Genomic DNA, 144,179 nt, shown 5'->3' on the forward strand with positions numbered 1-144,179 from the left:
AAGCTGTTGAGCAGCAAGTGTGAAACAGTGGCGTCTGTTGGCACATGTGGTTCGTATGACTACAGTTGGTGCTACATCATGTTTTTTGCATAAATTATTCATTGTTCATTAGGTGTTTTATGATCTAGATGCTCTAATACCAATGACTACCCAGGAGAGAGCACAGCAGTAATATGGAAGCAGAAACAATGATAAAATAGATAATAAAGAAGTAAATAGCAAAATAGATATATTCAAAATAAGGTTAAAATGAAGTATGGAAAATGAAAATAGAAACTAGTAAAATCTTACTTGAATAAAAACTTTAGTCTTTGATAAACTTGAAACAAACTGTTGTCTTTGATACAAACTTGAAAATAAAACTGTCTGAAGAGAAAGGTTACAAGATTACAAGATGGGGAGAGAGTTCAAAAGTCTTTCTGAGGGAGAGGGAAGGCTATTACAAAAGGCTTTCTAAAACTTGGAACTTAAAAGCTTAGAATCTTAGAAACTTAGAAATTTGTCTTCTGTCTTCGTAGTGCGTCTATTTTATAGGTGAAATGAACTATGGTAAAGTGACCTGAGTAGGTAAATTTAACTTAAGTTAATCTGTCGGTGGTATGGAAATTAGTACTGATGAGTAATAGTCTGTCTGCATCTGTCTGGGAATCTTTCAAATCTCGGGAATCTATTAGATCTCTTTTTACCCATGCTAGTAAACAGTAGTAACTTTTGAAAATCTATCTGTATCTGTTTGGACTGTCTTGATTTCTCTAAAAGCTATTCACGCGTGCTGGTGAATAGTGATCTGTCGCCGGTGAAATAGTGATTTGTCCCCAGTGAATAGTGATTTGTCACCAGTGAATAGTTATCAACTGCCAATGAATAGTGATCTATTTGTCTATCTTTCAATTTGTATCATTCTAGGATCCTTAACAATCTTTCTTTTCCCAAATAGCCTCCTTGCTGAAGGTATTGGACCATATACGATTATCCTGTTTGTGTAACTATATAAGTAGAAGCCTCTATCTAATTCATTCTATATCTCATAAATCTTATTACTCATGAAATTAGACCATCTTGAGCCAGAGCATCCAGATCATCAAGTGGTAAATAAGTATCTCCTGTATACCAGTTGTATTCAAGGATACAACCCCAATCATGAATAAGAACCAAAATGTGTACTGGCCAAGCTTCCATATAATAACTACTGTCCCAAGTAGGAAGAGTACTCTAGATAGTGATCTTCATATAATTAAGTCCTCCAATCTGTGCGACTACTTCTTGGATGACTTTGGGAAATAAACTAATCTGAATTCCAACTTGTCATGCAGACTTTATTGTGAAATTTTTGAAAAAATATTTTGTCCATAACTTGCATTAAGAGAGGTAATTAAAACATATATATTTATATATATATATATATATATATATATATTTATCTTGTCTTTTTTGGTAATTTACAACTCAAACCGCCACTTTTGTAAGTATTAGTCAAACACTCAACTTTGTCAAAAAGCATTTTTTGATAGTTTACCAAATATACTGCTTAAAAAAATTTTAAAAAATAAAAATAAAAATAAAACTCAATTTCATATTGCACTTTTTAAAACTTCCACTTTGCCCAAAAGAACTGTTTGAAAAAACTAAACCAAACTCGCCTTAGTAGAACTAATAGATTGTGGTTTTTTAGTCCTTTGAACCCACTCTTTTTTTTTTTTTTTTTGGGAATTACACTTTACCTACCTATGATTTGTCTCAAACTTAACTTACCCACCCATGGTTTCATTTTTTACACTTAACACATTTTTGACATTTAGTTAGAAAATAATTCTAAAATTATGTAATAATAACTCATTTAGTTATAATTTCTCAAAAATATATATAAAGAAAATTCAGGATTAAAGCCATGCAACGCATGGAACTTTCACTAGTATCTTTTATAAATTTAAGCATTATAAAACATTTCATCCACACTTTAAGGGTATCATTTGATTCATTTCTTTCAATTTAAATTTTGAACAAATCCTTCAATATATATATATATATATATATATATATATATATATATATATATATAATCATTCTATTACACTCCTTCCAAAATGGCAAAATGATAGATAGTTTGATAGCCATCCAAACGCATCATAAAACAAATATCTTTTTTTTTTATGAAAAACAAAAATCTTTTAAAAAAAATCTTTTAAATATCGTAGGACATTTCGCTTTTGTTATGTTTTTAGTTGATACCACTTCTATTTCTTGCAAAGTGACATTGTCTACAAGTTCTTGTTCAACATGTAATAGATAGTTTATTTAATTCAGTGTTAACTGTAGCTATGTATCTTGTTAGACTTTGTTTCATAAAATTGCTAAAGAAACATGACTTTTTCTATACCTCTTGTTTCAAATTTATTTGACTTTCCTCTACTAATGGTTACGTTCTTATGTCAACTCGTACTTTTGATTGGAAGATTATTGCATAGATTAAGCCTATGTGAGCGGACTCTGATTGGACCAGGTATTGTGTATTGCTCCCCATTCAACAATCAGCTAGAAAATCTTTTGGTTTCTAAAGCATGGAAGCAATAGGCAATAGAAATCTAAAAGAGACATTTAGCACTTGTATTGCATTAAATTTTGTAGAAATACAATGTAGCTTAGTATGAAAATAATAAACATGAAAAATACCTTAAAAAATTATGAGAATGGCATAATAATGTAATTAAAAATGTGCAATTCCTAGTGTTTGTACAATGTAGTTGTTCAATACTAATGATTAGGTACCCAGGCCGTGAGTATGAAAGAAGTTGCAGCACAATCTGCAAGCTAGCCAGCTTTAAAAGACTACAAGGAGGTGTATGCATCCCTGTAAAAGTAAATTTGTACTTTCTCAACAAGTCTAGACTATCTGTACATCTTATGTACACCTTCACAATTTGGTACATTCATTGATTTTCTATTGATTTTTCCCGAATTTCTACATTCAACTAATTCGAACTTTTTTACAAATTCGAATTATTCGAGGCACTTACCATTAGGTGATTTATATGAATCACTCATTTTTCATTCATGGAGTTTGTCCATTATTCATATGGTTACATATTTAAAAAAACACAAAAACCATTTAAGAGCAATAACCGCACCAAAGCTAAAAACAGTTTATACAGAAACAGTGAACAATTTTTATGAGAAAATAGTGAACAGTTTTACTTAATGAAAAAAAAAATATTTTATGAATGCAGTAAGCAGATTTGAACGTACGGTAAACTTGATGTGCAGAGAGAAAATTTTATTAATGTAGAAACAGATTTTATAAATGCAGAAAAATATATTCGATTATTGTGAAATTCAAACATGAAAAATCATTCAGATTTGGCGTTTAAATTTAGAAAACACAATTTCACTAGGTATTTTATGAGAAAATAGCGAACAATTTTTTAAATAGTGAACAAAAAATAATTTACGCAGAAAAGAGAGTAAAAAAAATTTTAAATAGTGCTGAACAGAAAATAATTTTAAGCAGAATGCTATAAATAGTTTATGCAGAAAACAGTGAAAAATTTTTATGAGAAAACAGTGAACAATTTTACTTAAGGCAAAAAAAAAATTTATGAATGCAGTAAGTATATTCAAATATACAGTAAACATGATGTGTAGTGAGCAAATTTTATTAATGTAGAAACAGATTTTATTAATGCAGGAAAATAGATTCGATTATTGTGAAATTCAAACATGAAAAAGCATTCAAATTTGGCGTTTAAATTTAGAAAACACGATTTCACTAGGTGTTTTATGAGAAAACAGCGAACAATTTTTTAAATAGTGAATAGAAAATAATTTACGCAGAAAAGAGAGTGAAATTTTTTTAAAATAATGCTGAATAGAAAATAATTTTATGCAGAATGCTAGAAATAGTTTATGCAGAAAATAATGAACAATTTTTATGAGAAAACAGTGAACAGTTTTACTCAATGCAAAAAACAGATTTTATGAATGCAGTAAGCAGATTCGAATATATAATAAACATGATGTGCAGAGAAAAAAATTTATTAATGTAGAAGTAGATTTTATCAATGCAAAAAAATAGATTCAATTGTTGTGAAATTCAAACATGAAAAGGCATTCAGATTTGGCGTTTAAATTTAGAAAACATGATTTCACTAGGTATTTTATGGGAAAACAGCAAACAATTTTTTAAATATTGAACAGAAAATAATTTACGCAAAAAAGAGAGTGAACAATTTTTATGAGAAAACAGTGAACAGTTTTACTTAATGTAGAAATTAAATTCATATTTTGAAATTAAAATCTCTGTATTTTACAATGCTTCTATTTAAATAAATAAAACATAAAAAACTACTTATTTTTATGTTTATGTTTATTTGTCGATAATCCCAAAAAAAAAAAAAGTTACAAGGTACTCGAGCTTAGTGAGCTGGAGTATCGTAGAAATATAATAAACAGCATTTTATATTTATGTTCATTTGTCGATAATCCCAAAAAAGAAAAAAAGTTACAAGGTACTTGAGCTTGGTGAGCTCGAGTACTGTAGAAATAAAATAAACAACATTTTATTTATAAAAGGTACTCGAGCATGTTATACTCGAGTATTGTGTTGCATGGTACTCGAGTATACCAAGCTCGAGTACCACATTATTTTTTTTATTCGCCAAATTTTCACCTCAACAGTGCCACGGTGGCAAAACTTCTAGGAACTCGAGTGTCTTAAACTCGAGTTCCAAATGGTACTCAAATTTGCCAAACTCGAGTACCATAAAAGTGGTATTTCCCTATTTAGTTCTGAAACAGTGTTTTTTTGCTAGAAATTTCTGAAAATTGTGGTATTTGGCCATTTTGGCCTCATAAACAGTGCATTGAACTTATGAACAGTAATTTCTTTGTGAATAGTAATTTTTTTATTATTTTTGGTTTTCAGCAAAAATAAGATATTCAAACGGATTAAAATGAAAAAAATTGAAGGTTTACCACAACCTATTTAAAGTACTCTTAACTTTATTCAGCAATAAAAAAGTACTCTTAACTTCACTTTTCTTCAATTAAGGACTCTAAGGTTTAAGTTTATTCTATCAATTTGCCTAAAATTTTTTTTTAAAAATATTTTTTGAAAATATTTTTTAATAATTAATTAAAATATTTTTAATTTTAAAAAAATTGGACACTCAAAATTTGGTGGAAACACCTTGAATGAACTTGAAATTTAGTAGACTTAATTGAACAAAAGTAAAGTTAGAAGTCTGAAAAAATTTGGGTCTAGTTAACAAGTAATCTTAGGGCATTTGTTTATGAATTATTTTAGAAAAATTTTGATACCACCTTTATGAAAAATGAAAAAAATTGTCTATAAATTAGTTTTTTTTTTCCCATAAAAGCTTTTCTAAAGTGATTTACTAACAAATGTGTCTAAGGCATCTAATAATAAAATCATTTTCCTTAATAGCTAAAACAAGTGAGTATTATATAGGTGCTCAAGCACTGGGAAGGAACCAACCAATACAAAGAAGGGAAAAAAGTCACTTTGCGCAATTTTTACTTTTATTTTTGTCTATGTATATAAAAAATATCTTATAAACCATAAAAATTTTTATTAATTTTTTCAAAGGATATAAAATAAAGAAAATGAGATGATGTCTTAACTTCTTAATTATATTCTTATTAACATTTTTATATTTCCATAATAAGATATTTTGCACATAAAAATTTGTCACATATTTTTATATTATATAATATACAACTGTTTCAAATTTATTGATGAAGCTAAAAGATTGGTCGTCCATTATTGGAAAGGTCCAGAATGTTATTTACTTATTTTCCCTTCCTTGTCTTTAATAGATATTTTGCACATTTTTGTTGCATAAACACTTCAAAATTGATAATGTTATTCAAATACATATAGTCAAGCCATATGCTAACAGTCCAACACTACTAATCTTCTTCTTCTTCTTTTTTGTTTTTTGTTTTTTGTTTTTTTTTTTTTTTTGGGCCAAAAATGAGACTGCCTGAGGACAAAATGTACTCTCCATACAAAGCAATAAGAGTCTAGCAAATCTTGCTTCCATTAATAATCGTTCCAAACTCGTAACAATTATCATCAAATCTATTTTGAGGGAATTTTAAATGTCTAATTGGTTGTATTACTATGTAATCTCCATTATACAACTTGAAAAATTGTTTATCATATCCCATTTACATCAAGTGCAAGCCATATCATTGGCATTTCTCCTAATCCATTTAAAACTACTACTATCAAAAGCACTACTTGAGGACTTGCTATCTTCTAGCATTATGAATTTATGATGATCTCCAAAGGCTGATTTTCAGCTTCTTTCACAAGGCCATTGATACATTCTTTGTAGTCTCCTTCCATTACTATCGTCTTTGTTTGTATTTCTTGAGCTAGTTGTTGTTGCACTTCTAAGCTTATAGCAAAAGCTTCTGTAGTATTAGCAGGGGGAGCATGGAGTGATTCGCTTGACACAAGCTTTAATAAGTTTTTATCTCAAGATCTTCCCATTATATTAATGAATAAATCCATGAGGTATTTAATTACAAATTGTAAGGTCCATGTGTTATGGTATTGTCAAATCATGCCAAATTGTGTCTTTTATTGAGTTTTGGTGTCTTAAAGCTGTAATTGAAGATCAAGTTGAAGACACAAAATCTACTTAAGAAAAACAGACAAACGTATTTTCAATGTATCTCGATAGTTGGCTCGATACTTTCTCGATACCTTCTCGATTTATAGAACCCTTCTAGGCCACCTTCTGTAAATCTCAATACCTACTTAATACTTCCTCAAAACCTCCTCTTGAGATTATTATCCATCATGTGAGAATTTCTACAGTCCACAAAGTATTGTCATTGATGAAGTTTAATCTTTCTGGTCCAACCCTTTTTGTCTTTGACAAAAGGGAGTCATATTTGGTGGACCCTCCATATCTCTTCCATTACACATGGCTTTTGAAGGCATGAATTAGCTTTATTGACTCATCCTTATCTCCATACGATAACTAGGACAGTAAAGATGATCTCTCAGCCAAAAAAAGGACAATAAAGATGATCAATGTGAGCAGTGCTGCAGTGCATTATTTAGGTTTAGGACAATTATTGTATATTCTGGTCTTCCCTTTCATATGAGGTGAGTCAGTAGGACCTTTCCTACATGGGAGGGTGGAGTATACTCCCAATTCCCAAATGCATAATAATTTATTACTTTATTTTGATGTTGATTTTAGAAATGTACAGAAAAAATTTGTTAAAATATATGTAAAAAAATTTTGAAAAATTACGTAGTCTTTAAAATTGTACTCAGTTTATCTTCTAATTTTTCTTTTTGTGTTTGTAAGGAGAAATTTAAGTAGATCACTCTGTGATTTAAAATCTTTCGCTGTGTTTATAGATTTTTTTTTTTTTTTGCTCTAATTGATCGTTTTGTAGTTTGAGGTAGTCACCAACAAAGTATTTTTTTTATATTAAATAATAAACAGTATTTCGACAACTATTTCAAATTTATTGATGAAAGCTAAAATATTGGTGGTCCATTTCTTTTTGGGAAAGATCCAGAATGTTATTTACTTATTTTCCCTTTCCTGTCATAAATAGATATTTTGCACATGTTTGTTACATAAACACTTTCAAATTTGATAATGTTATTCAAATAGATATAGTCAAGCCATATGCTAACAGTCTAACACTACTAATCTTCTTCTTCTTCTTCTTCTTCTTCTTTCTGAGTAAGTGAGATTACAAAAGGTCCAGACCATCGAGAAGAACAAAACATAGCCCACCACATTTTGGGCCAAAAATTAGATTGCCCAAGGACAAACCATGCTCCCCATACAAAGCAATAAAGAGTCTAGCAAATCTTGCTTGCATTACTAATCGTTCCAAAGTCGTAACAATTATCATCAAATCTATTTTGAAGGAATTTTAAATGTCTAATTTGGTTGTGTTACTCTGTAATCTCCATTATACAACTTGAAAAATTGTTTATCATATCCCATTTACATCAAGTGCAAGCCATACCATTGGCATTTCTCCTAATCCACTTAAAACTACAACCATCAAAAGCACTACTTGAGGCTTGATATCTTCTAGCATTATGACGATCTCCAAAGGCTGATTTTCAACTTCTTTCACAAGGCCATTGATACATACTTTGTAGTCTCCTTCCATTACTATCTCTTTGTTTGCATTTTTTGCAATGCAATTGGTATGAATGGTTGAGATTTAAAGTTGCAAAAAGGGGGAGTATGGAGTGATGGTTGAGGTGAATTGCACAGTACAATTGCAATTGCAATTGCACCAAATCTCAATCCCACTTCTAAGCTTATAGCAAAAACTTCTGTAATAGTGCGCGTAGGGAAGAGCGAGGAGCATGAAGTGATTTGCTTGACACAAGATTTAATAAGTTTTTCCTTTCAATCATAACGTATAACTACAACACCAGCTTTCTTACTGCCATTGGCCCACAATAGCTGGCATGAAAATTTTATTTAATAAAACATGTGCAGACTCCGCAGCTCGGGTTTTTACATACCCGGACGACCCGCAGCCCCAACCCAGCCCGTTTATTAAACGGATTTTTTTCCCAGGATCCAGACCCGCCCCACCAGCCCAATCTTTAGCCCCAAACAGTGGTCTAATCCATGGAACAATAAAAAAAAATTATGTTTTTCTGAGGAAAAAAGAATCACAGTAGCACAAACAACAAATCCAAGTAAATCTCAAATCAAATCCACCATACCCATTCAAATTTCCTATTCACAGAAACCAAATACATTTGAAATCAAACTATTTTTGAAATTTTCATCAAATCAGGATGATTAGTACATTAGTAAACAGTTTTAAATTGAATTTTTACAATTTTGTACATTTGACGACTTCAAATTTGGAAACAAATTTGGACGATCTGTAAATCTAATGTAATTAATTTTCCATTGAGTTTTCACGATTTTCATTTGAATTTTCACAATTTTATACACTCAATGAATTCGAATTTTTCAACAAATTCGTATTGTCTGTACATCTAATGTACACTATTTTTCCTTGAGTTTTCACGATTTTGTACATTCAACGAATTCAAATTTTTAAACAAATTCATACGATCAGTACATCTAACATACATACTTTTCCATTGAATTTTCATTATTTTGTACTTTCAATGAAGTCAAATTTCTCAACAAGTCTAGACTATCTGTACATCTTGTGTACACCTTCACGATTTGGTAGGTTCATTGATTTTCTATCGATTTTTTCCCGAATTTCTACATTCAACTAATTCAAACTTTTTTACAGATTCGAATTATTCGAGGCATTTACCATTAGGTGATTTATAAGAATCACTCATTTTTCTTTCATGGAGTTTGTCCATTATTCATATGGTTACATTTTTTTTTTTTTTTAAAACACAAAAACCATTTAAGTGAAATAACCGTGCCAACGCTAAAAATAGTTTATGCAAAAAATAGTAAAAATTTTTTATGAGAAAACAGTGAACAATTTTACTTAAGGCAAAAAACAGATTTTATGAATGCAGTAAGCAGATTCGAATATACAGTAAACATGATGTGCAGAGAGCAAATTTTATTAATGTACAAACAGATTTTATCAATGTAGAAAAATAGATTCGATTATTGTGAAATTCAAACATGAAAAAGCATTCAGATTTGGCATTTAAATTTAGAAAACACGATTTCACTAGGTGTTTTATGAGAAAACAACGAACAATGTTTTAAATAGTGAACAGAAAATAATTTACACAGAAAAGAAAGTGAACAATTTTTTAAATAATGCTGAACAGAAAATAATTTTATGCAAAATGCTAGAAATAGCTTATGCAGAAAACAATGATTAATTTTTATGAGAAAACAGTGAACAATTTTACTTAAGGCAAAAAACAGATTTTATGAATGCAATAAGCAGATTCGAATATACAGTAAACATGATGTGCAGAGAGCAAATTTTATTAATGTAGAAACATATTTTATCAATGCAGAAAAATAGATTCGATTATTGTGAAATTCAAACATGAAAAAGCATTCAGATTTGGCGTTTAAATTTAGAAAACACGATTTCGCTAGGTATTTTATGAGAAAACAGCGAACTATTTTTTAAATAGTGAACAAAAAATAATTTACGCAGAAAAGAGAGTGAACAATTTTTTAAATAATGCTAAACAGAAAATAATTTTAAGCAGAATGCTAGAAATAGTTTATGCAAAAAACAGTGAAAATTTTTTATGAGAAAACAGTGAACAATTTTACTTAAGGCAAAAAAAAGATTTTATGAATGCAATAAGCAAATTCGAATATACAATAAACATGATGTGCAAAGAGAAATTTTATTAATGTAGAAACAAATTTTATCAATGCAGAAAAATAGATTCGATTATGGTGAAATTCAAACATGAAAAAGCATTCAGATTTGGCGTTTAAATTTAGAAAACACGGTTTTACTAGGTGTTTTATGAGAAAGCAGCGAACAATTTTTTAAATAGTGAACAGAAAATAATTTACGCAAAAAAGAGAGTGAACAATTTTTATGAGAAAACAGTGAACAGTTTTACTTAATGTAGAAATTAAATTTATATTTTGAAATTAAAATCTCTATATTTTACAATGCTTCTATTTAAATAAATAAAAACATAAAAAAGCTACTTATTTTTATGTTTATGTTTATTTGTCGATAGTCCCAAAAAAAAGGAAAAGAAAAGAAAAGTTACAAGGTACTCGAGCTTAGTGAGCTAGAGTACTGTAGAAATAAAATAAACAGCATTTTATGTTTATGTTTATTTGTCGATAATCCCAAAAAAAAAAAAAAAAGTTACAAGGTACTCGAGCTTGGTGAGCTCGAGTACTATAGAAATAAAATAAACAACATTTTATGTTTATGTTTATTTGTCGATAATTCCAAAAAAAAAAAAAAAAAAAAAAGTTACAAAGTACTCGAGCTTGGTGAGCTCGAATACTGTAGAAATAAAATAAACAGCATTTTATTTATAAAAGGTACTCGAGCAAGTTATACTCGAGTATTGTGTTGCATGGTACTCGAGTATACCAAGTTCGAGTACCACATTATTTTTTTTATTCGCTAAATTTCCACCTCAGCAGTGCCACGGTGGCAAAACTTCTAGGAACTCGAGTTCCAAATGGTACTCGAGTTTGCCAAACTCGAGTACCATAAAGTGGTATTTTCCTATTTAGTTCCGAAACAGTGTTTTTTTGCTAGAAATTTCTAAAGATTGTGGTATTTGGCCATTTTGGCCCAAGTACTACTGTGTTACCTCCCTCACAATTAAACAGTTGTGTTGCTCATAAAGTAATATATTTATGAGAAAAGAAAAACGTGATTGATGATTTATTTTACTAACTTTTTATATTTTCAATAATCATGCTAACTTTTTATAGTTTCAATAAAAGTTGTATTAAAAAAATTTTAAAATAAAACTTTTATACATTTTTTTCAACAAATTTTAAGTGGTAAGTTATTATTGATATTGGTGGAGTAAAAAAATTATTTTAATGGTAAATTAAAATTATAACCAATACAAACTAATTACCAATAACTTGTTGTGAATGTAACACTTCTCTATTCGTAATAATTATTAACAAAGTTGGCAAGGTAAATTAATAGTGGTGAAAATGGTTGCAACTTCTTGATGTACACGGCAATATGACTTGCCTGCAAGGTCACTTCCATAAAACCAAACACACACACATCCTATAAATCCACCACATCAGAAGTCCACTTCCTCTCTTCTCCACAAGACCACCAGCCCTGTCCACAGCAAAGTCACTACGGTCACATCACCTCCTAACCATCCCATTCTCAATGACCCAGCAAGTTTAAGATCAATTTGGGCTCATCGTGCATGGGTAGCATGTGGTTGCATCACGGTCCTAATCTCTCTAGCAAAGGCAATAGTAGGTGCAGCCGAATCACACATATGGCTTGGCCCCGTTTTAGCAGCTTTGGTTGGCTATATTTTAGCTGACCTTGGGTCCGGATCCAGTCCTACCCACTTAAACGCAGCTTCAGGGGAGTGCTACCAATGGACCTTGCTAATAATAATCCAATATTTCATGCTTTTGTTGGTGTGTTCTCAGGTTGCCTTTTTTTTAGCAAACACTTTCATGTTTGGGCTCACACAACAAAGAGCCGGCCACCACTGGTAATTGCATTGCAAGATATGAGATTGCTTCTGTCACGCCAACAACATGCTGATCAACATAGGCCACCTTATAACAATAATTATTGCACAGTGAGTGAGCTTTGGAATGAGGTTCTGGATAAGCAACATATTTTTAAGGCATTGGAGACAATATTGTTCTTTAAGCTAGGGATGAGACCTAGGTCCTAGAGTGAGCCCAATTATGGCTGGACGGAAGTGACTAAGGACCTGTATGGTAAAGGAGTTTGAGTAATGTTGTTTGTAATTTTTTTAAATACGTGTGAGTGAAAATGTGTGTAAAGTTGTTTAAAAACTGAAAATGTGTGTTAAAACCAATCTACCAAACAACCTCTAAAACTTTGTGGCGACTCAATCCTTAGGCTATTTAATTAGGCAATATTATAAGGCTCCCAAATGGAAGAATACTCATATTCATGCTTTACTACTCAGGGGTGGGTCTAAAGGGCTTTGTATGAGGTTTCACATCATTAAAAAAAAACGTATGGTTAAAAATAATAATAAAATTAAGACCTTATCTCTTTTGACCAATAGAATGCATTGATTAATTATCTTACAGTGTAAAAGTTTTAAACAAAGCCCAAAAAATTTAATAAAAAAATTATTCTCGTTTCAAACATTGTTCACTTTGTTAATATATTGTTCTTTGTTTGCAGTAGTTTAGGAGTGTAAAAAAATTCAATTTCCAAAACACATGAAAGGTGAATAGACTAATTATATCTTTCTCTTAATCAAAATTAAAATCAGAATTAATTATTTTACAGGAAAATTCATTACTAAAATCCAATGTTCAATAACTAAAGTCTAGCATTGCTACAAGAGACAATGACTATCTCAAATATTATATTTATTCTAATACTAATGGTTTTATTTAATTTGGGAGAATTGAAAGTTCTAAAAGAAGTTTTACAAAAAGATTAAAAATACTCCCATGAACATATTAAATTATATTAAAAGGCTATATTCTTTTTCTAATGCATATACCACATACAAAATAAGACTAACAATACATTTTTACAATTAAGTTTGCAAAAAGGAATTTTCCAAAATTAAAATCAATAAATCCTATTTGAGATTGACCATATCACAAGAAGGATTAAGTGAATTAGCCATATTACCAATTGAAAAAGAAATTTATGGCAACTTGAGTACAAACAAATAATTAGTCGTAATTTTTCATATTAAAAAGTAAGAAAAGTATACTTTTAGATGAAAAATAAAATCAAAATATGAATATTATTCAATCAATACATAAAAATAACCCATAAAAAAAAATACATAAAAATAAGAGAAGACTCCAATTTAAACTGTTACCTTAGGGCTAAAATAACCTTCTCAAACTACAACCCACTGACTTTTCATTAGTTTACATGTATTTTCTATAATGCAAAGATTCATGCCTTGTCCAATGGATATTCATGGTCTTCCAAATTTGCAATGGAAGATAGGTTTGTTTGTGGATATATCTATTTTGCAAATTTTACAAGCTATTTATAATTTAGACTATAATATTTTATTGAAATTTTTGTTCATTGATTGGTTGGTAGTTGAAAATACATATGACCTTAGGCTTTGCAATTTCTCCCACATGCTTTATCCTCATCCTTGATGGGCTTTGCAATTTCTCCCACATGCTTTATCCTCATCCTTGATGGGCTCAGTGGAAACTTTATGGTAAGCCCATTGAGAATTATCATAGTCTTCTTTTTCTTTTTTTTTCTTTTTTCTTTTTTTGCTGAGAATTATCATAGTCAATACATCCTCAAAAAAAGGATTGTATTTAATTTTAGTAGCTCAATTTTATAAAGTTCTAATTTTATCCTTTAAATTTTAAAATATGGGATAATTTAACCACCCTATTTGTTTTCTCTCCATTTTTTTCCTACCATGGCTAATACCTGCTAAGTGGATTGCTAATACAACATTTTTTAGCTAACACTAGCATTGGTTAATTGCATTTTAATCCTTTAAAATATTGGATTCGAATAATTTTGACTCCTTAAATATTATGTCATTTCGATTTTGGTCGTTTAAATGTAAAGTCAAATTGATTTTGATCCATTAAGAATGGGATGCCTTCGAATTTCAAAAGTGAAATCCTTTGGAAAAATAGACAAAATGATCATTGATTAGTTTTGGTTGTTGACAACACATATGATCTTGAGCATCTCTGCAATTTATGAGCATGATATTATTTTTCTCCTTAATGGTTCAGAGGATATTTTATTGTGAGCCCATGTAAAATTATCACTAGCAATTCATTAATATTTTAACTATAATTAACATTTTTTTCCTTGTCACCATTTTTTTCCCTTTTCCATTTTTTAATACTTAGATATTTCCTTTAGAAACACCAAAAAGTGTCAATTGATCTACAAGCTCTAGACTCGATTTAGGATTTAAGGCAAGAGTTGGTTTACATGCCTAATATTTAAATCTTAAGAAAGAGAATAAGAGACATATAACAAACATAAACACAAACTACAAAAGGCACATTGATCTTTTTTTTGCACTCAGCGATAACAGTGTTTGTTATAATTGCAAGACGTAAATAAGTTGAGTCAAGCATCTTAGCCTCTAAGATTCATTTAATTAGTTTAAATTGGCCATTTTTGTTGATACAACATTGACAATTGACAGTAGCAGATCCTTCCTAAAACTGTTATAACAATTAGTACACATATGACAATTCTGCTCTTTATCTTTTGAGTGTGGTGTAACAGACATGAAATTGAGTTGATTTGAAAACCTTTGAATTCAAGTATCAGCTACTAGACTTGAGTTGGAAGATACACAAGGGAACCAATATCGGCGTTTACCATCTCTATGGCCATCATCAATCATTGCAAGACCCTCCTGCATAAACAAACGGTTACTTCAGCCCAAGTGATCAAACCATACATAAGGCAGGAAGAGGTAAAAATTTAAAAAAAAAGGAACAGATAGGCCAGAGATAGCAAAAACATACATCTAGTAAAGTATCAAGAGCATCAATAGCACGACCGGAGGTCCAAGAAAGCCGCCTTTCTACTTCTTCAACAGTCACATAGCCTTGAGCCTAAGAAAACATGAAAACGGTGCAATATTAAAAAATCGTTCTCTCCAATTCAAAGATTGTAATTTCATTCCGATGACATAGACCAAACAAGTTTATTATAAAGAAAATACCATAGTGCAAAGTCTGAAGGAAGAAAACAAAATAGAAAGCTAGTAACCTGAGCCAGCTCTAAAATTTCATTATGGTCTTTGTTTAATTCAGTTGGAACAGACCGAACAAGCTTTTTCTTTCCAACAGAAATCACCTCAAAACCACTACCCAATACCTGGAATTCATGAACTAGATGTTAATATTATAAGATCACACAAATTAATAAGCACGCAAATGCAGAAAAATAACCACTTACATTGTAAAAGTTCTAATTACTTTTAGAAAGCAGAAAAGCTACTATGACAGAAATATATATATATATATATATAATTTGCCTCTGCAACCACCAGGCCTAAAAGGCATACTGACAATTCTACCACCAGGGCAAAAATGTAAGCATTAGGTAAAAGCCAATGTGTGCTTTCTGTAGAAGCAAGCTTGAATCCCGTGATCATTTATTTTTTAGTGTTCTTTCTCCAAGAGGATAGGGAAGGATGTTTTGAGGTGGTGTTTGTTTAATAGGCAGATTGGATCTTGGGATAATGAGCTTGCTTGGGCTATGAGGAGATTGAAGGGGAAGAGTTTGCAAAATATTATTAGCAGAATTTCATGGCAGCTATCATTTATCATATATGGCAGGATCAAAACGCTTGAATTATGTTGGGAAGGTTTGTACTGAGGCTGAAATTCTTCAAGCTGAGAAACAGGATGTTAGGTGTAGATTATGGTTGCACAAGAATGCAAAGTCCACTGCCCAGAATAGATTTTTGTGCAGTCTATTCCAGTTACTGTTTTTGTTAAGAGTTAGTTCTGTTTGTTTAGATGTCAGTCTGCTCTGTTTTCCCTTATAGCAGCACTGTTTTGGTGTCCTCTTTAGTGGCAGCAGGCAGTGTGTTGTGTATTTGTTTCGATTGATGAATTAATTCTAAGCTCATCATCAAAAGAGAAAAAAAGCCACCCAAAGTTCAAGAACATTTTCTAGCAGGCAGATCAAGAAAGTAAGTCTACCATTAATTTTTGAAACTTCAAATGAAGCACATATTCTCTACCCAAATACAAGTGATAAAGCTAATGATTATGGTGAAACCAGAATACCTTCAGTTTACTTATAGCACGCAGGCAGTCATCCTCAGAAACAGCTTCACGATCACTTTTCCGCTGACGAAGGAGAATGCAGAGTTCCTGCAGGTTTATCAAGCCTCCATTGTGGGGTCTTGTTGCCAAGCAAATTTCAACAATTTGTACTCCTGTCTAGCCAAGTAGCTCAGTTTTAGACTTTTAAGTATTATTTTCCAAAAATCATGATAAGTAAGCTTTTTAGTTATAAGGAGCAACTAGAAAGTAAACAATAATAAGTGAAGAAAGAAACTAATTCACAATTGGTAGATTCTTAATTTGGTCCGACAAGCAAAAGAGAGGGAAGAGTTCTTATCCTATCGGAAAATCTGATAAAATGCATGAGTTCTCACAAGTAGAAGGGTCCAAAAATACATTATAAATCCTACATTCAAAATTCAATATAAAAAAGAATGAACAATTTTTTAATAAAGATAAGAATTAAACCAGGGAAACACAACTTAGGCAGACAAGGGAATATACCAAATCCCAGTAATGAGTAGAGATAGCACAAAACAAATTAACAGTAGCACAAACTGGCAACTGAAGCTCATTGTCTATTTCTAAGTTCAGCAACCCCCCTCCCCCTCCCCCAATCTCTTTCTCTATTCATGTGCGTAATCTAATTTCTTCATGTAGCACAAAGAAACCACATATGCTTTCTCTCACTCACTCTCTGTTAGCATATTTATTTACATTTCATCTAAAGAACTTTAGAATCAACCAACACATCTGAGACATTAAACACTTTTCACACTTTTCATTGATAAGACAGACAATAAAGGATCAAAAAAGGCAATACACACCGAGTTCATAGTAAAAGTCACCAATCCCCAACAACTCAGCCCAGAAACCCTTGTTTGAGGCCAACGGATCCACCCCTACTTTTGCACACATTTCATGGAACTGCGACCTGAATGCCGGGTTCTTGCGTATATCATTCTGCACCACCAAGCAGCCATATTTAACTCAATTTCATCCCTTAAATAATTAAAACAAAAACAAACAAAAACCCAATGCTGGGTTTTTTTTGGATTATCAAGCACATGAACTAAATGATCAGAACCTTCCAAACCAATACAATTTGCATATGCTTAAACAAACCCCACATAAATATTCCAAAATTGAACTGAATCTGACCCAGGTTTTCACATATTCACTACCTAAACCAACAAAAAGAACACCAAATTTGCACCTTTTTCCCTTGTTAAAAAAACCCAACATATTACAATTACAACGTTGGATATTTCAATGATCAAACACGATAACAACATCAAAATTTGCACTTTTTAATTTTCAATTTTTAAAAAAAAAACCTTGTGTTTGCGAGCGAATTCTTCGAGCTGAGAGCGAAAAGTGGCGAGCTGTTCCTTCATCATATCGGTTCTAATCTTCGCTACATTTTCACCCACCAACCGATATTGATCCTACACAAATATTTTTCAATGCACAAATCAAAATTAAGAAATAACCCAAAAAAAAAAAAATTTAAAATAAATAAAGAAGGAAAATGAAAACAGACCCTAGCAGCAGCGGCGGTCTGTAAGCCTCCGATTCCTGGTCGTCTTCTCATTTTTGTTCTTCTTCTTCGTACGATTTCAAGCTCAGATTAATACTTTGTTTGTGAGAGAGAGTAACAGTTTCAATACGAGGAAAGAGGGGTATGTATGTGTGTTTCAGGTGAAGGGTGAAAAGTGTGGAATGGAGTTCGAGGTTGTTGTGATTTTGAGAGTTGGACTGGAGAAGGATCTCTCTCTGCAGTCTTAAGAGTTTTTTTTTTTTTTAACACTTTGTTTTCGCCTTTGTTTCAATTTTCAAAAAAAAAAAATACTTATTACGGCGACTATATGGTTGACCTTGTATGTAATAAATTAAAATAATAAACTATAAAATCAAAGAATGGAATAGACTTTGAGTTCCAGTTACTTTTAATTGGTAAACTCTCTTGTGGGTGTTTGGTTTGTTTGTTTCCGTCAACCAGCTCTCGATTTGCAAGTGATGTTTGGTTTAGTTTCTACAAATTAATAAATAAAATCAAATAATTCATTTTATATATATATATATAGATTATTTAAAAGTATTTCGTCAATTCTCATAAGAGTTTAGTAAGAAATGATAAACATTCCTTAATGAAATAATACATACCTTTATATATATAATTGAAACTTCTGAAACTCTCACAATTTTTCACATCATCACTATTTTCTTTTTCTTTTTATTTTAGGTTTTATATTTATTATACTTAAACTAATTTTATTAGCTGAAAACACAATGGCTCAAAAGCTCTTTGCAGTGGAAGGAGCATAAGATTGTCTCTTCCTTTATAGGATGCCTTAGAACATTTATTTAATTGTTTTCATTTAAATTCCTTAATTTTTTTTTTGTATTAAAGTAGTTTTAACATATGAATTTTTGAGATATTATTTTGCAATATTGAAATTATTTGACAGATTTCCACGCTATAGTGATAAATTATTTCTTTTAAAGGTAACACTATAGTCACATTTTTTTATGTTGTTTCTACAATTTGTAGGTTTTGACTATTTTGATTCTTTAATTTTTTTTGTCATTTTGGAAGTTTTAACATCAATATTTTTGGGTTCTTTTTTTTTTTTTTTTTGGTAATATCTAAAACAATTTGGCAGATTTCAACCATTATAACCATAGATCATTCTTTTGAAGATGACATATATTTCTCTTGTATTTCTTTATTGTGCAGTCACATGTATATTTTGTTTTGTTTCAATAATTTCTAGATAGTAAATCTTTTGATTCTTTAATATTTTTTGGCATTTTGGAAGCTTTTATATCTAAATTTTTTTTTTTTTTTTACAATATCTGAAAACGTCTAGCAAATATTTTGCAAGCCATTGCACATTCAAGTAATGGATTCTTTATCAAATTTAAACATAAAAGAGTGGAGTAATTTATGTGATGGTATAGTTTCATAATCAAGTTAGGATTTTATAAAAAATATTTTAGTCTGCTACACAAAAAGGTAGTTAGGTTCCCGTGCGTAGGATAGGTTTGCAACAAGTTAATTATAATCCTCTCCCCCACAATATTTTTTTTGGTAAAATTTCCAACAAGAAAAACAAACCTTCAAAGTTTTGCCATGGTAACTGTAGGGATGAAAGGCTCAAATAAGGAGATTGGGCCGTGGACCACACTAGAGGACGTCAAAGAGCCCGAGGACAAACAAGTATTAGTAAAGGCAGGTAGATTATTTTGCCGAGGATGAGGTCTAGTCGCAACAAGTAGGTGATGTTGTCCGAAGAGCCACCCTTCCTCAGCCAATAGAGTGGAAGCCTAAGGTCCAATCACCCATCAAGTACTAGGTAGTGGGCAACCGTGCTTGGGAGGATAAGCTATTAATGTGGAGGTGATACTTGAACAGTGACTTCTAGCCTTACAGCTACTCACAAAGATTTCAAGAAGATTCTAATGGGACAAGTATCAAGAAGATTAGTTATTTGATCAACAAGTGAAAGGCTAAGATGAAAGGAGGAGAATGAGTATAAAAGGGAAAGGATTCCATTACAAAAGGAGGGAGGAGAGAAAAGAAAGGGAACCACTTTGTAATCAGGGTTTTGAATATTTGTATAAGTCTGAGAGCTAAATATAAAAACATATCATTCTCAAAGTTAATCGATGAGTGTTTTTCTTTTCAACTTATTCATCTTGGTCATTCCAATACTAAACTAGCTTATTGTGATTCACATTTGACTCGTTGAACTATTAGTGATAAACCCACTCTCTAACAAATTTATTATTGTGGGTTTATTGACTCTTTAATGTGTTATTTGAAACTTCAAACCTTACAACCCGTCCTTAGTTCTTTGATTCCCGTCCTTTAAAATACCATTTTCACTATTTCTTATTTATATTTGTACTTCCCTTTTTACGAATGCTATCGTCTCTTCATTATGTTTTGCGGCTTTTTCCCTCTCATTCGTTTTGAGTTTCTTGTATAATGTTGAGAAGGTTAACTTACCAATCATAATTTTCTCCCTACGCTCTGTTAGTAGTTTCTTACATATATGGATAGTGTTTAGATTATCATGGTTTATAAAGTTTAGGATTTAAGACAAAATTAAGAAGTCAAAGTTTAATTTGTCACATTCAGCAAAAAAAAAAATTGTCACAATGAGCAAACCTTTGAATTTTTTTTTTTTAATTTTAATTTCACCCCTTTTATTTGTAAAGATCCAATTACATAATAATCTTAGGTCTGTTGTGTCTACAGTTTGACTTAACACCATTTATTTAGTAAACAAGTGTGCTTTTGGCATAAAGTTTTGCTGCATTAAATCCAATGACATAAAAATTTTCACTACTATTGAGATGACATGTTATGATTGATGTACAATAAAAATATTGTCTATGATGAATTTATATAAAAGTAGTGTTACACTAGTGGCAATCTATCACCTCATCAAGTTGTAAAATTTGTTCTGAAAAAAATTATGTCATTAACATTTACGGATAACTTATGATAAGAGGGATATCGAGGAGTTGTAGATGCGGGTACTCATTTTATTTTTGGTTGAATGGGTACAGTTGACTCCTTAATCTAAAGATAATTTCAATGATAATAACTCTCAAAGATAATTATTTTCAATTGCCTATCCGTTTTGAAGTGCTTTTTCTTTTAGTGTGAAATCTACTAGCATGTAACCCATACAAATGCATGAATGCATTTAAAATTAAACACAATTTTTATTATAAAAATATAAATAATTAATCAAATTATTAAAAAAAATAGTATTTAACACATACATACATATGGATACATTTAAAATTAAACATAATTTTTATCATAAAAATGTAAATAATTAGTCAAATTATTTTTTTAAAGTAAACGTAATTAGTCACATATTAAAATTCTTACCCAAATTTAATACTACTTGTGATCTTTTTTCTTTTCTAATTTTTAATAAGATAGAATGTGTGGTGATCTTTGTTGTGTGATGATTTTTATTGAGTATATGCGATTAGTTTTTTTTATTTTATTTTATAGTTCACTAATATTAAATTCTTAGTATTTTGCATTTATTAATTCACTTGACATAGAGATTAAAAAACTTAAGTGGACATATGGCACAAACTTAAGTCAATAATTATGACGTGATCTCTACATAAATTTAGACAGCGTAAAATTGAATTCTAGTTTTAAATTTTAATTAAACTTTCTTTTAAGTTTTGCTTATTAATATATGTAGAAATGCCTCAACAATCGAAAGAAATAGCCATTTCTGTTTGGGGATCTTTTGGAACTCATGAGATCTTTTCAACCTACATGTCAAAATTCAACCTTTCAACGAGGCCTACCCTAGTGTCAAAGAAATCGGTTGGTTGGGGATTTTGTTATTATACTTTCCTTAGAGCAACCACATCAGCTCATTCATTTTACACATCCATTTTTACACTAAAAACCTACTTTTTCTATTTTACACATTTATTTTTACAAAGTGCCCACATCAGTTCATCTATTTTACACATTCCCTCAAATTTTTTATTATTTCCCTCAAATTTTTTATTATTTCCCAACCATCCCCCCTTTAATATGCGCTCTCTGTCTCTCTCTCCCCATTTCTGAATAAACACTCTCTCTCTATACCCATCTCTCTACACTCTACCCATCTCTCGATCAGCCGCTCACCACTTGGCCTTGCTCCTGGGCCGCGCCACGGGCAGCGCGGCCAGTCCATGCTGGTGCGGGAGACGGTGCAGGCTCCGATCAAGCTCCGCTCCAGTCAAGGCCGACGAGCATGAGCTCCGATCCAGCCAAGGCCGACAAGCACGAGCTCCGATCCAGTCAAGGCCAACGAGCACGCACTCCGATCCAGTCAAGACCGACGAGCTCGACCTCCGATCCAGTCAAGACCGACGAGCACGACCTCTGATCCAGTCAAGCAAGACCCACGAGCACCACCCACGACCTCTGATCAGGCAAGACCCATGAGCTCCGATTTGTGTATCTATGTTTTTTTTTTTTTTTTTGAGCTAGTGTATCTCTGTGTGCATCTGAGGAAAAAAGATGAGGAGAGCAGTTATTGAGTTTGTTGAGCACGGAGAAGAGAGAGAAAAAAAGGAGCGAACCGTGAAATGATAAAATAATAAATGGACGAGCTACAGTAGCCGTGTATATTTACACGGCTACTGTAGCTCGTGGGTGGATTTGCACAATTTTACAAAGTTTTGCACAACTGATGTGGGAGTTTTTTGAGCCAAAATGTGTAAATTTTGGATTATAGATGAGTATCCACCAACTTATGTGGATGCTCTATTGACATATAGATAGCGGCAATATCAATGGCTCTTCTGATGGCTCTGACGTTGATTCATTTCCTAGGTCATGACACTTTAGATGATGTGCCATAGTCTATCCACTTGACAACACCTTTTTCCCATGGTTGAACCACATTTGGGGTTGCACATCATGGTTGCCGTGCGGGCGGGGGGTGGAGTAGGGAGAGACTTTGTATGCACTAGGCACATAAGCCATTTGTCTGATCTGTGGGACTTATCTGTCAGTGAGACAAAGGTCTTATGTGCCCAACGCATAAGACATCATCTTTGGTCTCATGAATAATATTTTAGGGTCCGTTTGGATAGAGCTTATTGCTGAAAACTAAAAACTGAAAACTGAAAACATTGTACCAAAATAATTTTTAAATGTGTGAATAGTGCCGTGAGACCCATTTTTAATAAAAAAAATTCTGTAAAGTGAAGTTTGTGGATCCCGTAAATAGTACACGGACCCACAGATGTGCTGAAAAGTCAGCAAAATGCGGCTACTGTTCATGCACAGTAGCATGAACAGTAGCCTTTGTCCCCCTGACCCGTGCAGCAGCAGCAGAAGAAAAAAAAAAAAAAACAGAAAACAGAAAACGCAGCAGACGCGGACGCTATATAAGCTGTATCCAAACTCAGCTTTAGTCTTTTTAGAGAGTTCATTAAGAAATTTAAAATAAATAATATTTAATAAAAAAGAACTTAAATATATCAAGTTATTAATAAGAAATAAAAAAAATATACAAATATATGAAGTTTTACCTTCTTTTTTTTTTCTACAAGTTTTCATATTTTAAAATTGTTACGTGATAGTTTATTATCAATTGTTATTATCTATTTTCAATATGGGTAGATGTGACCATTTTATTTTGTTAAATTTGTATAAAATTTTTATTTTTATGCATTTATCATTGTTTTTATAAAAATATTTTGTACTAATTGACAAAACTCAACTCATTGGCATTGTATTAGCACAATCATTTATGCATAAATAATACAATAAGTATTTACTTAACCAATAAAAAGCTAGAACATCTCTAACTTTAATTTTTTTTCTTGAATTACTAACTTTATAACTAAAAATTTTGGGATGCGCTGATCTGTATTTTTGTTTGGTTTTGGACTTGATATGTGATTAGGGTGTGCAGTAACATTTTTAAAGATATTTTTAACTAATAAAAAATACTATACTATAATATTATATTTTTTTTTACAAATCAGGGGGTTCACTGAGGCCTATGTACCGCCGCCCTTGATCATGAGATACCTTCTCTCGTTTCAGACCCTTTGTTTTAGTAGCGGTGTGAACTTGTACCTACTATAGTTGCTTTACAATATTTATCTGAACCAAGTCAGAGAAATAGCAGTTAGAGTGAATGAAAGAGAGAAAAGGAAGAGAGAGAAAGATAATGAAATAATGGAGAGGAGAGAGGAGAGAGGAGAGAGGAGAGAGAAGAACCAAACATTAAAAAATAATATATTTTTTTATACCATTGTGCTACAGTGCCGTTTTACCTTTGGGAGGGTACTGTAGCACTAGGGCAAAAAAAAATTGCATTTTTACATGTTTCTATGTCCGGCTGTTGAGCACTTTGGGCCTCACATGCCAAATTTTCCTTACATTTGCCATATCCCATGCCCATTGTGAATGCTCTTAGCATAGAATCCTTAAATCCTTTTCCACATCAAACGCTATGTGATCAAAGATATGAATACTTAAAAGAGTATTTCTGTTACATCCAGAGCATGTTACTCAACCTTTACGCAGTAAGGACAAGATATTCACCCAGTAGGGGCTTTAGTTCCACAAAAGAATGCAAAAACCATGTTGTATGTCCTCTGACTGACCCAACAATTGGCATTGTAATGTGGATTAATAATAATATCTGAGTTAACGCAATAAAAGCTTCCTTCTAAGTCAAAAATAAAAATCCAGCAAAAAAAAAATGGTACTGAATAAAAAAGTCAGGAAACTGATTTTTCTGTATTTCATATTCAATTTCTAACCAAAACTTTTCTACAGAGTTATGCATATCAGTATTATCAGAGCCATGCTCCGAATAGAGAACTGTATAAAAAGAGAAGGTGAAACTTAAGCTTTTAACTGTGCTAATCTGTAAATCTTTACCACTATTGAATAACTGCAGTGGTGAAAAAATCCGGTCACTTTTAGTCTCAGATGCTGGTAGTCCTATTTTGCATTGAATAATAAATCACAATCTATGCTGATATCCCTGTAGCTTCTTTTGGTATCAAAAACAGAAATGCAATTGGAATGAAAGTGCAGAGGACTTGAATGACAATGCCTACAAGAAGGTTGTCAAAAGAACCAGAAGAGATGTTCAAAATAGAAGCCAGCCCAGCACCCATGAATGATCCCAGAGTGGACCCTAAGTTGTTTATTGACATAAAAAGGGCAAATAAAGTCCCTTCAATTCCTGGAGGGCAAAGCTTTCCAGATAAGATCAGGAATGGCATAAACCTGCAGTTCATGAGAAATAGTCAATAGTAAGGATGATGAAAGAATCAGAGTTCGAATTTCCTGACACGTGGTCAGTGTGCATGCAAGAATATGGATAGGAAGATAAATGGATAAATTCATAACACTAGTGTATGTCCATGCACACAAACAGGCACATTATTATGACTTTCATGCATAAAGTCTACCTTTACAGATGTTTACTGTTTGATAAAAAAGAGATTAACAAAAGGAGACTGCAACAAGTGAAAGGTGAATATACTTGAGAGACTGATATGACATTCATGCATAAAGCTACAATTACAAATGTTTACTGTTTGATAAAAAATAGATTAACTAAAGGAGACAGCAACAAGTGAAAGGTGAACATACTTAAACTGATTTACTGCATCAGCAAGAGCTGATCCACAGAGCACCATGATCTTATCTGATATTCCAAAGGCAACATTCATTCGAGACACTAGAACAATATCTAGGAGAGTCAAGATAGACAAACCAATATGAGCCCACCTGTGTAGATCATGAGCAAAGCATCATCTGTCAAATTAAATCATAGAAAAACAGAATGAACCTATTAGCCATAGAAATTCAAATTAAACCTTGTACTACTTACATGAGGATTCTCCGTAACTTCATGGTCTTTAAGTAGCGATTGTAAATGAAGGTTCCAAGCATGAGGCTAAACCATCCAACAACACGCACTGTCCCCAAGAAAGATGCATCCAGGTTTAATAACTCTGTCTGGTAATAGAACATGACGGTCGAGAGGTTTGGAACAGTAACATGTGCTAGGAAAAACCAAGTCATTGGTCTGGCCTTCCCAAGAGCAAAGTTAAAATCAAAAGAAACAATAATTAGAAAGAAACAAGATATCCACAGAAAAGAAATGGCAAAGACAAGTCTAGGCATTGAAAACATCGACAACAAGGATCATAGGTGGATAAGCATATTTAAATTACATTTCCACCTATATTATGTATGCCCCCAAAAAAATTAATAATAATAAATAGGAAAAAAAATGATCCTATCGGATGATTTCACCACTAATGATGTAGATCATCATGAACCATTAATCATTAACTATTTAAGTAATCAATATCATCTTAATGAATTGCCTTAACAATGGTAAAGCCCTTAGAGAGAAACTCATTATTTTGTGACTTTAAACCACAATGGTATTGATCTGACAAGTTTTTTCATTATTAGTTACCTCAAAATGATTGGTTGTTTAAAAGCATGGCACAAACTGTAAGCAGCTGCTTTCAGAGAATTGAACAAACGTAATGCCAAGGAGTCAACTTTTTCAGGAATCTTGGATTCACTAGGGACAACTGCTTTTTGTTTGCTATTCTTTTGGCTCTTCTTTCTCCTCAAATTGCCAATATCAGACTTCTTTCCTAATGAATTATCTTCATCCTGAATGCTGTTCCCATTGACCACTAGGGAGCTACTTGAATTATTACTGTCCACTGAATTCTCCTCTACCAAAGCACATGACAATAACTGTATGGCTGGAAGTATGGAAAAAAGAAGAAAAATTGTATCTATCTGCAAGTTTGTTAATGCAAAACCACCTAGCAAACTCCCACATATTCCTCCCAAAGCCATTGCCAACCAAGATATTGTCTGTAGGTCTCCAGCAAATGAGGCCCTGATCAAGTGTAGTTGTAAGATCTTAGTCTTAGCCATCATAAGATAATCAAATCCATATCTTTTCTAAATCAAATAATCAAGTAGACATACTTGCAGATAATATAGTGGTTTGTTTAGACAAAAGATCCAAACACCAGTACTAAACACAAACACAAGATATAGCTATATTCTTGGGTGGGTTCACATACCGCTCAAATCTTACTGCTTCAGCAATCATTGCATCAACTACCACATCTGCCATCGCTGAACCTAGATTCTGCACTGTTAAGAAGATCATGAGGTGCCACGTGGAATTCCTCAGGGTTGCATTTAGGCCTAAAACAAGCCATGGCAAGAGAGAGAGCACAGTTGCAATCACTAAGTATGGAATCCTTTTTCTTCCTTTTATAGGGATACAATCAGACAAAATTCTGCATATGAGATACAGAATCAGATACAAATAATATATCAAATAAGATAACAAAAGGAAGCTTTCTAGACACAGCCCCTATATTCCCAGCAACCAATTTAAAAGCGCATTGGAATAGAATTTTAATTACATTTATGTGCTATTAATATTTGATTTATACATGAATCTAATTTCTCTACCCTAAAGTGGAGTCAGTATTCAAATATACATATACCTAATTTCTCTACCCTACTTTATAAACATGAATCTAAATATACATGCATTACTGTGTAAAAATAAGCAGCATATAAGTCTTATCAAGATATTTATCAGAAGCCACAAAGTAGGTGTATTTGTGTCTGAATGTGCATGTACACCTCCATGAATTTACAAAGTAAAGAAAGAGCCATACCCATATAATGGTTTAATGCTCCATGGAAAAAATGCTATTGAAGACACAAATTGGGAGGCTGAGGGCGACAACTGAAGCCTGTCTTTCAGCTGGTAGGAAACTGCTGTCCATACAAAGGATCTGAAACCCTGTGTATTTACATATTCATGATAACAAGGAAAAAAAGGTATGTTGGTGAAATTTGTATAAAAAGGCAGTTCCGGGGGTGGGGGATTGAAAGTAAGCATGAAGCACCAGAAACACTCTATAAAAATCATTCTACTTTTAGTCAATAGCTGGAAATCTCATCCAATGAATTGCTTGGTGTACGAGTTTTAACTTCCCTCAACAGAAACCTTTTGATGGGCTAGCAAGTGCAAAAAAATTCAAATCTTCCTAATAAAATTATTAAAAATAATAATTAAAGAGACCCATTGGTATGCATTATTTCTTGAGACAACACAAATTTAAGAAGGTCGCAAATTAAAGGGCCGATTATGGCTAACACTAATCAACAAATCTACACTTGATGTTAGCCAAAAGGCCAAGAAAGGTATACTCTCACATAAGCTAGTATCCCTTAGTGAAAGGCTAGTCCCTTTAATCTTTAGAATGAGAAGTTGATATTGCTTCACCGCCAACGAGCTCTAGTTAAACTAAAACCTTCCCTTAGACGTGTAAGGTGAAAAAATAAAGCCATGGGTTCCAAATCTACTGGGTGCATAAATTTTAAATAAATAAAAAAAAAAATCGTATCAGGATTGGTGATTGGTAGACAACCTCACCCCCAATTTCTTTGGAAAGGTTGATTTCCAGATTCAAACCCACAACTTGTTACTTTCAGTGGAAGACACTTGCCATCGCACCAAGCCCCAAGGCCCAACCTCACCTCTTGGGTGTGTGTTGTGTAACTTACCAAAAAAATTGGTGCGCGCTTCACCAAAAAAACAAAAAACATCCTGCATATCATTATAGGGAAACCCCAATCACACTTGGGATCCATATCCAAACAAGATAACCCCCTCAGGCTCAGGCACACTCATATATAAACCAAACTAACTAGATCAACCTTAATTCTACATATGTGCAAACAAACATATTATACAAGTACTTACTTCGCTCCAAAAAAAAAAAAAAAAAGCAATTTCACTTTCAAAAGCACTAAAACAAGTGCTTCCAAAATGCCAAACATCATCAATCATAATCTGAAAACCTAATTTAAAACAATAACAATTATAATAAATAAATGGCAATAAGCACGTGTTCAATATATATCTTCCAACCGAATCACCAAAAAAAAAAAAAAACGTGATCAATAAAAATCCTTTCAAACCCAGAAACCCAAAATCATAATTTCCCAAATTTCCATCAAACAAACACAATTTTTTTTTTTAAAAGCAAAGGTTTTAGCTAATGCAGAAAGAGAGAGAAAAAGAAATGGAACCTGGGTGAAGTAAATCAAGCAAATAAGCCAAATGAACGAAGCTCCAAACGATGCCTTTAACTGTTTCAACCATGCTATCATTTTTCAATTATTCTCTCTCTCTCTCTCTGTCTCTGTTTTTTTTTGTTTGGATTATTATCTCATTTCATAATCTGAGTTCTGAGTTTTTGGAGGGATGAAGAATTCAACTATTTATTATTTCTTTGCTTTCGTTGGTCGTTACACGATGACATTATTTATTTCGAATATTAATTTGATTTGACACTTTTGGGTCTATTGGGGAATTGGGTATTGAAGGTTCAGGGCAGGTACTTTCGGTAATTTGGGGGCTTTTGCGTCATTTCGGAATACGTCAAGTACTCCTACCATATCGCGCCACATCAGTATCTGGCTCGCTTGAGGTCCGCGATTAGTGGGGTTAGTTACAGCCGTTGGATCATGGGACTTTTGACTCTCATGACCCAATATCATTTGTTTTTAATACAAATCTCCTATATCATTTTGTCCATTACACTTTATGTTCCATTAATCACAATTTTTTATTTTTTTAAATTTTTTTAAAAAATAATCAAAATTTAAAATAGAAAAAAAAAATTAAATACATGACAAGTTGTGATAGGTGGAACATAAAACAGAATGCAAAGAGTAATATAGATGATTTTTATTCTATAAAATAATACAAATCTCCTCTAACATTTTTTTATATTCTACTTTATATTCTATCAATAATAACTTGTCATATATTTATATTTACTTTATAATTATGAGCACTTATAATTTTTTTTTTTAGTTCATCAAAAAGTTATACTATGTATATATGTATATTGATTGTTTATTATAAAAATAAATATGCCAAAATTAAAACACGTTATGAAAAAATGAACTTTAATGGAAAAACGCCAAAGTTATAGTGAAATTAGAAAAAAAAAAGAGTGTTAAGACAATCTTGTAATTCAATTGACATTTTTTAGTGTATTTAACAAAAATCTAAGGTTTAAATCCCCCTCTTATTGTTGTGATTATCAAATTATTAAAAATAATAGAAAAGAAGAAACTATTATTAAAAAAAATTGAATTGGTGATATCACAGAGAGAGAGAGAGAGAGAGAGACCTGTATCCTAATAAGTTGGATTTTGTCTATCTTGATTTTGATTTTGATTTTTTTTTTGGAAAAGATTCTCCCCTTTACATTTGGGGTAGTTCACAATCCCACTTTTATGTTTGGAAAATGAACAAATACCTATAATCTAGTTTTTGCTCATTTTCCTAAGTAGAAGAAATTGGTTGGTTTCAAAGATAAGCTGATGTTCCAAAATACTGAAAAAAATAAATAAATAAATAAATAAAAACAAACAAACAAACAAACAAACAAATAAACTAACTAACTAACTAACTAACTAACTAATTGATTGAAACCAAGAGTCCATGAGGCTCAGTTCGAATAGACAAGGATAACCTTAGAGAATTTTCAATTAAACTAACAAGGTTTATAAGACATTCAGCATAAATACAATCACAAGATCTACCTAGGTGCACAGCCAGCACAAGCACAAGCACGCACATTGGATGGTCACTACAAAGCACGTATTGATGATACATATCCACACCATCTTTCTCACTTTTGTTTTCAGTTCAAGCATAGTACAGATTTCAACATAAATATACACCAAGCCTATATGGTTTCAACTTTCAAATGCAGTATGTTGGCACACTGGCAGGTCTATAGACAAACGTTCTGACGGCGTGAGAATAACCAGACGGGTGATTATAGCTGAACTTGATTCCAGTGCTGCCATCACCAAGATGTGTACAGTGTTCATGGAAACTGCTTATGGGCCGTGCAAGGCATGCATCCCAGCGGTCACTCTCAGGCATTGTCTCTGCTACTGTGTATATCCCCTTTGCATTTGTGAATGCCTGATAATTTAAGACTTCACCTGACTTTGTGATGCAAAGAACAGCTACCTCAGCACCTGCAATAACAACCACAGAATTTTACACCAAATTCAATACAAAGGCAAGCTACACTGAAGGTTAATCAATGCTTGAATCCTGAAATTGCATCCTAAATGGCAAAATTGGAGTATTTAAATTCACTGTAGCTTTGATCCTGGTTTCAAAGGATTAATTTCATTCATACTACTTTCAACTCTTAGCCTTTGAGTGCACAATCAGACACAAGGATTAAACCACTATAACATAAAACTGTTTTTATCATTCAAAAAAGATGATAACAAGTCAATACAATTGCTTCTTAAAATCCTATAAGTTTTGGAAATGATACAGAACAAACAAATTACTATAATTCAAAACCCATGTGAAAGAAATGAAACAACATACTGGGGAGAGAGAGAATTTTGGATTAGGTCGTTACATGTCTTCCAGGCTTGGAACAATAGTTAAATTTCATATCAAATTGAGAATTTTGACATTTTACATTGCTAAAATTTGCACAATATCATTTTCCTACTTTTCAAAAAATTTGCATTGGTAGCTAGTTGAGTTTTTTTTTATAAGTAGTTAATTTACAAAATGAAATACCTATAGCCTGCTCCTTTGATGCAGAAATCAATATAAATAATTAGAACGTTCATTGTAGATAGCATTGTGATTGTGGCTACTTTAAAAAAAAATAATAATAATTATCTGGGTAGTCAGCCATGCACCCTGGAGTTATACGTTCAGTACGATGATTATTACAGTCACAGAAACTCAACCTTGAAACTCTTTGTGGCCATACTTTAGAATACATCTTTTTTTCTTTTTTCTTTTTTTAATGGTGTGGAACCTCACCAAGGTAGGGCCTTTGGACGGGTATGTTTTAAAATTTGTCTTAAGTGGGTAAGAATGGGTGGCTATTCCTAGAACTAATCTTTAATCAACCTTCATATTGAAACTGCATCATAACACAGCATAGCAGCTATTCACAGAATATGCTAAATACACAAAATGATACATGTATCCCCATCAGCAAGAGGATTATGCATTCTTTTCCTTACTAAATAATTCAATAGAATGATTTTGACATGAGAAGAAAACAAGATTTTAGCAGACAAACAGCACTAAATTGGCCAATAAATGGCCCAATTATATCGTTTATAAATCAATTCCACAGAAAATTTCAGCTAGAGAAATAACTGAAACAATATCAACTAAAATTTGACATTTACAAATTGAGGGGCGTTCTAACTTATATCTTTCAATGCTGATCAGACCAAAATTCAAATTACTGACAAAAAGCAGAAATAAAAACCCCAAACCAGTGTCTCTATCTACGACAAGGAAAGAACCATTTCTCAATCGATTGTATCACCCAAATATGCGTTGTGATGTTTACAAAATATAAATCACAGACATAGCAAAAAATAAAAAGCCTGACCCTTCAAAACCAGTTTAACTTTTTTTAAAGTCCAAGCACAATCTAAATCAATTTAACCTAATTACAGTGGTCAACAAGCTCCCTAACAAAACAATTTGCCAAAATAATCAATTTTTAGCATAACCCAGATCATCATTACCAACCCATCAAAAATCACAACCCAAAAACCAAAACCCAGTTCAGAAATTAGACTAAGCAACAATATAATCAGAGAGAAAGTGGCCATTTAAGATAGATAGATAGAGAGAGAGAGAGAGTTATGTGTGAGTGTTACCTTCAAGAGCATGATCCTCAGGACCAATAGAGGAATCGCTACAGACATCACAAAAGACTCTGCCATGGATTTCACCAGTCCAAGCTCTCACACCAGGCTCAAACAAGAACACGATGAAAAGAAACAGACCCACCACCAGTTTATGCTTCTTCTTCTGAGCTTCCATGGCTATGTCCAGTTTCAAAGGTAGACACTGTTTTTTGTCGACAATTTTATATGCAGAAGTTACTGTTTGGTCTGTTTACTTGATCATTCTTCTCTATGGTTATTCCTGTCCAGTTCGACTAGGCTTGTTTGGCTAGTTTGTGTCGGACCTGTCGGTTGTGGTAATATGATACTTGAAGTGTGAAGTGTCGCTTCAAGAATTTCCATATCCAAACAAGTCCTATGATATTTTCTTCTTGTCCAATTTTCATTTTTACAACTTTAAAATTATTAAACGAAATTAGACTAACCTTTTCACATGGAAATGATAGTAAATAAGTTATGTAGAAATGACAATCATTCCTTAAATTTTATGATATACATAATAAACATGACTTTTGTTATGCACCTTATTAGTTTCTCTTTGTTTATTGATTAATTTATTATTTATTGTCATATCAATTTATCCTTGAAGTAAAAACAAAATTGGTAGAATGGAGCCAAAAAAAAGAAAGGGTTTTACAAAGCATAGGGAGGGATCTGTCATTTTTTTTGGTAAAATTTTCGAATCACACTATGGTTTCCTTCTCTCTTTTTTCCTTGATATATTTAAGGCTGCTCAACAAGGCTTCGTTTGAGAGTTCATAAGAAAATGGAATGGAATGATCATAAGGAAATTGAAATGAATAGAATGGAACAATTTTCCTTCTAATTATTATTTAATTTGTTGGGCTATATACTTTTGTTATAATAATAGTTATTTTGATATTCTATTATATAAATTAGTATGTTTAATTCTCTTGTGTGTGTGTGTGTTTTTTTTTTAATTAGTATTTTTTAAAATATGATAACTAAAATTAAGCAAATTTTCTTTAATGATTTTTAATTATATAGAAACTTTAGATACTATAATTAAAAACAATTAAAATAATTTTGTTTTGAACATATAATTTATAAAATGAAAAAAAAGGAAGGAAATTTTTATTATGTCTTAATCATTGTTGGTAAAGACATTGATGTATTATTTCATTTTTAGCACAAATTTGTGGCGAATTTTTATTTTCTTTTAGAGTTGCCAGCTTAGATAAAGCTGTTTGTTTTTGTGTACAAAAAAATCTAATCACATTTAAAATCTTCAAAATAAATCTTACAAGTAGTATTGTATTTTCTCTCAAAAAAAAAAAAAAGTAGTATTGTATTTGTATCATTCATCCAAATATCCTATAGGAGGTCCCTCGTCTCTTATTCTCTTTTTAGATCCTTCAAACATTTGTTTTTGGATAAATTGGTGCTATTACAAACATGTCCGAATATATATATATATATATATATATATATATATATATATATATATATATATATATATATGTATGTATGTATATCTTAGCAAGTTTCAGGTTATGGGGTCTACTCTTAATGATAGTTTTTATCATCAGACCAAGGCACCAATCAGTTTTTGGTGTAGGCGGAGATTAAACTTTAGATCTCTTATACAACAATCAAAGACTTTACTAGTTAAGCTAACTAGAACCCACTAAAATAATATTTTTAAATAGTGATATATCCACAATATTTTTACAACACTTTCACAACAAATCATAGGTGGTAAATTGTTATTGGTTCTAGTTTAAATTCATAACTTAAATTATCTTTTTATTCACTTGTAATAGTCAATAACAACTTGCCACTTATAATTTGTTGCAAGAATGTTATGGATATAACATTTCTCTACAAAAAATAATTGTTTCCTATTTTATCTCTCTTGGGCAAAAAATATTGATCCATATATATCATATATATAAAAAAGAGGAAAAGTTAATAAATGTCTTAAAAGCATTGGTTTATAAAATATTTATAAAAAAATTTTAAAGGAAAGAAAAAAAGATTATTTTAATAGCTTTTTATATTTTCTATAAAAATTATATCAAAAATTTTCTAAAATAGTTAATTAACAAATTTCTTTAAAAACATCCATTAACTAATCCATAAAAAGAAAAGAAAAACAAATAGAAACTCAAACAAATACATTTTCACATATCCTCACGTAAATCCTTAGATAAAATATTAATTGCATAAATATTTTCATAATTTGAAGAAAAAAATCCAAAAATATTACCATATTTAAGATAAAAGTAAAACACGTGATTTTTTTTTACGAAAATCCTCAATTAGATATGTTTAACAAGAACCAAAAATGGTGGAAAAAATCTCTTTGACGAAAATCCTCAATTAGATATGTTTGTAGATTTGTAGGTGTAACTCTAGCTCACGCACAAAAAAATTCAAGTTATGTTTTATTATTATTATTATTTGTGTGGGAATTCGGGGGTTGAAGTTTAATTAAACTTCATCTGAGGGACTAAGAATGAAATACTCTGTTCTTGTCCCTCTTATATATATATATATATTCCAAGCAAACCCTAATTTCCAGTGCACATTGCTTAGCAAATCCCAGGGAGAACCAGCTTCTTATTGTTCATACTTCATATGATTGAAAGGTGAAAATTTTCCACTTTTCAATGGGTTTTCTAGTTCACTTCGAGGACACATTGCTATCTCTTGTTGTTTATTTAAGTATTATGTTTAGCATTTTGTTTGGATGCCGAGAAAATTTGGGAGAGAAATTTAAGATAGGAAATGAAAATTGATATTATCAAAGTTTGAATCTTTTCATTATTTTGTACCACGGTAGTTAATGATGGCTTAATGATGATGATAATAACAATGATGATGATGATGAGAGTAGTGACAGTGATAGTGACAGTGATTCTGATGATGATGATGATGATAGTAACGACGATTCTGATGAAGAGTTTTACCAACTTGTGGCAGTTACATGTGAAGCAGCTATGATATATTTCAATAAGTACATTAATAAGACTCATTGTTATGATTCTGAACAAACAAGGTAGGCTTGGGTGAGACGTTGTATGGAAGGTAATGAGAAATTGTGTTACAACATGTTTAGAATGAAAAATGAGGTGTTTCATAATTTGTGTCAAGTTTTACAACATGACTATGGACTTCAACATTCAAGGAATATAAGGTTGAAAAAGTCAGTGGCAATCTGTTTACTGATACTTGGTCATGGAACATGTAACCGAATGGTTCAAGAAATATTTCTGCATTCGGGTGAAACCATAAATAGACATTTTGAGAAGATGATCACTCTGTTGGGTGCTCGCTTTGCAACTGCATATGTAAAGCCTTCAGATCCAACTTTTAGTGAAGTTCCAGCCCAATTACAAGACCATCCAATTTATTGGCCACATTTCCAAATATGTGTACTATTGTATATTTGAATAAGTGCTATTGTCTATAAGATAATACAATGCATGTGGAATTGAAAACTATTAATGTTTTTATTAGGATTGCATCAGTGCGATTGATGGCACACATGTGATAGTGGTTGTGCCTATTGATAAATTCATTCCATACTTTGGAAGAAAGGGATATTCAACCCAAAATGTGATGGCTGCATGTGACTTTGATATGTTATTCACATTTGTTTTGCCTGGATGGAAAGGTGTAGCACACGACACTTTCATTTTTCTTGATAATGTTCATAAACAAAGTAACAACTTTTTAAGCCCACCACCGGGTTTGTGATTGGTTAATCAATTATTCATAATAATGACATATTGTGTGTGTGTGTGTGTGTGTGTGTGTGTGTGTTAATATAATTGAATTTTTTTTTTCTAAGGAAATATTATGTAGTTGATTCTGGATACCCAATGATGAAAGGCTATTTGGCACCATACAAAGGGATATCTTACCATCTTCAGGAATTTCAAAGGAAAGGTGGAAGCCCTAGAAGTAGACATGAAAAATTTAATCATGCTCACTCATCTCTTTGATGTGTGATTGAGCACACTTTTGGTGTGTGGAAAAACAAATGGAGAAGTATCAAAAACATGCCATCTTTTCCATTCCATATTCAAATACTTATTGTATCTACTACTATGATTTTTCATAATTTTGTTAGACTAAATGATAGGGATGATAAGGGCTTCATATACGCCAATTGAGATTCAATTTCTAGAAGAGAACATAATAGTGCAGCAGGTAGCAGTTACAAGCAGAACTTAAGATCTTTAACAGACCCTGAGATAGGGGTTCTTTGTGATTCCATTTTTAATTCCATTTAGGGGATAATAATTAGTAGCTGTCTTTATATATATATATATATATATATATATATATATATATATATATATATATATATATATATCTTATAATATCATGTAATGCAATTTAAATTTGGGTTATTGGTATGTATTTTATCATCTTTTTTATATTTTTATGTAATACAATTTAAACTTGGATTATTGGTCTATATTTTATCATCTTTTTACAGTTTCATTTTGTACTTCATGATAATAAAAATTATTTAGATTTAATTAATATTGATAAGAAGTCATTAATGGTAATAACAAATAATTACGACCCTAAAAAGAAAAAGTGCCGAAACATTATTAAAATAATACCAATAATATATTATTATTATTGTAAGTGCACAATTTGTACTCGGACCCAAATGCGTGATGGGCTCAGGCCCAAAGAGCCTTATACAATCAAATTTGTAGAGTGTAGACTTGAAACCTAGGTTTTATGGATGCTGGATAACAAATAAGCAGACTAGATTGCCACTAACTACACAATTAATGGATAAAATAACAGAAATTCTCCTCGGACACAAGTCGAGAATGATTTGTATTGCCTTTCTTTCTTTTAATGATAAGTTACAATTGAAGAAGAAGATCCCCTTTTTTCCTTTTCTCTTTCCTTTTATATCTTTCTTCCTCTTCCCTTCACCTTCCACATGTAGTACAAATCACCAATTTAGATATTTGTCCCATCCACCGCCCTCTAGAAGTCTTCAAACAATAGCTAAAAGGCAGAACAATACTGTTCAGAGGCCATTTCTCTATTAATGTTGTGGGGAGTAAAAGGACCCAAGTGGGCATATGGGCCTTTGGACTGTAGCATGGAGGGCCGACCTGCTCCAGAGTTAAGAATTTGTTAACTCTGCGAATTGGCCCATACGCCGAGGGTCCGAGGATACAGCCAAGGGCGAGCTTCTCCTCGAACAGATCCAAGAGAACTCAGAGCTTCATTATGAAGGTCAAGGCACAACTCTAGAAAGACTAATGGTTAAAGGGGAAAACCCTGAATCTTCGAGGTACACCGGTGTTAAAAAAATACCAAAAGAAAAGACTGCCACCACCACATTAAAGACTCTACACCTACCTCCCTGGCCGCCTTAATGGGGAAGTGACCCCTGAACAATAGAACTGAAACTTCTGGTCACTATTCAAAGGCACTAAGAAAAGAAATATCTAGGGGGGAGGGGGTTGGAGCAACACGTGGATAAAGCATCAGAAAAAGAAGTATTTAAGGGGGATGAATGCCAGAGAAAGAAAGGTCGGTCGGTAACAAAGAAAGAAATTAAGAATTGTAACTTTTAAGAGAGAAAAAGAAATAATACAGAATTAGTCTTCGGCTTACGTCCGAGGAGGTCTATTTGCAATTATCATTTGTTATTTACAAGTGTTTGTAACTTTTAGCCTGTTATCAAGTTCTCAGTACCTCTAACCTAGATTTCAAGCTCACACTCTACAAATTTTATTGTTTAAGGCTCATTGGGCCTGAGCTCGTAATTGTCTTTGAGTCCAGGTGCAATTGTGCACTTACAATTGGCGCCGTCTGTGGGAAATCTAGTCTAGAAGGAGTTGGGATACTATGGCAGGCCTGGGTTCTCACCATGCAGAGTCACAGGGATCACAATCGGAGGATCTTTTCGAGCGTCTTGAGCGTCGAAGGAATCGTGAGGGAAGTGTCCATACAGAATACCCCGGGGCTAGCCATACTCATGGTGGGGGTAGCACCACCCATGAGGATGGTGCTAAAGCCATGCAGAAGGAGATTAATCGTTTGAAGAGAAAGCTACGCCGCGCCAGACGTAGGTCTTCACCGTCCTCATCTAATCCTTCCTCAGAGGAGGTCCGGGGAGGTAGCTACAGTTCAAGGTCATGCTCACCCCCCAGTGCAATGTCCTCTGGTGAGGAGGACGACTAGCCAGTTCGCAGACGCAAGAAGCTTCCTTCTAGGGGCTTAGGGAACGATGCTATAAGTCGGGCGTTGCACCAACTCTCCAAATCTCCGTTTTCACGGAGGATTGAGAAAGGGAGGCTTCCCAGGAGGTTTACCCAGCCCACCTTTACCATCTACAATGGCCGGACTGATCCGGTGGAGCACGTGAGTCACTTTAACCAGAGGATGGCGGTGCACTCTCACAACGAGACCCTGATGTGTAAAGTTTTCCCCTCTAGCTTGGGACTTGTTGCTATGAGGTGGTTCAACGGCCTTAAATCGGGGTCTATAGGTTCGTTTGGGGAGCTCACTAGAGCATTCGCTTCGCGGTTCATTACGTGTAGCAGAGTACCTCGGCCATTGGACTCGCTGCAATCCATGACCATGAGGGAAGGGGAGACGTTGAAAGCATATTCCGACCGGTACTGGGAAATGTTTAATGAAATAGATGGTGACTTTGATGAGGTGGCGCTCAACACCTTTAAGGTAGGCCTTCCTACTGATCATGACTTGAGAAAGTCTTTGACTAAAAAGCCCTTCCGCAGCGTACGCCGCCTCATGGATCGTATTGATGAATACAAAAGGGTAGAGGAAGACCAGCAGCAAGGAAAGGGAAATGAGAAGGTTATCCCGCAGGAGAGAAGGGATTTCAGGTCGAACAGATACCACAACAACAAGCCGAGAAGAGATTATATCGGTCAATCCGGCTCGACAGCAACTCAGGCAGTGAACACTGTGTTCCGAGAACCAGTACACCAATTACTGGAGAAAGTTCGTAAGGAGCCCTTCTTCAGGTGGCCTAGTAAGATGGCAGGAGACCCTGCGAAGAGAAATCAAAACCTCTTTTTTCAGTACCATCAGGACGTGGGCCACACTACCGAGAACTGTCGGACCCTTTGGAACCACTTGGAGCAGCTGGTCAGTGAAAGAAAACTAAAGCAGCACTTGTATCAACCTGGTGGGCAGGGCAGCCAATCTGGCTTGAACAATTAGAAGAATAATCCATCTCGGCCGGCATTGGGAACAATTAACGTTATCTTCGCTGCACCTGGCAGGACTGGCTCAGGTCCCACTAGGGTGATGGTGGTTTCCCATTCTCAGGCCGAGGAGGCAGGCTGCAGGCCGAAGAGGTTGAAGGTGACTTTACCCGTCTTGGGATTTTCGGAGGAGGATAAGGTTGGTACTATCCAACCCCATGACGATGCTCTTGTAGTTACTCTTAGGATAGGGAGTTATGATGTGAAGAGAGTGATGATTGATCAGGGCAGCGGTGCAGATATCATGTACCCTGATTTATTTAAGGGGCTAAGGTTGAAGCTAGAAGATCTCACTCCTTATGACTCGCCACTCATAAGCTTCGAAGGAAGAGTCGTTGTGCCGAAGGGACAGATTCGTTTGCCCGTTCAATCCGGCTCAGAAACGGTTGAGGTGGATTTCATTGTGGTCGACGCGTACTCTCCATATACAGCCATCCTCGCCAGGCCATGGCTGCATGCTCTGGGAGCCGTCTCCTCTACCTTACATGTTAAAGTTAAGTTCCTCTCTGGGGAATATGTTGAGGAAATCCTCGGCAACCAATCGGTGGCCAGGCAATGCATATCGGCCGCAGTGCTTCATCAGACAGAAGCCAAGTCATCAGCTTTGCCCATCCAAGAGTCATAGCAATTAACAGCTCCGGATGCACCTGGAGCGGTGACAGGAGAAGAGGCTGTTTGTGAGGAGTTAGAGAAGTTTTTGATAGCAGATGACCCAGAGAGGTTCTTCCAAGTCGGCATACGTTTGCCACACCAGGAGAAGATGGAGTTGTTGGAATTTCTGAAGGACAATATTGATGTTTTTGCGTGAGACCCTTATGAGGCTCCAGGCGTAGATCCGAGCTTCATTTGTCATCGTTTAAACGTCAACCCTGCCATTGTTCTGAGAAGGCAGCCACCTTGGCGTTCTTCCAAAGAACATTCCGAGGCTGTGAAGGAAGAGGTGCTCAAACTCAAAAGGGTTGGAGCTATTAAAGAAGTTTTCTACCCCGAATGGTTGGCGCATACGGTTGTGGTTAAAAAGAAGAATGGAACGTGGAGAGTATGTGTGGACTTCATAGATTTGAACAAGGCCTGCCCCAAGGATTCGTTCCCAATGCCGCGTATTGATCAACTGGTGGATGCCACTGTCGGACATCCTCGAATGAGTTTTTTGGATGCCTTACAGGGTTACCATCAGATTCCATTAGCGTTGGAGGATCAGGAGAAGACTGCTTTCATTACTCCAACAGGGAACTACCACTATAAGGTCATGCCATTCGGATTGAAGAATGCTGGGGCTACCTACCAAAGAATGATGACCAGAATGTTTGAACAGCAACTAGGGAAGACCATTGAGATGTATGTAGATGATATGGTGGTGAAGAGAAAAACAATACCTTCACACGTCAAAGATCTAGCCGACACCTTCCAGGTGCTAAGAAAGTACAAGTTGCGCCTTAACGCCTCAAAGTGCTCTTTTGGCGTGGGATCTGAAAAGTTCTTGGGATATCTGATTACTCATAGAGGCATAGAGGTAAACCCAGCGTAGGTTAAGGCTATTCAGGATTTGCAGCCGCCTCGGAACCCGAAAGAGATCCAGAAATTGACCAAAATGATTGCTGCATTGAATAGGTTTATCTCTCGGTCAGCTGACCGATGCCGTCCTTTCTTCCAATTGTTGAATAAGTGGAAAGGGTTTCAATGGACCGAGGACTGCGTGTTAGCTTTCCAATAGGTTAAGCAATATCTTTCTCGGCCACCTATTTTGTCTCGCCCCGAGGCGGACGAGGTCTTGTTTGCTTATCTGGCAGTGGCCGTCCACGCGGTCAGCCTGGTCCTTATAAGGAATGAAAGCGGGGTGCAAAGACCGGTCTACTACGTTAGTAAGTCTTTGAATGAGGCTGAGATGCGCTATCTACTCTTGGAGAAAGCACTTCTGGCCATAGTTAATGCCACGCGCAAGCTTCCTCATTATTTCCAGTCTCACACTGTGGTGGTTCTGACCCAATTGCCTCTCAAGGCGGTGTTACGCAGCGTCGATTACTCTGGTAAGGTGGCAAAGTGGGGAGCCATTTTAGAAGCTTTTGACGTTAAATACAGGCCTCGCACCTCGGTGAAGGGGCAGGTCCTCGCTGACTTGGTGGCAGAGTTTACCGAACCATTGCTAGAAGAAACTCTGAAAGAGGCGCGCATGGATGAAAAATCAGTTGGTGTGATCACAGCCGCAGTACCTCCGACTTGGAAAGTGTATGTGGATGGGGCAGCTAATCAGAGAGGGTCTGGTGTTGGACTTGTCCTAATGTCCCCTGAGGGGATTGTCTTCGAAAAATCTTTGAGATTGGCGTTCTCGGCTACTAATAATGAGGCCGAGTATGAAGCAGTCTTGGTGGGCATGAAGATGGTACGTAGGATGGGTGGAAAGGAAATCCATGTGTTCTCGGACTCTCAGTTAGTGGTCGGCCAAGTCATGGGGACCATGGAGGCTAGAGACCCCAAAATGCAGGAATATTTGGCCCATGTCAAGCGTCAGCAAGCTGAATTTGACTCCTTCGTCTTAGCTCACATTTCTAGGAGTGGAAACACCCGTGCAAATTCTTTGGCTACGTTAGCAACGTCCTCGGCTCAGGGTTTGCCCAGGATTATCCTCGTGGAGGATTTGCTAGAGCCAACTCTTACCATTGTTAGCTCAGTTCGCATTCATCTGATAAGGCCTGGACCTAGTTGGATTGACCCGGTTATATCTTTTCTTAAGAATGACATCCTTCCTGAGGACAAATCTGAAGCAGATAAGATATGTCGAAAGGCGCCACGTTTCTGGTTGTCCGAGGACCAGAAACTGTATAAACGGTCCTTCTTAGGACCATACTTGTTGTGTGTGCATCCTGAATCAACGGAGGCACTTCTGGAAGAACTGCATGAAGGGATTTGTGGGAGCCACACCGGGGGAAGGTCCTTAGCCCACAAAGCTCTGACTCAGGGTTATTGGTGGCCCAATATGCAGAGGGAGGCTCAAGATTATGCTCGAAAGTGTGATCAATGCCAGAGATTCGCCCCTAATATTCATCAACCTGGAGGGGCTCTCAACCCTCTCTCCAGTCCTTGGCCTTTTGCACAATGGGGATTGGACATAGTGGGGCCATTTCCGAGGGCTGCAGGAAACAAAAGATGGCTTCTCGTGGGGACAGACTATTTCACTAAATGGGTTGAGGCCGTGCCCTTAGCAAATATCAGAGATGTTGATTCCAAGAAGTTTGTCTGGAAAAACATCGTCACTAGATTCGGTATACCACACACACTTATCTCAGACAATGGCGTTCAATTCGACAGCAAGGCTTTTAGGAAATATTGTGGTGACATGGGCATCATAAATAGATATTCCACCCCAGCTTATCCTCAGGGAAATGGGCAAGCCGAGGCCGTTAACAAGGTCATAGTCAGTGGGCTGAAGAAAAGGTTGGACGATGCGAAAGGTAGATGGGTAGAAGAGCTCCCACATGTTCTGTGGACGTATCGGACTACACCGCGCAGGTCCACGGGAGAAACGCCATTCTCTATGACTTATGGAGCTGAGGCGGTGATACCTCTGGAATCTGGTTTTCCCACCCTGAAGACGAGTTCTTTTAGCCCAGAGAATAACGACGGCCTCCTGGAGAAAGGTCTTGATTTACTTGAGGAACGACGCGAGGCAACTATGGTCCAAATGGCTTATTATCAACAGAAGCTTAAACGGGGATATGACGCCCATGTGAAGCTAAGGCCACTCACACCTGGGGATCTTGTACTAAGAAAAGTTGTGGGCACTTCTAAGAACCCAGCTTGGGGTAAGTTAGGACCAAACTGGGAAAACCTCTATCGCATTGTTTCCGTAGCGGGCATAGGGTCATATCGGCTAGCCGACCTAGATGAAAGAATTGTACCACGCCCATGGAATGTAAATAACCTTCGAAGGTATTATTATTAATAAAATGTGCTTTTGTTAGTTAGTAGTTCAAATTATAAATACTTTAGGGGCTTACCGTTACTATTCTTAAGAGTCAAACAGAAACTTGGTTAAGTGTAGTCTTCGGACCACAAACCTTGTGGAAATTGATATCTTGTCATTTGTTAAACAGAACCTTAATTATGCCGGGTCCTCGGACCTCCTACTTTGGAAAAATTAACATTTGAAGTTACTATTATTAAGTGTCAAACAGAAACTTGGTTAAGTATGGTCCTCGGACCACAAACCTTGTGAAAATTGATATCTTGTCATTTGTTAAATAGAACCTTAGTTATGCCGGGTCCTCGGACCTCCTACTTTGGGAAAATTAACATTTGAAGTTACTATTATTAAGTGTTAAACAGAAACTTGGTTAAGTATGGTCCTCGGACCACAAACCTTGTGGAAATTGATATCTTGTCATTTGTTAAACATAACCTTAGTTATGCTAGGTCCTCGGACCTCCTACTTTGAGAAAATTAACATTTGAAGTTACTATTATTAAGTGTTAAACAGAAACTTGGTTAAGTATGGTCCTCGAACCACAAACCTTGTGGAAATTGATATCTTGTCATTTGTTAAACAGAACCTTAGTTATGCCGGGTCCTCGGACCTCCTACTTTGGGAAAATTAACATTTGAAGTTACTATTATTAAGTGTCAAACAGAAACTTGGTTAAGTATGGTCCTCGGACCACAAAACCTTGTGGAAATTGATATCTTGTCATTTGTTAAACAGAACCTTAGTTATGCCGAGTCCTCGGACCTCCTACTTTGGGAAAATTAACATTTGAAGTTACTATTATTAAGTGTCAAACAGAAACTTGGTTAAGTATGGTCCTCGGACCACAAACCTTGTGGAAATTGATATCTTGTCATTTGTTAAACAGAACCTTAGTTATGCCGGGTCCTCGGACCTCCTACTTTGGAAAAATTAACATTTGAAGTTACTATTATTAAGTGTCAAACAGAAACTTAGTTAAGTATGGTCCTCGGACCACAAATCTTGTGGAAATTGATATCTTGTCATTTGTTAAACAGAACCTTAGTTATGCCAGGTCCTCGGACCTCCTACTTTGGGAAAATTAACATTTGAAGTTACTATTATTAAGTGTCAAACAGAAACTTGGTTAAGTATGGTCCTCGGACCACAAACCTTGTGGAAATTGATATCTTGTCATTTGTTAGACAGAACCTTAGTTATGCCGGGTCCTCGGACCTCCTACTTTGGGAAAATTAACATTTGAAGTTACTATTATTAAGTGTCAAACAGAAACTTGGTTAAGTATGGTCCTCGGACCACAAACCTTGTGGAAATTGATATCTTGTCATTTGTTAAACAGAACCTTAGTTATGCCGGGTCCTCGGACCTCCTACTTTGGGAAAATTAACATTTGAAGTTACTATTATTAAGTGTCAAACAGAAACTTGGTTAAGTATAGTCCTCGGACCACAAACCTTGTGAAAATTGATATCTTGTCATTTGTTAGACAGAACCTTAGTTATGCCGGGTCCTCGGACCTCCTACTTTGGGAAAATTAACATTTGAAATTACTATTATTAAGTGTCAAACAGAAACTTGGTTAAGTATAGTCCTCAGACCACAAACCTTGTGGAAATTGATATCTTGTCATTTGTTAAACAGAACCTTAGTTATGCCGGGTCCTCGGACCTCCTACTTTGGGAAAATTAACATTTGAAGTTACTATTATTAAGTGTCAAACAGAAACTTGGTTAAGTATGGTCCTCGGACCACAAACCTTGTGAAAATTGATATCTTGTCATTTGTTAAACAGAACCTTAGTTTTGCCGGGTCCTCGGACCTCCTACTTTGGAAAAATTAACATTTGAAGTTACTATTATTAAGTGTCAAACAGAAACTTAGTTAAGTATGGTCCTCGGACCACAAATCTTGTGGAAATTGATATCTTGTCATTTGTTAAACAGAACCTTAGTTATGCCGGGTCCTCGGACATCCTACTTTGGGAAAATTAACATTTGAAGTTACTATTATTAAGTGTCAAACAGAAACTTGGTTAAGTATGGTCCTCGGACCACAAACCTTGTGGAAATTGATATCTTGTCATTTGTTAGACAGAACCTTAGTTATGCCGGGTCCTCGGACCTCCTACTTTGGAAAAATTAACATTTGAAGTTACTATTATTAAGTGTCAAACAGAAACTTGGTTAAGTATGGTCCTCGGACCACAAACCTTGTGGAAATTGACATCTTGTCATTTGTTAAATAGAACCTTAGTTATGCCAGGTCCTCGGACCTCCTACTTTGGAAAAATTAACATTTGAAGTTACTATTCTTAAGTGTCAAACAGAAATTTGTTTAAGTATGGTCCTCGGACCACAAACCTTGTGGAAATTGATATCTCAGTTACTGTTCTTATTCTTATCACATGTTTTGTGGAAATCACTATTTTACTATTCGTTAACTTAGATCTTAAGTTCTATATCATTAAGTGTTAAATAAATTTTTGCAAGGAATAACCCTCGAACCTGACATCCTACTGAGAGTAATACTTCACATTACAAAGGTTCAACCATCATATGGGTCTTTTAACTAAGGCATTGATTAATGACCAAACTAAGTTATACGGCTGTTTTGAAGTTATAGTTGTTTGATTAGTGGAGTTAGACTTACTTATTCTGTTCTCCCTTTAACTATTTATTAGTGAGAACTTTCATGACAAGCACAAAAAGAATAAAGTAAAACAAATACAACATGAATGAAAGTTGAATAAAATTGTTCTTCATTAATCATATACAAAAAAAAAAGGGGGAGGAGTACAAAAAGTTCTATCCTAGGCCTTAAGCTTGTGGAGGGGGGTCTTGGAGGGAGCTGCTGCCAGCCTCGGTACTCTTCAATTCCAGCTCAAAGGTGGACAAAACTTGCTTCCCTTTGTCTGTTGAAGGGATGAGGGGCTCCATGTCTTGAACTTGCTCATTTTCGGCGCCATCACACTTGTCCTTCTCTTTATGGAAACCTTTAGGTTCTGTAGGATCAGGAACAAGTTCTTGCATCACAAGAGGAAGGGCAGGAGAGGCTGCTATAGGAGGGTCTTCTATCTCCTATATGTCTAGGGGGAGCCAGATGTTCTCGGGCTTCCTCAGCTCAGAAGCTGGAGGAACCCCTGCTGCATTCATGGCCTCTCCCTAGACCTGTTGACAGTACTCTCGGCACAATGCCGCGAAGGCCTCTGTCAACAGTTCTTGCGTTCTAGATACCCCCTCCTGATAGCTGGCCTTCTTCACGGCCTCCAGTGCGAGCTTATGGCTGCGAGCCTCCTCCTTCATTTGCGTAAGCTCTTTCTCCAAGTTAGAGCATACTCGTTGGGCTTGAGAGAGCTCATCGTCCTTTTGGCGAAGAAGCTTACGCTGCCCCTCCACTTGGGTCTCCATCGTCTTCAAGCTGGCCTCGGCACCATCTCTCTCTCTTTTCAAGTCGGCCAGCTGCGACGTGATCTTCTCGTTCTCTGCTAGGGCCTGGCCTAGGGACCTTCCGTCTCCCCCTGCCTTAGCTCTTGCTCCTCGCTTCCGATAGTCCTACACAAACTTCTCGGCGGCGAAAACTTCTTGGATGGTGTTTGCTAAAATGTCGGGGAGGTTAAAAATGGTAAAGTATCTACAAATGAATCTAGAGTACAAGTGTCGGTGGAACTTACCAGAGCTAGACCCCTTTTTAATGAAAGGAATAACTAGTGGACCCATTTTTTCCAAGTTTTCCATGTCCTTGGGCGGCGAAGAGGACGCTCCAACACCTCGGCCAAGTGGTGGGCGTGACCTTGGCGGGCCCCTTTAATGCTCGGAGTGGCGGGGAATTGGTGTGCGTCCAGTCTCGGGTCAGGAGACCGAGGTGGCCGTGCTCGGCGCACTTCGGCCATGTCCCCGATTTCCCCACTTTCGAATTGAACGGCCCGCCCTTTCCCCTTGTCCGGTTCATTCTTGGGTCGGCGCGCGGTTGTTTTTGTTTCTTTGGCTTCTCACCACCAGGCCCCTCGGCCTCCCCCTTCCTTTTCTTCTTTGGATCTTCGGCCGGAGGCTTGGGGTCGGCTGAAGGAGGAGGAGGTGGTGGTAAAGCCGAGGGAACTTGGGACCCCCTCGTTCCTTTCTTTGCCACTTGTGCGCCTCTCGCGGTCATAAGGTCCTTCAGCTCGTCCATCTCTTCTTCAATGGAGCTGTCGTCTGGACGCGCTATCACTAGACCTTCGATCCCAGAGGCCTCGGTTGCTTCTTCTTCCTCGTTGGAAAGAACAACGAACGGGTTTCCGCGAGGTCGTGGGGAGTCCTCAAACTGAAACTGTTCTGTCTCCTCGTCCAACGTGTTCGAAGAAGGCACTCGCTCCTCTGGGACAGCAATTGCCTGAGAGTGCACAGCGAGGGGGACTGCCGCTATGGGCTGTGTGTACAATACGGTGTGAGGGGCGTCAGGGATGTCGTGGTCGGCCAAAAAGTGCGGCCTGGCTACGTGAATCCTTCTTCGCCTCCGATCACCCGCAATTATTGCGTTCTCGATCTCCTGGAAGTCCGAGGAGATAGGGTTGTACCCTAGAATCAAATGAGCCGCCCTCACTTGTAAGTCTTCGCTGACGAACACCTCGGAGCGTAGCACTCGATTCAAATCGGCAACGTTGCAATGGCTTAAACGTGGGCGTACGAGCTGCTGCTTATTGCAAAAAAGACATACAAATAAACAAACATGGTCAGATTTGTAGAACATGTAATAAATTAAAGTTAGACGCTCAAGTAAATGCAAATGCACATTCCTAGATGATAGAGGGAGTTATAGGGTGGGAAGTTAAATCCTAAGGTGTCGCACCTGGATCTCCCCACTCAACTGGGCAGTGGGGGCCATCGTGCCGATCTGCCCGAGACGATGAGGTAGTCGTCCTTCATGCCTTTATTAGACTTGGGTAAACGGGGAGATTAACCTAACTACGCTAGAACGGGATTTGATGTAATAACCTATATTTTTAAGTTTATGGCACTCGTACATGAAAACAACGTCGTGCCGGAGGTAAGGTTGAGACCCATACGCTCGTTTAGAGCATCGACACTACCTAAGACTCTAAAACGTTGGGAGCGCATCGATCGGGACACAACCGCGGTGGTTGCGGAGGTACTCCCAGGTTACGGGTTTAATTTGGATGGTCATACCACCTTCTACGAAGGCGACCATTGGGATAATGACCTCTCCCTTTTCCTAGAACCCGGCCACGGCTTCGCAGGAGCGGTATTTTAAACCTACGTCCGGGAATGTTATACTTAGCTCTAAAACCTTCCATCCCAGCGGCGGTATCAACTAGACACATAAACTTTCCCATCAGAAAGGAACGAAAGACTAAGTTCTAAGAGGGAAAACGGTTAGAAGGGGAGCCGAGGACAGGATCCGAGGAGAATGGGTTAAGGAAAAGGAATAATCACTTACAAATTTGAAGTTGTGCGAATTTCCACGGATTTGTGCAGACAAAAGGTGATTACTGATGTTTTGATGGGATTAGCCTCTGAAGAAATAAATGAAGGCGCAGGTTCCCGAAGCGTCACGACGTGCAGGAAGCGGCCTCGAAATTACATTTGTCCCACCCAAATTTTCATGGAGTAACAAGGGCCGTTGGATGCTCATCTCACCGTTGAACGTGGGGGACAAGGCGTAACTTACGGTAATAAATGCGCGTGCTTTTGAAAATAAAACTGCCAAGTGGCATCTTCTGGAACGCGAAACGGTCTCCACACGTGCAATTATTTACAAAACGTGTGGGGTAAGTCCTCGTTGGATCAAAACCCTATTTTTCTCCTCGGATGATGAAAAATAGAGTTTTGAGGGGCTATTGTGGGGAGTAAAAGGACCCAGGTGGGCATATGGGCCTTTGGATTGTAGCATGGAGGGCCGACCTGCTCCAGAGTTAAGAATTTGTTAACTCTGCGAATTGGCCCATACGCCGAGGGTCTGAGGATACAGCCAAGGGCGAGCTTCTCCTCGGACAGATCCAAGAGAACTCAGAGCTTCATTATGAAGGTCAAGGCACAACTCTGGAAAGACTAATGGTTAAAGGGGGAAACACCGAATCTTCGAGGTACACCGGTGTTAGAAAAATACCAAAAGAAAAGGCTGCCAATACCACATTAAAGAATCTGCACCTACCTCCTTGGCCGCCTTAATGGGGGAGTGACCCCTGAACAATAAAACTGAAACTTCTGGTCACTATTCAAAGGGACTAAGAAAAGAAATATCTAGGGGGGAGGGGGTTGGAGCAACACGTGGATAAAGTACTAGAAAAAGAAGTATTTAAGGGGGATGAATGCCAGAGAAAGAAAGGTCGGTCGGTAACAAAGAAAGAAATTAAGAATTGTAACTTTTAAGAGAGAAAAAGAAATAATACAGAAGTAGTCTTCGGCTTTACGTCAGGAGTTATTTGCAATTATCATTTGTTATTTACAAGTGTTTGTAATTTTTAGCTTATCAGTTCGTCATACAGCTAGATTTCAAGCCCACACTCTACAAATTTTATTGTTTAAGGCTCATTGGGCCTGAGCCCGTAATTGTCTTTGGGTCCAGGTGCAATTGTGCACTTACAAATGCGGCCAGAGAGGTAGGTGCAGGGTCTTTAATGCGGTGGTAGCAGCATTTTCCCTTGATAATTCTCATACGCTCTTCCTCTTGACAACCATGTGGAACACATCTTTACCCACCAGTCTTTCTAAAATTCTCTCCCCAACATCATAACGTGCTATTCCATCTTTACTGTACTCAGCCGAGGAGATACCCCTCTTCGGACTACATCATCAACATTTTCGACAAGAACTAATTTGTGGGCCTCAAAAGCTCTGCTCGGACTGACCCACATCACCAATATTAGGCCTAAAGCCTAAATACGTGTTTTGACCATTTTACCCCCACAATTATTATTATTATTAATTAGTTTTTTTTAGTAAGTATATGAAGTAGTTGATTTAAGTATGAAATAAACGCCTTACATATATACATTGTCATTTTTGATAATTTATCCCTCAAACTGCCACTTTTATAAGTGTTAGCCAAACATTCAGTTTTTTCAAAAAAACACTTTTTAACATTTTTTACCAAACACTCAATTTTTTCAAAAAACATTTTTTCATACTACACTTTTTTAAAACCTCACTTTTTAAAAAACACCTAATTTTAAAAAGCTGAACCAAACTCATCCTAATTCTAGCTCACGCACACAAATATTCACGTTTTGTTTCATTATTATTATTTTTTTGGGAATTCGGGGGTTGAAGTTTAATTAAACTTAATCTGAGGAACTAATAATGAAATACTCTGTTCTTGTCCCTCCTATATATATATTCCAAGCAAACCCTAATTTCCAGTGCACATTGCTTAGCAAATCCCAGAGAGAACCAGCTATTTATTGTTGATATGAGTGAAAGGTGAAAATTTTCGAACACTATTCAATGGGTTTTCTAGTTCACTTCGAGTACACATTGCTATCTCTTGTTGTTTATTTAAGTATTATGTTTAGCATTTTGTTTGGATGCCGAGAAAATTTGGGAGAGAAATTTAAGAAAGGAAATGAAAATTGAAATTATCAAAGTTTGAATCTTTTCATTGTTTTATACCTTTTGGCATTATTTGAGTTTGTGCATTTAATTTTTGCGATTAACCCGTGAACCTGTTGGGATCCCTTCAATTTTCTTTTCTTTTCTCGGTAGCCAAACTGAAGTTTAGAATTCTATTCCACAATTTTTTTAGTAATGCATAGCATTCGATGTGACTTAGTTGGGTTTGTGGGGTTTTACAATTCAGTCTGGCTCAGTGACTACATTTTATTGATATTTGAGGGATTTGAGTATTTAATAGTGATGGCTCTGTAATTGCTAACTGCAATTTCAAGCTGGTTCTGTGTGTTGTTTGTGGCCTCTAGTATTTCAGTTTTTGGGGTTTTGTTGATTTTTTGAATTCATGGAATTTGTGGTGTCATGCTTGTGCCTGCACTTTGGTCTCAGTTTTTGAGCACTGATTGAGAATTTTGCTTTGCATCCCAATGAAGAATTATATAAAACTTAAAAGTAGTGGACTGAATTTCTATTGATGAGCAATGGATTCTGAGGGGTGTGCTTTTGTAATATAGCTTTGCAAATTAAAAGTAGTGATAATATTAGGCTTTTTTCTGTCATTACATGCTTTGTGGGTAGAAAAAAAAAAAACTTTGCTTGTGAACTTGTTCTATCAATTTATTTGTGAAATTTATTTATTAATTACTATGTGATATACCTTGCAAAGTACTACATGGCATCCCTGTGAGGATTTTGTTCAATTAAAAAGTAGTGGACTGATCTCAATTGATGAACAACTCAACTCTGAGGGATGTGCCTGGTATTATAATGTTTTAATATTTTGTTTATTTGTATCCAATGCAACTGTGTTTGTAAAATTATAAGATGAGTTCCTTTTCTGTAAAAAGAATTGTATAGCAGGGAGCCATTTGATGGCCTTGTTTGAACTCCATTATATGGGTTGTTTTGAATTCATTCAAACAGAAAAACCAACATAGAGTTAGGGGCTGAAATTATTTTTATTTTATTTTACTTTTTTGTTTGTTATTTACTTTGCATATTGCATATGCAGAATGTATCCACCTTTCATAAAGGAGCTGAATGAAACCAAAGTTTCATGTTCTGTTTTGAATTGATTGTTTACCTGTTTACTAGCCTCTTGCATGTGCATGTGTATGTATATGTGTGCATGCACATCTTTGTGGTCTATGTTTGGACGCATTAAAACTTTTTATTTGCATCCCAATGAAGAGTGATTCAAATCAAAAGTAGTGGACAGAAATCTATTGATGAGTAATGAATTCTGAGGGATGTGTTGGTCATTTTATTTTTGTATAATTCTATTGTTACATGTTTTGTAAGAAATAAGCTACTTTGCTTGTGAACTTATACTCTTGAATAATTTGTGAAGTTCATTGGTTTGTTTCTTTATTTTATTCACAAGTGATTTTCCCTCCATATGGGGATTGGTGTGAAACTATAAATTAGTAGACTGGTCTCCTTCACATGGACCCAGTGGTTCTTGAACCCAATGCCTGTATCCTCCCCCTTGATCTTATTAGGAAGGAGGTTCCATAGAGTTAGAGCTCATTGGCTATGAAGTATGAACAATCAAATTCTTAGGGATTTGCTTTGGTATTATATTGTTATTAATTTGTTTATCCGTTTATCTTGAAACTAACTTTTTTAAAAATTTGAAGGTATTTTCTTTTCACTAGGCTGGTTGTTAAGTAGTGAGCCAATGGATGGTCTTGCTTGAAGGACTACTTAAATTTATAAATAATTTATTAGTGCTCTGTGAGTATTTTGAATAATATCACCAGGATGCTACAATCCTTTTTTTTTTTCTTGGTTTGAATGTTGTTTATAACATCCCCATTCCTTGTGTAGCTAATGCCATTACTTTTCAGTTCCATGCCCTTTATAAAATGCTATATGCTGAGCTTCATAAAGACCAGGCAAAGGGCTGACTGTACTTATTGTAATGTGATGTTGAAGGGGTTTCCCTTGGTGCAAGGGGTTTGTATATCACACAGTTTGGCTTTTTTCTCCGTGGTTTCTTATATGACTGTCATTTCATAACACAAACACACAGAATCTAAAATGGCCGCACTCCACTACCTAGATGTTCAGGCCCAATGACCTGGAATTACCATTTGCCACTTTGCCTAGGTGAGCATCATTGCGGATCAAACAGGCTATCCTGGATCAGCCACTGATATATGGGTATTTGTAAAGCTATGGCTACCGTACAATAACATCCAATGGAAAAGAAGAGGAAGAACACTGACATGTTATCCTAGGTAGATCATTGGAGGTGGGCTTCTTAGCTGGGCTGCAATTCTGCATAGCAAATTAGTAATGTTTCTTCTGGTGATACTCACAGCAGACATGATCAGAAGATGAGCTGGTGGCTGGAGAGATATTGGTGGTGGAGGGTGTTACTAGCATGCTGAAGCACAACTATTTCCATATAGGTATCATGGTAATTGCATCTTAAATACTTGCTCATGGATAGATTCCAAGTTTATGATACTATTTTGGTTTATCAATCTACAGTGATCATAATTTGTTGGGGTATGCAATTATGTAAATTGCCTAAGGAACGAGTTATCAGTAATCTGAAAGATGAAAATCTGTGTAAAATGCTTTTGCTTTGTCGGCAATGTAAGGCTAAGGCATGTAAGACATGTAAACAAAAGTATCTTTTTGGGTGAGAATTATCTTAAATGTAGCAGATAATAAAGATGTCACTTGCTTAAAATTGTGGAATGTAACTTGGACAGCAGATTTTTTAATTCTTTCATGGAGAGCGGATGGCCTATTTTCATTTCAAGCAAATGAGTCCTAGAAGCATATCAATCTTAAAGCACTATTTGCCTATGTAGCAGTGTCTAGGTGAGTTCAGGATACCAGGCCGTGTATGATGTATAGAATTCAGGGCTGCGATTGCTTAAAGAGGCTGATCTTAAATACCATATGGATTTTTTTTAATTAAAACGAACGCATTCCACATTTCCACCTATTTAAAAGATTATGTCAGGTGTCCCGAAGGCCATGGTTGTTCTTTCGACCACTTATTGTGTGAGATAAAAATAAAAATCTTACCAGCCAATAATATAGAGGCAGTTTTCCCCCCTGTTTAAAATCATCATTGCACACTTTTTTATAATTTTCTTAGTCTTACGGAATGACAAAAACTCACACAAAGAGGATGCATGGTACAAACCCGGTGTACTATATGTTCTTAAAATTGTTGATCTTATGTGCAGAATAAAACTAACCTATTTTATTACGTGTCGTGAAAAGTATTACCTATACTCTTTGGGTCAGATAAGAATGAAGTTTACTGCAATAGGCCAACTGCAGAGAGGAATCGAGCAAATTCTCAGAAGTCATGCCAAGATGATGCTGTCATTCCCAATGTGTTTGAAATTTCCAGTTATGATGAGAGGCTTGATGGTCTGCCAGTTTAGAAATTCTCAAACTTCGCGATGCTGTTGTGAAAAGAACTAGTACTTCCTGAAGATTATGTTTCGCTCCCACTTCAAGTGTTGCCTCTGGATATAGTAGAAAAAGAAAGCTGTCATCTGTAAGAGATGGTAAAAAGCAGACCATCCCATCTGTTAATGGGGGTGTCAAAGAAGTGGAGAGAATGTCTCATATTTTGGACTATGGCCAGAATGGAGCTGCCAACGGTGTCCAGAGTGAGGCCAGCGACTCTGGGGATGATCCATTAGACACTGCTGGGCTGAGCAAGGGGATTCAAAGCAAAAAAGGATAAGCTAATGGTGGTGCTGAAGAAAGGAAGGATTCAGAGGCCGGAGAAATTGTTGGGGTTAAAACCAGAATGAATACAAAGATGCAGGAAAAAAACCAAAGATAAGAGACCAGGTGGCTTATATGATATCATGTATTCTTATTATTTTTGATGGTTTGTTAACTCCTTCCTGTTCATGTTGTGAATCGTTTGTTTATCTGAGCTTGTTGGTGCAATGGGAACTTTTGTTTGTACGGTTGGAATTTCAGTGCTAAATGTTATCATGCTAGTGCTAAATGGTTTGGAATAAAGAATTTGTTCTGCATCATTGAGCTCTATCATGAGCAACTGCTATTGAAGCACTAGATGTTAAAAGTCTGTTATTATCCTTCAAAAGGATGTAATAATTGTTCTAGAGTGTCAACTTTTCAAATGGGTTTAGTTTAACTGTTGTAACTGGAGTATAAAATTAATTTGCATAGTTATTAGGCCCAAGGCTCTGTACGTGACTGCTAACCTTAAAGCCCTTTGATTGGGATGTGGTGTCATTTTGCAGAAGTCACAAAAGAGCTAGTGAAGCTAATTAAAGCACTCTGAAAAAAAGAAAAGAAAAAAAAAGCACTCACTCTGAAATGTAGCTACAAGTCTACAAATTCCAGGATAGACAATGGTGAGAGAAGAAATATTGGCAACCATAAAAGTGGGAGCAGACATATCGTCCATTAAATTAACTACTTTTCAGGATGTTTCTCCCCCAACACTGATGTTGCCAATGTTGACTCCAAATATCATTTTTACCCTTGCCTCATTTTCCACTAGTTATATATGGTGTCCAAAGTCAAGTCCTAATTTGTTAAAGCCTATTGGGTTTAGTAACTAAATCCACAATCTTTAATACTAATTGAATCATTTTCAAGTTTCTCGTTGAGGTAGACTACGTTTTATCATTATGAACATTGCATATGGCAAAATAAAAAGTAAAAGAAAGATAGTTTACCCTATCACAAAATTAAAGGCAAATGTCATTGTCAAAGAAATTCTAGCTGTATCAAACCCATTACATGTGAGCATACAGTTGAATACATGTTACACTTGAAACCACTACAAAGACAACAAATACAATTAAACTAAAACGTTGTTGCTAAACATGACTCCTTTCCTTATCATCTATTCAAGAGGTTCATAAGCTTGATGCACTTAAATTGGCACATGGTTACAACATCACAATGACAAAAGCAGCAATGTAGAAGAGAATCAAACTTTCTCAAAAGAAAAAAAAAAAAAGAGAATCAAACTCCGATGTCCTGGTTGATTGACGAATGAGCAAGTATTTTGTCTGCTAGGTACCTGAAAATCCTTTGAGATGTTGATATTGATGGTTTAAGCCTAAAAATTATCACAATAGCAATATAATGAATAAAAAAAAAAAAAAGCTAAAATGCAAAACTGACCCTCTAAGTTTCACCTTTTGTCATATCAGTCATTTTAGTTTTAGTTTTATCATTTTAGTCATTTAAATTTAATTTTTGTCAATACAGACCTCCGTTAGTCTTTTGTTAAGTCCTCCGTTAGCAGCCATTAGCCTCCTTGCAAGAAAAAAAAAAAAATTGGACAGTAAGAAACAGAAAAATTATCTGTAAGTATAAAAACTTTTTGGGATGTTAGAGAAGAAAAAAGAAAAAGGAATTAAGATAATGGAACTTGTTGAAAGACGCACTTAGATGACCACCTCTGGAGATTGTTCTCTTTAATTGGCTTAAACGAAAACACTATCTTCTCAACAAACAAACAAAAAAATGAAACACTACAGAATAGACACCATTGAGCTATTTTCGTTGGTTTTAGTGAGATATAAAAATTGTCTGTTTCAACAAGAAGATTTTGACTTGCCAACCTTCGCAATGCCAGCGGCTCCACGAGATACTACAGACCAAATAGTTGACGCCATTGATTTTTTCTGTTCCAACTTGCAATAAGACTTTTTTTTTTCTTGCAAGGAGACTAATAGCTGCTAACGGGAGGATTTAACAGAAGACTAATGGAGGACTGTATTGAAAAAAATTAAAATTTAAAGGACTGAAATGACCAAACTGAAATTTAAAGGACTGAAATGACAAAAGGTGAAACTTAGAGGGTCAATTTTGCATTTTAGTCTAAAAAAAAAGATTTTGAGTAGACAATGCAACAATGAAAATGGTTTATAATATCCGGAAGGGGAAATGCAAGCTTATAGACTATGATTCACAGGAGGTAAAGCTTGAGGGCTACCTATCTCAATGAACAAACTTAGTAAGGCTACAAATAACAATGAATAAAACAACTGTTAAACTTTGTTTTTATGGCTAAATGTTACATTAACTACTTGTACTGTTTCCTTCTATCTAAAATTATCTGTGTCGCAACAAAAGGATAAAAGAAAAGAAAAGGTTTTTATTGCAAGTCTGAAGTTTTGGTAATACTGTAAATATAAAATTCTAATAGCTTAAAGTGGTATACCTATAATTTCTTGCATGAGGTAAGGGCGTTTTGGTTCTCAACTCTTAAATTACCTTCGGAAAAATTCCAATAACTTCGGATCACCAGCCTTGTAGGTTTTGTAGTTATTCCCTTGAATCCTATACCAAAATCGGACAAAGGGAACATGCTTGACTTTCCAAAAATCAAAGCCTTCATTTGGTTGCATTCTAAGCACGAATTCCCTCGGCATATCAAGAAAATCTAGAGTTTTGAGGCTTTTTAGATGGTGAATGCCAATGGGTACCTCCTTCAAATATAAAGAGGGTCCAATCCAAAACTTTTCAAGAAAAGGCAGGGCACCTTCGTCTATTATCAACCTATTTAATCCTCCTAGGCTTGAAAGCCTTAGAAACTTGAGTTTTTTGAAGCTTCCTTCCTCAAAATGTAATTCCTCACCTTCATATCCCTCATAAAGCCAAAGACGCAACAAATTAGGCAGAGCTTGAAGGACTTTTAATGAATCATCCATTAATCTTGACCATAATAAAACAATTCTAACTACATATTTGAGTTTGGGAATCCATTTTGGCAACTTTTCTAATCGACCGCCTAGTGTCAAAGTTTGTAGGAGGGATGGAGGAGAAAACATTGATTGCAATTCAAGAACTTCTTCCTCACTTGTTGAACTAATTCTCAGTGATTGGAGGTAGCTCATTTTCTCTAATGCTAAGCACAAAACCATCCCATCTCTCTTCAATTTAGAGATGTTCAACTTCCTATTTCCTAAGCTACATCAGCCTTCCCAATTCTTCAATTAGGTTAGGACTATTGGCTTCCACTTTATGAAGCTTCTGTAAGGACTCCAGATGCCCTATGCCACTTGGGATCGTTACTGCTTGTTTAAAATCTATATTAAATTCAAGATCATAGTTTTCAATATAGGCTGCAAGATATTGGAGTTTACGAAGCCCATTAATCTCTTCTGGTAGCTTAGATACAAGAGAAAGTTTCAAATCCAAAGTCTCTAGGTTGTGTAGTTTACCTATGGACGTTGGAAGCATTTGCACATTTGTGTCCCTTAGACTCAAATATTTTAGATGGAATAGGTTACCCACTTCTTTCGGGATGTAATCTATTGGAACACCTTCACAATCCATTGATCTCATGTGTTTAAAATTTGCAAAACAAGTAGTAAGAAAAGAATTGGGCACTTTATCAACCCCCAAAATGAGAATAGAACAAGTGTGGGAATTGGTAATACTCTCCAATGGAGCATTTACATTGTTTTGAATTGAGAGGTGTCGAGCAATTTTCTCTCAATACTTTAGGCAATTCTGTTTTGAGACCAAATAGAAATTCAACTCCTCTGACCTAGAAATAATTACTTCACACATCATATCATGAACTCGACACCTTCTAGTTCAACCAACATAATCGACATTTGTCACTTGAACTAAGCTTCTTTGAATGAGTTGGTTTAAGTAGTCTTGTGCAATCTCTTTCAATGTTATCCCTTTCTTTTCTTTTACAAAACCCTCGGAAATCTAGAGTCGAACTAGTCTACCACAATTGACAGGGTAATCCTTGGGAAACATACCAAAATATAAGAAACAAGCTTCGAGATTGTAAGGTAGTTCATGATAACAAAGTGATAAAATTTTGATGATACTTAGGGATTAGGATTAGTTTCTAGTTCTGAACTAAGGCTATCAAGAAATTTGCACCACTAAGAAAAAACCTTTTCTTTTGTTGAGAAAAGGCCTCCTATAGTCACAATTGCTAGAGGCAACTCCTCACATCTCTCAATTAAGTCACGTGACAAATCTAACTACTTAGGGGGACAATACCCACCTTCACATTGAAAAACCTTGCAAAAGAGTATCCATGCATTTTCTAAAGGTAAAAGTGGCAGTTTGTACACATAATAAGATGGAGATTCTTTGTTTGATGGAGCAACACTTATGCTTTGGGATGTCATTACTATTCTACTACCCTTCTCATTAGTTGGTAAAGCAATTTTTATCTTTCCCCAAAACCTTACATTCTATGTATCATCAAAAACTACTACATACCTTCATTCAAGTAAATATTGCCTCAATTCATTAATTAACTTTGTCTTTTCCATTTTGTCAATTTCCTTAGGAGAAAACTCCTTCCTTGCCTTGTAGAACTACTTTATCATGTCCCTTAATGGCTCTACCATGTTGTATGATTGAGACATAGTGATCCACGCGCTACAGTCAAAATATTCTACCACCTTCTCATTGTCATGCACCTTCTTGACAAGAGTAGTCTTACCCACACCATTAATGCCAACCACTGAAATTAAAATGTGACTAGATGGTCCTTCTACTAGCCAGTTTATCAACTTGTCCCTATGATACTCGATGCCCGCAACCTCAACTTCCTCAATAAAAAGGGATGCCCCTCAAGGGCCATGCCATGTGTCATGTATTGCACCATTGCTCAGTTCTCCTTGCTCTATAGTGTTGAAGTGATATCTTATAGCCATCTCTCTGAGTGCCTTGAGATCATTGTTGATATCTTGAATCTCACAAGAAATCACATGTCTCGGTTTTTAATTTTGTGGCAAATTGAAAAATATTTGTAAGGAAACGAAAGTATTGCCTTCGCGCCTGAGGATGTTTTGCAAATTGTAGTATGTACTCATCAATGACATCTTCTATGTGATATGCTTTTTCCCTTACTCACTTGACCCATATTTGTGCAATATTGCTCAGGTCTTCCTTCTTATCCTTTGCATCTACATCCTTGAGAAAAGACCAAATGAACTCCAATTCACCACGAATGCTCTTAACTTCTCCATGGATACCCTCCGGCAATCTTGCTTCTTGGACAAACAAGGGAGCCAAATTGTGTATAACTAGTTTGACTGCACTTTCTGCCATTTTTCCTCCCTTCTTAAATCAATGGCCACAGTAAACTGCAAATGAACTAACTCAAGGTAAGATGTAACATGAATAAAATCCCATTCAAATGTTAAAGGAAAAAGGCGAAACTACAATGCTAGTCCTTAAAGTTTACCCGCTGAGCACTTTTGATCCCAAAAGTTTCAAGTGAACGTTATTAGTCCCTGAAGTTTTAAATATGAGTGTTATTAGTCTCTATGTTAACTTCCGTTAGTTTGTTTGTCTATGTGTCTAACGGAACAATGATGTGGCAAGCTATTTATTATTAAAAAAATTATACATCATGTTATAAACATAGAACCGGGTAAACCCAAATAATGTGGGTCTTCAACGCATCAAACTCGTTAAAATTGGATCTTTCTCCAAAATCAAAGAACCTGGATTATTTTTTTCATTTTCCCTCATTTTCTCGAAATCCAAACAGGGTCTAGAAATATGTTCAATTCAAAATCAAATAAATAATATATATTTTTAAAGGATTTTGCTACTGCAGAACTCCACCGTCGCAATAGCAGCACTAAAAGAAGATGGAGACGGCGAGTTCGTCAAGGCCTATGCCACTTATCTCAAACACTCTAGTCGGATCTCTCACTATGCATAAACACTTATTTTACATGTAGATACATATATTCTTTGAACCTAAAACTTTGTATTCTTTAGTTTCATTAATTCTTTGGGTGAGAAATGGAAGTGATCATTCGATTGAGTATTTGCCGTTAACCATTTGATCAAATACATATTGAAATTATTATACCGTGAACTTTTAATTTGAGGGTCTAAGGATTTTTCAGTGTTCAATTTTGAAAAATGGGTATTTTTTTCTTGAGAGATTTCTACTTGGTCGTGTATATATAGATGCAATTATGTAGATAACTCCAACCTTGGTTACAATCTCTCTCTCTCCATAAACATATTCCTTGGTCCTGTTTGGATTCCGAGAAAATGGAGGAAAAGATAACGAAATCTAGGAACTTTGAATTTGGAGAAAGACATGGGTTTGATGTGTTGAAGGCCCATATTATTTGCGTTTAGCCAATTCTGATGTGTATAATATAATGTATAATTTTTTAATAATAAATAGGCTACCATGTCATTTAAAATATGCCACATCATTGTTCCGTTAGACATATAGGAAAACAAACTAACGGAAGTTAACAGAGGGACTAATAGCACTCATAATTAAAACTTCAGGGACTAATAACGCACACCTAAAACTTTAGGGACCAAAAGCGCTTAACAGGCAAACTTTAGGGACTAAAAGTGCAGTTTCGCCAATGAAAAAACTTATTTCTGTTTCACAACAGCTCTCATTAATAACTTTACAAACTTTGTGTGCACTAATAGATAAACCTAAAGCTAGAACCCGTTGAACTCCCACAAGTCCATCAGGAGCAATAGAATTAAACAATCATTGCCTCAAGCTTGCAACCGTTTAAAATTAAGACAAGAAGAAACGCAAACACACGCGATCATGTCACATAAGTTCACTAAGTCAAATGTCTCTGTCTCAGATTTATGCTTCCAACTAAAACCCAAATTCTATGTGATGGGCAATCAAATATATCTATTTTATATATTTATCCATTAACATAACAGCAAACTAGGGAAAGATTTAGAACTATTTGAAATCAATGTCTAACCTAATTGCCCGTTACTTTAAGTGATGCTATCCTAAGGTGCTACTAAATTGAGAAAGGAAGAATCTTGAATGCAACAATTAATGATACAATAAGGCAAAAGATGCAAGAGTATAAAAATTCATCATCATGGTGTTTCAGATAATTTTCAAATCAGAATTATAAGAAATTCTACAATTCCTTCTTAAGTTCTTTACAAACAATTCAAGAATAATGAATTAAAAAATTGGGCTCGTTTGTTCATGAGCAAACAAAATAGAATAAACTTAGTTTCAGAGTAGTCACAATAAGAGGCATCCGCAGCAAATTCAACCCCACCATAAATGTATTTTTCTTTACAAATGATTACTTCTATGTGCTAAAGATGATGAATAGTCGTATCTCACTAGAAGGGGAAAAGAAAGAAAGAACACAACCTCTGATTGTGCTTTTTCTTAGGGAGAAGCAACAAAATTACATTTGCACCAAACTGGAATTTCTGTGTCAATTGCTCTGTTGAGTTGTAGTTTCCAAAGGAGTCAAGAAGACAGCAAATAAACAATTAATGATCCAAACTAATATGCCCCCATTGCAAAAATAATCTGTATTAACTTTCCATGGCCTCTGAAATTTGAAGACTTAAAACATGTCTGATTCAAGAGACCGGATTCAAAAAATATTTTTACATTTCAAGGCGATATGTCAAAATTATGTTCGCCTAGGATGATAGGTAGTGATTTAAATAAGATCCACGCTTCATGATGTTTACTATTTATCATTGAGGCAAGATACCAATTGTTTTGTTTTTTGGTATAAGAAGGTTCGAACCCCAAGTTTTATTATTTGATGACAATAAATTTTACTAATAAAAAAAAAAACAAGTATTGAGAAATTGTCTCAAATTCCAATTGTGAATTGGAAAGCTAATTAGGCTTTCTTATTGAAGAAGGAAAAAGTAATTCGATTATTTTTTGGGTTTTCTTGGTATGGAAGAAATGTCTAAGAGTAAAAGGAAAGTTAATTCCTTATCACGAAGTAATGTATTCCCTTTCCACCAAGAAATAGAAATTCAAGTCTTATAAATAGCAGGTGTTACAAAGAATTTGATGGCTTCGGTTTAGGGGACTTACCCCATGGGGAGAAGGAAAAAAAATCATAGAATTTAGTGTGAAACCAAGAGATTAAAAGATGGATTTTTGCTTGCAAGGTAGGATAAGGAGAGAGATAACAAGGTTTGGTTTTTTTGTATAAAAGGTTTTTCTTAAGTACAAAATTTGGCTCCAAACATAATTAGCATTATCTTTTCAACCCATTATGTGGCGATTTATAAAACTAATGTGTATTATTTAGATAAGTTATATGATTCATTAAAAAAGTTATGTGACTAAAACTATACATAAATAGTTTCTTTAGAAGCCATATTATAAGTTGGAGCAAGTAGCTCAAAACATGTTTGGAGCCAATCTTGTTCATTTTCTAAAGTGTAAAAATCAAGGAGAATTTATGAGGCTTTAATTAGTGTTGCGAAATGAAGGAAAAGAAATTGCAATGAGCAACTAGTGTGTGAGAGAAAACAAAACAAGGGTATTTTCTTTAGCCATGAGACATATACAATGGAATATAAATTTTGGAGTTTTCTCCATAGGGAGGAATTTTGGGTGCTACCACCACAAGGAGCTGCATTCAAAGTGAGTGGAAATATCAAGTGAGTTCACATAAATTCCTAGGGTGAAATATTAATGCATTTGGAATGGATCTCAATTTAAAAATATAAACTTGAAATGAGATATTGGAATTAATTTTATAATGTTGGATTTATTCGAAGGTTGTCCTTTCGTTTTTTTATTGGAAAAAGAGTTTTTCCCAACAATTTGTGTTTTAATTTTGGGTGTGATTGATATTCTGGCTTGGTGATCTTGATATTAACATTTTTTGGAGATTGATTAAAATTGTTAATTGATTTTCTTAAATTTATAGTAGAAGACTTGATTAGGATACAACAAAATACTTGGGAAGAGGAGAAGGCGTCTAGGTTTGTAGAATTGGAGTAGTAAATGTAAAAGCTAAGAACACTGCATGATATTTTCAACAGCTAAAAAAAGAAAGAGAAAAAATATTAACAGCCGGTTAACCACAGTTTGCCAGCTGCCAAGGACGAACATATGGGAGACGAAGAGTTTAGAATGGGAACCGTTCTCGCAGCATATTTAGTTGTTTTATGCTGTTTTTCTAATGTACTGTTTTTGTTTATTGCTTTTTTATCTACTACTCAGCTCTCTTCCCCTACTCCTCCTCCTAGTTGCTCAATAATGGCAACAGAACAGTCCTATTCCATTTGTGAAGCAAGAGAAGAGGAAATGGTTTCCACAAAAGATGGAACTATTACAAGGAGAATTGGTAGGTTCCTCAAACCATTTGTTAGATATTCCTACCAAGCTGTTAAGGTTCCAAATGTTCCCTTACTATCTGAAATTTTCTCTCACAACAATAGCCAATCATGGCATTCAAAAGTTCATTTCAAAGGGTGGAAGCAGCCCCAAAAAAGATGGGATGAGTGGATAGACAAATTAGCTGGAAAATATAGTTACAAATGGAATCAAGCTGGCATATGTGATGCTATCATGAATTCTCGTTATGAAATACAATGTAGCCGCGATTTGGTTCTTGGGTTAGTGGAGTTCTGGTGTCCAGAAACTAATACTTTTGTATTCCCGTGGGGAGAAGGAACGGTAACCCTCGAAGATGTTATGATTCTTGGTGGGTTTCCGGTACTTGGAGAGCGAGTAACTAGTCCTCTTTCAGAGGAGTTGGTGAGAGTAGAGGAAGAGATGAAGAAAATAAGGAAGGAATTTTCCAAAAGCAAGTCCAGAAAGGCTGACTATGGTGCTTGGATCAAGCACTTCATGGAGAATGAGAACGAGTTTGAACATGTAGCATTTCTTTCTCTGTGGCTGTCAAGGTATGTTTTTCCTTCACTTCCTGATGACATTGTTGGGAGTCATGTATTTCCTATAGCCGCTCATTTGTCTAGAGGGACTAAAATTGCACTGGCCCCTGCAGTGCTTGCAAGTCTTTATGAGAACTTGAGGTTGTTGAAAGAAAATGCAATGTCCTCTTTAAGGCTAATCACAGTTACGGGATTGTTTCAAATAGTGCAACTATGGGCTATTGAGCGATTCCCTAGTTTAAGAACAAAGAGTCTTAAGCCACTTCAGCCTGGTGAACCCAGGGTAGCTCGATTGCATAAAGTAAAATCAACTCTCAGTCTCGTAAGCATTAGGTGGTGCATACTCAAGTCTGCAGAAGATTTTGAGTGGCGTCCTTATGCTGCTGATTTGGAAAATTGGTGCCATTTGTCTTACTATAAAGAAAATGGAGAGTCGGTGATTTGTAATTCAAGTTTAGATGAGGACTTACGGTCATTTCTTCAATGCTTGTGTGCCTCTGAGCTTGTCGGTTTAGATTGCACTGAAAATTATATGCCACACCGGGTGGCAATGCAGTTTGGAATGGATCAACACCTTCCTGGTGAATTTTCTGATGACAACTTTGCAGAGGAAAATGCCCACTTCTTTATTCCGCCAAGATCATTTGAACCTTCTGTTTCAGCAGCGTACTTCACTTGGTGGAAGGAATGTGTATTGGCTCGCAAAGATGCAATCAAGGAAATCCTCAAGCAAGATAGAAGCACGGATGACACTAAATTATCATTGTCAATTGAGGCAGAGCAGAATAAGGCTTCCCATGCTTTAGATGAATCGAAGAGTCCTGAGAACTACAGTAAGGAGTCACCACAAACTGCCAAAACATCTACAAGGAAAAAGAGCAACGCCTCTTGCGCTTCTATGTTTAATTCTGGCATTACAAAACCAAAGCTTGAACAAAGTGAGGATGATATGCTGTTCAGTTCGAAGTTTTTTCAATCCAGTGTCACAAATAGAATACTGAAATCTGAAATGTTGCAATCGTTTGGGTCAGAGAAGAATGAAATTAACTACAATATCCCAAAGGCAGAGCGTAATCAGGCAACTTCTCAGAAGTCAACCCAAGAGAGTCATGCTACTGTCAGTACCAATACGTTTGAAATCTCCAGTGATGATGATAGTCTTGATAATCTTCCACTTTCAGAAATTTTCAAACTTCGCAACACTGTTGCAAAAAGAACTAGTACTTCTGAAGATTATTCTTACATTCAATCAAAAAGTGTTGTCACACCTACTCCAAATTCTGCCACCGGAAAAAATAGAAAAAGAAAATTTCCATCAGTCAGTGTTGGTGCCAAGGAAGTTGAGAGTAGGGCTCATACGTTTGCTAGTAACCAGAATGCAGCTACAAATGGATTCCAGAGTGAGGGCAGTGACTCTAAGAATGACCTATTAGATACTGAAGAAAAAGGATTAGCTAAAGGTGGTGCTGAAGAAAGCAAGGGAAAAAAGGCAGGAGGGTCTTTAGATAACCCAATAGATGTTGATGACTATATACAGACTATAGGAAGAGAGAGCCAGAATCGTAGGCTAGAAGAAAGGATTCAGAAACTGGAGAAATTGTTGGGTCAAAGCCATAATGAATACAAAGATGCAGGAAAAAAAACCAAAGGAGACAATCTGGTGCTCATATGATATCATGTATTCATCTTATGTTGCTGTTTTGTTAGCATATTCTGTTCATGTTGTGAATCTTTTGTTTGTCTGAGCTTGTTGGTGCAACTGGAACTTTTGAATGTAAGATTGGCATTTCAATTCTCAAAGGTATCATGCTAGTGCTAGATGGTTTGAAATAAAAGAATTCATTCTGCAACATTGAACTCTGTCACAAGCAATTGGTGTTGAAGTATTAGACGTTAAAATTTGTTATTATTTTTCAAAAGGAGTCATAAATTGATTTAAAGTGTACTTTTCAAATGGGGTTAAATAACTGTAAGTGAAGCTATGACATTGATTTGCATACTTAGGCTCAAGGCATGACTGCTGATCTTAAGCCCTTTGATTGGCATGCGGTCATCTCTTTGCAAAAGTGACAAAAGAACTAGTGAAGCTAATTAATACAAATTCTCATTCTGAAATGTGACTCCAAAGTCCAGGACAGACAAGGGTGAAAGAAGAAAAATTAGCAACTACGGAGGGAGCAAACTGATCGTCCATTCAATCAATTAATGTGGATTACAAGAGAGGTGAAGAGAACGATTGATGCCTATGAGAATGATCCATTGGATCTTTAGCATCAATGAAAATAAGACTCAAGACTATTAGAGCACTTGCATCAATCAATGTAAAATTTTGGCCAACCAACACAAAAAATCACTCTCATCTGATTGTTTAAAATGGGCGCAGCTTCTGTCCAGTGCCTCCAATGCACTGAATCCACTATGATCATAACACGTGTCCATTTTCGGACATGTTTAAAATTATGCATATCTTGTCCATAGCTATAATATCCATGTAAATTTACACAATTATCGTTTATATTTTATTTATGGATCATGTTAACGGGTGCTCTTTGGGCAATGGTCAATAATCTATTTTAGAAAAGTTTTGATACAACTTTTATGGAAAATAGAAAAAGTTGTGAAAACTTTTTTTTTTCTTTTCCCATAAAAACTTAAAATTGTTTGAAATCCTTTGTGCTAAGGGTATCCTTTAACATTTCCCTTCATTTATTTCTCAATTCACTTTTTCAGTTGATGTGCGTATGGGTGTGTGACTGATGTGGATGTTTTAAAAAAATAGTTATGTAAATAAGAATAAATATTTTATTAAAATAGCTTTTAGAATAAACTAGTTACAAACTTGCGTGATGCGTTGGAAAATTTGATATGATTCTTTTTTATTGGATAATTATTGAATTAATATATTAGATTGTATATTTTTAAAAGTTCAATATGTGTTATTTGAAATTATATTTTAAATTAAAAGTTTTTTTTGTAGTCGTGTATTATATATAGTGAGATATATATGAAAACAAAATGTAATAATTTTATTTTAAATTGATAGTGTGAGAACTATTAGACCAAATTGTAACTATGTATACTTTGTTTATTACTATACAGATGTATGCAATTCAACTCATATAGATATATTTTTCTCCAAAACATAGATCCACATCTCTTTCTTCCTCACAATTGAAACTAAGTGAAAAAGTAAATAAAGATAATTATGCAATAGATCATTATCAATAAATCATATATCATAAAGTAGAAATATAAAATAAAATAAAATGCAAAAAGAAAAAATTCCTTAAGTATCTATACTTAAAAAAATTAATAGCATAATGATGCTATAGAGTCAATTATATTTTATCTTATTCTCTTTTTGGCATTTTCAGTAAAGATGGTCAATTAAGCAAAGTAAAACCTTACCAAGAAAGTTCAAATTAACTAAAAATTTGATTGTGGAGACACTAATTATTTGTAATAAAATGAACAAAATAAAAATAACAAAAAGTCATGAAACTTATAGCAAAATGCTTTCTATACAATATTTTAGTAGAAGAGAGACTAATAGGTCCTCCACTTTCTTCAAGACATAGGAGATTATAAAAGACCATGCATCATTTGTCTACCCTTTTCTCTTTTTCAAATTCACATTACCAAAGAAGTATATGAAGCTAAAAACATTGTGAATACATTTCTGTTCAATGGAAGTCTATTGGTAGGCACATTTAAATTCGTAGCCATGTATAAACTCAATTTTCTATTTAAAAAAGAACTGCATATTAATCCAAATCAAAATTCAACCAAAGCTATAAGAGTGATTTGTAATGGGAAATTTAAAAATTACAACACAAAAAAATTAAATAAAAAAATCATCAACCTAAATTAGAGCTATAAGAAAGAACAAAAATCACGAGAGAGAGAGAGAGAGAGTACTCACAGTTTTTGTGTGGAAAAAATATGGATTGAATGGAATAAACTATATCAAATTCATAAAAAAATAAGATGGAAAGAAGAAGGGTCAAAATATAAGAAAGGAAATGATGAAAGAAGTTTAACAATAAAGTAAAGAGTAGTAAGGAGATAAAAAAGCAAAGAGAGGAGAAAGGTTGGAGGAAAAGAAGAAGAGTTTTTTTTTTTTTTTTTTTAGAATAGGAAGATGAAAAGTTTAAAAATTCAATTTTAACAATTACTTGAAATTAGAAAGAAGAAAATGAAAAGTTGAAATTAATTTGAATAGTTGGATATAATCAAACATTTACATATAATGAATAGTAACGTTTGTAATAAATAGTCAAACATGTGCATATATCTACTAAAAAGAAAATGAATTATTCAATTTTAATAATTACTTGAAATTAGAAAGAAGAAAATGAAAAGTTGAAATCAATTTGTGTGGCTGAAATAGTCAAATATTTGCATTTAAAATAAATAAATAGCATGCTGAATAATAATGGAGTGCATTAACAAGTTTGTCCATAAACTATATTTAATTATTTCAAATAAAATAAAATAGAAAAATCATCAAGGAATTTTTTTTTTAAGTATGACATGGCTTATAAGGTGATTCAATAGAAGTATAACAACATTAAATTCTGTCTCAACTTTTATATATATATATATATATATGTGTGTGTGTGTGTGTGTGAGAGAGTAATCTAATATGAGTGTTTTTGAAAAGTGATTATATAAAATAGAAAAAGTAGGTACTTACATTAATATAAACATAAATTTTTGCATGAGTTTATACGAATTCTTTTGGACTACTTGAAATACAAAATTTGTTATTTTATTCTTTTTACTTGTCATCATTTAAATGATAAAACGGTAAGTCAGTTTCATGTTACTATTTTGTTGTTTATGTGATGATAAGCGGTTGTTTTTGTTTTGTAGAGATAATGTAGTGGCAACTCTTAATGGAAAAGTACTAACGTAAGAATGTCAATTTTTCTCCACCCCATCCCGCCTCACCCAAGGTGAAGCTACTATAATAACCTACTTAAATTAACTTATTTTTGCAAAGTTAGACTCATGTTGGATTGTTGGGTATCCACGCATTGAAGAGATTGAGGAGGTAGAAAAGTCTAAAAAGTTGGAGTTTCATATAATCACGTGAGTAAGTTTTATAGTAACTAGTAAGTAGCAATTCTAGAATGATCTATATTCTTGTATTGAAAACTTCCATTTTGCCATAGTCAGTTCTTTCATTGGGGGGTGATCAACAAACCCCATAGGGTGTTTTTAGTCAGGGTTTCCCTTCTTAACCTTATTGTTGTGTCAATTAATTTTTAGTATACTTTATTTAATTAAGTTTTGATGATTATGCCCATTATTCACGAAACTATAATCGATTGCATAACCAGTTTAATTACTTTAAGTTGATGATTTGGATTAAAAGAATCACCCACTTTATGACCTTAAATTGGTGACCATATTTAAAAATTGTTGATACAAAGGTTCCAAAGTAAACAATCCGTCTTGCCAAGTTCCATATCCATGATCTTGGAACATCAAATGAGTTCAAGCTAGATTCATGATCTACAAATATATACCTCATTATCTTGAAAGTAGATACGACTAGGTGGAAATCTCTCTCATCACTATTCATCAAGTAGTGGCATCCCTCTTAACTGTTTGTGCAGTAGCTTCTCCTACACTGTTGTCTGTTGCATGAAAGGCGTGTCTTCCAAGAGTAGATGTGAATCTCATCTCATATACACTTGGTGCTTTGTCCGTAACTGACTCACATTCTTCAGTTTGGGTGAATAGTTGAATAGAAGAAGCTTCTGGATTTATGGAAATGAAAGCCTTGAACACGGACAAGTCTCCTTCTTGGTTTTCCATTTTCTCTTGCTTGTAATTTTCAAAATTGACTGTGAACTCTTCATATTCAACGTTGAGTTTGATTGTAGGAATTTCATCATATAATGAGTCCTCGATGTCATGTTGCTTTCCTTTCTGGTATCACTGTGCATTCTTGATCTAGTAATGCTGGTTCTTCAATGATTGATTCACAGTATGTTCAACTTTCAACCTTTTTTTTTTTTTTCCAGTGGGTTGTTCTCTTCGATAACCACATCAAGGTTTCGCTCTCACTTGCAATGGGAATAGATGAGCTCACAATACTCTTCTATTCTCTCGGTTCATATCCCTGTACATTCCTGTTTTGGAATTCTACAATCATGAAAATAGTTAAGTAGATGAAATCAAACCAGGAAAAAAATACTAAAGTTATTACAAATTTAAATACACAATAATAATTGAATATACTATGGCATAATAAATGAATATCTAAATAACCTTTTTCCTGATTGGCGTGATATCAAATTGTAAAACATATATAATAAAATTTGTAGTATCTAAGCATCACTCAACAATTTAATAAGAAATTGAAAGATAATCCTCAGTTTCATAAAATAAGTACAAAACATAATTTTAAAATAATAAATAAATAAAGAATCCAAGGCAGCTACAGAAAATGAAGGAACTCACTCAAATGGAAAACTCGAGGAACAACATTGCTTTCGTTGTTGTTTGTTGTAGGTTTCCTTCCACATTTATGATGGATCTTCACTATGAATTTGAGAGAACAGAGTACTACATCATTGTACTATGAGAGCAGCTAATAATATTTCTTCTTTTTGTTGTGCTTCTCGAGCGCCTTGGCAAAGTTGACAAAGTGAATCCGCGAAATGAAGTTATGGCCAGAAAATTAGTCAAGATTGGACAGAGAAGATGATTTTATTGGTAATGGACCTTCTTTTGCTTATATCCCCTGGTCTTAATATAACCTCTTTTGGATTGGATTCACCAAGGTAAAACTAAAGATGCAAATTGCAAGGGCTTTAGGACCAAAGAACAGGAGAGAAGTGAAGGTAAAAATACAGTACAACATGATATGAGCAGACAATAAGGCCTTCAATTGGAAGACCCATCATTTACAGAACCTGTGAAACTTGCTAACCAACTGGCTAAAAGCCAAAGAATATTACCATGTAGCATGACCCAAGTGTCCCCAAACTCACAGTAATTGTTGAGAGAACATTCGAAGTAAATAAGAAAATAAATAAACGTGGAGAATGGATTATTGCACTGCCAAGGCCTACAGAGAAGAGTTTTGTGAGCTCATCTCTGTTCCTTTTGCAAACAAGAGAGAAACCCAGCTGTGGTTATCAATCCTGTGCCATTACCTCCAACTGAGAAGAGAACAACACTCTGATATGATCAGGTTATGAAAGTCCCACGTACTACGAAACAATCATTGAAGAACCAGCAACACCAGAACAAGAATGCACAGAGACATCGGAGAGGGAAAGGACATAACATTGAGGATTCATTCTATGATGAAATTCCTTCGAAGAAAATTAACACTAAAGATGAAGAGTTCACAGTCAATCTTCAAAATTACATGAATAGATAGAATGAAAATTCAAGAAGAGATGTCCATGTTCAAGGCTTTGGTTGCCTTAAATCCAGAGAAGCTACTTCTATCCATCCTCACACCCAAACTGAAGAATGTGAGTCAACTACGAACAGAGCACCAAGTGTATGTGAGTACTTCCAGATTCTCACATCAGCTCTTGGAAGACATGCTTTTCATGCAACAATGTAAGAAAAGCTAATGCACAAATGGTCAAAAGGGACACTACTGATATCATGGAGAACAGCAATGAGAGGGAGCTTTCCACTTAATGGTACCTAGCTACTTTCAAATTAACAAGGTATATATTTGCAGATCATGAATCTAGCTGGAACTCACATTTAATGTTCCAAGATCATGGATATGGAATTTGGCAATACAGACCATATACTTTGAAACCTTTGTATCAACAATTTTCAGATAGAATCAACAATTCAAGATCATAAAGTTTTTCAACAAAAAGAAATAACATAGAAGAAGAGCAGTATCCAAATAAGGAGAGAGAGAGAGAGAGAGAGAACAAGAAATCAGAAACTTCTATTAAGGAAAAGTTGAAAGAAAAACATACAGAAGAACGAAGAGAGGAAAAGAACTACATTTTGTGACCAAATATTAGAAGTTGGGTCCAGCCATTCTGCCACAGGCTTAGATAGGTAATTAAAGTAAAAAGGCTGAAAAAGTTTGAGGTTTCTCAACCATGGAAATATTGAATGCAAAAAGATGTTTGGAATATTGCTCCAAAAAAACAGAGATGTTTGGAATATGAAAATGGCCTTCGTTTATGCTCCTTCAGAGGTTTGGAAAGCGTAGGGCACAAACTTGATACGTGGTGCGTTTTCAATAAAAAGTAACGCCTGCCAGCAAATACAAATAGTGAAAAGGTTGCATTGCAGTGGATGAGAAATACGCATCAGCTTTAGATTGGATTGAAGCAAGAGAAGAGACAAAAAGGTCATTGAAGTGCAGCGGCTCTTGAAATTTTTTTCAGCGTCATCATTAAAAAAAAAAAAATTTAATTGTACAATATTTAATTTTAAAAAAATCTATATCTCGTTATTAATGGTCGAGTTATATTACTTTTAAAATTTTATTGGTGCAATGATCACTCTACAAGTATAAATACTTATGAGATGTGAGGGTAAAGACCAGGGTTTAAGTCTTCAAGAGAGAGTTTTACACACCTATACACTTAGATAAGGATAGAGTAGAAATTCTATTTTGTATAAAAAAAAATAATTTTTTTAAAATTTTTTTCTTTTTGTTTATGAAGGCTCAATATATTGTTAAAATGACCAAAGTTTGACTACAAACTTATTGTAGCCTAAATCTACAACTTTCACTAAACAAATTAACATAACTACATATTTTGAAAATCTAACCGTTAAATTGTATGTTTTTTTAATATTCTTAAAACACATGTCAAGTTTCATGTCAATCAAATATTATTTACTATTTGATCCATAAACTTATTTTTTGCATATAATTTTAGATTACAAAAACTTGAAAATTAAACATTTGATTGATGACATAAGCTATTTATCTTTAATCCTTTTGAAGTTTTGCAAGCATGAAAGATATAAGAAAAAAATATAATCTTTTTCCGGCCATGGTGGTCCTGTACTCTTGTCCCCGACTATAACGTGGAGCTACCAGTGTTGAAGTGGATTAAAAACTCAAGTGAAGAACATGCCATCTAATAAATGATAGGGTTTTACTAATAGGATTTTATTAATGTGTGCCCTTAAGGCATAGAATAATATACTATTTTTAAAAAAAGTTTTATCGAGAATTAAAAAAATTTTGACAACTTTTTTAATTTTCAATAAAATTTTTTCAAAACTAAATTTATTAATGTATGCCCTTGGCATACATCATACATTAACCGGATCCTTACTAATATTAGCCTTCAACAATCTTTAGTAAACTATTTTTAAAAGTTTTTTTTATGAAAAAATAAATAATAATTAAATGTTTTCACAACTTTTTTTTTATTTAATTTTTTGTAAAATTTTTCTCAAAATAAATAATTAACGTACGGTCTTATGACCCTAATTAACCGGACCCTAAATGATAATTGGTTCAGGCACAAAGGGTCAAGGACTTTTGGTGACTGAGTAGGCTTTGTGTGTCTACACTGTCAAGTTCAATCACACACCACATTTTTCACGTTTTTTTAGTAATGTTTAGTACTGTACTAACATTACTTGGCACAACCGGTCAAGGACTTGAGGTGATTGAGTAGCCTATTTGTATCTTTTTCTTAAGATGGAAGTAGCCTACGTGTATCTACACGGTCAAGTCTAATCATACAATATTTTTCGGGATTTTTTGTTAAGGACCGATGCCAACGTGTAACTTGATACATATACTTAAAAATAGATAATATAATTTATATATATAATTTAAATATTATTAATAGTTATTTTTATATTTTGTTAACTTTTTAAAAAATTTTATAAGAATATTATTAGGTATAAAATGTAGATTTTTCATATTTATTTATTTTTATTATGAAGCATTTTTTTATAATTTATTTATTCTAAACTCTTTGATTTTTGTACTTAATAACTTATTTTGATGAATATTTATGATGTAGTCTTATATTTAATTTTAAAATTAAGAAATAAAACTCTTTAAAAATAAATAATTTAGGACATAACGCAAAATGAGAACCCTAATTTAAAATTCTAATTTTAGTTTTTCTCAATTTCACTTCTTATTATATATATAAATTATGATCAATTAAAAAATATATATATAGAGAGAGAGAGAGAGAGAGAGAGAGAGAGAGAGAGGGGTTGTGTTAAGGAAGTGACTATCAACTTTTTTTTTAATACATTTTTCTGACAATTTTTGTCTTTGTTTTTGCAGTTTTATGTTTCTTTTTTCTTTTAGTTTTATAAATATTTTTATGCCTTTTCTTTCATTTTTTAATTTTTTTTATTACACAAGACCTACATTAGAAAAATCTTAACAATGAAACAATCAATTTGTAGTGCTGGTTAACATTTCCTATAATAGATTTTTCAATAACCACCACTCACTCTTAGTACGATGGTCGGCGGTGGTCACTCCACAAATATAAATGCTTGTGGGGTGTGGGGATAAGAGTTGGGTTCAAGTCTCTAGAAGGGAGTTTCGCACACATATACACTTAGATTAAGTTAAAGTATAAATTTTATATTGAATAAAATAAAATAAAAAAACATTTCCTATATTTAATATATCTATACTATATATAAAATGATTCCCCACTTTCAATTGGACTTTTATGTGATTCAAAAATACCCTAATTAATAAAGGATAACTTTATTTAGAAATAGGATCATACATGTCAAATAACAAATTTCATTTTAAATTTTTAAAAAAGAACTCCTAAAAGTTAGACCTTTTTTTCCTCCATATTCAAAAATAAAATTACAATAACTGTTTATCTCTAAAATTTATTTATTTTATTTGTTTGAAAAATAAAAAATATATATATTTTTAATTTATAAAAGATGTAAATTATTAATCTTTATCTCAACAAAATAGAAGAGCCAGCCCCCGTTCAAACGTGTACTCAGAATTAATATTATATATATATATATATATATATTATTATATTGATAAGGAAAAAAAAAAACACAAACAATAATATCTCACGATAATCAATTCAATACAAATATATATAATAAAAAAAATCTAACGATAATCTTTGGGTATTAAATCGGTGTCAAAATTGAGGTGATAGAGATAGATTTCGAAGATCAGCAAAACATGGGGAAGGGGCGAATAAAATCTGACAGAGAAAAGAGACGTGAGAACTGAGAAGAGAAAGACTTGGAATTGGGGGAGTAATCTGGGAGGAATTAATGGGAGAAAATAATAAATGGGAGAGAGAGAGAGACAGTGAGAGAAAAAGGGATTTTCGGTTGGTATTGGCAGTAAATAAGGGGAAGAATAAATAGGGTTGGAGGAAGTTTCTCGGTCATAAACAGGTCCAATACCCAATAACCTACTCCTCTCATAAAAATTTCAAAATGATTTTTGCTTTTAAGAAAAATGTTAACAAATGCAGTTTAGAGAATTATTTTTTAAAAAGCTGCTATGTGATAAAAAAATTAATATTTTGATCATTTTTTAATACAAAATAAAAATTGTAATATATATATATATATGTGTGTGCGTGAGAGAAACTCCCTTCTGAAGACTTAAATCTTGAGCCTTAACCCTCACACCCCACAAATATTTATATTTATAGAGTGATTATCGCACTAAAGATGTGCGGTGATGACAATTTTGATGATGCAAATAAAATCAGTAGGCTGGATGCTTCAAACTTGAATGGACTTGAACGAACTACTTGCTCTCTCGATGATCTGAAAAAAAAAGAAAAAAAATCAAAGGTGACCGGGGTCGCCGGCCAAGAACCCTCCGATGGCAAAATTAGTTTTCTCTCTATATTTTTGGAGTTCCAACTTTTTTGAGAGAAGTCAAAACGTACCTTTGTTTTGTCTGAATGAATGTTTATATAGTGTCCTAAGAACAGTTATCAAACTTGTAACCTCCTCTAGATTTGAGGAGGTGTGAGGGTTCAGAAATAACTTCCATAACTGCTTGAAAGTTACATATTTCTCACCTAACTGTTGTTGGAAGTTATGCGTGTAATAAGGAGTTGTACTACACGCTCAGGAATTTTCCTAAGTGTCTAGGGTTCGTCTAGGGATTCTCGTCCTGAGGATATCCAGCCGGGCGTACCTCGCGTCCTAGGGGGTTCTTCCTTTATGGATGACTCTTTCCATGGACGAGGTTCATGACGACCCTGGACGACATGGCGGGGTTCTTGTGAAACCTGACCACACGAAACCTTATCCGAACATCTCCCTCCATGGACGAGCTTCTTGGAAGAGGTTCTGATAGCCTTTGATTGTTTGGTCTTGCACTGGACGACCTCCATGGGCGATTATTGGAGTTTATCCCCATCAGTTGCCCCCTTGTCTATGGGTCGTCTAAAAAGCATGTAAAACGATGTCATTTTTGGACGCGTATCTTTATGTTAGCTATACGTATGCCACGTGTCGTAGCTTCATTGGCAATTTGTCACGTCGATTTAATTTCTCGAACGAAACGCCAGGTGGTGTGTCTTGATTGGTCACATAATTCAAGACACCATTTTTCAACGCCTATAAATAGTGGATTTCCTCTCATACCCTCTGCACTTTTTCAAATTTTCTTTTTTGATATCCTCGTCTTAGCGCCTCGTCTAGAAATTTCTTGCATCCGTAGTTTCCCTTCGTCTAGACTCAGGTATTTTCTACATCCTCGTCCTCGGGTTTTAAGCTTTCTAAAAAAATGTCTGTAGAACTTTCCTCGTCTAGCAATAGTGTTGACAAAGCTATAAATGAGTATCATGACCCTAGTAGTTTTAATGGGTCTAGTGATAGCAGTAGTGGTGATAGCAATAGCAGTAGTGAGGGAACACACGTCAGGTGTTCTTGGGATTCCCTTAGAGGAATTTCAGGAAAGTCTTAGGACGAGGATTGAGTCTGGGTCTAGGGCTGGCACTAGTGCCCCCTCATCTTCTGCTCAAGACGAGGAAGAAGTGGTCTACAGTTGTGCTGTTGGGGTTGCCTCCAAGATAGACGAGAGAAAGTTAGGCCTCCTTAAGTCTTGGTACCAAATCCCTGAAAGTTTAAATCCTAGAGTACCTATGCGTGATGAGTGGTGTTGTCAGCCCCGTTTTGGTGTTGGCATTTATGAAGCTTACCTCTTGGGGGGTTTGAGGTTGCCTCTTAATGCCTTTGCCAGAGAGTTGCTTTCTAGGTTAGGCTTCGGTATTTGTCAGTTCAACCTTAATGCATGGAGGCTAATAGTCGCTATGCAAGTTTTATGGAGGGAGGTGTTTGAGGGGGATCATCCTCTTATTGTGGACGAGTTCCTCTACTGTTATAAGCCCTCCGAGATTAACCAATCCCTTGGATTCTACCAGTTTACAGCCAGGGGAAGAGAGTATAGGCTGATAAGATCCTTAGTCACCTCAGATAGGAAATGGAAGACAGAGTTCTTCTTTGTCTCTAGCTTTTGGGCTAGACGCCCTATTGAGGTTGATAGGGATTCATTCCCTTCCTACACAGGAGAATTAGGGAACCTTCGTCCTAAAGGTATGTCTGGCTGTCCCTTCACCTCTGATTACACATCATATTGTAGTCGTCTAATCACCCTCCTCTTTTTTGTAGGTGCCAGACGACCTCATTTGGACAAGTTTCACCTTGGATAAGTTCAGAAAGCTCGTCTACACCCTAAAAGGGACTTCCACTCCTTGGTCACCTTCCAATGTCTCGCTACTTGGGGACTTGGTCCTGAGCCTTCTCCTGAAGCCACAGCCCACAAGCGTATAGTCCGTAGACGTAAGTTTTTACTTTGAGTGATTTCTTGTCATTTCTAGAAATGATTCTAATGAATTTCTCTGCAGGAATAGCCACCATGAAGGAGAATAAAGGGAAGGAGATAATGGACAAGGCTGTAGAGCCAGAGCTTCAGCCTCAACCTCGTCCAGCCCTCAGGGAGTCTCAGCCTCGTCCCGTCCTTGAGGAGTCTCAACAGCCTCGTCCTTGTATTGGGGACAAAAGAAAGAGTTTGTCCCTTGGAGTTGATTTGGGGAATTTTCCGAGCAGACGCAAGGAAAAAAGGGTCAAGCATAGGTCGTTCAAGGTTTAGAAGGCTCAAACCCAGGACGATCAATCCCACCCTTTCCTCATCCCCAAGAGTCCCATCCAAATTTTAGACGTTGATTCTGAATAGAAGGATTCTCCGTCCGTGTAGATCTCATCCAAAGCTGACCCTCCTTCCTCGTCTCAGCCTTCTCAACGAGCCCCTCAAAACCTTCTTTCCAGGGAGGGCTTGGCTTGGGAAAGGTTTGAGAAGGTAGTGATGGATGAAGACGTGATGGCATGCTATGACATGTCTCTAAAGGATTTTGAACGTTCTGGCGTTCACGACCTTTTTAATGTATGCCCCCTTTCTTTCTTTCTTTCTTTATATATATATATATATATATATATATATATATATATATATATATATATATATATATATATATATATATATATATATATGCCTTGTCTTGCCAATTTCATATATATGCCCATTATAATGAAAATTTTAATTTGTGCAGGCTATGTCTAACTTTATTGCTGCGTCCAGGCAGGCAACTGAATTGGATAAAACGAGGATTCTGCTGGAGAAAACGATCCAAAAGGGAAAGGAAGAGTCTACAAGGTAGGCTAAAGTAGCTGCCAAGGCTAAGGAGGATGCAAAGAAGCTGAGGAGCAACGTCGAGGAGTTGAGAACAAACGTCAAAGAGAAGGACGCTCGTCTTGAACTCCTCCAGAAGAAGAATGGCGAGTTAAACGCCCTTCTTACCAAGGCTAAGGGAGACGCAGTTGTAGAGTTTCAGGCGTCCACACAATTCACTAATCTATTGGACACCAACTACGTAGCTGGGTTTGAAGATTTCAAGATGGAGGCAGTGGAGAAATTTCCAGAAATTGACTTCAGCGTCATTAAACTTAACCTTGGTGGAGCTACTTCAAGTTCCCTCCTCCAAACAAGCTCAAAAGATGCTAATATTGAGGACGATGCCTCTACAAAGCCAGCTCAGGATGATCCCAATGTTGACGCTCCTCCTTCTTGAAGACGAGATTTTTTTTTATTAATCATTCAAAGTATTTGTTTTTTGTTTCTTTATTTTGGTCCACTGTTTTTAGGACCTTTTTTATGATGTATTTGAATACAATTTTCTTGTCCAGAGTTTTCTGAACGAGTTTATTAAAAATTGCCTTTTTTTAAGGCTTACTTTGTAAGGGTTTTTGGACGATGGACGTCTCCCCTTTTTATGCTTTAATGAATATCTATTTTCTTAATGAATGTCTATTTTCATCCATTAATTTTATTGCATGGACGAGTTTATCCTCTATCACTGCTGTTATTGAGATTTGCATACTTTTAAGTATTAGAGGGTCATCCATATGCTTTTTTTTTTATGGACGATGTTAGAGGCTTGTCCACGTGCTCTTCAATGGACGATGTTCGAGGTTTGTCCACACGTTTTCCTATGGACGAGTGTTCGTGTATGGATGATTCAAGATAGCAATGATGTCTTGTCAGGCCTTAACCTCGTCCATAGGCTTGGCTTGGCATTTGCCTTTTGTCAAGACGCTTTTAGTGTTTTGACTTGTCCTGGAGCACCTAGCATATTGGTCTGATGCTCGTTCATGGACTAGTGCCTCACTGTATGGCCTTTTATGCCTTGGCTTATTTACTTTATCCTCGTCTTGAGGAAAGTTTATGAACGTTACATCCCTGCGTCCAGAATTGTTCATTCGTCTTAGGGTTTTGCCCCCCTTATGGGTATTATTATGGAAATTAGATTTATGCATTAAATATATTAGACATCCAAACTATATCATTATATGAACATTGTTCACAAATATAGCACAAGCTTAGAAGCTAATGCCTTATTAAAATACTTAAGAAAATACATAACCTCGTCTTTCACGAATTGGTCTGTAGACGGTGCAAAAGTTTAGGAGCTAATGCACTTTTTATTCTTAATACACCATAATAGTAATAAAAACACAACAGTAAATATAAGTGAACACGTAAATCATAGCTGTAACTTCGTCCATATCCGTAACCTCGTCATTGCTTTCCCTCGTCCCCGCTCATTATTGATAGTACCTCCTCAGGTGCCCCACGTTCCATGGATGCTCTAACTTCCGTCCGTCCAGAGCTTTCAGGTAGTAAGAACCTTGCCTTTTGCAGTTGATTACCCTATAGAGTCCTTCCCAATTAGGTCCTAATTTTCCATGAGCTGGGTTCTTGGTTGCCAAGGAAACCCTTTTAAGAACGAGGTCCCCGATATTGAAATGCCTGGGCTTTACCATGGCATCATGCTGCCTAGCCATAAGATTCTTGTATCTTGCTGTCCTTTGCTCCGCATCCATTCTTACTTCGTCAATGAGATCGAGGTCAAGACGAAGTTGTTCCTCATTTTCTCTCTCCTGATACTTCATCACTCGATGGTTAGCCATATGAACTTCTGCCAGTATGACGACTTCACTCCTATAGGCTAGCTTGAAGGGGGTTTCTCCTATCGGAGTTCTTACGGTCGTCCTGTAGGCCCAAAGAACACTTGGTAACTCGTCTGGCCATATCCCTTTTGCCCCCTCGAGCCGAGTCTTGATGATTTTCAGCAGGGATTGGTTCGCTACTTCTGCTTGTCCATTCGCCTGTGGATGGAAGGGTGAAGAATAGTAATTCTTGATTCCAAAATATTCGCAAAAGTCCCTGAAGGATGCGTTGTTAAACTGTCGTCCGTTATCTGACACCAATACCCTGGGTACTCCGAACCTACATAGAATATTCTTCCAAACAAAATTTTTGACATTTTGCTGAGTGATTTTGAAAGATTTTCAACCTCCACCCACTTGGTAAAGCAATCAATCCCTACTACCAAAAACTTCATTTGTCTTGTTCCCATGGAGAAAGGACCTAGGATATCCAGTCCCCACTGTGTAAAGGGCCATGGGGCCATTATTGGGGTCTGGTACTCTGACGGGTATCTAGGGACGTTACTATAGTGCTGACACTGGTCACACACCTTGACATAGGCCTTGGCATCTGCCTGCATTGTAGGCCAATAGTAGCCTGCACGGACGACCTTATGGACAAGCGATCTCACTCCTGAATGATTCCTACATGCTCCTTTGTGAACTTCCCTCAAAGCATAGTTTGATTTGTCCGAAGCTAAGCACCTTAGGTAAGGTTGGAAAAAGCCTCGCTTGTACAGCACTTCGTTTATGAGGACGTATTTCGCTGCCCTGACCCTCAACTTCCTAGCTTCGTCCTTGTCTTTTGGAAGCCTTCCATCTTTGAGATAGGTTACTATTGGACTCATCCAATTTTCTCCCCCTCCTATCTGCTGTATGTCCGAAAGGTCTATGCTTGGTATATTGGACTTCGTCGTACTCGTCCGTAACTCCTCCAGCCGAAGCTGCTTTCGCCAAGGCATCTGCTTCCATATTTTCCTCCCTAGGGAGTTGAACAAAACTTACCTCTTAAAACTTTTGTGCAAGTCATTTCACTTTGCTGAGGTATTTTTTCATCTGATCTTCCTTGGCATCATACATTCCATTCACTTGGTTGATGACTAGCTGAGAATCTCCTTTGACTATTATCGACTCCACCCCTAGAGACTTAGCCAATTCCAGCCATTTGAGTAGAGCTTCGTACTCAGCCTCGTTGTTAGTGGTTTGGTACTGTAGACGGGCCGCGTACTCCAGCTTATCACCCTCCGGGGACTTGAGTATTACTCAAATCCCTCCTACATATAGTGTGGATGATTCGTCTACATTGATAACCCACCGTTCAACTCCCTCGTCTTTGTCCAGCTCGTCCTGGCTGGGGGTGAACTCTGCAATGAAATCTGCTAATGCCTATGCCATTATCGCGCTCCTTGGAAGGTATCTGACGTCAAACTCTCTAAGTTCCACAGTCCACTGTATTAATTGTCCAGCGGCTTCCAACTTGTTCATTGCCTTCTTTATAGGATGATCCGTTAGGACGTTGATAACATGAGCTTGGAAATAATGCCTCAGCTTCTTGGAAGCCATAATCAAGGCAAAAGCTAGCTTCTCCATCATCGGGTATCTACCTTCCGCTCCTCTCAACGCACGGCTCGTGTAATAAACTGGTTTCTGGATTCTTCCTTCTTCTCTGACCAACGCCGAGCTTACTGCGTGTGGGGACACCACCAAATACAAATGCAGCTCTTCTCCAAGTACAGATGGACTCAGCAACGGCATTGTCATGAGGTAAGTCTTCAAGTCTTGGAAGGCCTTTTGACACCCGTCCGTCCACTCAAATGCCTTCCTGAGGATTTTAAAGAATGGTAAACACTTGTCAGTAGCTTTTGACACAAACCTGTTAAGAGCGGCAACTCGTCCGGTAAGAGACTGGACTTCCTTGATAATTTTCGGTGGTTCCATATTCAGTATCGCCTGGATTTTGTCCAGATTTGCTTCAATTCCTTTGTGCGAAACCATGAACCCCAAAAACTTCCCCGACGAAACTCCGAAAGCGCACTTGCTTGGATTTAATTTCATGTTCTATCGCCGAAGTGTATCAAAAGTCTCTTGAAGGTCGTCCAGATGATTTCCCTTGTCCAAACTCTTTACCAGCATATCATCCATATAAACCTCCACATTACGCCTGATTTGAGGACGGAACATGTGGTTAACTAGCCTTTAGTAAGTCGTCCCTGCGTTCTTCAGACCGAAGGGCATTATTTTGTAGCAAAACAACCCTTAGCTAGTAATGAATGAGGTCTTTTCTTGATCTACCTTGTCCATCTTTATCTGGTTGTAGCCTGAAAAGTCATCCATGAAACCCAGTAACTTGTGACCTACCGTCGAGTCCACCAGCTGTGTTAGGAATTACTTACTGTGGTCATTGTATGTACTGTCTGTAGTTACCTCGTGTATTCTAATAAGTGACTGCCTAGTGTGATAGTTACTACCATAGGCTTCTATGGTTAGGATTCTATGGTGGTTAGTTACATTGACAGGTAATAGGAGTTAGTTTGGTTAGTTAGTAACAGCTGGTGACAGGTAGCAGTTAGTTACAAGGGGTATAAGAATAACAAGAAGCTGTGTAAAGGGATTCATTCAAAGAGTTAATGTCAAAATACTTCTGATTCTATTCTTTCCTTCAATTCTCTGTTCTTAGGAGGCCTAGCTAACCTCGAAATAGCTACAATCTTCCATTTTCCTTTGGGTTCTTTACAATTGGTATCAGAGCTCGCTTTCCTCGGCATCCATGGCAGAAACCCATGCTTCTGCTACAACCAACGAGGCCATTGCCTCACTTCGAACTACCACTGATCATCACACAAAAGAGTTACAAGAGATAAGAACCATTCAAGAGATCCATACAAGAACGCTGAATGAAAATACAAGAACGATGAATGAGAATACAAGAGCGATGAACGAAATGAGTCAATAGTTGACTTCAATCTTGCAGAAATTGAGTTCTGGAGATCAAGGAGGATCGCTCCAATCTCAGAGAATTGGGGAAAATCATAACCCTAATTTGCCAGTGTCTAATTTGCCGTTGTCTCGAACCGTGAAGCTGGAATTTCCCAAATTCTCTAGTGAAGAACCTGCGAGCTGGATGTATAAAGCTAACCAGTATTTCAGATACTATAATACTCCTATTGGAGAAAAATTGATGCTAGCTTCATTCCATATAGAGGGAGAAGCACTAACCTGGTTCCAAGAAAGTGAAGAAATTGGAGTGTTCTGTGACTGGGAGTCTCTAGTTCAAGCTATGCAAGTGAGGTTTGGCACAAATGCGTATGATGATCCAATGGAAATGCTAACCAGGTTGAGGCAAACAGCTACTGTGGCAACGTATAAGACTCAATTTGAGATTTTGTCAAATAGAATCAAAGGTTTATCTCCGGCACACAAGCTGAGTTGCTTTCTCAGTGGCTTGAAGGATGAGATACGCTTACCAGTAAGGATGCTAAATCCAGTCATTGAATGCAGCTTTTGGATTGGCTAAAATTCAAGAGGAGTATTTGATAAGTTGCAGAAGGAGCTCTAAGATTCAGCAAGACACAAGTAAGCCATCTATCTTGGGTCTTCCTAAAGTTGATACCTTTGTAGAAGCTAAGTCAAGAATTCCAATTAAAAGAATTTCCCCTGCCCAAATGGAAGAGAGGAAGAAAAAAGGGTTATGCTATAACTGTGATGATAAATGGGGTCCGAGCCATAAGTGTAAAAGTGCCAAAAGATTTCTTCGTGACGGTATTGAATTGGTGTCTGATTCACGGTCTCCATGGGTTAAGATCACAGAGTTAGATGGAGAAGTTGGAAGTCCACTCAATGAAGGGCAGAATACTAGTACTAACTCTGAGGAGGTTGAGATAACTCTATATGCTCTAATTGGTACTCCCACACCTGGTACTATAAGGATTAGGGGTAAAATCAATGGAGTTAGTTTGGTAGTTTTGTTAGACACAGGTAGCACACACAATTTTATTGATGCAACATTGGTTCCTAATCTGAAATTGTTGGTTGATCAATCTCAAACTTTGGAGGTTAAGGTAGCTAATGGTGCAGTGGTGAAGACTCAAGGATTTTGTGATCGAGTATCAGTATGCATTCAAGGGGAGGAATTCCCCATTCAATTCCATGTTCTGCCACTTGGAGGGTGTGATGTTGTATTGGGAACTCAGTGGCTTACCACACTTGGTGATATTCAATGGAATTTTCAGTTCTTGACTATGGAGTTTTGTCATAAAGGGAACAAGGTTTTACTGCAAGGATTGAAGCAATCTGGTTCACATCTCCTTGATGGGGATCAATTCTTCAAAACTCCAATCAAGAAAGGCCTTTTGGTTCATATCTCAACTCCCTCCTCTGTTGAGGTGCAAGCTGCTCGTCCTGCAGAAGTGGCAAATTTACTTCAAGAGTTTGCTCAGGTTTTTGACACTCCAGTAGGGCTACCTCCTCTTAGGGGGCATGAGCGTCACATTACTTTTAAGGAGGGAGCTCAACCAGTCTTCCAAAGGCCATACAGGTACCCTTTTTACCAAAAGAATGAGATAGAAAAGATAGTTAAAGAATTACTGGTTGTTGGATCTATAAGGAATAGTTGTAGTCCTTTTGCCTCCCCTGTTTTGTTGGTAAGGAAGGCAGATGGGTCCTGGCGTATGTGCATTGATTATAGGGCCCTTAACTTGAATACTGTCAAGGATAAATTTCCTATACCTGTTATTGATGAATTACTTGATGAATTGAATGGTGCTTGTATCTTTTCTAAACTTGATTTAAGGTCTGGATATCACCAAATTAGGATGAGTGAGGAGGACATTCCTAAAACAGCTTTTAGGACTCATGAAGGGTATTATGAATTTCTGGTTATGCCATTTGGCCTCACCAATGTCCCTTCAACATTTCAGTCCCTAATGAATCAAGTGTTTAAACCCTTTCTTAGAAGGTTTGTTCTAGTTTTTTTTTTATTTTTATGATATTTTGGTTTATAGCAAATCTTTGGATGATCATGTCTCTCACTTAAGAGCTGTGTTAGGAGTGTTAGCCAAGGAACAATTATTTGCTAAGAAGTCCAAGTGTGTTTTTGCTTGTGGTGAAGTTGAGTATTTGGGGCACTTGATTTCTGGTGAAGGGGTAAGAACTGGCCCTAAGAAAACTATAGCAATGCAGCAGTGGCCTACTCCAAAGGATGTTAAGGCTTTGAGGGGTTTCTTAGGTCTCACAGGGTATTATAGGAAGTTTGTAAGAGGCTATGGTCAAATTGCAGCATTGTGCTCTCCTAAGGAAGGATTCTTTTACTTGGACTGAGGAAGGCTGAGGTGGCTTTCCAAACTCTCAAAATGAGCTATGTCTAACCCACCTGTTTTTAGCTCAGATTTTGATAAGTTGTTTGTGGTGGAGTGTGATGCTTCGGGAGTTGGGTTGGTGGCTTTGTCTTGATGCGGAAGGGAGAGCTATAGCTTTCCACCAAGCTCTCAAAGGCAGGAGTTTGGCCTTATCCACTCATGAGGAGGCTGTTGGCTTTGGTGAGCGTGCATAAGTGGAGGCCATATTTGGTGGGGAAACCCTTTCTTGTGAGGACAGATCAGCAGAGCCTTAAGTATATCTTAGAGCAGAAAATTGGTACTCCAACTCAACAAAAATGGATTACCAAGTTGTTAGGGTATGCTTTTGTTATGAATTATAAGAAGGGTAAGGAGAATGTGGTGGCTGATGCTTTGTCAAGACAGGTTATTGGTGGTGGAATTCCTTCTCAAGAGGGTGTTTTGTGCCTGATTTCCTTTCCCACACCTGATTGGTTGGCTCAACTTAAGGCTAGTTATGTTACTGATAGTTCCATTATGGGTATCTTAGGTGCTTTTCAAGCAGGGAAGGAAGGTCCTAAGGGCTTCACTATGCAGAATGGATTGCTATTATATAAAGGCAGAATGTATTTGGGGACTTATGATTCATTGAAGACAGCCATTTTGCAGCAGGTGCATGATGGGCCATGGGGGGGTCATTCTGGTTTCCTTAAGACATTGCATAGGGTTCAGAGAGACTTCTACTGGCCTGGGTTAAGGGCAGATGTTAGGAAGTATGTTAGGAAGTATGTTAGGGAGTGTGATACTTGCCAAAGGCTCAAACATGAAACCTGTAATCCAGCAGGTCTGCTACAACCCTTGCCTATACCAGAGAGACCTTGGGTGGCTGTGAGCATGGATTTTGTTGAGGGTCTTCCAAAATCTCAGATGAAGGAGGTGGTTATGGTAGTGGTGGATAGGTTTACAAAGTTTGTTCATTTTGTAGCCTTGTCTCATCCATATACTGCTTCTAAGGTAGCAAATCTGTATATGCAACATGTGTTCAAGCTGCATGGAATGCCTATTTCAATTGTTAGTGATAGAGACCCTATTTTTACTTCTCATTTTTGGCAAGAGTTGATGAAGCTTCAAGGCATTCAATTAGCCATGTCCTCAGCCTATCACCCCTAAACAGATGGCCAAACAGAGGTTGTGAACAAGATTCTTGAGCATTATTTGAGAGCTTTTGCAGCTGACAAACCAGCTACTTGGGTTGAGTGGTTGCCCCTTGCTGAATTTTGGTTTAATACTAATTTTCATACCTCACTTAAATTGACCCCATTTGAAGCATTGTATGGGTATCCTCCCCCTAGGCTTATGGACTACATTCCTGGAACAACAAAGATTGAGGGTGTGGATGCACATCTGAAGTCTAAACAGCAGCTAACTTCCTTGTTAAGACAGAACTTGATTGCAGCACAAGAAAGGATGAAGCTATATTCTGACAAGCGTAGGACTAAGAGGAGTTTCTCTGTGGTAGATTGGGTATTCCTAAGACTTCATGCCTACAAGCAGAAGTCTCTTAAGCACACTCAGCTGAAGAAACTATCTCCTAACTACTATGGCCCTTTTCAGATTTTGCAGAAGGTGGGTGAGGTGTCTTATAGGTTGGATTTGCCTCCAAATTCTAAGATACATCCCACTTTCCATGTATCCTGTCTGAAAGCTAAGCTTGGGCAGCAGGTGGTTTCTATTCCAACCTTACCACCTACTGATTTGGAAGGGGCTGTGATCTCGGGAACCGATGGCCGTTCTCGGGAAAGGACCCATCAACTTCGCAATAGGACTATCACTCAAGTCCTGGTTCAATGGCAAGGTGAAAGTCCTGATGATGCCACATGGGAGAGCTTGTATGTTCTGCAGCAGAGGTTCCCTCACCTTGTGGGCAAGGTCTTTTAAAGGGGGAAGTATTGTTAGGAATTACTTACTGTGGTCATTGTATGTACTGTCTATAGTTACCTCGTGTATTCTAATAAGTGACTGCCTAGTGTGATAGTTACTACCATAGGCTTCTATGGTTAGGATTCTATGGTGGTTAGTTACATTGACAGATAATAGGAGTTAGTTTGGTTAGTTAGTAACAGTTGGTGACAGCTGGGAGCAGTTAGTTACAAAGGGTATAAGAATAACAAGAAGCTGTGTAAAGGGATTCATTCAAAGAGTTAATGTCAAAATACTTTTGATTCTATTCTTTCCTTCAATTCTCTATTCTTAGGAGGCCTAGCTAACCTCAAAAATAGCTACAATCTTCCATTTTCCTTTGGGTTCTTTACAAGCTGGTCAATGTGTGGCAATGGATAACTGTCTTTGGGGCAAGCCTTGTTTAAGTCAGTAAAATCCACGCACATTCATCATTTGCCGTTGGCCTTCTTCACCATGACTACGTTCGCCAACCAGTCTAGATAATAAACTTCTTGGATGAACTCCGCGGTAATTAACTTCTGGACTTCTTCCTTGATGGCATTGTCTCGCTTAGGAGCAAAAACCCTCTTCTTCTAACGCACTGGCTTGGAATAGGAACTCACATTCAGGCTGTGAGTAATAACACTTGGATCAATACCAGGCATGTCTTCATGACTCCATGCAAAGACATCGAGGCTTTTCTTCAAAAACTAGACCAAAGCATGCTTTGCATCTTCTTCCATGTTAGCCCCAATTCTAGTGAACCTCTCGGGGTTGCTCTCGTCCAAAGGGACGTCTTCTAGCACCTCTGTGGGTTTCGCTGCAATCCTTTTCTTGTCTATACTCATTGCCTGTACATGCTCGTCCATTGCCAGCATGGCTAGGTAGCACTCTCTGGCAGCCAATTGATCTCCTTGTACTTGGCCCACTCCGTGCTCGGTTGGGAATTTGATGGACAAGTGGTAAGTAGAGGTTACCGCCTACCAACTATTCAAAATCGGTCTTTCAATAATAGCGTTATATGACGATGCACAATCAATAATAAGGAAATTTACCTCTTTGGTTATCTGCTGTGGATACGCTCCAACCACCACTAGTAATGTGATGGTGCCCACTGGTTGCACATTCATTCCTCTTAATCCCACCAATGGTGAATTCACTAGTCGAAGCTAATCTCGTCCTAGCCTCATTTGCTGGAAAGCGGGATAATACAAAATATCCGTAAAACTGCCATTGTCTATCAACACCCTCCTAGTCATGTAGTCAGCAATGAGTAGGGTGATGACTATCGCGTCATCATACTGGTGGCGAAGTTGTCCTGCGTCCTCGTCTGTGAACATAATGGCCTCTTTTGCTTCTCTCGTCCTGGGAGGTCATCCAGACAGCTGGACGTTCTGCACCACTTTCAGGTATGTCTTCCTCGACTTGGATGACTGCGCTGTCAAGGTTCCTCTGATAATTACTTCTATCTCTCCTATTAGGGGTCATGATGACTCTTCCACCTTAGCCTTCAGTTTCTCGTCTCTCTAGTCTCGTCCAAGGAAGTTCCTTAACTTTCCTTATCTAATGAGATTCTTTATCTGCTGCCTCAAATCAAAGCACTCGTCTGTGTCATGCCCGTGGACTTTATGAAAGCGGCAATACTTGTTCTTATTGCGCTTGTTAGGATCTCCTTTCATCTTATATGGCCACTTCAAGGACAGATCATCCTTGATCTGCATAAGAACCTGTTCTAGCGGCAAACTTAGGGGTGTGTATTGCTAATTTCTCGCTGAGAAACTTGCCTTCTTAACATCCTTGTTTTTTGGACGAAGGCCCTGATTTGAGTAACGCTGGTGACTGCTTCCGAGCGCTCTTCCCTCTTTCTCTTCTTAACTATGATAGCATCCTCAGCATTCATGAAATTCTAGGCCGAATGGATGAATTCGGCCATAGTCTGTGGTTCCTGCTCGTAGAGCTTATGGATGAACAAGTCAAAATTGACCCCATTATGGAAAGCGGCCAATAACAACTTGTCATCCATTTCGTCTACTGTCAAGGCTTCCCTATTAAACCGGGTAATGAAGGACCACAAACTCTCATTTTCCCTTTGCTCTATAGTTAGCAAACTAGAAGAGGAACGCTTGTGGCGTTGTCCTCTAATGAAGTTATTGATAAACAACTTACTCAATTCTTCAAATGATCCCACTAAGTTTGGGGGTATATTGCTGAACCACACCCGCGCGGGTCCCTTAAGTGTGGTAGGGAAAGCTCTGCACATAATCTCGTCCGGGACCCCTTGAAGGTGCATGGTCGTCTTGAAAGTAGCAATGTGATCACACGGGTCACGATTTCCATCATACACATCCAAGGAAGGCATTTTGAATTTCGGAGGTAGGGGTGACTGTTGATGGAAGCCGTAAAAGGGGAATCCATTTGGTGAACTAAATCATCCACTAGGTTCGCCCGCCTTATGTTCTCCTTCATCTCATCCATAACTTTTCTCATCTGGTCCATCTCCCTTTCCAAGTGTGGCACTCTTCTTGAAGCAGTACCCCTTGTCTGATTTTTGGACTCAACATTTTCTCCTCCACCTTCCTTACTTTAGGCTCGTCCTTCTGTGTGCCCATCGTGGTGCTGCCTCCTTAGGTTGATCTCCCTGTTCAACTCCTGATTCTGACGGGTCAATTCTGTCATAGCGGCATCCATGGATTGTATATGTTGAATAGAAGGCGGTTGCATGACAGGCACTGACTGGCGGTCGCGGAGGGGATTACTAGAAGCATCCCTACTCTCCTGATGACCTGGGCTGGTAGCCCTTGATCTTGTTTGAACCATTTAGCCTTTTGTCTGGGAAAGATTGATCGTTGAAAACAGAACAGATAATCAAACAAAAAGAATAGATTCCCACAAACGGTGCCAACTGATAATGCGAAGAAAATTAGTAGGCTGGATGCTTCAGACTTGAACGGACTACTTGCTCTTTCGATGGTCTAAAAAAGAAAGAAAAGATATCAAAGGTGACTGGGGTTGTCAGCTAAGAACCCTCCGATGGCAAAGTTAGTTTTCTCTCTATTTTTTTGGAGTTCCAACTTTTTTGGGAGAAGTCAAAATGTACTTTTGTTTTGTTTGAATGAACGTTTATATAGTGTCCTAAGGATAGTTATCAAACTTGTAACTTCTCCTGGATTTGAGGAGGTGTGAGGGTTCAGAGATAACTTCCACAACTGCTTGGGAGTTACATATTTCTCACCTAACTGTTGTTGGAAGTTATGCGTGTAATAAGGAGTTATACTACATGCTCAGGAATTTTCCTAAATGTCTAGGGTTCGTCCAGGGATCCTCGTCCTGAGGATATCTAGGTGGGCGTACCTCGCGTCCTAGGGGGGTTCTTCCTTTATGGACGACTCTTTCCATGAACGAGGTTCACGACGACCCTAGATGACATGGCGAGGTTATTGTGAAACCTGACCACACGAAACCTCATCCGAACATCTGCCTCCATGGATGAGCTTCTTGGATGAGGTTTTGATAGCCTTTGATTGTTTGGTCTTTCCTTGGACGACCTCCATGGACGATTATTGGAGTTTATCCCCATCAATTTTTTTTTATTTCCTATAAAAGTAGTGTTCAAGTTTTTCTGAAATTGTTTGTTAACAATTAACATTCATGATCATTCTTTTAATCTAATCTCAACCATTAAAAGTACTGATAGAAAGAGTGAATCAAAATAATAAATTGAGAGAAAAAAATAGATAGATTGACAAGAAAATACATGGTGAAAATTTTGGCCGTTTGAGAAGAATGATAAAGAAAAATTGAAGTGGTTGGAGAAATAAATAAAATAGTAAATGAGAGAAGATTATGGATTACTGTATATTTTAAGTTTGGTTAACGAGTGTATGAATGCATTGGTTAAAGTTATAAATTTTATTGTTAATAATCAATTAGCTATTTGGTTGAATATTTATTTAATTGTTCAGTCTTTTAAATTTCTCTTTAGTGGATGCAGTTGCACTTGTGAATAAAAGCCTATTTCATATGGGAGAAAGTTAGGCACCATGGTGAGAGGAAACTGGCCTTATCTATTTGCAACATGGAGAGAGTGGAAAAAATTATAAAAGAATAAAAATTCTTTTTAAAAAGTTGTTGAGGGGGAAATTGATGTCTGTAAATAAAATATTGAGAAGCCAAACGGAAACTCGACTATGGGCTATTGAGATGGTATCCAAAGGCTTTCGTTGTGATGACAAGCCTATCCAAGCAGGAAACAAAGACTGCACTTGACAAAAAACAGCAACAAAACCCAATGAAAAATACTTTACAATACTTAATTAATACGTTAGTGGTCCTGGTCTGCAAGTACAAGGGAAATAATTTCTCCAGCAGTAAAGGTAAAATTACATAGTCCAGAAGTCAATGATTAAATAAATTTTGGAAAGTGTTAACTCCTGGGGGTCCTTGCATGTCTTGGTTAGGGGAATTTATTGTGCTTTGGCCATCATTACATCAATACGAGGGAAGAGTTCGATTATTACAAATACATTATATCCTTCAACAGTAAAATAAAAAGTAAAAATAAAAAGTTCCATGAGAAGAAGAAAAGGATTAATTGGCATGGTGTGAAGGGAGAGAGGGATCCCAGCTCAATGCAGCAAGTATTAAACTAAGATTTTGGTGAGTGTGTGTTTATAAGGAATGAATGGGATAAATGTGGACTGTTTTAAGTGAGTGGGATAGGATTATTACTGAGATTAAGACTTTTAGTAAGTAGTGAATTGTTTGTGATTAGTTAGGAGACATTTATGAGCTGTGATTGTGTAAAGGGGGGGGGGGGGGAGAACATCTGAGATTAGGTGAGTGTAGTTGAAGGGGAATGAGTGGTGAGCTTCAGAAGAGCTAAAAGCTAAAGTACCAGCAAAAGATGGCAAACAAATCCAAAGTTTTAAAGGGAGTAGCTGTGTTTGTGGGCTGAGGTGCTTATGTTTTTATAGTGGAGTTTAGGGAGGCATTAATTAACAAGAATCCAAAAAAAACATAGGACTCATCATATGAGGGAATAAGGTTTTAATTATCCTAGGATTTGGCCAGAAGTAGGAGATTTACTTTAGGGGCTGCCTTGCTTCTTTGGGTAATACATGACACATGATAGGATTTTGGAATGTTTTGTATTAAATGTCAAGATTTTTGGAGTTGAGCTTAACCAATGAGATTAAGACATGTATCAAGAACGAATTCTAATGCTGCAATTGAGATTTGAACCCCAAGAAGTAAGATTCAACACCTCAAGCCAGGTGTCAAACTCTAAGGCCACTTTAGAGGGTTCTACTGGAGATCCCTTTGTGCCCTCCAAACCACGTGTTCCCAATTTTTCCCCTTTAAGATTCATGGGCTTGGCACATGAATCATGTCTTGAACATTTCTTGACATTTATAGCATTAATTTGTTGAAGTTTGGATAACTTAGTTTCAGCTCCCTTTTTGCTAGAGGTACAGTCTTGAGGAAGATGATGGAGTTCCATCATCCTTTAGACTTTGGTTGATATCATGGCCCTCGAGCACTATTCACGTTAGGTAGAGGGTGACAGAAAGTTGATGGGACAACCCCTAATTCATCTTCAAAGACTTGGTTCTCTTGTAGGGGTCTCTAGCTGTACTTTGGTCAGGTATGAACAAGGGTTGGTTTGTCCACTTTCAATCCTCTGCCTCTTGCTAGGGTCTTTTGGATTGGGCTTGCTCACATGGGTTGGTTCCTTTGGGTTGGGTTGTGTGCATTCTACAAAATGGACATTAACAACACATGTTTGCCATGGGTTTTCATTCCTCATGGACTTTTATTAGTAAATATTTTGGGTTTTTTCATAGATACTTGCAATGGGCTCTTGGGCAATTAGTTGTAGTGTATGAAGCAATGGGACAAGTTTCAAAACACCTTTGTAAATAACATTTACTTATGATGAATTCCATATTGTAAATAATGTCCATGGTTTCTAATAATCGCATCATAATTTAAATGATGAGTTTGTGGGTTTGAATACTTACCCTGAGTGTTAAAGGTACATATTATGGATGTTGTGATGCAAATGATGACCATGTATTTTATGGGTTTATAATATGAGAACATAATCTTCAAGATAACTCTAACAAGCTTTTATAAGACGATTGCCATGGTTTTTGCCATGGTAATATCATACCATGAAATTTTTTTTCTTTGCCAAGTGTTAATAATCTTGGGCCTTTCTTTTGATAAAATAGTGATAATGAAAAATGGGCTTTGGATATTGCCAGTGAAAATTGAGTTTTTGATATTGCCAGTGGAGACTGAGCTTTTTGATGTTGCCAATGAAGATTGGGCTTTTGATATTGCCAGTGGGAACTAGGTTTTTGATATTGCCACTGAAAATTGGGTTTTTGATATTGTCAATGGGAACTGGGCTTTTGATGTTGCCAATGAAAATTGGACTTTTGATATTGCTAGTGGGAACTGGGTTTTTTGACGAATAATTTGCCATGAGTTTAAATCATGGGCTTTGATCATGGGGTTGAATTCCATTGGAAAAAATAGTATTGCCATGAATTTGAGTCATTAGTTTTTTTGAAAATTTGCTAAGTATAAAATTGTTGGGCTTTAAAAAAGATTAGATTTCATCTCACTCAATAAATAATTCAGGCTTTAAGAGAAAATATGAGGTCCTATAGTGTTTTGCATTTGTAGCCCAATTTTGTGATAAAAAGGAGAAAGGTTGTGGGCTAGCATAGTGATAGTCAAAAGAAAATATCTAGGCGTGCCCAATAATATGTTTGTGACATTTGAAAAGAAAAAAAAAGTGTTATTTAAATAATATTAGGTGTAAAGAAATGTACCCCAACAAAAGTTATAAAATTTGAATCAGGATATTTCAGATTCCAATTTTTTTCTCAAAACAAAAACCTACAAGTTCAATATTCCAATTCACTTAAAAAAAAAATTAAATCTATATACTATTTAAAATATGGTTTTGTTATACTTTGATTTCTTCCACTACAATCCCTAAAACTTAATTTATTTTATTAGTAACATTAATTTGCTAATTGTCCCTGTAATAAGTCTCACGATTTAAAATTTCAAGTAAAGATTTGTTGCTTTGTAAGATTTAGATAGATCTCCATGTGTTGACTTTTTCAGTTGAACTAGTTGGAATTCACATCTTTCTACTATTAGAGATGTGTAGCCAATTCACCAATCTGCCAAAACTAACTCAATTCAACCAATTTAAGTGGGTTGGGTTGCCAATTTTTTATTTATAGCAAGTTGGGTTGGGTGGGAGTTAGCAAATTTGCAACTTCACTTAACCTAACTCAACGCACCTATATTTAATATATGTATTTAAAATAATATATTTTATGGTTTTGTTACTTATTTTTTTACCCCCTCTCATTGAATAAAAAACAAACCACTAATCTATTTTGTCATTTCATTTGAATCTCAAATTATTTGTATTAGTTTGATGCACTAATCAGATAGTTTTTGTTCGTTTGGTGCTATGCTCAAGTTTGATTAGTACATCAATCCAACACAAATAATATTATAAATCTACTATTATTTCTGTTGATAATATTATAAACTACTACTCTAATGCTTATATATATGTGTGTGTGTATTCGTTTTTAAAAATATTGTCCAATTCATAGGTCCAATTTATCCACGTGGGCTGGGTTAAACTCATGTGATGGGTTGAGTTTTTTTTCATCTCAACTACATTAAATTGAATTGAAAAAACTACTTTAAAGAAGTTGTATTTGTTTTTAGTGCTTTCCAAAGCAATAGAGCCTATTAAATTTCTCCTTTCTATTTTTATTTTTTTGCAACATAGACAGAATGAGATAAACACTAGAGGAAAGAGGGAAAAAAGAAGAAGTGAAATTTCATCTGAAAATGTTACAAAATTTGAATCAAGATATTTCAGATTCTACCTTTTCTCTCTTAAAAATAGAATATAACATTCCAATCCACTTTTATTTATTTATTTATTTTTTAAATCTGGATATTTTAGAGTAATATCCAGATTCTATATATTTTTAATTTCTTCTACTACAATCCCTAAATTTTAATTTATTTGACTAATAACATTAATTTGCTATTTTGCTAATTGTCCCATAAAAATATCTCATTGTTTAAAATTTCAATGTAAAGAGTTTATTTGTTTGAAAGATTTAGATGGAACAAATATGTATTGACTTTATTAGTTGAGCTAGCTAGAATTTATAATTTTTTATTAATTAACCGGTATAAATTTGTAACCAAAAAAAAGTTTATTCATAATTACACTAAACAATATTCCATCATCTCTCTGATGGAATTTCGTGATCATGATTCATGATATTGAAGTATCTCATGACTAATTAAATAACTTAGCAAAATCTAAACATCAATTTAGTGAAGTTGAATTAATCTTAATATTTTTAGAAAACTTTTTTTTTTATATTTATTTTATAATTTGATAGTAGTTACAAAGAGTGGAAGGATTTAAAAATTACTTATAAAGTAATTTTGATATAATTAGCCTTTGAATCACATACCATTGGAAACAACTCATCTAATTGTATTTTCACCCAGACAATTGTAGTACATAAGTGCATATGCTTTAGATGCTCCTAACATCACAAGATTTTTCTATCAGTTCGTTACAAACGTGCCTCAGTTTTTTCTTCAGTTAGTTTGCTTACGTGCCTTGGCAATGGCAAGTTTGGCAACTTTCTAGACTTTCACGATAATTTAATGGTTAGTGGACCAGAACAGTTTTTGGATGAGTCACTAGGTAAACCAAAGTGCTTAATATGATGCCTAAAATATCATTATTACTCTCTCTCTCTCTCTCTCTCTCTCCATTTCAAGCTCACACTCTTCTTCTTCAATCTTCACAATGGCCACAATAGTACCACCATCATATTGCATTTATGAAGCAAGATATGAGGAAATGATAACCCCGAAAGATGGTAAAGCTACTGTTAGATATGCTACATTCTTAAAACCATGTGTTGAAAGTACAAACCAAGCAGTGGGAATTCCAAATACTCCTTTATTGTCTGAAATCTTTCCTCACAATCTTCAACAATGGCCTTCAAAGGTTCTGTTCAAAGGCTGGATGATCCCCCAGAAACGATGGGATGAATGGATTGATAGGCTAGCTGGAAAATATGGTGCCATTTGGAACCAAGCTGGCATATGTGATGCTATCATGAGTTCTAGATACGAAATCCGATGTAACCAGGATTTAGTGCTTGGGTTAGCTGAATTTTGGTGCCCAGAAACTAATACTTTTGTATTTCCATGGGGTGAGGCAACTGTTACACTTGAAGATGTTATGATTCTTGGGGGCTTTTCAGTTCTTGGACAGCCTGTGACTAGGCCTATTACCGGGCAGTTGGTGAAGATTGTGGAAGGGTTGGACATGAAGCGGATGGAGATGTCAAGGGAAAAGTCGAAGAAAGCCACACATGGTGGTTGGATCAAGCATTTCATGGAGAGTGAAAGCGAGTTTGAACATGTAGCATTCTTGTCACTGTGGTTGTCAAGGTATGTTTTTCCTTCTTCTGATAGCACCATTGGGAAGCATGTATTTTCAATTGCAGTACATTTGTCTTGTGGCACGCGTATAGCACTTGCTCCTGCAATTCTTGCTAGCCTTTACAAGAATCTTAAGAAGTTGAAAAAACAAGCTGTTGCTTCTAAGGAAGCAATATCTGTTCTGGGTCCATTTCAGCTGGTGCAGTTATGGGCTTTAGAAAGGTTTCCATCTCTAGGGCCTAGTTTACCAAAGACGCTTCACCCTGGTGAGCCTAGGGCTGCCCGGTGGAACAAAGTGAATTCAAGAAACAATCTCCAAATTGTGAGATCAGTTTTGAAGGTTGCTGAAAATTTTCAATGGCGCCCTTATGCTGCAGACTCGATGAATTGGCACCATACATCTTACTACAAAGATACTGAACAGTTTGTGTTTGACTGGCCAAATTTAGATGAGGAGTTGCAATCTTTTGTTAGATGCTTGCACGCATCTGAATTGGTTGGATTAATGGATTGTACAGAGAAGTATTCACCACAGCGAGTGGCAATGCAGTTTGGAATGGATCAAGATCTTCCTGGTGATTTTTCTGGTTTAGAAATTAACTTGGAAAATGTTAGGTTCTATGTTCCACCAAGGTCCTTTGTGCCAAGTGTATCACTCAGGTACTTGAATTGGTGGAAAACATTCAAATCAAATTGTGCGGATGTGATCAAAGAGTACCCAAAGTTAATAACTTCGAAGAACAGAACTTTGCCTTCGATTCAGGCTAAAACAGATAAGGGACAGTGTCATGGTTCACTTGCACCAATTAGTATGAAGAAGCCTAAGATGTTATCGTCAAGGAGCCATACACATATGTCACAGAGAATTCATAATTGGAGTGATGATGAGTTTGATTGTCCCTTAAAAATAGCCCGATATGACATTGCTGCAAATAGAACAGCCATTATACAAACAGACACATTAACATCAACTCCAGACATAAAGACTGGAGGTGATTACCACACTTCAATTGCTTCGTCATGGATCTTGCCATGTCCTGAAATATTATCTCAAGTTTCAAGATCATTGGACAGTGTAGAGAGCCATGCCTTGGACACTCCTGACATTGAGGATCATATCCCTCTTTCAGAGCGATTAAAATTTCGTGCTGGTACTGGAGACACAAAAACAAGTAATTCACACGTCATTACTTGTTCCTCTAGTGACATTGAGGATCATATCCCTCTTTCAGAACGATTAAAACCCCGTGCTGGTGTTGTAGACAGAAGAAGAAGTAATTCACATGAAGCTTTTCGAGGAAGCCAATCCCAACATCTTGTTTCTTCAAGTATTCGCAAACAAACTGTGAAAAAGAGAAAATTAGCCACCAGAACAGATGAGACTTCAAAAGGCAAAGCAATCATTCCATCATTTTATCCTGCCACTAAGCATAGAAAAACTAATGAAAGATTTAAGAGGGATGCTGAAGTAAGGAGGAAGCATTCACGTGTTGTAGGATTGACGGTGGGGAACAAACAGAGAGAAAGTGCTAAAGAATCAACAAATTGTACTGTGAAAGAAGGCAAGAAAAGAATGGTCTATGGGTCTTTGGAGAACCCTATAGACCTCGATGACAACATTGCAGATTCTACAACTGGAATTCAGCATCTTGGACTAGAAATGAGGGTTCAACTTCTGGAGCAACTAATTGGAGTAATCCCAAAATGATGATAGATGTTAAAGGCAGCCAGAATAGAAAAAGAAATCCGATTGTTCATCTTGTAATAGAATGTGTCTTTTGTTTTGATGGTTTGTCATTATGTGCAGTTATTATTTTCCCAAAAGTTTGAGACTTGGTTCAATGTTTAGTGAAAGTTAATGTATTTGAGTTAAAGGTGTCTATGTTTTAGTATAATGATCTATGCACTATGCAGTTGTTTTTCAGAAGTTTAATTAATCTTGGAATAGAAAAGAAATCTGACATTCATCTATTACTATAATGTACCTTTTAATACCTTTTCAATGTTTAGTGAAAGTTCATGTATTCCAGTTAAATGTGTCTACTGTGTGGTCTGTGTTAGTTTAATGTATTTATGCAGTTGTCTTTCACAAATTTAATTTATCTTGGAATTGTGTTTCACCTATAGCTATCTGGCTAATCTGGTTTAAGTAGGAATGAAATAGTTTTTGAATTCTATTATATTCAACCTACCACTGTGACAGTTGCCTCCACCATGCATTGGTTTAAGACTTTAAGCTGAACACTGATGGCTTTTCTAGAGGCAATCCCAAGTTAGCACAAGCTGAGGCTCCTATTAGGAATTTCCTGTGGAGACTAGGCAGGCTTTCTCCATTTTTTAGGGCACATGGCAAGCATGGATGTGGAAATCTGGGACCAGCATGATGAATTCTTTATGGCCATTCAAATTAGTATTCCCAATCTAGAAATTCAGCTGGACTCAGAGCTTGCCATTTTAGTGGTTCAAAGGACATGGCTAGATAATTTATAACTCAGAAATTTAGGCCCGGTTGGTTTAGAGATAGCTCAGTTGTGTTTTGTGCACATTTCTGATGGATGGGTAGTAAGCTAGATTTGACAGTAACGTTTAAAGGAGCCGTTTGTTTCACTCGTAAAGGTAACAATCAACTTGTTTCTTTTGGTACCTTCAATTCTCCTCATCATTTATCTCATTTGTTTTTTACTTTGAACTTGTCTGGTGTACTACTATTGTTTTGAGAGGCCTTAACCTCCTTTTCCTTTTATCATGTTCCCTAATTACCAACAAAAATAAATAAATAAGTAAAATTGTGATATATGATTTTTTTTTTCTTTTTCATTTTGTTGGGGTCTGGTATTTCAAATTTTCTTCAGTAATCAGTTTTGGTATTGTTTAGAGAGTGAACAATTACTTTTACGTTTTACCTACTTATTTTTTTAAATACACTTTTTATTTTATCTCTGTCCCATTTAAATATTATTTCTTCATTTTTTTCTTTAATTTTTTTTAAACTTTATTTCTTCATTCCCAACGATTATATTTTTCAAATTCCCAACAAGTATATTTTTTAAATCTCCTAACGGTAATATTTTTAAATTTTCCAACTCTATTTTTTTTTTAAACAAATATCGTGGAGTATTTGTGGCAACAATATAGTGAGTGGTAGGATTATCTAATTTTAATTTTTATACTTGCATTATTTTTTATGTTAGTCTTTATTATAATTTGAAATTTATCAAATTTACATTAATTTTGCATAAGTCTTTACTACAAAGGTTAGGCTCTTTTGTAGTTATAGTTATGTAATATATTACAAATATTAGCCTTTTTTGTAGTTGTACTCGTGTGTGTTCTAATAAGTATTACTCTTTACTCAAAAAAGTAATACTGTTTACTAAAAAAAATTTTAATTTGAAATTTGAAATCTTTTTCATGGAATTTATCAAATTTTTGTGCTTTGGATTAATTGTAGCCCAGCTCAAAACCTTTTTTTTTTCTTTCTTATTTATTCTTTTTTTTCCCTTCTTTTTAATTTTTATTACTTTTTTTTTCATCTATATGTGTCCAAATCATCTCTTTCCCCCCCCTCCACATCCCTACTCTTCTCTACTTTTCACTGTCTTCTCCTCTTTATCTTTACTTTTATTTTTCTACCTCCTTGTCTAACCAAATACAATTATCTTTAGTTCTTTCTCAGAGAGAGAGAGAGAGAGAGAGAGAGAGAGATGAGAGCCGGTGGAGATTAGTGTTAACCATGCAAAGCCATGTCATTTGCTCCACCATCGCCGCCACTTGTCATCCCCACAGCCAATGACCTGCGACCTAGATGGGTTTGATCAACTTCTGATTTTTTTTTTTTGGGTACTGATTTCATTATTTTTGTACTGATTTCATTAGTTTAGGCACATTTGCAGTCTGGCACCACAACGAGTAGGATTTGTATTATTTGCTCTACAAGTATATGGGTTAGGGGCTGACCGCTGACGGGCCCGTAGTGCGTTTGAACATCTTGGGATCCGTAATCTCTAACACATAGGATGATCAATACCCAACTCATACGGGTACACTTCGTATAAGAATACAAAGCTAATGTGACACTTTAGCACCCAAAAAAAAAAAAAAAAAAAACGAAAATATGACTAAATGACTGTACCCATATCTATATGTCACTGATGATGATTTCTTAAACTAGTGTACAATTCTCTTGAATATAAAATTCCATTCTAAAAAAAGAAAGAAAGAAAAAAAAAAAACATGAAATTCGGAGCAGCTAAACAAACCCCATTTATTCCGTAACAAAAAGTAACAACTTGCCTTCACAATTGTTACGAAAAACATTGTGAAAATAATTGTATCTGTAACATTAGCCTTTGTAATCTTCATTCCTTTGCATATACTAATGTACTACAGAAAAAACAATTTTCACAGTGCCATTTCCCCTGTAACCGACCATGCCATGTTCATGTTCATGCTATAGCTCGATGCTACATACCGAAAACATTGAAAAACCCACCCCCAAGGTTTAAGGATTTTCCCTTACTTTTATTCTTTCTTTCCCTGGAACCAAACAGAGAATACACTTTTATGAGAAAAGAAACTCATATATGAACCATGAAGAAGTACCCACCAGCCTCTATCTTCCATAGAATCCCTTCTAAAAGTTTTTGTTCTTTCATTGATGACGGTAAAGCTCTTTCCTTTTTCTCATTTTCCGAAGAACCAAACAGGTATAATATACCCACCAACTCTTAGCAACGATTAGCTCACGGCAGAGGTAAGGACTTCCAGGAAAGATATTGAAAGGATTGTCCTTTATTTTTTTAGCTGCAGTGGATAAGGATTGAAGAATGAAGAAAAATGATAATATGAGCTGGTGCCGGGTAGCCACCCATCATCTTCCATAAGAATCCCTCAAATTTCTTGATCATCAAAGTGGTGGTAAAGCCCTTTCCTTTCTGTTATATTCCTAAGAACCAAACATGGGTCAGGTTTTAAGTGCTATATAGAATATGTCAACCATCTTTCTTTATTTTAGCTGCAGTGAAAGTAATATATAAATATAGTATGTAGTACCCACCAAAATATTATCTTCAATTTAGTCCTTTGTGAGAAACCTTGAAACTCCAAGAATGGTTGAAACAATAGATGCCATTATTGAGGAGAGAGAGGAGCTCATGGTGTCACCAACTGGTGGCAACCCAACTCTCAGAATAGCCCATTTTCTTAAACCCTCTGTGACTTCCACTGAAGGCCTTCCTTCACCTTTTCTCTCTGCTGAACCCACCATTTCTGAGATTGAAAATTTGCCTATGAAGGTTTGTTTCAGAGGTTGGCAACGTCCAAATGAGAGGTGGAAAATGTGGGTTGCAAGCTTGCATTCTAAGTACCAATCCATATGGAAGGAAAGTGGAATATATGAAGCAATTATGTGCTCCAAATATTCAATATGTAAACACCAAGATTTAATTCTTGGTCTTGCTGGAAAATGGTGTCCTAAGACCAACACATTCATCTTCTCTTGGGGAGAAGCCACTGTTACTTTGGAAGATATGATGGCTTTAGGGGGCTACTCTGTTTTGGGTAACTCTGTTTTAAGCCCTCTTATTACCAAAGAGATGGAAGAAATTCATGAAACCTTGCTTGAAGGATACACAACAGTTGCAAAAACTAATAGAATCGCCTACGTTGGTTTGCATGCCTGGTTGGAACATTTTATGGGGAGTGGGAGCAAATTTGAGCATGAAGCATTCCTTTCATATTGGTTGTGTAAGTTTGTCTTCCCAATGCCTCTTTATCGCATTGAAAAGAAAATTTTTCCAATTGCAATACATTTAGCTAGAGGAAGAATTGCGCTTGCACCAGCAGTCCTCTCCAGTATTTATACTGATTTGGGTTTGCTGAAAGAGAAATTAGTTGCCTCAACAAAATTGGATACTAAAGAGGTGCTTAATCTTTCTGCACCTTTTCAATTGGTCCAGCTTTGGGCTTGGGAGAGATTCCCAGCATTACGGCCAAATCCCATATCCATCACACAATGTGAGCCAAGGCCTGCCCGCTGGTCCAAACTGAAAAAAGTGAGCATTGAGAATGTGAGGTTGGCCATAGACTCTGCTGGAGAAAGTTTTCAGTGGCGCCCTTATGCTATAGCAGCAAATCATAATTGGTTGTTTCCTAAGTTCTATGGAGAAAAAGAACAGTGGGTGTCAGTTGATGCTGCTTTGGACAAAGAGTTGGCGTCGTTTGCTCTATGCATAAGAGTCTGTGAGCTTCTTGGACTACACTGCATTCAACAGTACCTCCCACACCGAGTTGCAATGCAATTTGGAATCGATCAAGATCTTCCAGGTCCTGTTGCTCGATACAATACGAGCCCTGATAATGTTTGGAGCCATTACAATAGGTCAATTGGAGATGCAAAATTGTACGTACCACCACGGCTTTTTGAGGCAGATGTTACCAAGGGATACTTTGAGTGGTGGAAACAATCAATGTCTACTCAGAAAGATGCAATTAAGAATTTTGTTACTCGACCTAGAGATTCAAGAAGGATTCCCCGAGTTTATTATGGAAAGATGGAAAATTACAATGTCTTTGTTCCACCTAGTTCTTCTGTAGAAAGTTTTAAAGTGGATACTGTCAAGGAAACTAAACTCCTAGGAACTTTTAGTGAGAAAAGACTGGTTATTGATGATAAGCCTTTGCCAGTCTTTTTATCTCAAAAAATGTCACACTCAACACCAGATGATGGAGCTCCTAAACAGGACTTGCTGATGAAACCAGAGGCAAAGAACATCCAGGGTGAAGGTTCAATGGGGGAAGCAGAGAAAAGTCTGGCAGATGCAACTGTGACAGAAGTGGGACATCCAACCAACATTGGAGTGCATGTCAAAGACAATAATGAGGAAAGCAGTAGCAGTTGCAAAACTGAGATTCCAGGATTGGAGCTTGAGGCTCGGATAAGCAGGCTTGAAAGAGTAGTTGCTGAGCTAAAAGCAGCAAGAGCTATTAACAAGTTTGAGTACAAGCTTGCCAAATAGGAACCATAGCCGCAAAAAGCAAACCATGAATCCAATGTAAATAAATTGCAAAAGCTTCTATTTTAAAAGTAATGAATTGAGTGCCTACAAATTTTCTTCCTGAAGTAACCGATCAGGCAGTACAATACTTATTATTTTTCTCTAACAAATAGTTTAGACCCCATCTGAATGCTTTGATTCACCAAATTAGTCTTAGGACTGTTATCTCAGTGCTGAAAGTGTAAATTGCCTGTGAAGTTTGTTGTGACTTGGTCTTGCCTGATATAAATAAGTATTGCTGCAAGCTAGTGAAAATGCAAATATTTCAAAAGCGGCCTATTCTCTTGCTTGATTGCAAAGTTGACATTTTTTTGTAGGATAGTCTAACAGTATAGTGTATAGATCTCATCTGCGTGCTCTGTCATGATATTGCAGGTGGAAGCGTCAGTTTTTTTTGCATGTGTGCTGGTGGTTAATGTTTAATGACATTTACAATATTAGTAATACTGTATTACCATACATTCTTTCTGCACACACATGGTCATGATTCCTGATGGATTATCTTCCTTTCTTTCTCCTTTCTTTTGCTGTAGCCTCTTCATTCGGATGTCTTTTGCAGTCTTCTTGTTCTTCCGTTAATCAAAAGTTATTTTGAGAGGAGCAGTACTTATTACGCATGTTATTTTACACAATTTTATATGCCCAAAAAACAACTGAAATTTGTGAGATTTTCAAGTTCAAGTGAAGTCCTGAATTTAGTTGCTTTTTTGCGTGTATAAAATGGTATAAAATAACAAATGTGTAACAAGTTTAACCTATTTCAAAAATCTTTTAAATTTGTTCAAGGAGTTAAGGGATTAAGGTTTTTGCCATGGAATATTCAAGTTACTGAATCAATGTAGTTGCCAATTTTGCGTATCTTGCCTCGAATGTTAATATCAAATAATGGATTGCTAGTATCGCAGTTGGGAGGTACCAATTGCTGAAGACCAAACTGGTGCATTATTGCCTATAGTCTATAAGGTTTAGGATTTAAGGTTCACTATTTGTTGGGTACAAGCAGTGGCGGCTCTGCAAATTGCTTTTAGGGTGATCACAAAGAAACTTAGTTTATACAATATCTAATAATAAAATAACTTGAATATATCATCCTCACAAAAAAAAAAAAAAATGCAAATACATGATACAATTTCTTTCTACTAACAAAGAGACAAAGATAAATTGAGAATATTGAAATGAGAGTAATAAAGTGAGAGAGAGTTGCAATGATGAGAGAGAGAGAGAGAGAGAGAGAGAGATGGTAGTTGCTACAACTATAAGCCGAGTTATAAGGAGAGCAAAATTATTGCAACGGCAAACTAAACTGTAACTATCGGTAACACCAAGAAGAATTTATAACCACAATATTTCTTTTTGTACATTTAAAAAAAAAAAAGAAATATGAAATTAGAGATTATTTTTATGTAATGGGTTGAATGAGTTACAAATTTGAATGATTAGATTTTTTTTGTTTTTTAACAAGCTTATTGTTGAATAATTTTTTTACTTATTATTGTTTGATATTGTCTTGTTTTTGTTTGATTTTTCTTTTTTTGTTATTTGGGAAAATTTTTATTGTTGTTATTTAAACCCATAAATTTTGTGTTTAAGGGGTTAAGGACTATTTTTGAGGAGCCAAAATTATTTTGAAGTAATGTTACGTCTACAACATTTTCACAATAAGTCTTATACGACAATTTGTTATCAGTGGGTTAAAACGTGATGTGAGTATTGAGCTCAAATTAGAATTAGTAATAATTTACCACGTAAGATTTATTGTAAAATTATTGTAAAAATATTGTGAATGTGGTCTTTGTCTTATTTTTGTTGAACTCAAAATTTTTTAATTTATTCTCAAGCCAAGGTGTTCAACATTTTTATTAGGTGATCAAAATAGGTTAATTTAGTATATAAATTTTTTTTTGCAAGTATATATATACAATTTTTTGCAAGTCAGGGTGGTCATGTGACCACCATGACTTTAATATAGAGCGGCCCCTAGGTACAAGGACTTAGGATTTAGGGTTTACACATAAAAGTGTTTACTTTCCTTTGGGTTTTAGGTTTCATTTGGTTGGGGGATGGAAAATGATGGGAATTGAAAAGTGGAGAAATAAAAAACTTTTTTGCTTAGTTGAGAAGAAAAATGAAAGGACATTAAAAGTAAATTTACTTTTATGCCCCTATTATATTAAAAAAAAAATTGGTTTGTAAGAAGTATTTTTTTTTAATTACTACAAACTTACAAACTAACACAACTAATAAAACATTTATCAATGATAGGATTTAGGATTTAAGGGTTACTAGTCTCTAAACCACGTAATGCACGAAACAGTTACAATTTTTTTTTCTTCAATAAAGAGTTTGGAATTTCTTCCAACTACACAACAAAAACATCAACATAAAGAACTTGCTTCGTTTAGCCTTATTTTGTTATATTAACTATTTTGAGTGTTTGTATGAAAATATATGTGATAATTCTTGTTAGTGAATGAAAAAGACAATATATTTATTTATAAAGCAATTTCCACAATGGTATGTTGAATAAATTACACATTGCAGCTGAGCTTCACATGTTAATAGAAAAAAAAAAAAAAAAACTTTCATGTGCTAAGGTCAATCATTTAAAAATTTAAGAGAACCATAATTATGTGTAAGTTATTTTGGTCTTCATATTCAAATTATATCATATCAAAACACTAAAAGTGTGTAATTCACTCAGAAAACTAGAATACTAGCTAAGGAAGAAAAAAGAACATAAAAAATAATAATACCACAAATTATTAAATTAAACAATTAAAAATAATATTATCATTTTTTGTTATCTATATTTTTTAAGTAAATTAAGATTAAGAACAAATAATCTCAACTCAAACATGTCTTTTCCCATTCAAAATGAACCAAATTGGACTAAATGGACTGAAATGGATCGAATCATTGGCCACATTACTTTTTTTTTTCTAATTATTGATTTGTTTTTCTAATTTTTTGATAATATTAAATATATTAACCAAATGACTTTACACATTCATCTTAAATGTTTTTTTTTTAAATTTTTTCCCTAATAATATCTTGGACGGTATAATATATTTAATATTATATATAAAAAAAACTTAAGGAACATATTAATAAAAATGTGAAAACACCATTTTAGTGCCTACTGTAAGTACACAATTGCACCTGGACCCAAAGAAGGTTATGGGCTCAGGCCCAATGAGCCTTAAACGATGAAATTTGTAGAGTGTGGGTTTGAAATCTAGATTAAAGGTACTGAGAACTTAATAATAGGCTTTTATAAATAAATACTGGTAAATAACAAATGATAATTGCAAATGGGTCTCCTCAGACTTGAGCCGAGGACTACTTCTTTACTATTTCTCTTTCTTCCTTAAAGATTACAATTCTTCCTCCCTTTTTTAGTTACAGACCCCCCTTAAATACTTCATTCCCTGATACTTTTTGGACAGTGACTAGAAGTTTCAGCCCTACTGTTCAGGGGTCACTTCCCCATTAATGAGGCCAGGGAGGTAGGTGCAGAGCCTTTAATGCGGAGGTGACAGCCTTTACTCTTGATATTATCTTTAACACTAGTGCATCTAGAAGGTTCAGGGTGTCCCCCTTTAACCATCAATCTTTCCAGAGTTGTGCCTTGACCTTCATAATGAAGTTTTGAGTTCTCTTGGATTTGTCCGAGGAGAAGCTCACCCTCGGTTGTATCCTCGGATCCTCGGCGTATGGGCCAATTCATAAAGTTTAATTCTGAAGCAGGTCGGCCCTCCATGCTACAGTCCAAAGGCCCATATGCCCACTTGAGTCCTTTTACTCCCCACACCTACATTTTGAAGTTACAGTCATTTTGGTCTCTACAATTTTCAATTTGCACTCAGTTTAATCCATACCGTTAATTCACTAACGAAAAATGCCTACATGGCAAATGATTTGCACAATTAGCATGCATAATATAAAAATATTAGATAGAATGCTGATAAGTCTAAATTTTAGTGGTTGATGTGGCCACATTAGCATTTAGATGACAAAAAAAAAGGCCACATAAACTTTTAAGTACATATTTTTCTTTCTTTTTTTACCAATCTTTTTTTCCTTTCTTTATTTCTTCTTTTAATATTCTTACAATTTTTTTATCCATTTAGAATTGCATTTTAATTTTCTCAATATTATTTTTTAATTTCTTGCTAAACAAATAGAATTTCATTCCAATTCATTTCTTGCAATTTCTTGATATCCAAACAGTAATCTAGTCCAACAATTCCAGAACAACACATATCACATTATTTCTAACCTTCAATTTGGCTTTCAATCACTGTGAATCTTATGCCGTTGATCAAGAAGGATAAAATTAATTCCATAAATTTCAGCCAAAATCCCAAATGAAAACTAAACCCCAAACCCAGATTCCCCATAACCATTCATCCAGCATTACAGACCCGGATCTCTTTGTCTCAAGCCCGACCCGTAAGAACCTAGCCCCTTGTTGCTGCCGCCTTGTCAAGTGTTGATGAGAGATTGGTGGAAGAACATAGCTGACACAATGGAGTAACGAGATGCGTGTGATCTGGAAATTAAAAGAGAGGTGGAGATGAAGATGAGTGGTTTGGTGGATTTGGGTAAGGTTTGGGGTTTAGTTTAAACTAGTCGCGGACCCCGCGTGTTGCACGTGATAATATTTTTAGGGTAGTCTCTCATTAATATATATATATATATATATATATATATATATATATATTGTGTGTGTGTGTGTGTGTGTGTGTGTGTGTGTGTATGTGTGTGTGTGTGTGTTTTTCAATTTTGACTAATTTAATAAATAATAATGTAATTCATAATTATATTTTCATTTATTATAGCAATAATCACAAATGTAATATATATAATTTCTATCCTACCAAAATAAAAACTATACACTTTTTCTTAAGAATTCAAAAAGTAAGTAAAAATATTAATTTTTTAATAAATTTTTTTTATAAAATTTTGTGTATCATCAAAAAGTATATAAAATATAAAAATTATTCTTTTAGTTTAAATAAACTTTCTCAAACCAAATTTTTTGGTAACTAAAAAATTAATGAAACTCATCAAAAAAACAATTTAAAATAAAAAAGAAAGGGAAAAATAAAATATTGTAACCATTTTTCCTTAAAAAAAAAAGAGTACAATTCCAAAGGGGAAAAAAGTAGAGAATTTTTTTTTACAAAAAGAAGAAGTATTGTGTTAATGTTGTCATAATCTAATGTAACTTCTAATCCAATATGTGAAAAATAAATTGATAAAAAAATAATTTTAAACACAAAATTGAATTTTTTTTCCTATAAATCTCAAAGAATACATTAATAAGCTAAAACAATTACCCATAAATCAGTTAGGGACAATTACACTAATAAGCTAAAACAGTTAGGGAGAATTTTTTTTCCTATAAATCTCAAAGAATAACATAAAATATTCATAAACATTTAAAACAATTACCCAAGCATCTAAGAACATCATATAAAAAATACATAAAAATTTACTACTAATTTGTTAAACAAATTAATTTTAAATAGTGAAAGAAAATTCTACAAAGACCATTGTCTTCAACTGAACTTACTGTTCTTTGCCAGCTTGTTTAAACTATCTTGTGATTTTCCAAATCAGCTAAAACCTAACAACACAAAATATAACATATTATAATATGATTTTTTTCCAAATTAGATCAACAATGAACACTATTCATTAAAAGTATTAAGAGTTGTAAATAAAATGATAAAAGAATATTTGCATCAAGAAACACATATGAATTAGAATTCTAAAAAATATTTGCATCAAAGGTAGAATTCAAAAAAACACAAATATTCATCAATCTAAGGTAGAAATGCAACAAAAATAATAATAAAAAATCCAACAAACAATGAAAAAAAAAAATTGAGAGAGAGAGAGAGAGAGAACCCTTTTTGTATAGGAAAAGTATGCATAGAATGAAAGAGAGTGGCAAATTTATAATAAGAGGATGAGAATAAGAAGAGCCAAAATAAAGGAAGATAAAAAGGTAAAATAATATTCTAATTTAAAACCACTCAAGAGGAATATATGTAGACAACACTTTTGTTTTGATTTTCCATTGATTTATTATTTAGTTATAACATCAAAATTAAAGTAGATGAATATGTAAAATTAAAACCGCCTAAAATGAATTTGTAAAGTTAATATATTTATATAGTTAATATTGTAAACAAAAATTGAACTTTTAATTATAACATCAAAATTAAAGTAGATGAATATGTAAAGTTAAAACCGCCTAAAATGAATTCGTAAAGTTAATATATTTGTAAAGTTAATATTGTAAAAATAAAAAATAAACTTAAAAAATAAATATGAAAAAGGCTAATGATGTGGCGGATGAGGTGGCTTAACAGGAGCATAAAAATAATAATGCTTCAGTTTTTAGACATATATAGATATAGATTTAGAATTTGGGTTATCTGGCCATGAATAACAGATAACAAAAGATTAGAGAGGGAGGTGAAAGCTTAGAGAATTTTTGGATAACAAAATGAAAGCTTAGAGATGAGCTTGAGCATAAATAAGAAGAAGCCAGCTGCCAGGCCAGACGTGTCCTTCTTGTGATATACTATTGTGGGTTTCTTAAAAAAAAATTTGAGAATCTAAAGAAAAGGAAAATAAATCGATAAAAAAAGAAAAATATATCCCTTAAAAGTTGAGGTGGTTTTTTTGTTTTGACATTTAAATGCTGATTTGGCTATATTATTTACTAACATTTAGACACATCAACATCTAATTTAATATTTTAATATTAATTATGTCAACTATGACCCTTAAATAAATGAACTAAAATGGTGTTTTCACCTGATAAAAAAATAGTGATATGGTCAATACCATGACTCAAAGAGAGCATGACAAAGTTAAATGCTAAATGCTATGCTTTGATTTTAAATACTCCTATAAATCCTCCGAGGGTTTAAGGTTTTTCCTATTTGTTCTTTCTTTCCCGGGAACCAAAATCCATAGAATCCCTTCTTAGAGCGTTTGTTATTCATTAATGAAGGTAAAGCTCTTTCCTTTCTCTCATTTTCAAAGAACCAGATTAATAAAATATACCCATCAACTCCTAGAAACCATTAGCTCACGGCAGAGGCTAAGGACTTTCAGGTAAGAGATTGAAAGGATTGTCTTTGATTTTCTTTTTCTGTTTTCTCAAGAACCAAGCAGAGGATAACGTTTGATAATATGAGCTGGTGAGTGGTAACCTTCTATCATCTTCCATAAGAGTCCCTTGCAGTTCTTGATCGTCAAGTGGTGGTAAGCCCTTTCCTATTTGTTATTCTCCTTAGTAATGTAGAATATTTCATCAAAAAAGAAGAAGTAATGTAGAATATGTCTACCAACTTTCTTGATTTATATTCTCCTTATAATCCCCAATATTTAACTTTGAAGAGTGCTGGTACATTCCTTTATTTTCTATCAATTTTCCTTTAATTTCGTCCTTTGTGAAAAACCTCCCCAAGAATGGCTGAACCTATATATGCCATCTTTGAGGAGAGAGAGGAGCTCATGGTGTCACCAACTGGTGGCAATCCAACTCTGAGATTAGCCCATTTTCTTAAACCCTCTGTGTCTTCCATTGATGAACTTCCTCCACCTTTTCTCTCTGCTGAACCCACCATTTCTGAGCTTGAAAAATTGCCTCTGAAGGTTCATTTCAAAGGTTGGCGTCGTACGGATGAGAATTGGAAAATGTGGGTTGCAAGCTTGCATTCTAAGTACCAATCCATATGGAAGGAAAGTGGAATATATGAAGCAATAATGTGCTCCAAATATTCAATATGTAGACACCAAGATTTGATTCTTGGTCTTGCTGAAAAATGGTGTCCTAAGACCAACACATTCATCTTCTCTTGGGGAGAAGCCACTGTTACTTTGGAAGATATGATGGCTTTAGGGGGCTACTCTGTTTTGGGTGAGTCTGTCTTAAGCCCTCTTGTTACCAAAGAAATGGAAGAAATTCATGAGATTTTGCTTGAAGCAAACAGAAGAGTAAGTCTTAGCTTCACAGCCAGCCAGCATAAATGGTTGGAACATTTCATGGGGAGTGGTAGCAAAATTGAGCATGAAGCATTCCTCTCATATTGGTTGTCTAAGTTTGTCTTCCCATTGTGTGAGTATCGCATTGAAAGGCAAAATTTTCCAATTGCAATACTCATGGCTAGAGGAACTCAAATTGCGCTTGCACCAGCAGTCCTCTCCAGTATTTATACTGATTTGGGTTTCCTGAAAGAGAAATTAGTTGCCTCAACAAAATTGGATACTGAAGAGGTGCTTAATCTTTCTGCACCTTTTCAATTAGTCCAGCTTTGGGCTTGGGAGAGATTCCCAGCACTACGGCCAAGTCCCATATCCATCTCACAATGTGAGCCAAGGCCTGCTCGCTGGTCCAAACTGAAAAAAGTGAGTATTGAGAATGTGAGGTTGGCTATAGACACTGCTGAAGAAAGTTTTCAGTGGCGCCCTTATGCTATAGCAGCAAATCATAATTGGTTGTTTCCTAAATTCTATGAAGAAAAAGAACAGTGGGTGTCAGTTGATGCTGCTTTGGACAAAGAGTTGGAGTCGTTTGCTCTATGCTTAAGAGTCTGTGAGCTTCTTGGACTACACTGCATTCAACAGTACCTCCCACACCGAGTTGCAATGCAATTTGGAATTGATCAAGATCTTCCAGGTCATGTTGCTCGATACAATATGAGCCCGGGTATTGCTTGGAGCCACTACAATAGATCAATTGGTGATTCAAAATTGTACATACCACCACGCCTTTTTGAGGCAGATGTTACCATGAGATACTTTGAGTGGTGGAAGCAATCAATGTCTGCTCAGAAAGATGCAATTAAGAATTTCGTTACCCGGCCTAGAGATTCAAGAAGAATTCCCCGAGTTTATTCTGGAAAGATGGAAAATTACAATGTCTTTGTTCCACCTGGTTCTTTTGTAGAATGTTTTAAAATGGACACTGTCAAGGAAACTAAACTCCTGGGAACTTTGAGTGAGAAAAGACTGGCTATTGATGTTAAGCCTTTGCTAGTCTCTGTATCTCAAAAAATGTCACACTCAACAGCTGATGATGGAGTTCCTAAAAAGGACTTGCTGATGATACCAGAGGCAAAGGACATCCAGAGTGAAGGTTTAATGGGTGAAGCGGAGAAAATTCTGACAGATGTAACGGTGAGAGAAGTGGAACATCCAACAAACATTGTGGTGCATGTCAAAGAAAATGATGGGAAAAGCAGTAGCTATTGCAAAACTGAGATGCCGGGATTGGAGCTTGAGGCTCGGATAAGCAGGCTTGAGAGAGCAGTTGCTGAGCTAAAAGCAGCAAGAGCTAATAACTAGTTTGAGAACAAGCCTGCCAAATTGGAATTGTAGCAGCAAAAAGCAAAGTATATAAATTGCAAAAGCTTCTATTAAAATTTAAAAGTTATGTATTGAGTGCCTAAAAATTTTCTTCCTGAAGTACCTGACCAGGCAGTACAACAGTTATTATCTCTCTCTAACAATTATTTTAGACAACCCCCGTCTGAATACTTTGTTTCACCGAATTTGACCTGGGACTGTTATATTAGAGCTGAATGTGTCAATTGCCTGTGAAGTTTCTTGTGACTTGGTCCTGCCTGATATAAATAAGAATTGCTACAAGCTAGTGAAAATCTGAATATTTGAAAAGTGGCCTATTCTTCTGCTTTATTGCAAAGTTGACATCCTTATGTAGGGTAGTCTAACAGTGTAGAGCTCATTAGCTCTGTCATGATATTCAGGTGGAAGCTTCAACTTTTTTTGCATGTTGCTGGTGGTTAATGTTTAATCACATTTTACAGTATTACTATACATTCCGTCTGCACACACATGGTTAAAATTCCTGATATATCCACATACCCGATTGCTATATATTTAAACCAACACAACTTTTTTCACAACTTATATTGTAGTTATTAGAATTGTTAATTGTGAGCGGTAGAAAACAAGTGGGTATATACTTGTATCCATCATTCACAATTTTTTTGCAATTGTGAAATTTATTGTGCAAAAAATTGTGTCCATAGCATTATATTAAAATGACAGTACTCTATTTATTAGACTAAACTTGTAGTAATAACATTTAATACGACACGAACTATACAACCATGAGGACTTATTCATGATTATAAGTATAACTATGCGTAAGTACACAACACATACATGAGTCCATAGCTGCAAGAAAACTGTTTTGTTTTGCAGGGTAGTCTTCTGCCCTTTCTCTAGTCTAGAAAAATATCCCATGCACTGGATGCATTATATACCACATCCTCTTGTCTATTCCAAAGACTCCAAATATGAGACTCATTCAGTGATCTATCACGAACCAACCTGACATTAACAAGCTGTTATACGAAACCCTAACCCATATATAGAGAGCTGTAACTTAGTCCATATAGTAATAATAGACCCCATACACAAGAAATAAGGTGTGCTAACTGTCAAATAATTGATCAAGAACCAATAATTGGGTTATCCTGCCCATCTCTCAACCTTTATTGTATTCCAACCAATTTGGTTTTCTTCAAACACAAAATATTGATGTCCAAGTTAACTAAAGAATGTGGTCGAATAAAAAATATAAAGTTCGATCATTGTCTACGCCAAAAACTAATTTGTGTTAATTATCACGAGCGAATGCAATAGGTTGAAATTATCTCTCAAAATAATGATGTATATGTTGCACACATTAAGTAAAAAAATTCTTACATTCTCAAGTTTGAAAACATTATAAATTGGAGAACAACTCACCAAATTGAAACTAAAGTGTTCACAAAGGGAATACAAGAGAGCAGCAGTCAATTTGTCTTCTTTTTTTTTTTTTTTTTTTTTCCTTCAATTCTCATCATGATGTATCTCATTTTGTAACTTTGAACTTGTCTGGTCTACTCTACTATTGTACGGTGTGGCCTTGGCCTCCTTTTCCTTTTATCATATGCCCTAATAACCAACAAACAAAAATATATATTTGTTTTCTCAATTTGTCTTTTTCATTTTTTTTTGGGGTTCTGGTATTTCGTAGTGTTATATTAGTCCAAACTCAATGTAGCTTGCATTAAATGTAGGATTCGATTGAATATGGGTCAAGGGCTTATTGGCCTATAGTGAGGGTTTTTTTTTTTTTTTGAGAAACAGCCTATATTGAGTTTGAACATCTTGGTCCATAATCGCTAATGCATGCGATGACCATTATCCAACCTTTTTTTTTTTTTGAGAAGGAGGATATCAAACTTTATTGAAAAAAATTAGCCGTGGTTGGTGAGAATTACAGAAATTAAGTGTGGAGGAACATCCTCCGTCCACACCAATAAACCTCTAACATATCTAGCATGTTTAGCTAGGTTATGAGCTATACTGTTGCCTGAACGACGGACATGGGAGAAAGAAACACAACTGTCTGCCCCTAACGTGGCCTTTGCTGAACTGAGTATGTGACCATATGTGGATAGGGATGTCTCATTTGAACTCTGGGCGGTTATTATGTTGGCTGAATCACCTTCCAATATGAATGAAGTGTACCCAAGGTCTTGTGCAAAGGACAATGCTCTGGCTGCAACCATTGCTTCTGCAATGTCTGGAGAAAAAGGCATGCTCGCTTGTTCGGATAGTGATGCTATTGCTTGCCCATTACAGTCTCGGATAATTACTCCTAAGCCAGCTTTCCCTATGTCTTTGAATAATGCACCGCCAAAATTTACCTTGACCCTTCCTAATGGAGGAGGAGACCACTTGACCGAGGCTGGGCGGTTGTGATGGATCTGTTTAGGGCGTCCGAGATAGCTTGGTGGAATGTGGCTAGAGCCTCTGAAGCGGCATGGAATACTTGCGACAATGGGTACTCTTTGGATGAGGTACGGACCTGGTTTCGACGGTGCCTAATGGTCCACATAACCATAGCCATTAACTCTACATTCTTCTGCTCCTCATGTGTGAAAGCAAGCACTTCTCAAATTGATGGGAAGGTTTTTGCTTGCCTGAAATCAAGGGAAGGGATGGAATCCCATATCTGTGCAAGCTTAGTACAGCCCCATAATGCATGAGCCCCATAATGCATGATATGTGTCTTCCATCTCCACCTTGCAAAGTTCACGTGTCCTCATTCAATATATGTCTCCGTCTCAGGTTGTATTTGGTAGGAATGGCGTTTAGGCAGGCCCTCCACAGGAAATTATGAACCTTGCTTAGGATAGAGAGGCCCCATATCATCTTCCACAATCCATTATTGTTGGGAGTATGGCTTATATGTTGGCTTCTACACTGCTTTGTTGCTAGGAACTTTGAACCAGACTTCACTGTGTAGCAACCTGAAGGAGTAAACGGCCAGATCACCTCGTCCTCTACCTTATTCATACAGATAGGAATACTTGCAATTAACTTTGCCTCATGTGGAATAAATAACCCCTGCAGTAGATTTCTATTCCACTTATGTGTAGTTGGGTCAATGAGGTCTGATACCCTCATGTCTTCAAAGCCTTGTAGCACTTGTGAGCTGATCCGAGGCTGAGTCAGGGAGGGCAGCCATGCATCATTCCACACACTTATCTTCTCTCCACAACCAACCCTCCATTGTACACCCTTTAGTAATAAATCCCGTCCTTTTAGTATACTCTTCCATGCATAAGAACCGGGGTTAGAGTATTGGGCTTCCAAAATGGAACAATGGGGAAAAACTCCGCTTTGAATACTCTATAGAATAAGGTTTATGGTGTAATAATCTCTATGCCTGCTTTGCCAAAAGTGCTTCATTAAAATTAGCTAGGTCCCTAAAATCCATGTCCCCCTCGGATTTAGGTTTACAAAGAGTGTCCCATTTCACCCAATATACTTTTCTTCTATCTCCTTTTTGCCTCCTCCAAAATTTCCTAGTGAGACTCTCAATGTCACAAAGTCCTAAGGGGAGCTTGAAACAACTCATTGTGTAAGTTAGTATTGCTTGGACCACTGCCTTGATAAGAATTTCCCTTCCTGCCTGTGACAAAAGTTTCTCCTTCCATCCCTGAAGTTTTTTCCACACCCTCTCCTTTATGAAGTAAAAGCTGGCCTTCTTGTGTCTTCCTATTAGTGATGGTAGTCCCAAATATTTTTCATATTGCACAATCTCAGGTACCTCCAGTGTGATTTTGATGTGGTTCTTGATTTCATCAGGAGTGGATTTACTGAAGAAGATGGTGGTTTTGTTTTTGTTGATTTGTTGACCAGAGCATTTGCCATATGTTTCAAGGATGTTCATAATCTGTTGGCATTCCTGAATTGAGGCTCTGCAAAACAGTAAGTTATCATCTGCAAAAAGGAGATGAGTTATTCTTGGGCTATTTCTACAAAGAGAATAACCCTTGATTTCGCCTTGTGTTGCCGCCTTATTAGTGAGGCCATGTAAGCCTTCAGTGCACAACAAGAATAGGAATGACGATAGTGGGTCTCCTTGATGTATACCTCTGGAAGGTTTGAACATCCCTTTAGGTTCTCCATTCACAAGTATAGAATAGGTGACTGTTCAGACACACAACATCAACAGATTAATCCATTTTTCAATGAATTCCAACCTTTTCATAACAAATTCAAGGTAGGGCCACTCCACCCTATCGTAGGTTTTGATCATGTCTAATTTAATTGTCATGTAATTCTCTTTTCCACCATGTTTCTGCATACTATGGAGAGACTTAAAAGCAACCAAAATATTATAAAAAATAAGCCTACTTTTTGTAAAGGCACTTTGATTTTTAGTAATAATATTTGGTAAAAAATTTTTAGTCTATTTGCCAAGACTTTGGAGAAAATTTTATAAAGCACATTGTAGAAACTTATGGGTCTAAAATCTGAAGCATACTCAGGGGATTTATTTTTTGGAATTAGGGAAATAAAAGTATGATTCAAATTTTTAGGGAGAGTTACAGTGTTTAGAAAGTGCAATACAGTTTGTGAAACATCATTACCAAGGGTACTCCAGAAGTGTTGGTAGAACAGTGGTGGCATGCCATCCGGTCTAGGGGCTTTTAGTGGGGCCATTTTATTGATTGCCTTTTGCACCTCCAAAGCTGTGAAGTCAAGTGAGAGTTGATGGTTCATGTTAACACTTATTACTTTTTGGATTGAATTGGTTGCTTCCTCACACTGTGTTTCCATTGTCGATGTGAACAACCCCTGAAAATAGGACACTAGGATGTCAGCCACTTCATCATTGCATGTACTCCATTGACCTGTAGAAGCCCGAAGCCTTTGGATTATATTTTTTCTTTTACGTTGAGTGGCCCTACTGTGAAAGAACTTGGAATTTCGGTCTCCCTGTGAAGTCCATAATACTTTAGATCTTTGGAACCACATCCATTGCTCCTTGTCCACCAAACTTGCAATTTCTTTTTTCAACTCCATCAGCCGACCAGTTCGCATGGCTTCCTTTTCAGCATTTATCAATTCTTTTCTTCTCTGTTTCAACATTGCTTGGACATTGCCGAATTGTCTCTGTTCCATATCAGCAACTCCTTCCCTTATTTTTCGATCTTGGGCACCGTTCTAGAGGTTGGATCATCACTTCCTCTAGCATCCCAGACCGCTTCAACAATCTCAGAACATCCCCAGTCTGACAGCCACATTTCATTGAATTTGAAGAGTTTCGGTGCACTGTGGAAATCAAGCCCCACTGTGTTGATCCATAAAGGGCAGTGGTCTGAAGAATTTGCAAAATGGTGATGAATTTTTGTACCTGCTAATCTCAATAGCCAATCATTAATAGCAAAAGCTCTATCAAGCCGCTCCCATATTGAGTGACCTATGGAGAAATGCTTCTGCCAAGTAAAACGATTGCCTGAAAATCCAAGATCAATAAAACCACATTCATCCACCACGTCCCTAAATAACTGCATTTGTGCTTGACTTCTGTTGCTACCTCCAAGTTTTTCTGAGCTCCTAATAATTTCATTAAAGTCCCCGACACATAGCCAAGGGAGATTAAATTTTTTTCTGAAGTTGTCGAAGCTTATTCCATAATTCATGTCGTTTGTGGGTAATTATCTCTCCATAGAAACCTGTGAAGCGCCATGCATCATCCTTTCCCTTATTAATAATGGAATCGATGTGGTTTTTTGAAAAGGTATCAACATGCACATCAATAGAATTTCTCCAATATAGAGCCAAACCGCCCTTTCTATTGTTTCTTTCCACAAAAAATAAGTTGTCAAATTCTATTTTGCGTTTGATCTCTTGTAGCCTAGCTTCATCCCCCCATGTTTCGGCTAAAAACACGACAGAGGGATCTTTAACTCGAATCATCACTTCAAGCTCCTTCCTTGTTCGCAGGTTCCCAAGCCCACGACAGTTCCATACAATGATACTCATGGCAACTGGCGGGGCTGTTGAATAGCCTCTGCCATTGAAGTGTCATGCCCATCCACTCTTGAAACCAGGTGTTTTTTACAAGGTAACACGAGTTGGATTTCATCCTCATCCTCCCTTCCCCTGTCAGCTGTAATTCCTAACTTATCTCCATTATGGGCCGCATATATTGAAATTCCAGCTGTTGTATTTGATAGGCTATAATCATGGGATTCAAATTTTTTTAGAGCTGTGTCAATCTCTTCAATATGGGATTCAAAATCTTTCAGGTGGACTGAAGGAATTTTAATAGGAATGTGATTTATTACCTGCGGATTTTGAGGTATATTCTCGCGTGAAATTTGCTTCGTAACGTCCAAATTTTCCTCTGTTTCCATTCTTGGGAAATTTCGAAAGTCAGCGCTCGGCTGTGGCTCGTTGGTGGACTGAGACTGGCCGTCGCTTCGTGTTTCCATCGGCGACTTCTTCTCGGATTTTGTTGGTTATGCAATGTCATCGCTCAGACCTCCAAGGCCGTCACCCATGCCTGGAACTGTCATAAATGCAGCTTTCCCGGGGTTGAACAGCAACGCTCTGAGCCATGCACCATATCCCTGAATTTCCTCTGATCCGGAGCCTTTACCCTTGAGCCATTTTTCACATTTTTTCTCATCATGCGACACTAGACCGCACCAATAGCAGAAGTTGGGTAATTTTTCGTATTTGAAGGACACCCAGAGTTCATCATCTTCTCCTATATCAATTTTGCGGCCTCGACACAAAGGTTTTGAGATATCCACCTCCACCCTTACATGGACAAAATTATTCCTCACTAACTCTTTTGGATTTTTCGTTTCCGATACTTCTCCAAGGGATTCACCCAGTTCTATGGCTGTCTCGGAGTCCAGTAATCTCATCGGTAAGCCATGTATTTGCACCCAAATTTTGGTCTTTGTAAAGCGCAAATTTTTGGCTGGTGTCTTGTAATCATAATGCTGGAGTAAGACTACAGGTCCGTTTGGATACAGCTGAAAACTGAAAATTGAAAATACTGTAGCAAAATAATTTTTAAATGTGTGAATAGTACTGTAGGACCCATTTTTAATAAAAAGTTATTGAAAAGTGCGCGCACAGTACGTGCATAGTGTGCGCACAGTGGACTGTCCCTGAAACGTGCAGCAAAAAAGAAAAAAAAAAGGAAAAAAGAAAAAGAAAAAGAAGGAAATGCTGAACGCTGGATGCGTTCAGCGCAATCCAAACCAAGCCCAAGTGTTTATCAAAGGACCATGGCTGCTGCACTAAAACTCTTTCAGCTAAAGATTCTAGTTCAAATATAAAAAGCAGAACGTGGTCACCCGCCTCTCTGATTTTGAACTCATTGCGAGCCCTTCACAAGGGTTTGAATGTTCGTCCAACAGCTTCCACGTTAATGGCACGTTTAGTCAGGAACTTTGCTGCTAGTACATACTCCTTGCTTTTTAAGTTTTTTGATTTTGTCAGGCTGAGTTTGGTCTCTTCTTCAGCAGTCAGAGACAGTTTTTTCCATTCACTTAGAATATCTTCCATTGCAGGGACAGTAGTAAGAGTTCAGAGAGAGAGAGAGAGAGAAGGAGAGCGTTTCCCAGATTCCCAGAAGAAAAACCCCCCACAAAGCCCTACTGCAAACGTTGTTAGCAGAGGGAAGAAAATATCACTCCGAAGAAGATAACTAGGTTCTACTTACCACGGTCTCCAGAGAGAGCATCGTGGAAGAGAAAGAGGACCATTATCCAACTTATATGGGCTAAATTTCTACAAGAATTATAAAATAATAGGACTACATTAGTCAGTATATCTGTATGTGACTGTCTGCCTGATGATGTTTTCTTAAAATGGTGTACAATGCGCCAGGATTTAAAATTCCAAGCAGCCAAAGAAGCGCCCTTTAAACTTTGCATTCTTAACCCGTACGGTTATATTACAGGAAAATCATTTTCACAGTGCCATTTCTTATCTGACCGACCATGCAACAAGCCTATGAGAAAGTCTAAGTACACAACGTTGCATTTGGATAATGCTTGTCTTTGATTTTAAATCTATAAATTTTAAAATTCCTTGTTAAAATTGGTTTATACTTATGATAGTTTGAAATTATAAAATTTAAAATTTAGAATCTATTGAAGTTCTATGTTTTAAGAATTTCTAAAATTTTATGAGTCTAGAATTAATTCAAATCCAAGGATTTTAACGTTTAAAATCCTTTGTGGATTTGTTAAATCTAAATCCTTTGACCCATTTTAAACTATTCAAACAAAGTGCTTGAATTTTAATCACCTAAATCTAAATCCACATGCCCAAATTCTATTATCTAAACAAACCACACAAAAAAATAAAGAAATAAATAAATTGAAAACAAACATCAAACATATTGATGTGGTAATCTGTAATTGATGTGTCATAAAGTGATAGTAGTGGTGGTCCCAAAACTGATTTTTCCTTTGTTTTGGGCCAATTTTGGGCTAGTTTGGCTTAGCTCAAACTGAATTTGCTTTATTTTGGGCTAATTTTTAAAATGTCGAGTTGATTTTTCTTTGTTTTGGGTTGATTAAGAATAGCCCAACAAGTTTTTAGGCATGAAAAGCCTCATTTTTATATTTAAAGGATCAAGTCATCAACACCTAGTTTATATAATATATATTTAATATAAAATTATATATATATATATATATATATATATATATATATATTTATATATAGCAAGGATTCATTGAGATCTTGATCTCTTTTTGAAATATCTTTAGATCCAACAAAGGAATGTCTTCCTTTGTTGATCGTCAGAGGTTTGTTATGATTAAAACTTATTTTAATAGTTCCATCAAGATATTGTTGGATATGACCAAGATTTATTCTTCAAAAACAAATTTAGGCTGAGTTTGGATACGGATGAAAATTATTGCGTCCGCGTCTGTGCGTTTTTTTTTTTTTTTTTTTTTTTTTTCTGCTGCTGCACGGGTCAGAAGGGACAAAGGTTACTGTTCATGCACTGTGCATGAACAATAGCCCACTTTTGCTGACTTTTCAGCACATTTGTGGGTCCCGTGTACTGTTCACGGGACCCACAAACTTCACTTTTCAGAATTTTTTATTAAAAATGGGTCCCACGACACTATTCACACATTTAAAAATTATTTTGGTACAGTGTTTTCAGTTTTCAGTTTTCAGTTTTCAGCAATAAGCTCTATCCAAACGGACCCTTAACAGGTAGGGATTCTTGTTCCAACAACCATTCTTTGGAAAGATTAATATCTTGCCATTGAATCATTTTTGGGACTTGAATCTTAGCATCAGGGGTAGAACACTGTATTAACATAGTTTTACCATTAGGGTCTCTTACATATATATATATATATATATATATATATATATATATATATATATAATTGCAATTTTCTTAACACAGAACTGCACACCACAAGTTTTTTCCTCCTCCACCTACAATGTTGTGTGATTACTCCATTTTACAGGTGATTTTGGTTGGTTTAGGTGCGGTCTTGTGAGTTGAGCAATTTTGCGAACACCCCTAGGCCCTAGTTGCTACTAATTATATTCAGCCAACTCAACTAGGTGTGAAAAATGTTGTGAAATTTATTGTGCCTAGCATTATTCTAAGCCTATATACATAAAGCTTTGAAAAACCTTGGCTTAAGAATTTTACCTTACTTTTGAAAAACCTGGCCTATAATAATTTTTTTTTTATTACTATAATTTACCCTTGAAGATAAGTTTGTACACTCTGGTTTAAATCTTGCACCCCTTAACTACATATTAGTCCAGCCCAAAATTAAACAACAACATAGATCACAGGTTTCTCTAAGAGTAAAAAGAGAATGTTTGTTAGTCGTAAGTGTCTCTTTTTATCAAGAATGTATATTATATGTGTGTGAGTGTATGTCTAATACTGATTGTGTGTTATTTTTTATTTCTTATTATGTTATTTGTGTGAATTGTGATGTGTGTGAATGTGCGTTGTGTACTACAAACATAATATAATTTTATATAATTTAATAATTAGAAAATATGGAGGTTCCGTTACATGTGTGTATATTATTATCATGTTATAATAACTTTTTGTTATAAAGTTAGTGATTCAAGAACCAAAATAGTAAAATTACTAATTTTTTAAGCATTTTATTAGTTATGTAGATACATAGTGTATTACTTATGTATGGATGACTATGGCTGTGTGGGCCAATTTAATACAATGACAATGGGTTGAGTTTTGTTATTTAATTTGAAATATTTTTTTTATAAAAATAATACTTGAAATAGATAATGACAACTTCATAAAAATTAAAAATGTTATGCAAACTTAATAAAATAAAATGGTCACACTTACCAACATTAACAATAAATAATGACAATTGATAATTATTCTGAAATTTTAAAATACTCGCAAGTGTACGAACCATACCGAAGTATAGTTTGACAAGAACGAGGTCGAACCTACAGGGACTTAAATGAACGTAGGAAAATTAATTAAATCTTAACCAAATTAATCCTAATCTAGTTTAATAAAAATTGGTTGTTTTAAAATTAAATAAACTAAGCAAATAATCAAATTAAGCAAATAGTTAAACTAAGCAAATATATAAAGCAATAAAAAGATGTAAACAATCAAGGGAAAAGAATTAAAGTTTTGGAATCCGCCTTGTAAGTCATATCAGCATATATTTATGATCATTAATTTTTCCCAACTACTACATGATAATCTAAAAATCAATCTTGCTATCATGGAAAATATTCTCATTAAAATCTTTATTTTAAAAATCAAAAGCATGTTCTTCTTTGCTTCTTAAGTATAAAATTAAATCATCAATTGTATTTATAGCCAAACAAATCACAAGATATATCCAATTCTAAAAATCAAATCATAAATTGTATCCATTGACAGATAAATCACAAGTGATATCCAATTTTATAATCAAGAATTAATAAACCAAGCATTCAATTAATTAAGACAAATCCTAAATCATGAGAAAAACATGATTGAACTTATATCTAGAATCTCATCTTAGTCAATTGATATGAAGCAAGAAAAATTTAAATAATTAAAGAACAACTATCGTGGGAAAAATTAAATCACATAAATATTACTAATAATCCTTAACAAGGTTTCATCCTCAACTCTAATTATAAATTTAGCTACTCATAATAATTAAAATAAAACACAATAATAAAATACTAAACATTAAACTAGACAAATAAAATAAAACTAATTGTCATGGAAGAAAACCAAAGAAGTAGCCGCACTCTCTATGTTCAGCCCTCAGCCCTAGCACTCGCCCCCTTGAATTTTGCCCTAAAGAGCCTATAAATAGGTCAAAGAATCCTATTACAAGTTGAATTCCCGTTTGGGGAAAATTCCAGATTTTTAGGCTTTACTTAACCGACAATTTTGGCCCATTTAACGTCAGAATTCGGACTTTTGGTAAAGTATAAAGTTGTAGCCTTTTAAGTTAAATTTCTAGCCCAACTTGAATCATCTCGATTGGACATCTGAACCAAAAGTTATGCCAAAAATACTAACTGATGTGCAGGCTGGAATCCTAATCCGAATTGAACTTGGATTTGATGCAAATTTCCTTTGATTCCCTGCTCCAATTGGACTTAAATTTAATTGGGTTGGTCTTCTTTAACTTCATCATGGCCATTGTAAAAGTAAAGTCCATTAGCTTTCTTCATTGCACAAATCCACTTATTTAATTCCATTCTCCTACAAAAGATAAATTCACGCAATAAGATTCAATTAAGCATAAAATTGATTATTCACCATTATTCCAAAACCAAATATAAAATGCATGAATTACCTCAAAATAAGTATAATAATGCTTCTAACAATGATATAAATATGCAAAATTAAGCTATTATCAATGCATATCAATAATAAAGTATATTCTAATGATTTTAAAATATGAAAACTTAGAAGAAATTTGCAAAATTTCATATATTTGCATTTTTTTTATCGATAATTGAATATATTCAATTTTTTATATTAAATTTTGTTTGGTTCAAGTTTCCTAATGACCCCCCGAACATAATTCCTAAAGCTGCTGCTGGACATTGTCGGTAAGACTCTTGCCCACTTTAGGATACATCTAGTAATTCCAACTCATCCTTTTAACCCCCACAAATCTTTGAAAAAGAAAAGTTGTAAGGTGTGATGACAGACATTTAGGAGTATTCTCACAAAACATCTTCTCAAAACTTAAACTTTCTTCTTCATAACTGAATAATTCCCAAGATTCAAAAGATTCCCATAAACCAAAAGATGTCCCATTATCCGAAGAAAAGCTCGTTCCCTACTAACAGAGAAATAGTTCAATTAAGGAGGTTTTAGGGGAAATTTAACATACGTTATCAAAGATAAGCACCGCAAGTTTAGGAGCCCGATGAAGCAAGAGTGGTAGCAAATGCTCCATAAGAGAATGACGACCAAACCCAAATTTCAAGTAGGCCAATTTATGAAACATGGGAGGATCAAAATCAAATGCATTGCAAAGGCACTGCACAAGACAACATAATAATCATAAGTATCAACAACAATATTACTACTTGTCCAAGAAGAAGTATCAAACGTGTTTTACCTTTGTGGTGCGTGAGTCCAAATGCAGAGATTTAACATTATAGGGTGCTCTGATGAAGACCCATACCCTATTTCCATATTCTCGAATATCAGTTACATCTATATCTGTGGTCTCAAGGACTGCTTCAACTAAGTTGGATAGGTTTTCCAACAGAATGGCTTTACTTAGATGACCTGCGAAATAAATGTACTCGAGAGATGGGGCGTTTATCTCAAGTTTGTAGTGCTGTGGATGGATACAAAACTATAATCTTTTCAGTGTTGTCGGTACAAGTCTTGGAGGACAGGGCAGCAACTAAGGAATTTGGAGAAAGAGTCTGGGTTTGCATTCTTCACTGCTTGAAGATGCAAAACCTTGAGACTTGGAAATCCTGTGGCTGAAGGAGGAGGAGGATTAAGAAAAATACTGCAAACTAATTTCAGCAGAGGCGAAACTTTTTTAGGGGATTGGCATTGCGAAGAGCCCAGACTCTAGACACGATATGCGCAAATGTAAAACCCCTCTACCGATCCCACGAAGACATCATAGGGAAAGATGATATCCCCTTAAATTCATCTCTGTCAAAGTCGAGATTTGGGACCAGAGTCCAGAGACTCCACCGCTTTGACAAAAGGCTTCTGATAACAGCGTGTTTGGTTGTGAGAAAGGAGAGGATATGACAGAGGAGAGACTCTGGTAGATTGCTGATCCTGTCCACCATTGTTGATTCTTCTAGTTCTAGAGTTTGGCGTTTTTAGGTGAATTTAGACTCTGGTATATTTGGACGTGGCTCTGACCGACTGGACTAACCAATCCAATTTCATTGGTGGAGATACTATTTTTGTCTTTATATTTTCTTTTCACTTTCACCTTCGGTCCGTATTTATTTTTAATACTTTTAATTCTCAAAATAAAAATAGAAAAAATTTTATTTTAGTTACTACCGTTATCTTACTAACGGAAAAATAACATATGTGGCAAACGGAGTGCATGTTCACACACAAAATGCTGATGTGATAATTAAAATAATAATAATAAATTTTATTTCACATTTAAAATTGTCATGTCAGCATATAATTTTTTTTAAAAGTAATTTATCAATTTTAACTAAATTAAAAAAAATTAAAAACAAAAATCACATTAATTAAGATTTGAGTGGATTTTGAATCTAAAATTTTAAAACCCAACAAATTATATATATATATAATTTCCTCTTTTTTGGGAAGAATTTGAAGAACTCATAACAGAACATGAATTCATGTTCTTCAAGCTCTGGACAGCCCCAAATGGAAAAAAAAATAAACAAAATAAATATTATGTTGAAGAGTCCCACACTCTCTCACTTGATTCAAAGCCAAACCAAATTCGAAGTCTCTCTCTCTCTCTCTCTCCAGATTAAGACCCAATTGTCACCTTCACGGCCATGGTTTTCAGATGTCGTCTCTTCTTATCTCAAGCTCTCTTCTCACACAAACCCTTGGCTTTGTCTCTCTCTCTTTTTAGATCGATCTAAACCCTCAACCATTGTTGTATGGTGTTTGGATTTGAAACCCATAAATCAAACCCAAAAAGGACCCACTGCAGTTCGTGGCTGTGGTGGTCAACAGTGAAGGATTAAAGCTTGAGGAGCTTCGGCTTGGGTTCCTCGTGGTGAAACAGAAGTAGAAGATTGGATGGTTATGATTGGTTTGAAGTCCGTTGACCACCACCACAGCCACAAACTTTGAAGATTGGTGAAGAATTAAAGCTTGTGGATGTGGATGTGGTGGGTTTGGAGATTTCGGATTGTTGGTTTGAGCTGAGTTTCGGATCATTGTGATTTTGTGTTTGGTTTTAAAGAATAAGAAAATCTTGTCCAAGATGGATTGTTGGGTTGTTGTTAAAGATGGATTGATGGGTTTGCGTTTGTGTTTGTATTCTTGCTGGTTTTTGGGTATGTGGATTTTTGTTTTTGTTTTTGTTTGGTTGACAAGAAAGAGCTGCTATTAGGTTTGTGTTTGTGTTCTTGCAGGAAATCAATTTGTGTTTGGTTGACAAGAAAATGTTAAAAAATTTGGGCATGTGTTCCTATATTTAAAATCTAGGTTTGTGGTCTTTAGTGTTCTTGTTGAAGATGAAGACAGATCTAAATTGATGTATTTTTTAGATTTTAATTTTGTTTTTTGTTTTTTATTTTGTTAAAATTGATAAATTAAAAAATTTTAATTGGTTGTTGATGTGACATTTTTAATATTATTTTAATAGCTGCGTCAGCATTTTGTGTGTCAACATGCACTCCATTTGCCACGTAGGCTATTTCCGTTAGTGAGATGACGGTGGAAACCAAAATGGAATGGTTTTTTTTTTTTTTTTTTGAGGTACCAAAGTGGGAATGGGGTAAAAATGTAAGAACGAAAATAGTATTTCTGCCAATTCCAAACTATCAAGATACATTGCTCCAGAAATATGACCCTTTTATTTATTTATGGGATGGCATTGGCAACATAAATGCTAATTAGAATTCCTAATTTCAACCGGGTTTAAATTCTATATCAAATGGGACTATATATATATATGTGTCTATTTTATTTCCTTGTTACCTTTGGACACTTTTTTTTTTTTTCTTTTTTTCATATTACCCTTATCTTTTATTCCATTTTTTAATGAAATGGCAACAAACATGTTGATTAGAAATCTTGATTTCAATAGGATTTAAATTCTATATCAAATGGAACTCTACCGATATGTATGTTCATTTTGGAGTGATGGAGGTATCAAGTATGCATTCTTCGTTTTTGCTTTTTTTTTTTTAATTTTTTTTTTCTGGCGTTACTGTTGGTTCTTTGTCTACATGTGGTTGTTAATTAATGAATTCAAACCATTTGAAAACATTGCACAATCTTAACTTTGATATAATTATATGCTTATGATCTGATTAAATATGGTTAAGCATGATTTTCACAATTGAGAAATGTTACATCCACAACATTTTTACAACAAATTATAGGTAGTTGATTGTTATTAGTTCAAATTTAAATCTAACACTAAGATTATTTTTTTGCTCCAACAATAGCAACTAGTAATAACCTGCCACTTATGGAACTCTACCAACATGTATGTTCATTTTGGAGTGATGGAGGTATCAGTATGCATTCTTTCTTCGTTTTTGCTTTTTTTTTTTTTTAATGTTTTTTTTTTTGGTGTTACTGTTGGTTCTTTGTCTACATGTGGTTTTTAATTAATGAATTCAAACCCTTTGAAAACATTGCGCAATCTTAACTTTGATATAATTATATGCTTATGATCTGATTAAATATGGTTAAGCATGATTTTCACAATTGAGAGATGTTACATCCACAACATTTTTATAACAAATCATAGGTAGTTGATTGTTATTAGTTTAAATTTGAATCTAACACTAAGATTACTTTTTTGCCCTAACAATAGCAACTAGTAATAACCTGCCACTTAAGATTTGTTATAAAAATATTTTAGACATATGATTTCTCTTTCACCATTATATGCTTATGGTTTTATTAAATATGGTTAAACATGAATTTCATGGTAATATATCCTCCATAAGAATTCATGATAGACTGATTTTAACAAGTTGTGTTTGCCTATTTAATTTTTACCTAAACTTCTTCTCTTTTCCTTCACCTTTTTTTTTTTCCTATCAAATTATTAAGATGTCCTACACATGTATTAAATTTTTAAAAGATTTTATTAAATTTGGACGTATCAGATTGCTAATTAGTACACTTTTTTTCTAAAGAATTATAAATTTTAATTATAATTAGGAGTTACATCTTTCTTTTACTTGAATTATCAATTTTAATTTTTAAAAGATTTTATTAAATTTGGACGTATCAGATTGCTAATTAGTACGATTTTTTCTAAAGAATTATAAACTAAGATTTTAATTAGGAGTTACATCTTTCTCAAAAAATTAGAAATTATTAGATATCATTCTATGATGATTCTAGGCAAAACTCTTACCCCTATTTTGGTGAGATAACTATTTACAATTGATCACTTTTTCTTTAATCTTTAATATCCTTTTTCTTTAATCGATAATATCCTATAAGCTATAACTCTTTTAGGAAGCTTATCTGAGCATTGCATCTGTTTGGTTAATGAGAAAATGGGAGAAACTGGTTTAAATCAAGCAATAACTAAAACATTTGGATTTAATTGGTGTTTCTTCTCTGTTTGCGATGTAAGCCTAGAAGATTTTATAGAGTTTACTAGCCTTAATTTGCCTTCTTTTTTTTTTAACTACGTATAGTTGGGTTATTTATTTATTTATTTATTAATCTCTATAACCAAAGAGTCTTCCAGAACTACAATAATAATGGAACTGACCCCTTGAAAGTATTTTGCATATATCTTGCGACCAGTATTTTTACATGAATAAAAGCAAAATTCATTACCAAAGAAAAAGGAACACAAGTTCTACAACTTAGTGCAATTGAGCACCGCACAAGAGCTCCAAACCACACAGCAGAAGTAGACAACAAACCCTCTTCTACACTGCACAGCCAGTAAAAATAGTAGCACTATTACATGTTAGAGAAGAACTACACAAATTTACAACAAAACTCAAATATATATATATATATATATATATCTTTAGTTCTAGAAAACATTAGAAGAGATTTGCACATCAGACTTCGTTATGCAGTGACAACTTCACCTTCTTGCAAAATTCAATTCAAGTTTTAACATCACACTTGATGAGGTGTCAATGGCATTTTCAGATCTAACATGCCCTCTGTATACCCAAGCTTTTCTTTGTAGTCAAATATGATAAACAGAAGTAGCCTTGCCCACTTTACATATTACAGCCTTGAGAGAGATTTTCTGCAACTCTCTAGTAACCCATTCAATCACAACATCCTATTGACACTTTGGGTTCTTAACCACAAACATGGACATCATTTTTCTCCAAATTCTTTGGGTGAAAGAGCATTCATAGAAAATACGATCCCTATTCTCTATGCGACTTATGTAGAATAATCACAATCTATTAATTTCTAGTGCTCCCTATGTAGGGAATATACACCATTTCCAGATTTGTAAGATGCAAAAATAGAGAAAAAAAATATGTGCAAAAGAAAACAATCAAAAGGAGATTTTCACATGGTTTGGCAATTTGCCTAAATCCATGAAGTTTCAATGATTTTACGGTTTTCAAGGAAAGAATACAAGTTGTGGCAATATAGTTTTTTTTTCTTTCAAAAAAACACACCAAACCGTAATCTAAAAACCACAGTATTTTCACTCGCACACAAATGATTCACAATGGGTTAAAAACGGGCCAAAACTTGGGTTTGTCGGCCCAAGCCTCTACTCTGTGGATTAAGCCTAAGAAAACCTCTCATTAAAAACGTAGCACTTTCATATTGGATTGGGTCATAATCCGGATCAAACACAACTAGGCTCCACATAGCCTAACACCCTACTCTCTATGAGACATAGAAAATATGATCCCTACTCTCTATGTGACTTAGCGGTCTATCTGTAGTGCTCAATCTAATTTTCACAGCAAGCTAGATAATACAAGAATGCTTAGGAATTGAAGAGGGAATCCAAATTAAATGATGTTAATCCACAGCAGGAGATTTATTTCTAATGCACTCCAATGTAGCTGCAAATGAAAATTTACCTGGAGATTCATTTCCAATGCAGCTGCAATTGAAAATTTATATGACTTGGATGGCAGCCAAATGACTGTCTATACTCCTAAGCGTCACATTAAATTTAGTTTGTAAAGGCCGCCCCAAGTATGTCATTAGAAGAGTAGAGCAAAAGAGCCAATTGTTCCACATCAGGAACAGGACCAACAAGAATTAATTTTCTCAATTTCTCTTACATCTAATACCACCTCAAAACACAACAAAACATGACATGGAAAATAAAAGAGAGAGTTGCCAGCTGAGCTATAACTTATTGGCAGTTATACTAGGAATCTCATCCCAGATTTAATGGTGATAGCTATACTTTTTTTTAGCATGAATATGAAGATGTTTTCCATCTCGCAGGACATCTACAGGGATCAACAACTAAAAGCATTAGGCGAAAAAGGAACATAGCATGAGATAAAATAAAATTCATGCTACTATTTTAGAGAACAATTAAAGATAATAGCATAAAAGGTTAATTGCAGATTCTATAGACCTAAATTGATTCTATAAACCATCTATAAGAATTTTAGGGCTAGTTGATTAATGAGTTTCCTAATATGGTACTGTGGATTGTGCTCTAAACTCTTGATTCACTTGACCAGATTTGCAAGTATACAGAAACGGTCAACTCCTAATTTTTAAAGAGTCTCACACACAAGCCCTTTGCAAATGTGTACATGCCAGTGTTGTTAAAAGCGCGCTTAAAGAGCAAAGCGCAGAGCTCTTGGGGCTTTTTTCCTCTAAAGCAAAGTGCCCTCACAAAAGCGTGCTTTTTTGAGCTTTTTCTAAATTAAAAAAAAAAAAAAAAAATCCTGATTTGATTTTTAGCCATTAGATCTACATATGTTTGATATAAGCCATTGATTTAATGCATAAAAACTAATAGTGTGGTGTGCTACCATACACAAAAGCCTATCTCTTTAGATATTTTTGAACTTTTGACCACAACTACACAAACAAACACTAAATCAGACACTCACAAAGATAACATTACTTAACATTCTAGTACTTTTTAGCCTTTGCCTTCTTGGTTCTATACTTCTATTTCGATTCAATCATGCTTTGTAATCATGGCCATCATATATCATGGTCGCTTATATTTTGTAAAGCACAAAAGAATAATATAAATGTTATATAAATTATATAAAATGTTTTCTTGTAATTTATATGATTAATTGATCACTTCTTTGTTGTATTAATCATTAATAATTTTTTTTATAAATTATTAAATTTTAAAAAAAAATGTGCGCTTCACATTAATCAGAAGCACGCTTGCACTTTGCGCCTAGGCTCTAGAGGCCTTTGCGCTTTAGTGCGCTCAGCGCTTTTAACAACACTGGTACATGCAGTGTTTTGATCGTGGGGACAAGTATGCAATTGAGTGTTGAGTTGATGTCTCATACTAGTTCAATAATAGCAAATTCTAAGGGGGAAAAAATCCAAAAATGAAGACACAGAATAAACATTAAGTGGCATCCATGAAAAGTTGCAACAATAACTCCTACTTTCTATCTCTCTCTCCAAATCTCAAAATAGAGTGTGCTCAAAATCAAAAGACCAATAGCACTTGATTAATCAAGGATCTAATTATACAAAGAAAAAAAAACAGCGTTTCGCTTTGAATTGTAAGTTGGAAAAACGACTAACCAAGAGAGAGACTAATTAAAGAACATCCTTCAGTTAAATGCAATTTGACAAGTGCTAGAAAGCCTTGGGAACTTCAATAATTCATTGAGAACATAAACCTTGCCTGCTGAAGTTAGAGTATAAGAAGAGACTGACATTGTCTTTAAGACTCCTGCGCACTTTAGGATACGTCTAATAAGTTCTAGCTCATCCTTTATCCTGTGAAATCCTTGAAAATGAAAAGTTCTAAGGTGTGATGACAGACATTCAGGAATATCTTCACAGAACATCTTCTCAAGACTAAAACAGTCTTTCTTTTCATCACCACAACACTTGCTCCATTTCTGCTAACAAAGGAATGGTTCATTTAGGTTTAGGGGGGTTAAAAAAAAAAAAGTATCTTGATGTGAAATTAACATACCTTATCAAAGATAAGTACCGCAAGTTTAGGAGCCCGATGAAGCAAGAGTGGTAGCACATTCTCCATTAGACCATGATGACCGTACCCAAAGTTCAAGTAAGCCAATTTATGAAACATGGGAGGATCATCAAAATCAATTGCATTGCAAAGGCACTGCAAAACAACATAACAATCACAACTCCGACTCCCAACAACAACAATATTACTACTTTGTCCAAGAAGAAGTGCTTAGCCATTTAATAATAGAGCATGAAAAACATGTGTTTACCTCTGTGGTAGATGCGTCCATATGTAGAGATTTAACATTATAGAGAGCTCTGAGGAAGGCCCATACCCTCTTTCCATATTCTTGAAGCCCGTCAAATAATTCAGTTAAACAACTAACACTTACATACGAATCCGAAGTCTCGAGAACTGCTTCAACTAAGTTGGACAGGTTATCCAACAAAACGTCTCTGCCAATATTACCTATGAAATAAAGGTACTCAAGACATGGGGCGTTTATCTCAAGTTTGTAGTTCGGAATATGGATACTAAATTGTAATCTTTTCAGCGTCGGCACAATGATTTTAAAATTGTTTTCATCGTCTTCGTTCCCCAATATTTCCAGAGACAAATCCTGAAGGACAGGGCAGCAACTAAGGAGCCTGGAGAAAGAGTCCGGGTTTGCATATTCCACTAAGTGGAGATGCAAAACCTTGAGACTCGGGAACCCCATGGCTGAAGATGATGGAGGATTGAGAACAATGCTGCCAGCCAATTTCAAAACAGCTAAAGTTTTGCAATAATTGAAGAGAGTAAAGGGCAAGATGAAATGGTCAGGAAGGGGAAGGTAAATGTCGAGATCAAGCTCTTCAAAGCCGCGTGTAATCGCGGTACGGAGCCATGTATCAAGGTGAATCGGGTCACAATCGTTTTGCCAGTGGAGGCGAAACCTTTTTGGGGGATTGTGATTCGCATTGCGAAGAGACCACACCCTAGACACGATATGCGCGAATGTAAAACGGTACCGTTTCAAAAGAGGCAGAGGAGAGGGTCTTTGCCAGGTGGGATACGAAGGCAAAGAAGATGATATCCGGAGAAATCCAACTTCGTAGTAGTCGAAGTCGATAGTTGGGACGAGAGTCCAGAGAGTCTTCCACCTGCTCGATAAAATGCTGGTGACAACGGCGTCTTTGGTTGTGAGAAAGGAGAGGATGTGGGAGAGGAGAAAGTCGGGTAAATCGCTGATCCTGTCCACCGCTATTGGTTTCTTGCGTTTCAGTTTCAGTATTGGCTTCTTGCTTCTTTTTGAGGTTGATTTGGATTTGGCCATTCAGATTTTGTTGTGGAGCACAAAGTCTGGAATTCCCAATCGAAACTATCAAAATACTTACTGCGCTTCAGAAGATGAGAATAAATAGGTTTCAAAGTTAATTCCCGGGATTTGGAAATTTTGGAGGGCGCCAATTTGCTTTTAGGTTTTTTTTTTTCTTTTTTTTTAGGATTTGGTTTTAGACTTTTGAGATTTCAAAGTGTGATATTGATTTTTTTTTTTTTTTTTTATAGTTAGAGGGCGTTTGGATTGCGTCCACGTGTACGTCCGAGTTTTGTTTTGTTTTTTTTTTACTTGCGTTTGTCACTGTTCATTGGTCATGAATAGTGATTTTAGGCTAATGAATAGTAATTTTTGGCATGAACAGTATTTTTTACACATTTAAAAATTATTTTGCTATAGTATTTTCAGTTTTCAGCAATAAGTTCTATCCAAACACACCTTTAATGGGCCGGTCAGGTATGGTTGAAAGAAAAAACGTCGACTTGTGATCTGTCCATAGTCAATGCGCATTTTAGCTTTAGTGAGTTGGATTATTGGGTTGGGCCTAATAGGCTACGTATGGGCCTATATAACACTTTATTTTACTATTTTTAATAAGGAAATAATCACTTTTAAAATAAATAAAAAATCAATCTATTTTTTTATTTAGGAAAGAATCAAAGAATTTATAACCTTTTTTTTTTTTTACTTTCAAATCTATTTAATATTTCGTTTTGATTTTTTTTTTTTTTTTTTTTTAAAATCTCTTTCATTTTTAATCAAAGTAGCTAGACTACTAGAAAAAAAAATATACTTTTTTTTGGGTGAGAATAAGAAAGAAATATACTTAGTAAACTGAGATTAATACAATCATGGTATCTTAGTTAGGGCCAGCCCAACATAATTTGAAGACTAAGAAGAAAAATCTATGCGAGGGCCTTTTATATTTAAACATTAATCAAATAAAATTATTTAATAATTAAATTAAGACTAATTTGACATATTAAATATAGAAATTGATGAATAATCCTAACTAAACTAAGGTTAATTTCATTTGAGAATTGAATATCATAGTTGAAACATAAATTTAAACAAAAAGAACTAAAAAAATAAATATTTTTATTATAAAAGAAACTTAAGGCATGTTTGGTTAGTTGGAAAAAGTTGTGTTTTTTGTTTTCATTTTAGTTTTCAATGGGGCCCACCACAAAAAAAAAAAAAAAAACTTGTTTGGTTTACAAACTTGTACTCAATTTTCATTTTCAATATTTTAAAAGTTAGATTTGAATACAAAAAATGAAAACACCTTTTTAGCATTTTTATTTTCATAGAAAATGAATGTCAAACCGTATATAATGAATTTTATATCCAAAAGGATGTATTCAAAATAACTTACCAAATACCCTCACATGTAAAAATTGGTTCTTCAATTATATTTAATTTTAGAATTTGAATACAGGAAAGAGAAAATAAAAAGTGAATACATTACTTTTTAGAACCAAACAGAGCCTTACTTTAACTTGGACATATGACTATGCAATAGTTAAGTAAAGTTGTTATCTAAATTGGAATTTTATAGATAGATAGATAGATAGATATTATTTGGTGTATAGCTTTGTAGAAGATTAGTTTACAAAAATTAACGTCTCAAACTTTTGAGGATATTACTTAGCATTGATGATTTAACATATCTGCGGCATTTTTATTTTTATTTTTGAAACATTTTAAGGTTTCAATTGGGTTAAATTTCTATTGATCTCCTATTTTGGAAGGCATGTTAGAAATGAAAAAGGAAAATACTAAATATAACAAAATAATGTGATAGTGATTCTTGTGGAGGGACGAGGACCCAAATGGTTGATGAAGTTCATATAGAGGTGAAACTCGGGAAACATGGATGGGTTATCCTTGGAAAGTATCCATTTAACTTGTACTTAGGATGAACAATCATATTGGGCGAGAACGCCAAGGACACTTGCCTAATCTCAAAAGGTCGAGGGATAGAGACAAAGGGAGCACAACGAAGTTTGAGGGGAGACAAAAGTAACTTGGTGTTGAGCATAGAAAAGAAGAAAAAGGAAGAATAAAGTGGTCATCCCTTCCGCTTTAAATGTAGTGCAACCACTTAGCTGGCTGCATTAATGGAGAAATGACCTTGAATAGTGTCTTCACAGCTAAGGAAGTTTGATAATGACTCTCCAAATGTAAGATCCAGATGCATCATAGCTAGGATATATAAAGCCAAGAAGCACCTGGATCAGGGGGAGGCTAATGGTAAAAGAGAGAGAGAGAGAGAGAGAGAGAGAGAGAGAGATCATCCAATTGTAACATCCTCCTCGGACTAAACCCAAGGACAAATACTTAGCCGTTTCTAAGCTACTTCTAGTTGAATACTACACATATAGTTCAAATATGATCCTCACTTTTTATGCTTTAACGGGTATTTAAAGGTTGGCCTTGCATCCCATCTTTCAAAATTAATTGTGTGAATGCATAGTAATATGATTAAAACATATCTTATTGGTTTGCGCTACTCTTAGCCCGCCACAATTGTGATTGATGAACTTTAACAACCTAATTAATGAGTGCTTGAATTTCTTTTTTATGTGATTGGTGACATGTCAGTTTGTATAGTAAAATTTATGGTATTCAACAACCTATTTGAGGCTAATTATAATATTTTTATAAAATTTTGGACCTTTTAAAATTAAGGATGGGCCTTTTTTTTCCTAAGGAATTTTTTTTTTTTGGTTGTTGTTGTTGTAGGGCCTTGGGCCGGCCCTGATCTTAGTGGTTAGAGGAGTACTCTTAAAAAATTCATATATAATGTCTCATGATCAATACCCCACATCCTCATGTTAATTAAATAAAATTATTTGATACTAATCGATTTTTTTGCATTATATTTAATACTAATCAAATTAATGTTAATTTGATGTATCAAATACACTTGAATAATATTAACTAAACTAAGGTTAATTTCATATGGATAATTGAATATCATATGTCCAAGATAAATTAAGTTTTTTTTTTGAAATATATATTTATTTCCTTTTGTTTTTTTAGAATCAATAATTAATTTTATTTAATTATCAAGTTTAGGGGATATGGGGGTGATTTCTTTTTGTTAATTAAATAAAATTATTAATTCTCAATATATATATATAGTTTTTTTTTTTTAAATAACTTAATTTGTATTGGATAAATGATGCTACATATATTTTTTTTATAAGTAAAGTTTTAATTTTTAATTTTATATCTTGTTTATTAGAGAGAGAGAGAGAGAGAGAGAGAGAGAGAGAGAGAGAGATTGTTTGTTGTGTCATCGATGATCTAAAACATTTGTAATATTAATTTTGAAACATTTTAGAGTTTCAATTGAATTATATTTCTATTGGTCTCATATTTTAAAGCCTTGTTGTAAATGAAAAAGAAAATTACTAAAAGTATTACAAAATGCTCACAAGATAATGTGAAAATATTTGTGATTAATGAACTTCAACAACCTAATTGAACAAGATGAATGTTTTAATTAATTTTTTGTGATTGGCGACATGTTAGTCTGTAATTTTATAATAAAATTTGTAGTATCCTTATAATATCATTCATTAAATAAAAAAACAAATTAAAAAAAGTTCACAACAATTAAAATATTTATGATTTTATAAAATTTTGAGTCTTTTATCGATGGGGATGGGGCCTTGCTTCTAGGAGTAGAAACTTTTTGTGTTGGGCCTTAGGCCTAGGTCTTGGACTGCTCTGTTGGAAAACATAATCTTTTTTGTGGAACCATTCAAATTACGGTCCAACTAACTTACTAAATCTGCCACAAGTTTATTAGCTAGACATGGTTTTCATCCTTGCAAATTTTTGCTCAAAACAACGGCCAAATCGGCCCAATACCATCATTTTTAAAAAAATGTAGGCAGAAAACACTGTTTTGAAAGTAATTGGGGATATACCACTTTTTCCAGTACTCGAGTTTTGTGAACTCGAGTACCGGATTTTACACTTCCACCCTGGCATGCCAGCATGGAATTTCTATTTTAAAAAAAATTCACCCAGTACTCGAGTTCACCAAACTCGAGTACTGTATGATCTGGTACCTGAGTTTAAGGAACTCGGGTACCAATCTGGATTGACGCTGGAGCTGCTGATGGGATAATGCCGATTGATACTCGAGTTTTGTGTACTCGAGTACTGTGAATAGTACCCGAGTTGTTGAAACTCGAGTACCAATCTGGATATGCAATTTTGTACCAATTTGGATTGTCCGCCAACATGTGATGGGAATCCAGAATTATACTCGAGTGTCCTCTACTCGAGTACCTTGAATGGTACCCGAGTTCTTAAAACTCGAGTACTAATCTGGATTGCAATTTTGTACCAATCTGGATTGTCCGCCAACATGTGATGAGAATCCAGATTTATACTCGAGTTTCGTCTACTCGAGTACTTTGAATGGTACCCGAGTTCTTGAAACTCGAGTACTAATCTGGATTGTAATTTTGTGTATATGCCCATTATACTCGAGTTTCGTGTACTCGGGTACCTTTCAAAGTACTCGAGTATATCAAACTCAAGTATTGCTCACTAATACCGGTCATTTCTAATCTCTCATCTCTCATTTCTCACTCACTTGTACACTCTCACTCTCACTCTCCAAACCCCAAACCCATTTCATCGCCGGCAAACTTGGACTTCCAAACCCGTTTCATCACCGGCGCCACCGTACAAACCCCAAACCTGTTTCATCGCCGGCGCCGCCGTACAAACCCCAAACCTGTTTCATCGCCGGCGACCTCGCACTCAAAGGTTAGCAATGTTGGTAATTTTTTTTGTTCTTTCCATGAGTTTTTAAGTAATTGTGGTAATTTTGATTATCAATTGTGTTATTTTTTATAATTGTGTTGGATCAAAATTTTTGTTCATTGTTGTGTAAAATGCAGAGGAAACAATGAAAATTGTTGTGAAAGTTTAACAAGAAATGAAATATTGTTGGCTAGTTTTTTGTTTTGTTTATATGTTTTTTGAAAACATTGTGAAACGAAAATGAGAGTAGAGGAGGGTGCATGTTGCATTGTTGTAATTAAAAGGAGTCAAGAAATTGAAGTGAAGCTAATTCTATTAAACTATGATAAGTGTGTCTTAACATAAATAAATAAAGGGTAGCTCTGTAGATCTCAATTATTTGATCTTTTTTGATTTGGGTGTGTCTCTTTGTTCCTTGTTATGAAGTTTTAGAGGGGAATTACTGTGTTGTTTATGTTACGTGGTTCTTTTTATTTTAGTTTTATTCTTGAAACCGTTTTGATTCATTCTCGTTGTTGATATGTAGGAATTTTTTTTTATTGCAATGAGCCGTGTTGTGTTACGTTTATTGGGAAATTCAAATTGTCATTGCTTGATAGTCTAGAATAATCCAAAATGCAATTTGTTTTGGATCAATGTTGCTAATAGGAAGTGATGATATGTATATATATATATATATATATATATATATATATATATATATATATATATATAGGAGGATGCGAGTTTGTATTTGTTGGGTCATGAATGGATTTGACATTCTTTTCCTCTTTTTGATTTCGTAGTTGTGGAAATATCCCCTATAGAATTATATTAGTTTGTGACTGTGCTATGTTGAATCATGGATATTGTGAATTTAAAAAACGTGAATTGAAAGAACTCACTTATTAGAAAGAACTTATTAGTTTTAAAAATAGAAAGAACACATGAATTGAAAGGCTTAGATTAGAGCCCTTTAAAGAAAATCAATCAAGTGCTTAGTGATTAGTAATGATTGTAAAAGATGAGCAACACCAAGCTGAAAGGTTTAAGTTATTTACCAAAACATGATGAAGACTTGAAGTATCAAAATATTCTTCATACTGGAGTTTCTCCACCCGTCATTAACAAGAAACCTTCTGTCCGGTCTAGAAATGATATATTAGCTGATTGTTAGAAGCTTGTGACTGAGATATTAAAGGAGTATCCAGAGGGATATGACATGGGCTCCTTCAGAAAACTATTCCTTGAGAGGTATGGCTATCCTCTTGATGGGTCCAACTGTCTCCAATTTCTTACATAATCTTTCTCTCATATTGAGTGTGTTCATTTAAGCATCAAAATTACAAATAAAAGCCCTCCATATTGGGTTGTCATCTTTCTTTTTTTTGGTGGAAGTTTCTCCTCTTTCATTAGTTCCAGAATAAAAAATTTTCTTTTTCCAGCTTACTTGACTGTTAAGGATTGGTTGCCAGATTAATCATTCATTTTATACAGGAAATATTGGATGAAGACGATGAGAAATTACGAAATCTTAAACAGGAGTGGGGTGTTCAGATATATGCGGCTGTTGTTACAGCATTGAAAGAGATGAATGAGTATAATCCAAGCGGCCGATACATCATTCCTGAGCTTTGGAACTTCAAAGAAGATAGGAAAGCTACATTAAAGGAGGTCATCAGTTATATAGTGAAGTATATCAAGGCACTTAAGCGCAGCAAATCATTCATCTCATATTTGAAGGGAATTTCTAGCTTTTGGCTACTTGGCACTTATTATACCAGCAATGATGTTATCACCAATGATTTTAGTGATGCTTCACCAAAACAGAGAGGGATTCCTAAAATGAAAGAAAAGACTAGAGCTATTTATGGCAAATAATTCAGGGTCTCTCATTTATTATTTTTATTTTTTGCTTGACTTTTCTTCGCTGTTGATAGGCTTGTGCAATATACGGCAATTGGTGGCCCATGTTATCAGGTTAGTGAGGATATTGCAAGTTGATTACCTCATTTATGATTTTTGGTACATTTTAAAGGTTGATGATTTTGATTTATTTTACCTGCATCTCTCATGTATGTGCTGGTGCCTATGCCTTGCTTATTCTTTGGAGGTGGTTCCACTCAGTTTCTGACTAGCTGGGATGGTGGGGGGTTAGTATTGCTTAAACTAAGCCCTTTTAACATTAATATTTTTTTTCACGATGTAACCTGTATCCGTGTATAAACTTTGTAAATGAAACTTTGATATACATGTGTATGTTTAGTAGGTAGTGGCCTTTTTAATACTTGTCTCATACTGCTTCCAATTGAGACTTTTTATTATTATTATTATTATTATTATTTATATATTTTATAATTTTCTTTTCTGTTTGTCAATTATATAATGCAGTTGGATAGATGCTGCTAAATTTATGACTGGAGCATCGGCTGTGGGGAGCATTACGATTCCTATTATCCTTAGACATGCTCATATGATTGAGATAAGAGCTATGCTTATCGAGTTCACATCCTTCTTCATTTTTGCTTGCACTGTCATGTGTTTCCACCGAGCCAATCTTGAAGAAGACTGGTGATAAACATCAAACATGGTGCTGAACACTTACCCCAGTGATTGTGTAACTATTTTTAAGATTATGGCGTAAATATATGGCAAAGATAGAAAAAAATTTCCTTCTTTGTAAAATCTGTTCAATCAACTTGTGTTTGGCTTTAATCCCTTACTACTTTGGGTTCTTATCGACATGGGAGTTGTGATTGATATGTAATTTTGGCTTTTCAACATTGTGATATATAAAATTTAAAGGCTTCATTTTGTTATAAATGTGATGGACATGTTCCAAT

General features: G+C 35.3%; 9 protein-coding genes, 3 non-coding genes and 3 pseudogenes across 12 annotated transcripts; 7 read left to right on the plus strand and 8 right to left on the minus strand.

Moving 5' to 3' along the window:
- The first annotated feature begins 11,673 nt into the window (after positions 1 to 11,673).
- Positions 11,674 to 12,421, plus strand: LOC142639440 (fatty acid desaturase 4, chloroplastic-like; annotated as a pseudogene).
- A 2,245-nt stretch (positions 12,422 to 14,666) lies between these two features.
- LOC142638714 (vacuolar protein sorting-associated protein 22 homolog 1) lies at positions 14,667 to 18,263 on the minus strand. The gene is made up of 7 exons (XM_075812781.1): positions 17,977 to 18,263; positions 17,771 to 17,881; positions 17,261 to 17,396; positions 16,434 to 16,585; positions 15,406 to 15,513; positions 15,159 to 15,248; positions 14,667 to 15,046 (listed from the first exon to the last, which is right to left on the minus strand). The coding sequence occupies exons 1-7, from the start codon at positions 18,025 to 18,027 to the stop codon at positions 14,948 to 14,950; spliced, it is 747 nt and encodes a 248-aa protein (XP_075668896.1). The 5' UTR covers positions 18,028 to 18,263; the 3' UTR covers positions 14,667 to 14,947.
- Positions 18,264 to 24,715: 6,452 nt separating this feature from the next.
- LOC142638435 (putative folate-biopterin transporter 4) lies at positions 24,716 to 29,301 on the minus strand. Its single transcript, XM_075812470.1, has 7 exons — positions 29,107 to 29,301; positions 27,684 to 27,811; positions 27,072 to 27,293; positions 26,441 to 26,881; positions 25,844 to 26,041; positions 25,603 to 25,740; positions 24,716 to 25,233 (listed from the first exon to the last, which is right to left on the minus strand). The coding sequence occupies exons 1-7, from the start codon at positions 29,185 to 29,187 to the stop codon at positions 24,972 to 24,974; spliced, it is 1,470 nt and encodes a 489-aa protein (XP_075668585.1). The 5' UTR covers positions 29,188 to 29,301; the 3' UTR covers positions 24,716 to 24,971.
- A 1,248-nt stretch (positions 29,302 to 30,549) lies between these two features.
- On the minus strand, positions 30,550 to 33,055 carry LOC142637901 (uncharacterized). The gene is made up of 2 exons (XM_075811864.1): positions 32,761 to 33,055; positions 30,550 to 31,080 (listed from the first exon to the last, which is right to left on the minus strand). The coding sequence occupies exons 1-2, from the start codon at positions 32,924 to 32,926 to the stop codon at positions 30,797 to 30,799; spliced, it is 450 nt and encodes a 149-aa protein (XP_075667979.1). The 5' UTR covers positions 32,927 to 33,055; the 3' UTR covers positions 30,550 to 30,796.
- An 18,962-nt stretch (positions 33,056 to 52,017) lies between these two features.
- On the plus strand, positions 52,018 to 52,095 carry LOC142641809 (small nucleolar RNA R21). The gene has a single exon (XR_012845488.1). It is a non-coding gene; the product is annotated as a small nucleolar RNA R21 (small nucleolar RNA).
- Positions 52,096 to 52,273: 178 nt separating this feature from the next.
- LOC142641810 (small nucleolar RNA R21) lies at positions 52,274 to 52,350 on the plus strand. Its single transcript, XR_012845489.1, has one exon. It is a non-coding gene; the product is annotated as a small nucleolar RNA R21 (small nucleolar RNA).
- A 424-nt stretch (positions 52,351 to 52,774) lies between these two features.
- Positions 52,775 to 52,849, plus strand: LOC142641808 (small nucleolar RNA R21). Its single transcript, XR_012845486.1, has one exon. It is a non-coding gene; the product is annotated as a small nucleolar RNA R21 (small nucleolar RNA).
- A 4,992-nt stretch (positions 52,850 to 57,841) lies between these two features.
- Positions 57,842 to 60,662, minus strand: LOC142639441 (disease resistance protein RPM1-like; annotated as a pseudogene).
- A 42,964-nt stretch (positions 60,663 to 103,626) lies between these two features.
- Positions 103,627 to 105,534, plus strand: LOC142639443 (uncharacterized). Its single transcript, XM_075813620.1, has one exon. It carries the CDS (start codon positions 103,627 to 103,629, stop codon positions 105,532 to 105,534), a length of 1,908 nt encoding a protein of 635 aa, XP_075669735.1.
- Positions 105,535 to 113,067: 7,533 nt separating this feature from the next.
- On the plus strand, positions 113,068 to 115,057 carry LOC142639444 (uncharacterized). Its single transcript, XM_075813621.1, has one exon. The coding sequence runs from the start codon at positions 113,068 to 113,070 to the stop codon at positions 114,943 to 114,945; it is 1,878 nt and encodes a 625-aa protein (XP_075669736.1). The 3' UTR covers positions 114,946 to 115,057.
- A 1,813-nt stretch (positions 115,058 to 116,870) lies between these two features.
- Positions 116,871 to 118,086, minus strand: LOC142639445 (uncharacterized). Its single transcript, XM_075813622.1, has 2 exons — positions 117,802 to 118,086; positions 116,871 to 117,500 (listed from the first exon to the last, which is right to left on the minus strand). The coding sequence occupies exons 1-2, from the start codon at positions 118,084 to 118,086 to the stop codon at positions 116,871 to 116,873; spliced, it is 915 nt and encodes a 304-aa protein (XP_075669737.1).
- Positions 118,087 to 120,110: 2,024 nt separating this feature from the next.
- LOC142639446 (uncharacterized) lies at positions 120,111 to 120,614 on the minus strand. The gene has a single exon (XM_075813623.1). The coding sequence runs from the start codon at positions 120,612 to 120,614 to the stop codon at positions 120,111 to 120,113; it is 504 nt and encodes a 167-aa protein (XP_075669738.1).
- An 822-nt stretch (positions 120,615 to 121,436) lies between these two features.
- LOC142639447 (putative FBD-associated F-box protein At5g56820) lies at positions 121,437 to 129,349 on the minus strand (annotated as a pseudogene).
- Positions 129,350 to 134,741: 5,392 nt separating this feature from the next.
- Positions 134,742 to 136,625, minus strand: LOC142637949 (F-box/FBD/LRR-repeat protein At4g26340-like). Its single transcript, XM_075811935.1, has 3 exons — positions 135,517 to 136,625; positions 135,249 to 135,401; positions 134,742 to 135,171 (listed from the first exon to the last, which is right to left on the minus strand). Exons 1-3 carry the CDS (start codon positions 136,561 to 136,563, stop codon positions 134,878 to 134,880), a joined length of 1,494 nt encoding a protein of 497 aa, XP_075668050.1. The 5' UTR covers positions 136,564 to 136,625; the 3' UTR covers positions 134,742 to 134,877.
- A 6,769-nt stretch (positions 136,626 to 143,394) lies between these two features.
- On the plus strand, positions 143,395 to 143,911 carry LOC142639448 (vacuolar protein sorting-associated protein 55 homolog; the record flags this gene model as incomplete). Its single annotated transcript, XM_075813624.1, has 2 exons — positions 143,395 to 143,489; positions 143,728 to 143,911. Coding segments are annotated over 2 exons (279 nt in total), but the record flags the coding sequence as incomplete, so codon positions are not given.
- Positions 143,912 to 144,179: the final 268 nt, after the last annotated feature.

Source organism: Castanea sativa, chromosome 6 (genome assembly GCF_040712315.1).
Source record: "Castanea sativa cultivar Marrone di Chiusa Pesio chromosome 6, ASM4071231v1".
Classification (NCBI taxonomy): Eukaryota; Viridiplantae; Streptophyta; class Magnoliopsida; order Fagales; family Fagaceae; genus Castanea; species Castanea sativa.

What these genes read in the sequence shown, in the direction of transcription:
- LOC142638714 (XM_075812781.1), bottom strand. Translation starts at nt 18,027, where the DNA reads ATGAGAAGACGACCAGGAATCGGAGGCTTACAGACCGCCGCTGCTGCT. An exon ending in TGACTTTTACTATGAACTCG is followed by an intron (nt 16,586 to 17,260) that starts GTGTGTATTGCC and finishes TTGGCTAGACAG; the next exon opens with GAGTACAAATTGTTGAAATT. An exon ending in CTCTTGATACTTTACTAGAT is followed by an intron (nt 15,047 to 15,158) that starts GTATGTTTTTGC and finishes TTGTTTATGCAG; the next exon opens with GAGGGTCTTGCAATGATTGA.
- LOC142638435 (XM_075812470.1), bottom strand. Translation starts at nt 29,187, where the DNA reads ATGATAGCATGGTTGAAACAGTTAAAGGCATCGTTTGGAGCTTCGTTC. An exon ending in AGCATTAAACCATTATATGG is followed by an intron (nt 27,294 to 27,683) that starts GTATGGCTCTTT and finishes TCTCATATGCAG; the next exon opens with AATTTTGTCTGATTGTATCC. An exon ending in GAAGCAGTAAGATTTGAGCG is followed by an intron (nt 26,882 to 27,071) that starts GTATGTGAACCC and finishes ACACTTGATCAG; the next exon opens with GGCCTCATTTGCTGGAGACC.
- LOC142637901 (XM_075811864.1), bottom strand. Translation starts at nt 32,926, where the DNA reads ATGGAAGCTCAGAAGAAGAAGCATAAACTGGTGGTGGGTCTGTTTCTT. An exon ending in TGAGGATCATGCTCTTGAAG is followed by an intron (nt 31,081 to 32,760) that starts GTAACACTCACA and finishes TTGTTATTGCAG; the next exon opens with GTGCTGAGGTAGCTGTTCTT.
- LOC142639443 (XM_075813620.1), top strand. Translation starts at nt 103,627, where the DNA reads ATGGTTGAAACAATAGATGCCATTATTGAGGAGAGAGAGGAGCTCATG.
- LOC142639444 (XM_075813621.1), top strand. Translation starts at nt 113,068, where the DNA reads ATGGCTGAACCTATATATGCCATCTTTGAGGAGAGAGAGGAGCTCATG.
- LOC142639445 (XM_075813622.1), bottom strand. Translation starts at nt 118,086, where the DNA reads ATGAGGGTATCAGACCTCATTGACCCAACTACACATAAGTGGAATAGA. An exon ending in GCCTCTCTATCCTAAGCAAG is followed by an intron (nt 117,501 to 117,801) that starts GTTCATAATTTC and finishes GTGGACCATTAG; the next exon opens with GCACCGTCGAAACCAGGTCC.
- LOC142639446 (XM_075813623.1), bottom strand. Translation starts at nt 120,614, where the DNA reads ATGAATTATGGAATAAGCTTCGACAACTTCAGAAAAAAATTTAATCTC.
- LOC142637949 (XM_075811935.1), bottom strand. Translation starts at nt 136,563, where the DNA reads ATGGCCAAATCCAAATCAACCTCAAAAAGAAGCAAGAAGCCAATACTG. An exon ending in TGGACGCATCTACCACAGAG is followed by an intron (nt 135,402 to 135,516) that starts GTAAACACATGT and finishes GTTGTTTTGCAG; the next exon opens with TGCCTTTGCAATGCAATTGA. An exon ending in CGGTACTTATCTTTGATAAG is followed by an intron (nt 135,172 to 135,248) that starts GTATGTTAATTT and finishes CTTTGTTAGCAG; the next exon opens with AAATGGAGCAAGTGTTGTGG.